This window comes from Uranotaenia lowii, chromosome 2, assembly GCF_029784155.1.
Source record: "Uranotaenia lowii strain MFRU-FL chromosome 2, ASM2978415v1, whole genome shotgun sequence".
Taxonomy (NCBI): domain Eukaryota; kingdom Metazoa; phylum Arthropoda; class Insecta; order Diptera; family Culicidae; genus Uranotaenia; species Uranotaenia lowii.
The window spans coordinates 425813442-425935409 of NC_073692.1; the positions used below are offsets into that span (position 1 = coordinate 425813442).

Sequence of the window (121968 nt, forward strand, 5' to 3'; positions counted from 1 at the left end):
GCCTACTACCTAGCATAGCATACTTAAAGGCGCAATTTTTTAATTTTTAGCTAAAATGTACTTTTTGAGTCCTTTTTATCAGAATATTACTGAATCAATATTTATAAGTCATTGGATAAATATTGTTAATATCGTGCTTTGCTATGATCACCATTTATTCGGGAGAAAAATATATCTTTTTAGACTCGAGGGATTGAGTGAACCCATAACATACATTTTGGAAACTTTTTTTTCAAATCAAGATTGCTTTGAAAAAAAAAATGGCATTAAGAAGTTCATATTTACTTTAACGATTAACATATTGGAATAAATAATTTTTTTAATAGTTTTTTCGTGTGGGAAACATTTTATAGTGATAAAAAAATCTTCAAATCACATTTTGCTACATTTTTCAAACAAATTGTAATAAATAAAAAAAAAAAAAATGAGATAAGAGTTTTGTTGTTTCGTTCTATTTTGGAGGTTTTTAAGAACATTTGATTTATGTGAGATATTACAGTTTCAAGATATGGCTAAGAAATAGAGTATCAAGTTTCAAGTAATTTTCGCGACTACAAATTAACTCAAAAGGAAAAGTTTTAAACATATTTTACGTATTATATACATCAACATAAGGGTTTTAGTGATGGAAAAATACACCGATGATGAACTGGAAACGAAATTCTGTTGAAGAATCGATAATTCTGCTGTAAGTTGTCATTGTTCCATTTGAATGATTTTATTTTAATTAAATAGATATTGGGTAGTTAACTTTCTTGTTTTTCAACGCTTTTTCACTTTTCTTAAAGGCCCAAAATCTGTTTAAAAACAAACAAGCTAAAAATGTCTGAAAATGGGAAACCAAATTGCAAATCACATGATTCAGTTTGAACATAAGTAACGACCAAATTCACGTTTCTTCTATATATACGAGTAAAAAAGATACTGCATTTAAATGTATGCCTTCAACGAATAAATATTTTAAGTGTTTCTGTCTAAGCATTCAAAAGAAAATGAAGAATTTAGAAGCTACGAAGTTGAAGCGAGTTCAAATTTCCCAATCATCGCTATGAATTTAATCATATAAGGGCAAAATAGAGAAACAAAGTTCAAGAAAAGAGTTGCCTTTACATTTAATTACGTAGATCAAATTTCTGAAATTCATAGTAGATAAACGGTAAACCAATTCAAACTTTAACACTCTAAGTGCCTTAACAAAAATTATTCTGTGAAATTCGTCCCGGGGAATGATAAGTTATAGCTGTTGAGTTTGGAAGATCAACAATTTTTGACTTTGGGCTTTAAGTGTTTAAACTAAAGCCCAGGCGCGGTCCTATGGGGGGGGTGATCGGGGTGATCACCCCCCCCAAGCGGCAAAAATCCGTTACAAAATACTCGCAAAAGCCCTAATTTGTATAAAAAGTTGGAATTTTTCTTAGTAGATGAGCTTTCCAAATTTAAAAATTTTCCACTCCGTGGGGGTGTTTATTCAAAAAAAAGTTAATTTATCACTTAAAAGGCTCAATATTGAAAATGTCGGTCCACCAAACTCAAGCAGCTGTAACTTAGGAGACCCTGGACTGAATTATACCAAATAACTTTTGTTGATAAGTTACTCAACAAAAGTTTGTTGATGAGTGTTGATTTGGAATTTGCTGTTTATAAAATGTAGGGGCAACTTTTTTTTAAATTGTCACTAATTTCCCTCATATGTCTCAATTAACACGAGCAAATTGCAACAAATATTAGTATTTGCTTCAAATTCAGAGCTTCTGAATTCTTGATTTTGTTTTGAATTTAATGAAATGAAAAATTTGGAAAAGTCATATAGGGGGGTGAAAATGGTTATAACACTGAAATACTTGAAATATTTGTTCTGCTTTCATTATACATTTATTGCCTTCAATTGCAAAATAAAAAATCAGGTTCTGAATCACAGTAAAGATTCTCTTTCGCGAGAATTTTTCACCTTCAATTAATCCACCATTCAAATATAAATTATAAACTTAAAATTAATAACCTGTATTAAGACATTCAAAAACAAAAATTTAAATTTTAGATCTGATTTTATTTAATTCTGTTTGAAATGTATCATCCAACATTCATTTTATGGATGACTATTAAAAAAATACAAGTACTGGCAAACAGAAATCGAATATGAAATATTCATAGTAAGAATTTAAATTTAAAAAAGTTTTCTCAAGAGATTCCAGCAACAATAAATCGAAGAATTAGATTACGTTTTATGACTTTTGCGTTTCCTATGAGTTTTTAGTGCCAAAAAGGAACAAAATATTTATATCAGCTGTTTCAGGAATTGGTGTTGGAGATAGAGATTCAAATTCATCTCTAGAACCCAAAATCTGCATTCAAAACTATAATACAAGAAAACAAAATTTACATTTTCCGGAGTGCAAAGAATTTAAAAACTAATTTCAACAATTTTTTATTATTTTATCAGCTCTTTTCTCCGGGATAAATTTTGAAAATACAAGGGTCATTGGAGAAATTTGTGCACTTTTTAGCAAAAGTGTAAAATATAAAAAAAATTGAAAAAAGATATTAACTTAATGATCAATTTTCATAAAGACTGTGAGTAGTTTACCATGAGAAAAAATAAGCATTTAGTAAAATACCAAGATTATCTAGACGAAATCTGTATTGTTTTTTTTTTTTGGGAATTTGTTACTTTTTAGCATTCTTCCGTCTGACCTGCATCGTTGAATGAATAAAGGATAATGAAAAGATTTAACATATTTTTTGTTGTTCATGTTAGTTTCTTCATCAATTATCATTGATCGATTTCACTCTGAACTGCTAAGTTTAAAAAATTACTCAATGCCAGAAAATAAGAAGGGAAAAAACCGACAAAAAATCGAGTCTGAGACACAAAAAGCTTTCAAAATCAGTTTGCCACGGTTTTAATTTTTCACTTGTGAATTAAAACTATCCCCTTATCATTCCACTATTTTGTCGGCAACGAAAACCTTGAATTTTTAAAATCTTGCAAAATTTTAAACTCGAAAATCTTTCGGCAAAAAATCATTTTTTTCGATTTTTTTCGGTCGGGGGTCGCTTGAAAAACCTTGAATTTTTTAAATCTTGCAAAATTGTAAACTCGAAAATTTTTCGGCAAAAAATCATATTTTTCGATTTTTTTTTGGTCGGGGGTCGCGCGAAAAACCTTGATTTTTTTTTATCTTGCAAAATTTTAAACTCGAAAATTTTTCGGCAAAAAATCATTTTTTTCGATTTTTTTTCGGTTGGGGGTCGCGCGTAAAACCTTGAATTTTTTAAAATCTTGCAAAATTTTAAACTCAAAAATTTTTCGGCAAAACTTCATTTTTTCCATTTTTTTTCGGTCGAGAGTCGCGCGAAAATCCTTGAATTTTTTGAATCTTGCAAAATTTTTAACTCGAAAATTTTTCGGCAAAAAATCATTTTTTTCGATTTTTTTCGGTTGGGGGTCGCGCGAAAAACCTTGAGTTTTTCAAATCTTGCAAAATTTTGAACTCGAAAATTTTTCGGCAAAACTTATTTCGATTTTTTTCAGTCGCAAAAATCATGCAAAACTGTCAGAAGATCTTTTAGTAATTTTTAACCAACACTCCTGGATTTCAAGATCTAAAGCAATTATGTCACCGATACTCCTTTCAGCCCATCTACACAATAATATTGAAATTTTAATTTTAAATTTAGCTTAAGGTTTGATATTCTTAATCTGAAAGCTTGGCTATTTCAATTGCAAATTATTGAGACTGTTCACTAAAGAAGAATATTAACATTCAGAATTAACCCTTCATTTCATAATTTGCTTTATAATTCAAAATTGTTTAAAAAATTGGTAATTATGTGAAGGTGAACAAAGATAAATCACTTTTCTTTAGAATTTATTTGTTGTAATACAATTAAATTTTGAATGAAAACTTTAAATTCAAGAGCTAATCAAATAAAATTCGGTTCCAGAATTTAGAAACTGATTTTAATAATCGGTTTTATCTAATAATTTATATTTAAAGTCTTGATTTTATATATTGTGTTTCCAAATTTGAAAATTATAATACTAAATTTCCAAATCACGATTCGTAAAATATCCCAATGAAGAGTTCAATGCCCGTTAGTTATGTTTGTTAATTTGTTTATTGCGCTTATCGGTGAAAAGTAAAATACTTCCGATAACTTATAAAATACCAGAGCGCTAATATTTGGAAGCTCAGGAAAAAAATGAAGATAACTTGAATTTTTTTCTACGTGTCATCTCTCAACAACGTGTGAATTATTTTCATAAGAAAAATTTCATTTATAACGAGAAATTTTTTAAAGAGCTCTTAAAGTGATCATTCTAAAATACCAGATATAGCTACAAATTAAAAAAATATCAACATTTTTTCGCAGTGGTTATTATAGATTCGCTGGTTGTTTTATAAAGGGATAACCCACCATCCCCCCTCCCCCCGCAACCTCTCCCTTCTCCTTTCGCTCACTCGAATGATTGTTTTTTTCATCAGATATTAACGTTCCTTTATATTGACTGATTTTTGAAAATTGGAAAATCACCCCCCCCCCCCCCCCCAAGAGCCGACTCTAGGACCGCCCCTGCTAAAGCCGGATTAACGGGGGCAATTGTCCCGGAACCAAGGAGCAAAATTTTTAACGTTCTTATACTGCTCATCATCATAATATCACGAATACTTCCACTCTAATATAAGTCATGCCGGATTTTTGTATTGTTTTTCTATTCCAATTTCAATCTTAGATTTAAAATTGCAAATGAAACTTTTTTTTCGATGGACTGGAGGGCTCGTCCAATCGCCAAAAAAATACACTAAATGCTTTCTATAGGGCTTCAGAAACTTCTAAACCCATCATAGTGTTTGAGACAATTGTAGATCGTGGCTTGTTACAACTTTGTTTCAAAGACAGCGAACCATTTTATCCATTCTACAACGTGTCAGGTTCAAAAAACTGTTTTTTTTCAAGAGATATATTTTACTTTGACTGTAACTCCTAAGGGTGATGTGATAAGACTTTACCATATTCAAAAAACTTGTGTATTTTGATTAGATAAACAACTTCGTCGAAGACATCAAAGTCTTAATGTGCAAAACAAAAAAGTTAGCTCTGCAAAAATTTTGAAACTAGAATATGCTCCATGTAAAATTGAACAATGTTGCTGAAGACATCCAATGTCTATCTCTTCATCCCTAGGCGCTATTAATTTCGCTAGATTGATATTAATTAGCTAGATTGATGTTCTGCACCACTGTGCAGTGCAGTTTAAATGGGATTTTGAGACATTTTGCTCTTAAAACGATAAAAATATATATTTCATAAAAAACTTTTTTCTTTACTAGCCGATTGCTTTTTATGAAAAAAAACTTTTAAAGCCTAAATCAAGACAAATATTCTATCCCAAGACCACATCACGGTTGAAGTTATATAAAAAAAGTTTTTGCAGTTTCTATTTTAAAATTTATACCATGTAGTCCGAGATATTTGTATTTATATATGTACGAGCATTTTTTTCTCTTAGCAAAATTTCATCATTATATAAATCGAAAACTGTTCTATTAAGATTTTTAATACATCATTTTAAGATTCATTAGAGATCTGGGTCAGTTTAAATTTTTTTTTATTTTGTGAAAAGTGGCACCAAGATTTTTGGTGGATAGCTAAGACCCTTATTAAGATATTAAATAAGAATGAGTGTGAGGACTTGAGGGGAAACTTGTTTTTCAGATGTTCAAAGATAGTGAAAATTCGTGATATTCGATCGTTATGCATTTGTTCTCGGAATACAAAATCTATTTCAAATTTCAATTCCTCAACATAAGATATAAATTATTTGATTTTTTTTGAAGATATCCTAACCATTTTTTTTTCAAACAATTTTTATTTGAGGCTTATTTGATAGCATTTTGTTTTTAGAATAATTTTGAATGTCATCGAACACCTATAATAAACATTGTTTTAATAAACGCTTTACAAGGAATTTTACATACATGTATACGTGGTCGGTTGAATGAAAAGTTTCTGAAAGGCATTAGTTCATGGCAAGTTTAAAAAAAGTAAAAATAAGGTTTTGGCTAAACCTTCCAGAGCGTCCGCGCTAATATGCGACGGAATCATAATAAATTCTTTGTTAAAAATACTCTCGATGGATTCCATTTCTTCTTGAGTGTTCAGTAGTCAGAAAACCTACCTTGATGTTTTGATTCAATTTTAACTTACATCTATGTGAAATGACATAAATGATATTCGTAAGTTCAACATTCGGATTGTTTTAGATACAATTTTTATTATAGCTGATCTGGTAAACCTCGTTTTAAATTTAACTTAATAAATCGTTATAAATGGTCAACTTCATCTACGTGTCGTTAACTTCTTCGTGCTTATGAATAATTTTTTATGAAAATTGTCTTATAGTTTTTTCGAGCTGTGCCTCATTTAAAGTTGATTTTGTATGGGATAAAAAGTGAAAATCTGGAGACTATTATACAAACCATCTATGAACCAAAAAACCCTTGGATACCAAATTTCACTTCATTTCAACCGTCCGTTTATACGTGATGGCGTTACGAAGGAAACACTTCCATTTTTGATATATGAGATTTCAGCAATTTTTTAAAAATAAAAATAAATAAAAATTATACCTGGGATCGAATATTTTTAATAATAATTCACCACTCACGGTAAATTATATTGTGATATAAAATCTTAAGAGAATATCATATTTTTAACATGTATTTTAATCTACAATTCCAATCCCACCCAAAGATCCAATTACATGCAAATATTCAACTTAAAATAACGCCAATAATTTTTACAATTTATCTACCATAACTTTTCCAGACAGTTGGTTGAAATTATTTATTTTTTCTTTATTGAAACAAATTTTAGCTATGTTTAGCTGCGGTCGTACTACTTGAATTTGATTCTTTAATAACAAGATAGAGTTTTGACAAACGATATGGCGATTATTTTTTTCCAATCAGCTTAAGTTAATCACACGCAAAAAAAAAATTAAAACTGTTTATTTTTCGTAGCAGATATCCTAAAATGTAACCTTTTTTTTCTCACTACAGATCGAAAATCGCCCAAGCTTTCGTAAAGGGAGCACAAGAAGTGGGATACCCTTATCTGGACTACAATGCGGGCGATCTGATCGGAGTGTCGTACCTGCAAGCGCATACCTTCCGGGGTCGCAGAGCTACTGGGGGAAATGCATACCTGAAAGACATCGTCGATCGACCAAACTTGCACATCATGACCCGCTCGTGGGCCACCAAGGTGTTAATCGATCCTCGTAGGTTCATGTTTCAGCGATTGAATACCAATGTAACGTGATACAAGATGGGGTGTTTTAATTTCTTTCAGAGACCAAAGAAGCGACGGGTGTGAAATTCGTTCACGGTAAGCGAACTTATAGCGTTGAGGCAACGAGAGAGGTGATTCTTTCGGCTGGAGCTTTCGAGAGTGCGAAATTGCTGATGTTGTCCGGGGTCGGCCCAGCCAAACATTTGCAGAAACATGGAATCAAGGTGCTGCAAAATTTACCAGTCGGGAAGCAGGTGACGGAACATGGAGGAGTTTTCGGTCCCGTGTTTATAGTTCACAATGATCCCGACGGACTTAGAAGCCTGGAACAGGTAGCAACGATCAGCGAGTTTCTAAAGTTCAGAAATGGCACAGGTCCTTTGACCTCAAACTCAGTAGAAAGTCTGATGTACGTCAAATCACCCGTAGCTGAAGATCCCGACCCGGGACTTCCGGACGTGGAAATTATGCAAGCGTTTTTGAGCTTCGGGTTTGATTCTTCACCGGCAGCAAAATTCGCCTATCAATTGTCGGACGAAGTAGATGAAGCATATTTCCGACCGCTGAATAAAGTTAGAGCATTCATGTATCTTCCTATGCTATTGAAGGCACGTGCTCGGGGTCAAGTACGACTTAAGTCTACCAATCCCTTCAATCATCCGGAGTTTAGGTACCAATACTTTGAAGATAACAGAGATGTGGAAGCCTTGGTATATGGCATACTGCAAGCAATTCGAGTGACTTCACAACCATCGTTTAAAAAGCTGGGTGTTGAACTGTATGCCAACAAAGTTCCTGGATGTCAGCAGCATAAATTCAACACCCTAGATTACTGGCGGTGTCATGTAAGAACACTCACAGCCACCTTTCAACATCAGGTAAGAAAACAGTTATCAAATTTATACAACGAACATCAAAACTTTTAAATCAATCTGCTTATTTAAGGTGGCGACTTGCAAAATGGGACCGTCCAGTGATCCGGAAGCGGTAGTGGATCCTCGCTTGAGAGTGCACGGAATCAAACGACTCCGGGTGGCGGACGTGGGTGTTATTCCCGATTCTCCCACCGGTCATACCAGTGCGCATAGTTTCGTTATAGGCGAAAAAGCGGCTGATATGATTAAGGAAGACAATCGGCGGCGGTAGCGCAAACTAGTAAATTGCTAGTACCTGGTGTGACTTATAGAGTCGTTTTAGACTTTGTGTGCTGCTATAGTGTAGGTAAGAAATGATAAAATAACTTTATTATTTGGAAATTTGATATTTCTTGTGTTTAGAAAGAAAGCCCCTAACTAAGAATATTTTTGAATATTTTTTTTACTTGTGTTTATAATTCGGAAAGGGGCTGTTCACTAATTACGTAAGCACATAGGGGGGGTGGGGGGGTTTCATATTTGCTTACGATCTCTTACTAGGGGGGTAGGGGGGGTTTCCAAAAATCTTACGTAAGAAATATTATCTTAAAAATTCATCACAGCCACAGCCATACGAAACCGTATTACTCAGGTTTTTTTTACTCCCTACCTATTAGTTGGTTTATTTTGATGTTTTGTTATTTACCTTTTAATGTATTTGAATTTTTGATAAAATTGCAAGTTCCATAAAATTTATAGAGAACCAATTCAAACCATCATATTTTGAAAATGACTTCATCCAGAAAAAATCTTTAAAAATACATATAAGGCGCTTTAAATAATGAATTTGTAGACAGTATTTACAGTGATAGACACTATCAACTCTAAATTTTACAAAAGATTTACCAAATATCCTACAACTATATCGCTTATCGCTGGATGAGTCTGAGCTTTTATGTTAGTTGACAACGTGATTGTTGTTAAAAATTTTTGCCCCATTTCTAGTAGTAACGAATTAATTTTTTTTTAGAAATTTATTGAAAATTATTGTTACCCCAAACATGCTACGTCTTGAATGATGTTTTCTTTAATAGCTATAACTTTTCCTCTGTTGTTTTGTATACATTGTGCTTTTCAAATACAGTTTTTTAAATTTTACTTAAAAAGTGCTTTGCTTTGATGTTACATTTTTAATATCAAACTATTTTTGAAAAAACGTATCAATTTCTCAAAGAATAAAAAACGTAAGATCTTACTAGGGGGGGAGGGGGGGTGTTGAAAAATCTTACTGTGTCTTACCAGGGGGGGAGGGAGGGTTGAAAATTTCCAAAATCGTGCTTACGTAATTAGTGAACGATCCCAAAAGCAAAATGATATTATTTATAAGGACAAATTAACATCATAATTTAAAGCATTGCAAACAATTTTTATTTTAATAAACTTTTTTCTTGAACTGTCCTCATTGAAGCCTATCTGTTAATTGGCTGTGACCTACCAAAAAGATCTTATTTGTGCATTTGAATGTTTATGCTCTTTTACAGTGTTATACAAATTATTTGAAATACTTCCTAGCTTTTGGTTCAGACGGCTAAAATGCCATCTACTGAGCCAAGTCGCCTTACAAGGTAAAGTACTGTCATCAAAGTATTAAATAAATTCTGGATATTTGGGATCTTTCAAGTGGTTTGTAAGTAGGTTTAAATCCATAATAAGAATTTATATAATTCATAGATATTTCTTTAGTTTTGTCTACCAAATTTTGAACTAATTTGGAAAACGGTCATGGTTAAATTAATTACGAAGATTCTTTAAAAGATAGATAGATGGTATCTTCAGTAAAAATGTTCATCAAACCATGCACTTTAAAAATATTAGGACGTATCATTTTTGCATGGTTTACACATGGAAACTTTTTGATGATTCGTAAGCTAGTTACGATGTTTTTAATGTTTAAATAGAAGATCGACACATCCAATATCAGTATTCTGGCTCTAATTTTGTGAATGCAATTTTTTTAAGCATTTGTATGAAATCAAAATATGCGGATTTTTTACTCAGAAGCAAACATATTCATAAATTTGTTTTTTTTTTTTTACTATAATATCTCAGATTAGTGCAAACTAAAAAAATAATTAATGACTGCATTATTTTGATCAAATACCAAATATTTGATTTAGAAATTAAAGGTTTTTTTTAAACACGAGAAAAAAAAATCAAAGTTCGTGAATTTTCCATACAAATTCACACATTTACCTAAAGACCCTTAGAAAGAGAACATTCCCATTTGTCGTGCTATAGACAAATTTTCAATATTTTGTAATTGCCTTAGTCCAGAGGGTTGGCAACCCGCTACTTGCGGGCCGCATGCGTCTCTTTAACTCAATGCATAAAAATTTAAAAATTTCCAGGACTTACTACGTAGAGTAAGAAGACTCAGTTAAGTTTTCCTTCTTGTCAGATAAATTGTTAAAAAAAAGGATTACATAGAGCACATTATAAGCATCTTGTCAAGAGCACTCCATAATCGCCTGTTTGAAAATATGTTGACATTTAGAAAATAGTTAAAGTTCTACACTTAAGTGTAAAATCGAGAAAATTGTTCGTTAACTTTGTTTCCCAAATTCTATTTTAATCATGAAGAATTAACTTTTGTTGTATAAAATCATAATTATTGAGATTATGATTTTGATATTTTTTTTTTCCAACACATTCAAAAATATTGTAAGCGTTTTAAAAACCTATTGGCCTGAAAGCTCGCCCTTCCTCTTTAAGAGAGGATGCCTCCAGGAAAATTGAGCACAAATTTCTGCATTATTCAATAACTGATGATTCGGAACAGATGCGGAATCTGATTTCGAAATTTCATATGAAGAATGAACATTAACACAGATTCAGTTCTTTATTCTTAGATGCAGTTTTTTTTGTGTAAATATGCATTTTATTCTATATCTATGTTTTCATATGACTAGAAAACTGTTCCATGCATTACAAATAAGAATCTAAATCGAAATGAATATAAAAACTTCTTTTAATGATTCACATTATAAGTTCGTAAGTAAAAATAAGAATGCATTCTCCAAATTCAAATATTAAATTTATTAAATCAAATCAATCAAATTCAAAACTACTTTTTGTATGAAAAATAGGTTGAGAATTCGAGATAAAAATTCATAAACATACTTCAATGGAACCCGAAAAACTTTTGAGACTCAGAGATTTAGATTTATTTTGGAAGGTTAATGCGTATCCTCCAGCAGAACTCGAAAAATCATTAATTTCTAACAAAATTGACAATTTAAACATAGATTTTCATGATCTTTTCGATCATCGAATATTTAGAAGACAGATTATTTTATTTAAGACTTTTATTACTGTACCAGCAAATTAGATTTCACGGCTTAGTAAATAATAAATCCTGCCATATTTAAGCTCATTTTTTTTTTAAATTTTATATCACACACAGTAGATAAATGTATATGAATCACTTTTATTTTGAATATTATAAGAAAGAAAATTATTTATCTACATTCATTAATTCTGGACTGATTTGTTGTGTCTAAAATTCTGAGAGTCATATTTTGATTATTTGTGATGTGAATTGAGTACAAAATTACGATTTGGTTTATTTTATAGTGCTGTGTTACTTGGGTTTTCCCATTGTTATTAAAACGCAATGATATGAAATTTTAAAATTTTTCAACACATCTAACGGCTATTATTTAACTGAGAATAGTTTTTTGTTAAGAATTGCACCAAGTTTATAAAGATTATATCATGTCACAGTAGTAAAGTTTCAAAACACTCGACATAACTTGACTACAATGAATTTTAAAAATATTTTCACTAGGACTTTGAAAATCTATTAAATGTAATGTGAGAAAGAATAATTCACGTTTGATCAAATGTGTCTTGGCGATTGCATTATATTAGGAAGATCAAAATTGAGTGTGGCTCTTTCTAACTTGGAAACTTCCTTAATTTGCTATTTTTGGCTCTTATGTCTCAAAAGGTTGCCGACCACTGCCTTAGACGCTTTTAGCCAAATGTGTAACAAAAAAATCAGTAATTTTAATTTTTTAAATTTTTTATGAACAGACATTTTTAGACTCAGACATTAAAAAACGATAAAAATTCGAATGTTGCAGGAGAAATGGAGGATGTTTTCTATAAAAGGGTCTTCAAATGCGTGAATTTGTATGGAAACTTAACAATCTTTGGATTTTTTACTCGAGTTGAAAAAATAACCTATCTCCCATGATTTCACAATCAGATATTTGATACTTGAGCTAAATAATGCAGTCATAAAATAATATTATGGTTTGCACCAATCTGAGTTATGATAGTTTAAAGTAATGTTAAAAGTACAAAATACAAATAATACAAAATTTGGAGCAGTCCGAGAGCTTTTCGGATTTTATTGAAAAGAGCCGGATTTATCCACTTTATTTGGCAAATCCAACTACAAAAAAAATTGTTTTGTAAAACTTTTTTTATTTGTGCATCCAAAACTAAATTTTTTGATCAAGTTTTATTAAAAAAAATTTTTTCTAGATTTTTGTTCAGTAATTTCTTGGTTTTGACCAAATTTGACCGGATTTTGCCGGGTTTTCATATAAAATTGCCTGGATTTGTTCGGCCCGGATACGTGCTGAAAAAATTCTAACAACCGTAGTTTAAAAAGTATAAGTTTTTTTTGCTAAAAAATCATTTATAACTAACAAACACCTCCAGATACATGTTTGCTTCTGAGAAAAAAATGTGCATGTTTTGATTTCATACAATTGGCTAGAAAACATGTTTCTTGTTACATTCACCAAGTTAGAGCCGGAATATTGATATTCTCGACACACGCTAACATTTCAACAATAAGCAAAACGTAACTAGCTTAGGAATCATTATATGTAGGTATGAAGTGTTTCCGGTAAAGTTGCCTCAAAAATCGTTGGCTTCAACTTAGTAAATGACAATTTGGCTCTATCTGTTCACTGAAAAAGTTTTCATATGTTAATTATGCTAAAAATGACACTTACTTATATTTTATTGAAGATTATTAGAGAGCATGGTTTGATGAGCAATTTTTACTGAAGACATCATTGGTCTTCCTCTTACAGTAACTTCGTAACTAATTTCGTCACAATAAAGTTCCGTCCTGAACAAAGGTTGCCGAAAAAAAATCTGTGTATTTGCGAAAAAAAAATTTCTGACATTCTGTGATTTTACCATATATTTCTATGATGGTTTTCTGTGATGCTATTTCTCTTAATTTCATTGAAAATTCATGACTTATCTATTTAGTATTTACATTTTAGTTGAGAAAATTCAATTTGCTTTAACAATCTAAGCATACTGTTCTTATTCAAAGAAACAAATCTAATTTTTATATTGGCATCAAAAACTTAATTTTGGAAATACTTTCAAAATTCAAAAACTCTGTGAAATTTGTAAATATTTATTTGACACAGATTCTGTGATGAAAATTTGTTCAAAATTCTGTGATTTTGGCAACCTGGCCTGGAACACTGTGCAATGTGGGTATTTAGCATCGTTTGTTCACGAATGTTAAAAACCCTTAATTCAGGGTAAGATTGAACACTTTTTTCAATATTTTTGATTATTTTTTTTCTGTTAAGGGGAATGTGGCATGTTCCTTACGTGTTAAACCAGTGCCGGACTCATATGAACGTAAAACGTTACGTTAAGGGCGAACAAAAATTAACATCGAAAGATGGACAAAGATGACGCGTAAATAAGGGCTAATTTTTACAGTATCTACTAATAAAATTTTAACTACAAAAAAAGTTAAATTTGACCTCCATTAAGTTCCCTATGCCCTCGCACTATTCCCCTTTTATTTTACCCTTCAAACTTTACCAACTGAGGGTTTCTAGCCTTTTGTCCTAGACCGGCCTACTCTTGGAAAATGTCCCTATTTTTCAAATATCAAAAATTTACCTCAAACTACATCAAAAACTACACCAAAAACTATACATTCACTATGGAAAATAATTGAACTCTCACATAAGTCGACCTATTTGCTTCTAAACGCTTTGATTTCATCAGGAAGGGTGTTTGTTTGCGAGCCTTCAAAAAATTGATATATCAAGATTTTGAAATTGTATTTTTACTCTTATGTGAAATTTCCAAAGACAAACCAAGTTTTTCCCAATTTGAAACTCAACTTAAAGGTTTTTAAACATAGAAAACAGTATTGAGATATTTAACTTTTGACTTAGTTATTGATTATTATGTGAAAAAATTTCATGTTGATTAAAGTTAACCCGGTGATTGATGTTACCCCGTTTTACGGTACCACGAACAATTACAAAGTTAAAACCATGAACTCTCAATCATTTTTTTTCATCAGTAAAGTATGATGATCATATGAGCACCTACAATCAAATAAAAAATAGCAGTTGAATCATGACATCATCATGTTCTTGAGTTATTATTAATTTTTGATAACCGCTCCTAGTTTAATGTCTAATGAATGAATGTTTCCAATATTTTCTGCTGCATTAAAAATTCTGGCTACTACCTATAGGTTGTGACTGAAAACGAAGTGAAATTAAAAAAAAAATGTACCTACATAAATCTAGCCTCAACTAAACAGAATGGTCAGCAACAGGAAAACTGTTACCATATTCCGTTATCTTCTTTAATCATGTCGGATCCCTTATCTCCGATCATGTAAGCAATGGCTACCAAATGCGCGGACGGTGGTCGTGGAATAATCCCGGTATCAACGACCCGTAAATTTTTCATACCATGCACCCGCAACCGGGCATCAACAACCGAGGTCGGATCGGATACAGGACCCATTTTACATGTAGCAACCTAGATGAAAAAGAATTCAGTTAATTAAAAATATATTAATCAAAATCCTGAAAGCCTCTCACATAATGATAAAATGTAGTTGTTACGACCCTTGTGTAGCATCGCCAGTAATCGTCTGTATTGAATACGAAAGATTCACATCCTGGAAGCTTTTTCCGGTACAGTTCGACTCCCATCTCTTGGAATGCTGGTTGAGTGCCGATAGCGATAGCGGTTTTAATGCCGTAAACCAAGGCTTCCAAATCACGCTCATCTTCAAAGTAATTGTAGTTGAAAACGGGATGCGCAAAAGGGTCGGTAGATTTCAGGGTCATCGATCCTTTAGTTCTGGAATGCATCAGCAATGGTACGACCATGAATGCTCGAACATCGTACAGAGGCCGGAAGTATTCATTCATAAGGGTATCATTGATGCGGAAGAAAATTTGGGGTGAAGGAGATGGATCGTCACCGGCTTGAAGCCCCACTTGAATCAATTCAACGTCAGAATATTCGGGATCGGGATAGGGAGAAAATGGAGTTTTCACATATGTCAGAGTATCAGTGTACGGTGTAGTGAATAATCCTCTGCCGACCAGGTAAGCAGCTGCATTTTGCAAACTTATGACAGAATCGACATTGAAGATATCGTCTTTTGGTTTGTTCACCACAAATAGGGGGCCTATTACACCAGGATGCTCGTAGAGGGATTCACCAACAGGAAGTTTTTTGATCATTTTAATTCCAAGCCTTTCAAGATGGTCTTTTGGTCCAACGCCGGACAACATCAACAATTTTGCACTACCGAATGCACCAGCTGATAATATCACTTCTCGTTTTGCTCTCACTCTAAAACGCTCTTTGTTTCTGGCATATTCAACACCATAAGCTGTGTTGGAGCTTTCGTCAATGAGAACTTTCGTAACCCATGCTTTTGTTAGGATGTGAAGGTTTTTACGGTGCCTTATAGGATTCAATAATGCTCTCGCAGCAGACCAACGTACTCCCCTTTTGGTGTTAAACTGGGTAAATGAAGTTCCAAGTTGATTTCCACTGTTGTAATCACTGTAAGGTATACCAAATTGCTGAGCTGCTTCCAACATTGCTGGGCCTATAGAGGTTGATGCTGCTGCATTTTCAACTGCCAAATATCCGCTGGTGCCATGAAATCCGTTACCTTCAAAATCACGTAAGTTTGCATCCTCTGCTTTGATGAAATATGGCAAAACTTCCTTCCAGCTCCATCCAGGATTTCCAGATGCATTCCAAGCGTCAAAATCTCTCCAGTTGCCTCGGCTGTAGATCATACTGTTGATAATTGTTGACCCTCCTAGCCCTCTTCCATGATGAAAGGCACAACGTTGATCAATTAGCCCTAAACAACCTCCAGTCTGTTGACTAGTAAGGTAGCCGAAATTATAAGCCGTTGAGGATTGCGCCAGACCAGTGGCAGGAACATCCTGAGTAATAGGTATTTCAGCTCTTCCGAGTTCAAGCAACAGCACTGTGATATCTGGATTTTTCGATAAACTGTTGGCAAGTGCGCATCCTGCAGGACCAGCGCCTACAACTATGAAATCGTAGGACTTTCTCAACGGAGGGTTTCGATCTCCATAATCCAATCCTAAAAATTCGGAAAAATCTATGTAATCTCCAAGTGACTGATTTCCAGTGGGACCCAATCTATTCAAAAAGTTTGCGATAGCAGGTCCTGTGGCAACAGATTTTTCGAGACATCCGAAATGCAAAATTAGAGCAAAGTAGATATTCCACTTCATTGCTAATGCATCTGATCCGTACAATTATCACTAATGAACTAATTCGATCGGTACCGATAGTTTAGCAATTTAACCACCAATGGTAGGTAACTTGCATGTATCTACTCGCAGCTATCCGATCAGACTGCCGTTATGTTTCCGATCATGACATTGATAGTGACGAGTGCGGCACTATAAACACGATAATGTACTGGACAGAGTATAACGGAGCATTTCTTGTAAACAAAGCGTGCAAATGATTGATTACTAGTTATTGCCTTGAGTGGGTTTATTTTATCGAACAATTAATAAAGTCTGGAAATTTTTCTCAAAGATGGTTTTTCTAAATGGAGTGTTAATAATTTGGTTATTTGATTTCATCATTTCGACACCACTTTATTGAAAACAAGTTCAGCTTTTGAAAATTAAAACTTAAAATGAATGACCATAAAACCGTAGCTAAACTGTTTGTTGTACCAACCTACATATCGCTACGGTTGGTACGAAGTACCTAGCCAATTGATTAAAAAATGGGAAATTTCTGAATTAAAGTTGAATGAAGATTTGCGATTTGAGTATTATCCGAGAACCATGGTTTGGTATTTCAATATTTGTCAGTTACAATATGTGAACAAATTCATGTTCATTCAATGTTCAAATTTTATTCATCGTTTCAATGATTACAATGGCTTGTCTTTATTTTTAAACAAAAAACCCTTAACAAACTACTGAAAATCAAAGAATAAAAATATGATTCTTTGTAAACAAGATGGCTGTTACCATATTCCGTTATCTTCTTTTATCATGTCTGCTCCTTTATCGCCGATCATGTACGCAATTGCCACCAAGTGTGCGGACGGCGGTCGCGGAATTATTCCGGCATCAACGACACGCAAATTTTTCATACCATGCATCCGCAGCCTGGCGTCGACAACCGAAGTTGGATCAGATTCAGGACCCATTTTACATGTTGCTATCTAGTGGAAAACAAATTTATTTATTGTAAGTTTCACACGTTACTGCTTTCAATGTCACTCACATAGTGATAAAATGTAGTTGTTACGACCCTCGTGTAGCATCGCCAGTAATGATCGGTGTTGAATACAAACGCCTCACATCCTGGAAGCTTTTTCTGGTACAGTTCGACCCCCAACTCTTGGAACGGTTGCTGCTTAGTGATTGCTATGGCGGTTTTTATGCCGTAAACCAAGGCTTCCAAGTCACGCTCATCTTCAAAGTAATTGTAATTGAAAACAGGATGGGCAAATGGGTTCTGGGATTTCAGTGTCATTGATCCTTTAGTTCTGGAGTGCATCAGCAATGGAAGAAACATGAATGCCCGGACGTCGTATAAAGCCCTGAAGTAATCGTTCAAAATCGTATCGTTCAAGCGGAAAAAGTTTCGGGGTGAAGGCGATAGATCATCGCCGGCTTGAAGTCCCACTTGTATCAATTCCACGTCTGGATATTCGCGATCTGGGTACGGAGAAAATGGAGTTTTCACAAAGGTCAAAGATTCTGTGTACGGTGAAGTGAATAGTCCTCTCCCCACAAGATAAGCAGCTGAATTTTGCAAATTTATAATGGAATCAATATTGAAGGTATTATCAACGGGTCGGTTTACTACAAAAACAGGACCGATAACACCCGGATGCTCGTAAAGGGACTCCCCAACAGGAAGATTCTTAAACACTTGTATACCAAGACTTTTAAGATGATCTTCTGGTCCTACACCGGATAGCATCAACAGTTTAGCACTACCGAATGCACCAGCTGATAATACCACTTCTCGTTTTGCTCTCACTCTAAAACGCTTTTTGTTTCTAGTATACTCAACACCATAAGCTGTGTTGGAGCTTTCGTCGATGAGAATTTTCGTTACCCACGCTTTTGTTAAGACGTGAAGGTTTTTGCGGTGCCTTATAGGATTCAATAATGCTCTTGCAGCAGACCACCGCAGTCCTCTTTTGGTATTGTACTGGGTGAATGAAGTCCCAAGTTGATTCCCACTATTGTAATCAATGTAAGGTAAGCCGAATTGTTGAGCTGCCTCCACCATAGTTGGAGCCAAAGGAGTACTATCGCCAGAATTTTCCACAGCCAAATATCCGCCGGTGCCATGAAATCCGTTTCCTTCAAAATCACGTATATTCGCGTCCTCTGCCTTGATGAAATATGGTAAAACTTCCTTCCAGCTCCATCCAGGATTTCCAGACGCATTCCAAGCATCGAAATCTCTCCAGTTGCCTCGACTGTAGATCATACTATTGATCAACGTAGATCCTCCCAGTCCTCTTCCATGATGCCAACCACAGCGCTGATCGATTAGTCCTAAACAACCTCCAGTTTGACGATTTGTGACGTAACCGAAGTTATAATCCGTTGAGGATTGCGTCAAAAAAGTGGCAGGAACGTCCTGGGCTAAAGGTATTTCAGATTTCCCGAGCTCAAGCAAAAGCACTGTGATATCTGGGTTTTTCGATAAACTGTTGGCCACTGCGCATCCAGCAGGACCAGCGCCTACAACTATGAAGTCATAGGACTTTCTCAACGGAGGATTTCGATCTCCGTAATCCAATCCTAAGAATTCGGAAAAATCTATGTAATCTCCCAGTGACTGATTTCTAGTCGAACCTAATCGATTCAACAAATTTTCGATAGCGCGTTTTCTACGTTCTGCAGCATTAAACTTGTCTACAATTCCAAAAAGCAAAACTATTGCCAAGAAGATTTTCAAATTCATTGCAATAGCTACTGATACTGACAATTATCGAAAATAAACTAAAACAACCATTCTTGGTGGTTCAGTAATTTATTCATCCATTTATGTTATCGAACTGACTGTGTTTTGATTAGGTATGCCGTCGATAACAACAAATGCACCGGATAAAAACAGCGATAAAGCCATGGGTTTCATACAATGTTGTGAGTACTGCAAACAAACCGTGTAAATGCAACAATTTATTGCGCTGATCGATTCTTTCTTAAATTTTTTCTCACCTGTAATTAACATTTGTCCTTAATCGGTTTAAAATCAGATTATAACTTCTTCACATGCATCTTAACTTACTTTTTATATGAAATATGTCGTTAAGGCTTTTTGTGTGAAATATTTTTTTCAACATGTTAAGAGTAGAAAGCGAACGTTTGGAATAAAAGTTGGGTAACTTCGCTATATTTTGTCAAGGGTTTTTAGATTTGATAAAAGTAGGCCCTATCTTCAACTGTATGACTTTTTTGTTGTTAAGCAGGTTGCTACAATCGGAGATATACCTTTACACCCCCAAAAATAGGAAGAATCAGGCGAAATGAGGCGTTCACAGTCATTTAATCAAAAAGCGGTGTAGGTAGACCCGTAACGATAAACCTCTCAGTGATAGTTGTGATAAGATTCTATAAAGAGTCATGTATGGTCAGATGAGTTGTGATTTTACACTTCGATGGTCATGAGGAAAGCAGTTAAATTTTACAGTATATTTTTCCACAAAGTTTGTTTACATCCAAATCATTTAGTCTAAAAATCATCAATCATCGGCCCTCCAGTGGATTAGCTATTTGTACTATCACATTGTTTATATCACTTCGTATTGCTTGAGAACACAAACGTTTCACTGCCTCGTTTGCCATCATCGATGGTTATCTTCTTTGATCATATCGGCAGCCTTTTCGCCGATCATGTAGGCATAAGCCGAGGTATGGCCGGTCGGAGAGACCGGAATAATGCCGACATCAACTACACGCAGCCGACGCATTCCGTGAACTCGCAACCGATGATCCACGACGGCCGTTGGATCCGTCGATGGTCCCATCTTGCAGGTGCCGACCTGTAAGTGAAGTGATTAATTGAAGGGATCAACTTTAATCAATCAATTCACTCGAAGGTGTATGGATGTTAAAGATAGTAGAACTACTTACAAAGTGATATCCAACGTAGGTAAGCGTCTTAGCGTGGCAGCGCCAATATTCGTCACTGTTGAACTCCAAGTGCTCACAGCCGGGTGGTTTAGTGGTGTACGGTTTGACGCCTAGGTCCTGGAAAGGTTTTTGACTAGTAATGGCAACCGCACCCTTCATGCCATGAACGATCGCCTCCAAGTCGCGTTCATCTTCAAAGTATTGATAATTGAAAACGGGATGGTCGTACGGGTTTTTAGATTTTAAACGGATCGACCCCTTGTTAGTTGAATGCATCAGAAGCGTTAGAAACATGAAGGCTCGTTTGTTGTAGAGTGGAGCAAAGTATTTTTTGTAGGTTTTCTTATGGATACGGAAATATTTCCGTCCCGATTCAGTGCCATCATCGCCTGGATTGGTGAACAGCTGTATCAATTCAATGTCCGGCCACTTGGGATCGGGGTATGGAGCAAACGGAGTTCTGAAGTATACGAAACTTTCTGAAAACGAAGAAGCTAACGGTCCACTTCCTAGCATGTATTTGAGGATGTTTTCTGCTGTAAGCATGGTGTTACTATTTTTGTTCTTGTCTTTTAATTTGGAGGCTGTAAAAACTGGCCCAAGTACAGCTGGGTGATCGTATAAAGTTTCTCCCACTGGTAAGTCATGAATAACATCGATATCATGTTCTTGCAGATGAGCTTTTGGCCCTACTCCTGAAAGCATTAACAGTTTGGCACTTCCAAAAGCACCTGCCGAAAGAATCACTTCACGATTCGCATTCACTTTAGTCATCCGCTTGTTTCTGCTAAACAAAACACCTTCTGCCTCTTTAGATCCTTCTTTGAACAACACTTTAGTTACCCATGCGTTAGTTAGAATGTGCAAATTCTTCCGTTGCTTAATAGGATTAAGAAATGCAGCCCCCGCAGATCTTCGTCTTCCTTTCTCCATTGTGAATTGCGCAAAGGAAGATCCATACTGTTCTTTGCCATTGTAATCAACATATGGCAAACCAATTTTTTCACAACTTTCAACCAGAGCCTCAGCCAAAGGTGACCTATAAACAGCATCTTCAACGGAAAGATACCCATTCTTTCCGTGATATCCGTTGTCGTCGAAATCTTTCACGTTGGCATTTTCAGATTTCAGGAAATAAGGTAACACTTCATCATAACTCCAACCTGGATTTCCGGTAGAGTTCCAGTAGTCAAAATCTCTTCGATTACCTCGCACATACAGCATATTGTTAATGATCGTTGATCCCCCAAGTCCTCTTCCTTGATGCCAAGCACACTTCTGGTCGACCAACCCCAAACAAGCTTGCTTTTGACGTTCCGTTGTGTAGCCGAAATTATAATCGGTTGCAGCCTGTGCAAAGAATATACCCGGAATTTGCTGCAGCATAGGAATTTCCGCTTTACCGATTTCCAACAAAAGAACCGTCACATCAGGATTTTCGCTAAGTCTGTTAGCCACCACAATGCCTGCCGGTCCCGCTCCAACTATCACAAAATCATAGTTTTCTTGCACTTCCGGCTCGCGATCGCCATAGTCCAACCCAAACAAACTACTGAAGTCAAAAAAATTCCCAAGTGTTCGGTTACCATCGTTTTGCCCTTTCACCGGAAGAACACTGAACCACAAAAATACCGCATATATCAACACTTTGATAAGACAGAACATCGTGTTTATTTTTGGTACATCCAAAATAGGAGCAAACTGACACTTTTCCCAGCGAAGCGGAACGGATTAATTGACCCGCGCGCATCTAAGGCGGACTTGACTTGGTTTAGCGAGCATTGATTTTCGGAAACTAACTCGACTTTTGATCACGACAAATCTTATATAACTTGTTCCTCAAGAAATGGTTTTGATAGCGACCGTGAGCTTGAAATTGATTCAGCGTCAGGGTGTCCCCAACTGTCGAACTAAAAATAGTTAAAATGTAAAGAGCTCAAGAGTTTATTCTTGAAAACCGGAAAGCATATCTCTACTACTCTAAAGTATTGTAAAATATCAAAAGACGAACTACACAAACAAAAATTTAGCTCTCGATCCTATGAATTCAGAATAACTACACCCTAGCGTTTTGCGAATAGATTATCGGTCAAGACCTAGTATCGATGAATTTTGGCAAAATTCTAGCAACAAGCATATATTTGCCATAGATGTGTTAGGGTCAGCTCCAAACTTATGCCGTCGTAAATATGTGATCAAACCAGTTCTCACACGTTCGACAATCAATATTGGCAGGAGCAATATGGAATTAAACGGTTAATGATTATGACGTTGAATGCTTAGGCTGTTGGTGTGAAATTTTACATTCAGGTAAGTCGGAGTTGTTTATTCGTTCATTTGATCAGATGCAATGATTAAATGTGGTTTCAAACAAATCTGGTGTCAAAGAACTGAACTAAGTCACAAAGGCATTGGGTCAGTGAACAAGTACCCTCATGTGGAAGCGAAATTTGTATTCAGCAAAGCTTTGACAATTGGTTTGATAAACTTTTATTGCTTCTAGATGGGTTTTTTTTACTGAAATAGGTATGGGAGAGTAGGGAATCATGGGCCCCTTTTTTTCGTTGTTCCATAACTTCTTTATAATAAAAGATAAAATGAAAATAAAAAATGGTATGGTTTTCTACATTTTTAAGGTATCATAAGGTATTTTTTTTTAATTTTCTAAGTTATTTTCCCCTAATTCTGACTGTTCGAAAAAAAGCAATATTTTTTGGATTTTGAAAAATGGTGGGGAATCGAGGGCCACCAAATCCAAATTGACCAAATAACATGCAAAGTTTATGAGTTGACCCAAAACTGTGATTTCCTAATTCATTTCGTTATTTAAAGCAATTTCAGATGATGAAATAAAAAAGAGAACTGTGTATGATCGCATAGATTCCAAAACCTGACTCGCGAAGGTTTTGGCAAAATTTCTTATATAGGATGGACAAAATATTTTTCATAACTCTTCATTTGGCATAAGAAAACTTTACAGATAGGAAAAACGTATTTTAAGTTCTGAATGTGTATAAAAACATAAAAATATAGGTGATTCAAGATGTGTGGTCCACGATTCCCCACAAGCTATGATTTGCAAATTGGTTGCGTTTGTGTGACTTATTGTTGTTTCATCAAAAATTCCTTTTCCACGTGAAAGATCATGACAAAACTAAGATCATAAACGTATGAGCATATTTTTGTTATGAACTTTAGGTTCCCCATCGATGAAATTAGCTGGTGTTTTTTTTAATTATGTAAGAAAATTTTTCTAACTTTTTTTAGCTTGATAAATAAAAGAAGCATATGATGCGTACTTCAGGCAACAACATATAGGAATACATGCTCACGCAAAGAGACGACGATGACAGTTGGTTTGAGATTTTTATGTCAACACATATCTGAGATATTAAAAGTGGCCCACGTTTCCCCATGGCCCACGATACCCCACTCTCCCCTATATGATCTTCATTACGGAAAAGGCTGCACTAAGTGAACAGAGAAAGTGAGAGTTTTAAGCCCCTCGCCCTCTCAATGCACGAAATGCACTATACTATACTATACTATACTATATACTATACTATATACTATACTATACTATACTATACTATATACTATACTATACTATACTATATACTATACTATATACTATACTATACTATACTATACTATACTATACTATACTATACTATACTATACTATACTATACTATACTATACTATACTATACTATACTATACTATACTATACTATACTATACTATACTATACTATACTATACTATACTATACTATACTATACTATACTATACTATACTATACTATACTATACTATACTATACTATACTATACTATACTATACTATACTATACTATACTATACTATACTATACTATACTATACTATACTATACTATACTATACTATACTATACTATACTATACTATACTATACTATACTATACTATACTATACTATACTATACTATACTATACTATACTATACTATACTATACTATACTATACTATATTATACTATACTATACTATACTATACTATACTATACTACACTATACTATACTATACTATACTATACTATACTATACTATACTATACTATACTACACTATACTATACTATACTATACTATACTATACTATACTATACTATACTATACTATACTATACTATACTATACTTGCATTTTGGCAGTTCTCTCTGATGTCCTTGGAGAAATCTGGTTGCTCAACCAGAAGTTATGAAATTGACTCAAAACGGTCGCGACAGTGGGCCAGGAACCAAACTTTTGCGGTCAAAATTGACTGCAGGCCAGAGGCTTCGTTGTAGCTCATCGGTGTCTTCAACAAAGTTACTCGACTATATTTGCGCTATCTATTAATGGATTTTAATTAGTTCTATTTTTATCCGCAAGGTGGCGCCAAAATCTAACTTTTTACAGGTGCAAGATACAGGCATGGTTTTTTCTACAAAGTTGTTTATTATACTTTTAACATCAACTTTGTAGAACATTATTAAGCTCTATGTTGTGAACTTACCTTGCAAAAATAATAATTTAAGAAAACCTTGCAAAAAATGGTTTTTTTCACCTATTTTCGTTTTCAGCTAAACTATACCTCAAATTTCCACAGTATTCGATTGGAAATTCTAGTGGAAAACTTTTTCGGTTCGCAGATTTTTATTGTCAAAATCGCAAAAAATAAGTTAAAATTATATATTTTTAAAATTGCAATAACTTGCTTGCGAGCAGTTTGGCGCACCTGATTTTTCGAGAAGTGACAGTTGTGATTATGATCTAAATGCATGTAAAAAATATCGGTGGGTTCTCGTGGGTTCCTTGCCAAATGATTTAATAAAGTTGGTAAATTTTCAATACAAATTCACACATTTTAAGACCTTTTTCAAAGAAAACATTCGCATTTCTCGTAGAAAAGTCGAATTTTCTCGTTTTATTATTGCTAGGGTCCATTGCGATGCTTAATTAAGCGATTAAGCACATTTGGTCAAATTTATTAAAAAATAAAACAAAATATTTTTTTTTTATAAAATATTTTTTGAAAGTTTTGATTTTTACAAATTTGATTAAAAGTGCGAAAAATGTGCTGAATTATTTATTCAAGCATCGACTCAACAAAAAATAAATTCATCCAATAACTGATCGATGAAAATTCGACTTTTCTACGAGAAATGCGGATGTTTTCTTTGAAAAAGGTCTTAAAATGTGTGAATTTGTATTGAAAATTTACCAACTTTATTAAATCATTTGGCAAGGAACCCGCGAGAACCCACCGATATTTTTTATATGCATTTAGATCATAATCACAACTGTCACTTCTCGAAAAATGAGATGCGCCAAACTGCTCGCAAGCAAGTTATTGCAATTTGAAAAATGTATAATTTTGATTTATTTTTTTGCGATTTTGACAATAAAAATCTGCGAACCGAAAAAGTTTTCCACTAGAATATCTCATTTGAGTCTTTTCCAATCGAATACTGTGGAAATTTGAGGTATAGTTTAGCTGAAAACGAAAATAAGTGAAAATAACCATTTTTTTGCAAGGTTTTCTTAAATTATTATTTTTGCAAGGTAAGTTCACAACATAGAGCTTAATAATGTTCTACAAAGTTGATGTTAAAAGTATAATAAACAACTTTGTAGAAAAAACCATGCCTGTATCTTGCACCTGTAAAAAGTTAGATTTTGGCGCCACCTTGCGGATAAAAATAGAACTAATTAAAATCCATTAATAGATAGCGCAAATATAGTCGAGTAACTTTGTTGAAGACACCGATGAGCTACGACGAAGCCTCTGGCCTGCAGTCAATTTTGACCGCAAAAGTGTGGTTCCTGGCCCACTGTGGGTCGTTAGGGCTCGGATTTTAACAAAAATTTCAAGGCTTAGTTTGTTGTGCGACTACACTATACTGATGGGAATTTTTGGATGACAATTTATTAATGTTTTGATTTTTTAAGGGCAATTGACATAAGATTTGATCCAAGCATTGCTGGCAAATCGATCGAAGTATTGAACGCTGGATGTGACAAAATTAATGAAGCAGGAAATAAGTGGTCACTAATTAACAACTTGTAATTACGGTCTTAAACTAGGCTTCAGAAAATTCTGAGAGAGCTAAATAACACGTTACCATCTGGTGACAGAATTAATTATCTTTGTAACGACTACATATCGACCTACCGCAACAAGCAAAGTTGTTTTGGTAGTGAACAACGAGCGCTAGAAAGATTGCCCAAGGTAACCAAATTTACATTTTTCCGAGGTGCAAGGAATCCCGACTGATTTTGACTAATTTGAAGGCGCTGAATCCAAACAAGAAATAAGTTTTTTTTTCTCTTAGCTCTAGGAAAATAATACAAATAATTTGTATACATTTTTGACAAAACTGACGAATATAACTAATACTTGCAAAATGAACGTTTAAACTCAATGGTCAACTTTCCTGAAGACTGCGAGTAATTTTGAATTCTGAGAATATGTTAAAAAAGTTTTTTTGAATTTTTCTATCCAAATATTTAAAAAAAGGGGAATTTTGTCAAAATTTCAAAGTTCATTCAATCAGCTTTAAGTTTTCATGTAGGTTTAGTAGTTTATCAGTTATAAAAGATCGATTTTACGCAATACTGACCAAATTTTTAATTTCCATATCACCGAAAATAGAGGCCATAGACAAAATCCGACAAATGTTTGGAATTAAGGGTACCAAAATCTAATAAAATCTGAAACATAGGCACCTAAAATGCTGTTTTGCTGTGTTATCGGAATCTAGTGTGCTCGAAAACAAATCGCACTGTTATTTAAATTCCATTTTACTCTTCAACTAAAACACCCAACTTGTTGGTTTTACGGTCCATAAAATGTTTTTTTCACAAAATTCAAAATGCATTTTTATGCCAAAAATGAGGGTGCGAGCTTTACATCGTACTTTTATTCGAAGCACATTTTTTTCTTTTTTCAAAAAATTTCTCTCAAAAATGCGTTTTATACATCGTTGTAAGTTTTACAGCGTTAAATTACGGTAATTATTTATAGACATACCCAAAATTTTGAATCCCAAGTGCAGAAAATTTAATGGAGTAGATATTTTTACTTGGTTTAGATTTTATTGGTTCTCAAATAATATTGACATTTGCAATGGGGAATGTGGATTCTATTCTGTCCTTCATATACAAATTAGCATATCAATGCTTTGCATTGACGTTTTGTTATCCGGTGATTAAGTTATTTTTAAATTTTAAGTTTTATTGCTAATTTTTTGCATCTCTCAATGTAGATCTATGGAATTCTCCTAGGTCAAAAAAGAGTCATGCGAAAAAAAATGCATGCAAATTTTAAGCTTATCAAGTTCATCCGCCTTGCAGCATCTTGTTTGCACGAAAGAAGATTCAACCGATGCGACACACTGATCTAGTCAGATGACAAATTTATGGAAATTTCTGTCGTCAGCTTGAAGGTCAAAAGAACCCTTTGCATACATTATTAACTGTTTTTTTTTTATTCGAGCTTCACCAGTTTCCGCATTCTGTTAGTTTTTGAATAGGGTGGGACTTACTAAACAGATCATCGCTCTCCTGACTATAGTACATACCTAGTTCCTAAGACTTTGTTGATTGGGTTCTATGAGAGAAATTTAATTTATCTTTCAATTTTTGAATTCGAATCCGGTTCATTCTCTATAGATATGTAGAGTAAAAATTTTTTTTTATCGATTTTTGGTTTTCGGCTGAAAGTATATAGAAAATGACCGTTTTATCGGATCCACCAATATACAATTTTTTTTTTCATGAAATGAATAATTCAATGAAGTTAAAATCGGCAACCAAAAATATTTTAATCTATACGAGATCCATCTTTCGCCTAGCTTACTTTCGATCTGAAATGATGATCAACAGAGTTTTATTGGATGTATTTTTTTTTCTGAATCAAATGGCAAATTTTTGCTGTGATCTTGACCATGGTCCATTTCGATATCCGTTTGCTCTAAGTTTGTTTCAAAGGCGGTTTCGTGAATCTTTATGCTAATGTGATTCTGTTTTCTGCACTTCCGTTGACGACTGGTTTCTTTGTATCGATTGGCAATCCGAATTGCACCTGAATATGTGTTAAGTTTAAAAGATGTTCTCTTATACCAACTAAAATTTAAACTCAATGTATACTAAATTATGAAATCCAGTAGTGCAGCAATTCTTTTTTAGTAGAAGGTCGGTAGCTCAAAACAAAATTAGTAAAGCAGGTCATATTACAAAGTTATCTTGCGGGTTCATAGGTTTGGATCCCGGTTTTCCATCAGTCCAGTAACCTCAAAAATACCTTCACTAGATTGAGCGATGCACCCAAAAAAAGCAACTGTCCTTGACAGCATACAATAAATAAGCCGTCTGGTAAAAAAATAGATATCCAAAACCACTGCAGTTCAGCATCCAGTTACATGATGTTTATTTATTTTGTTGATATTCAAGTAACCCAGACCACTTCTACAGCTGTACTTTCGAAAATGGATTCAGATGTTTCTTTTTTTCGACAATTTAAGCATTTCATTCATGAAAGGTGTACCTACCTTCTGTACAACTAGTTGGTTCTCTTATGTGCATTTTCCCATCCATTTTGGGCTGAATGACGGAGATCAGGTGGCGTATGTCTTGAGTACAGTAATATGCCAATCAAGTGTCAGCTTGTTTACTGTTATAGAACTAGAGCTTTTTTCATAAGCTTTCTGTGTCTCTTGTAAGGGATGATCTTATTCGATTTACACAGTGGGACTTCAAGAACAGGATTTTTATTTATGATTCTGCCTTAATTGAAACATTTCATCCTTTTCAAACATAATTCAGTGCTGTTGGTAATGAACCTTGATCATTCCAATCTCATAAGGTCAGAGATAGTTTTTAATATGTTTAAAAATTGCAAAAGTTAAACTCATCACATCTGTTGAACGCTTGCAAGACTTCCCAGCTGTAATATTCTAAATGATAAAATATCACAATTTCAACCAATCGAGTTGAATGCTTTAAGTTGGTTCAAATGTCCCGACCATTGGTCAACTAAAATATAAGAGTTTGAAAAGTCAATTCTGAAACTTAATATTCATATAGATTGAACCAAAAAATGGCTTTAAAAACACTAAAATAGACCATGTTGAATGAAAAAAAATCATCAATTTAAAGAAAACGTAAATAAGAAGAAGTTGGTAAAAGTTGTTCAACATTACTCTTTTCGTCAGTAAAATACATATTTTCTTGGAATCATAATAAATTGGATTGTTTTTTCGTTAAAATTTTTCGTTAGTTTTCAAGCAGAAGAAGGTAAATAATTAGATATGTTCATGATAGGTGGGTACCGTAAAATGGGGTAAATCAGAACAGGTTTACATCGCCTTGAACTTACATCGCCTTGAACTTGGGCCAGTTCGTTGTTTTTGCTTCGCAAATATTTTATATCAATTTAACCCGTTAAGGTCAGGCTTCCTTAGATTGTTTTTTGTTTGCTCCAATTCTTCGAATTAACCTCTTTCGTCAACCAATTACATTCAAAGAAATGTTAATAGCAGTGCCTACCTCCAGGGGCAAACCATATCGTAGAAGAATGATTTCCAGCAAAAGTTGAAAGCGATTATCTCCTAGGATAAACTTAAAAATGAATTTTCTTGCATTTTACATTATTTTCTTCATTAAAAGAGGATCGTAGACACTGATAGTTAATTTTCTATAAACCCCAAGGTAAGTGCCCAAAGAATGTTTTGTTGAAATATGTCGTAATTTTTAGCAGTTTTAATCAATTGTCTTTCTTTTTTCGACAAAATCTTGTAAGAAGTGTTCTTCATCGTATACGAAATTTATGACTTGGCACATCACTATTTGCAGTTTTTCCAAACAACACTTCTCATGGCAAGAAACTTTGCGTTTTTTTATTCTGCAAATAGAATTTTATTTTGCGAAAATTTCCATATTCCGTTCTGTTCTTCGCATCTTTCATGCATTTGATATGTACTCTGCATTAGATAATCTACTCTGAGTTTTATGATCAACTTGTTATTACCATTTTATCTCTATTACATTTCACAATATATGAATACTTGAGCACTGAACAAAGAAAGCTATAACAGTAAATATTCATCGAATTTTTTCTCTCAGCAACTTCAAATCAATTAGAGGCGAACCAGCCTGTGGCAGAAAACCTCTCAAATAAAGAAAAAAAAAAACTTCAAATTAAAGGGTTTTGGATTTTTTTTACATTATGATCTTAGATTTAAAATCAGATATGAAATTAAAAAAAATCTTCGCAAATTTTAATCATTTTTCATTTTCTTATATTTGTATCTTGGATCATATTTTTCTCGAGACTAAAATCTTTATTTTCCAAGCTTCTTGGGTTCGGGGATGTTATTGAAACCAATATCTGTTTCTGACTTCTGATACTGAGTGTTGGATCATATTATGAGGTATAGTTCAACAAAGTTAACCTTATTTATATCTTGAATTTAGTTTAGAGTTTAGAGAGCATCTAAGCATGAAAGGAGACTATCTAACGTTTCCTTATTTTCCAATTCCATCGATGAAATTCTCATAGAATAACAAAGTTGATATCATTCTATTAAAAAACTAACTCAATACATTCTTAACATTTTAAATTTACCAAGTAAATCAATTTATGTTTGTCTTATTCAAGTTAGTTAAAAAAAATTGTAATGGAATATATCAAGGTAAGGCCTCTATTTCACTATGTAATGAAGTTTTTTTGGTCCTTTGAAGATTGCATTATGTTTTTTTTTTATTTTATTAATAAATGAAATGTCGCCTTGAATCTAAAACGTGCTGAAATGAAGAAAAATTCAGCATTTTAAAGGTCTAGCTGGAAGACATTGAGTGTTCAGTTGATTTTCATGATTTAAATCCAACCGGTTTACCATATACAATTCTTATGTAGAACAATTATCATCAATAAATGAATGTTAGCTCAGTTTGCCAATAAAACATTGTGATTTTGTATAAAAGTTTGTGTTTAACTGCACTGACTTGAACATTTTTATGGAAGATTTTGAAATAATTTTAAAATTTTGCAAATTTCAGTGGAATAAATCCACTAATTTTTCTAACTTCAATGGTTTGTTTTATAGAAAAATTATTCGAAAATGCAACTTTTTTTTGCACCGATCTTAAAGAGTAAGAATCTTTCTACAATAACATGTCTTCAAAGTGGAAAATTTTCAGCAAATTCTTCGAATTATCAACGAAAAGGATAAATTGCCTAGTAAATTAACAGATTTTTCGTGATTGTGACGTCTCAGCCTGAACCATTACTAGAGCAGGGCTGCCTTTGCACTACCTACTTTAAATATTCCTTGGGGCTATTTTTGGGGGTTAAAACCCCCCATGAGGGTCCAAAAATGCCAAGCAAAATGTTCTTCTATATACTCAAAATTACGAATTCCCAATAAAATTTTGATGATCAACTAAAATTATACAAGAGTAACAATAGCTTTTCAGAAATAAAAACAAAACCTAAAAATCTTATCCCAGGTCAATCATTCTACTTCAGTTTAAAAAAAAAAATCAACTTGTTGATCGAAATTTGATCCCGAATATCCTATTTAAATGGGATGAGACTAAACTTGCCAAATCCCTCAGATTTTGCCAGAATTTTTACACTTGATTTGCATAATAAAACAAAAATTTAAATTGAGTTACGAAAATGAGGTATTTTGCGTCTTAAGTTTTTGAGTAAATTTCAACAAAATTATATGAACGTTTTTTTAAAGCTCAATATGTGATTTTAAATTGACTGATGTATTTCGATTAACAAAAGTTAAGTGTTTTTCTCCATGAGTTTTGATTAAAAATTTTGATATTGGCAAAATTATCTCGGATTTGCACGGCCCGGTTAGTAGCGGAAAAATAATTTAAATAAAAACTCAATGTCTGTGATGAGAGTTCGGATTCTGTATCCGGTTTATTGTTACTGAACTTCAGTTTGGATCATCAATGCGCAAAAATTCTGATTCGAATCTTGATTTTGGATTTCATACTTCTATATTCGAAACTCATGATTTCGGAATATTGAGAGAAAGTATTTAAAATTACAAACCATTTTTGAGATTTGAAATTTTTACTTTAATTCTTATGCAGAATTAGAACTAAAGAAAGTTTCATAACGTTGATCCAGAATTGAAAAATCTTAAACAGTTTCATCATTCGCAATTTTCATCCAGATTCAATTTCGAATAAATAACTGAAGAAAGAACTAACATTCAAAGTCAAACATTCAGATTTCAAAGAACAGATTTCTGGTTGAAAATTTTGATCAAAATTTCGCTTTTTGGCTAATAGTTACTGAGAAATATTATTTGGAGCTTAAATTCCAAAAATCGTTTTCAAATTCGGAATCTAGATTTCGAACTCATGTTTAAAAGGCAGTACTCAGATTCGGAATCAAAATTAAAAACTCAGATTCAACTCAAAGTTAAGTTTTAAAATCAAATTCAAATATTAATATGAGTATTTTATTAAGAGTTCAAATTACAGGCGATCGCAGTTTCAAAATTTTGATTCTGGATTTAAATAAAAAATTTTATATTAAATCAGTGTCCAATTTGAAACATAAACAAGAAGAAATTACAAATTTAAAATAAAATTTTAGAATTTTTTTTTATTTCACAGGATTATAATCATGAAATAAATGATCAATGGTAATTTTATGAGGCTAAAGAACTTGTATTTAATTTTAAAGTTAAAATTAAATTGAAAACTTATTTTACAGGTTTTTTGTTTAACATTATTTATATTGCAGATTCTTCTTAAAAAAGGTTCAAACTAAAATCTTTAATTTTAATCGAGAAAAAAATAAATATGATTCGAACCGCAAACTTAATCCCTTACTTTTATTTTAAATATTTAATAATTGTTTACCAATGCCTCAAATGGTCATGCTTAAAAAGAATTAGCTTATTACTTTCTAATGTAAGTAAATATAAAAAGTTTTTTTAATGAATGTTCAAATCCCTATTTTTTTTAAACTTCTTGGCAAATCGGCAACTTTTAAAACCTGTTTTCGAAAATTAGAATAAATGGAAAATGTAAAAAACTCAATCCTAAATAATTATATAAAATTTTAGTTTTTTTTTACTTTTCCTTATGAAGGCATTGTATGCAAGCAAAAATTTTATAGGAAAAATTTTGTCACCAAAACCCCCCCCCCCCCCATAAGCCGGTTCTTCCTACGGCCCTGACTCTTGTCAATTTTCATTTCGTCCAAATCAGAAGTTCGGAAAAAATAATACCAAATTCAGGCTCCAATTTGTAAAGACTATTCCACTTCTTTACACAGCTTCGCAATAAGGGGACGAAAGATTCATATAAAGCTTCGAAAATATTAGTTTAGATAAATCAACTGGAAAAATAAGAATTGCTTATTTGGACACGCAAGGGACTACATTTTATTTCAATTCATCATCACACATAACAAAAAAGTGTTATTTAGCATTTTCTGGTTTTTGTATTTAAAGTTTTTGAAAAGTTCTGCCAGAAGGATCAAAAGTTTGCAAGGAGGCAATTTTTCAGGCTCGAACCGAAAAATACGATTGCTATAGAATTTTGGGAGGATTTGTGCATATGAAAATCATTTTATCTATTACAAAACAATTTCAATTAAAATCAAAAAGCAAACAAAAGGTTGATTTTCTTTACCTCAAGTTACAAAAATTGATGAATTTTCATATGTCATGAGAAAAAAGGGCGATAGCTGATCTATCGTTACTGAAGTCGCGTGCGCATGCATCTCATGTCTATAGAATTAAGGACGGTACTTTATTTAAGTGAAATTTGTCATGAATATTAGTTGGATGTTTTTGCACAAATCAAAACTTTTTTTTTAATTGATTTATATTTACTTGTAGAGAAACCCTCATCGAAATATTAGCTAAAAAATGAATTTTGAGAAAGTTTTGACGGCTGAAACCGTAGAGGTTTGTTTACTTGAAATCAAAATTTGTCATAGCTTAATTTGAATCTTATTTTTTATATTGCGATAAATTTGAATACATTTTGCAAAATCAAAACTTTTTCAATTTTGGACTTGATAGAATTTTCTTAATCTGGCGTTGAATACCAAGGAAATCCGGATTAGTTTATATTGAGTAATAGACTGGTTACATAGGGTTGCCAACCGTCCCGCAAAAGCGGGACATGTCCCGCTTTTTTTATTGAATGTCCCGCTGTCCCGCTTTTTCCTCAAAATGTCCCGCTTTTTTTCTTGGAAAAATTTTACAAAATTAGCTGACTTACACTAGAAAAAATCAAATTTTAGCCTTGATTTCAATTCATTGGTTTCACTCAGAAATCTTTTTATAAACGCCCTTTTTCTCAAAATAAGCAACATTTTCCATAGTTTATATAAGACAATACTGCAATGCAATGTAAATAACTTTGGTATGAAGAAAATATTTTCTCAGATGCTTCCAAATGATTATAGATTTAAATTTTTGCGTCGGAATCTTAGATAAATTATCTTTTATCCCCACCTTTTTGGACTCAATACTCCAGAGTATACAATGAAGGAAGTTTTCTTAAGTTTCTAAATTTCAAAAATAATTTTGAAATATATTTGTTAATATACGAAGGTTTTTTATGTGGTACGAAATCCCGCGATATGTAGGACTTGATATATTTCTCTCAAATAACGGGTTAATTTGCAAAGTTGTTTATGTCAAAAAACCTCGAAAACACCAGTTATGTTATGAGCAAAATCAATCCTTGTTCTTCTTTTTGTGAATAACTTTGGCTGAAGGTATACGTATAAGTTGGGCAATATAATAAAGCTTTTCTAAAAAAGAGTTTCTTAAATGTTCCGCTTTTTTCGGATGTGTCCCGCTTTTTTTCGTGAAATGTCCCGCTTTTTCTGTAAAAGTATCTGGCAAGCCTAGGTTACAATGAAAACTTTTTCTGTTAAAGTTCACGGAAGGCGAAATTTATTGTTGCGATCAAAGCTGCAGTTTTTGGTTTTCGCATAATGCAATTTTTGGAAAGAGCTTAAACAGGCAAATGTATGATGTGGTATCGATGTGGATGATATTGCAATCATTAGCAATGCAACCTTCAGATGTCACAAAATTTGAGTCTACCTTTCAACATGTTCTTAGCATAGACTGTTCTACTGTTTCATAAAATTGCCAAACGGCATCCGTCGATTTGCTTAAACGAATGGTATAGCAGATAGCGTGTTAATTTTATTCCATTTACAACAAATAATTTCGTGCGGGGATATTCCGGAGGCCCGTTGCTTTTTCGCGGTCACTTTTTTTTTTCTTTGGTGTTGGCGATTAGTTGGATTAGTCCGTTAGACATGATGAGCATGCCTAGTTCAACCTTGTGAACGATGGCAAATTTGAAAATTATTGCTGCTGCTCAAGTGCATTGATATCAATGTGAATGTACAGAAACTCAAATTTTGTGCTGGAAATTTTCATACTAATCATGCAGATATCAGTTTTGGGTTTTAAACTAGTGTATTTTCAGATTGTTTAAGGCGTGAAGACACCATGCATGAATTTGACATTGAAATTGAAAGTTTTGATGATAGGCTGAAAACTTCAACCAATCATTTATTATAATCAAATCGTGACCGATAAATAAGTTATGTAAATTTTTTTTACATCAATGATCACTTCTCCAAGAGAGGTAATTTGCATTTTTTACGATTTGATAAATGTTTCGTGGTCGAGCTCGATTTATTGATATTTTTCAGTTACAATGTAATCAACATTAGAGCAAGTTCACTGGTGTTGGGAAAAAGTGGTAGAAATTTTGACATTTTGAAAATTTTACCATGCAAAAATGTTTTCAAGATCTTTGGCCGTTGTATTTTTTTACAGCACTGTTTCTATTCCAGCCGTATGTGATAGAAATATTGCAATTTTTGCATCACAGCATGCGAAACTACAACACGTGTTGTAAAAAAAACAAGGAGGCCACAGATCTTGAAAATGTTTTTACATGGCAAAATTTTCAAAATCTGCCGTCAGTGTCAAAATTTCTACCACTTTTTCCCAACACCAGTGAACTTGCTCTTAGGAGATATGGATTACATGGAACTCTAATGTAAGTACGTACGTACATAAATAACTCAAGGATCCATCATCTTTGAAGATATCGTTCTCCTTCACATGAAACGATCACGGAATAGAAACAAAATGCGGAAAGATCAAATGTTCTTTGCGCCCATTCAGTGTGTCTAAAAACACGAGTTCTAATTATAATACTAACGATCATTAATCACAAACGCAAAGGTAGTAACCGAACTGGACTCTGACTATCGCCAATAGGTCCTCATGAAAGGACTAGCTCGTTGTGTCATTATAGGCATTTGAGATTGACCTCCGATTATTATTAATAAATTCGAGTTTTCACAACTTCAGCCCACGGAGCAGAACAACTTTCCACTCGAAGAAAGATATTAAAAAAAAAATCACGCGTACGTACCCACCTAGTTACCACCAGCAGGTTGCCACCGCATGGATGGAGTGCAACAGAAGGTACCCTAAGTGCAACCAAATGCATTCTGTACTTGATCATTCGTGGTGGGTGCAGTTCATTTACGAACGTTGCCTTGATCGGTTGCCCGGTTTTGGTGGAAAGTGAATTTTTTATCTCTCCTAAATGGGATCCGTTGGTGGTTTGGCAGAAGTGCAAATCAGGCACGCGTGAAGAATATTCTACTTTTTCTGGATCGATTCTTGATGGTGCTTCGCCAAAATCATGGCGCTGTTGTGGTTTTTGGTTCCATTCGCGTTCAGTGTCCTGCCATCGGGGGTAGAATGTTTCCTACAAAGTAGTGGTAATCTAACGTGGGGCAATTATGTAGACTTTTCACGTTTCTGGGGTATTTTTTATGGAGAACCGAAGCTGCGTAGAAGCTATGACTACATTATTGTTGGAGCTGGTCCTGCTGGATGTGTGCTGGCAAATCGTTTGACAGAGAATCCAAAAGTGACAGTGTTGTTGTTGGAAGCTGGAAAAGGAGAACTTCCCTTGTTTACGGATATTCCACTGAATGCGCCGTACCTTCAATCGACGGATTACAATTTTGCATACGAAAGTGAAGTTCAATCGATAGGTTGCCAGGGGTTGCGTGACAAAAAATGCAGCTGGCCACATGGTCGAGGTGTGGGAGGATCTTCCATCATCAATTATATGATCTACACCAGAGGAAACCGCAGGGATTACGACAGTTGGGCTGCCGCAGGGAATCCCGGCTGGAGCTGGGAGGAAATTCTTCCTTACCACATAAAAGCCGAACGGGCCAACATCAGAGATTTCGATCGCAATGGGTTTCACGGAAAAAATGGACCACTGTCGGTTGAGGACTGCCCATTCAGGTGATTAATGCCACGAGATAATCCATTTAATTTTAAATAGTAACACGAGTTGTGGCGGTTTTGTGGTTCACTAACCCCTTTAGTGAATGAACTCGTAAATGTTTCGGATCAACTTTTTCACCAACAAACACAAAACCTCCCAGAACGGGCTGGAAGGTGGTCGATCAGCTTATGGTTTTCGTAGGCGAGACGAGACTAGTTTGTTTGGCGCAATTTTCATTTGCATGTATGATCGATAAATACTACGCAATGGAAAACTTGTTTTTCAGAAAATATGTTGCTGTGGGCTGCCCGCACTCAGGTTCAACCTAAGCAGGAATATATAGATGGTGTTTATAAAGAATAAGTCACGGATGATTATTATCTTCATAAGTATGATCTCGTATAGGACCAGGTGTTACAAATTTGAAGAGGTATATCCAACTTTTGGCTATTATGAATGTAGGCAGCGATTGTAACAAGCTGTAACGGGAAGGCTTTCTAAATTGCTCTTAGGGATACAAGCAAATAGTTATTCGTTTCACAATTTATTTGGTTTCTTATTTAAATATTCTGTTTCAACAAATGCAGTACGTAAGGGAATAGAGATTTATGAGAGTATGAATTACACATTAAAGTAAGTCGATTTGTGGTGATTTTTGAATTTCTCAAACCCTGGGATCTAAAAAACTTCGTTTTGGTCCAAAACTCATCCATGATTTTTTGAAGAATTTTTAAGTAACGTTTACATGAGTAAATTTGAGCTTTTAGGTTTGTATGGAAAAATTGAATATTTGGTACTGAAAAATTAACATCATTTTTGTTTCTTCTGTGGGACCGACCCAGCTGATGGATTTTGTGCTAATTTATAAATTTCCTAAAGTAAATTGTCCGCTGAACAACTTTGTCGAAGACCGCAACTTCGTATCTTATTTGGCATTAAAGTTATAAGCTGTCTAGTAGGGGTATGTCTTTTCGCGTTGATAAACAATAAATTCAATTGACATCACTGCTGGAGCCTCGCCAAGTTTTGCATGAAAAAAGCCATGCAATACCTCGTTAGGCACCTAGTAGTGATGTCAATTGAATTTATTGTTTATTAATGCGGAAGGACATACCCCTGTTAGACAGCTTTTAACTTTTTTGCCTAATAAGATATGAAGTTGCGGTCTTGAACAAAGTTGTTCAGCGGAAAATTTACTTTAGAAAATTCATAAATTGGCACAAAAACCATCAGCTGGGTCGGTTCCACAGAAGAAAAATAAATGATGTTGATTTTTCAGAACAAAATATTCCATTTTTCTATACAAACCTAAAAGCTCAAATTTATTCATGTAATCGTTACTTAAAAATTCTGCAAAAAATCATGGATGAGCTTTGGACCAAAACGAAGCTTTTTAGACTCCAGGTTTTGAGATATTCATAAATGACCTCAAATTGACTCAGTCTATTACACATATCTGAACTATTAGGAATCATAAATAATGGAGGATCAGATTTCAAAAACTCGTAAACTAGAATTTCTGTACAAAATCATAGTTTAAGAATTCAAGTTTGGAATAGTAAAACTGGTAAACACACGAATTTTAGCTGAGCCAACTTATGACAATTGAATTAAAGTAAGGTTGACAGATTTTTTTCAGCACATTTTATCTGATTTCAAAATTGTTGACCAATGATTCGGGCAATATCCTGGCAAATTTGGTGAAAACCCAGGAATAACTCAGTTTTGGACGCATCAATGAAAATTTTTACAACACAATTTGTTGTTTTTTGTTTGAGACAAAAACCGGACTGTTTTCAATCCAATCCGGCCAACCGGGCCGGACCGGACATTTTCCCAATTTTAAATTCAATATAAGGGTCAGGGTCAGGGTCATTTTTGTCATTTTTGTCATTTTTGTCATTTTTGTCATTTTTGTCATTTTTGTCATTTTTGTCATTTTTGTCATTTTTGTCATTTTTGTCATTTTTGTCATTTTTGTCATTTTTGTCATTTTTGTCATTTTTGTCATTTTTGTCATTTTTGTCATTTTTGTCATTTTTGTCATTTTTGTCATTTTTGTCATTTTTGTCATTTTTGTCATTTTTGTCATTTTTGTCATTTTTGTCATTTTTGTCATTTTTGTCATTTTTGTCATTTTTGTCATTTTTGTCATTTTTGTCATTTTTGTCATTTTTGTCATTTTTGTCATTTTTGTCATTTTTGTCATTTTTGTCATTTTTGTCATTTTTGTCATTTTTGTCATTTTTGTCATTTTTGTCATTTTTGTCATTTTTGTCATTTTTGTCATTTTTGTCATTTTTGTCATTTTTGTCATTTTTGTCATTTTTGTCATTTTTGTCATTTTTGTCATTTTTGTCATTTTTGTCATTTTTGTCATTTTTGTCATTTTTGTCATTTTTGTCATTTTTGTCATTTTTGTCATTTTTGTCATTTTTGTCATTTTTGTCATTTTTGTCATTTTTGTCATTTTTGTCATTTTTGTCATTTTTGTCATTTTTGTCATTTTTGTCATTTTTGTCATTTTTGTCATTTTTGTCATTTTTGTCATTTTTGTCATTTTTGTCATTTTTGTCATTTTTGTCATTTTTGTCATTTTTGTCATTTTTGTCATTTTTGTCATTTTTGTCATTTTTGTCATTTTTGTCATTTTTGTCATTTTTGTCATTTTTGTCATTTTTGTCATTTTTGTCATTTTTGTCATTTTTGTCATTTTTGTCATTTTTGTCATTTTTGTCATTTTTGTCATTTTTGTCATTTTTGTCATTTTTGTCATTTTTGTCATTTTTGTCATTTTTGTCATTTTTGTCATTTTTGTCATTTTTGTCATTTTTGTCATTTTTGTCATTTTTGTCATTTTTGTCATTTTTGTCATTTTTGTCATTTTTGTCATTTTTGTCATTTTTGTCATTTTTGTCATTTTTGTCATTTTTGTCATTTTTGTCATTTTTGTCATTTTTGTCATTTTTGTCATTTTTGTCATTTTTGTCATTTTTGTCATTTTTGTCATTTTTGTCATTTTTGTCATTTTTGTCATTTTTGTCATTTTTGTCATTTTTGTCATTTTTGTCATTTTTGTCATTTTTGTCATTTTTGTCATTTTTGTCATTTTTGTCATTTTTGTCATTTTTGTCATTTTTGTCATTTTGTCATTTTTGTCATTTTTGTCATTTTTGTCATTTTTGTCATTTTTGTCATTTTTGTCATTTTTGTCATTTTTGTCATTTTTGTCATTTTTGTCATTTTTGTCATTTTGTCATTTTTGTCATTTTTGTCATTTTTGTCATTTTTGTCATTTTTGTCATTTTTGTCATTTTTGTCATTTTTGTCATTTTTGTCATTTTTGTCATTTTTGTCATTTTTGTCATTTTTGTCATTTTTGTCATTTTTGTCATTTTTGTCATTTTTGTCATTTTTGTCATTTTTGTCATTTTTGTCATTTTTGTCATTTTTGTCATTTTTGTCATTTTTGTCATTTTTGTCATTTTTGTCATTTTTGTCATTTTTGTCATTTTTGTCATTTTTGTCATTTTTGTCATTTTTGTCATTTTTGTCATTTTTGTCATTTTTGTCATTTTTGTCATTTTTGTCATTTTTGTCATTTTTGTCATTTTTGTCATTTTTGTCATTTTTGTCATTTTTGTCATTTTTGTCATTTTTGTCATTTTTGTCATTTTTGACATTTTTGTCATTTTTGTCATTTTTGTCATTTTTGTCATTTTTGTCATTTTTGTCATTTTTGACATTTTTGACATTTTTGTCATTTTTGTCATTTTTGTCATTTTTGTCATTTTTGTCATTTTTGTCATTTTTGTCATTTTTGTCATTTTTGTCATTTTTGTCATTTTTGTCATTTTTGTCATTTTTGTCATTTTTGTCATTTTTGTCATTTTTGTCATTTTTGTCATTTTTGTCATTTTTGTCATTTTTGTCATTTTTGTCATTTTTGTCATTTTTGTCATTTTTGTCATTTTTGTCATTTTTGTCATTTTTGTCATTTTTGTCATTTTTGTCATTTTTGTCATTTTTGTCATTTTTGTCATTTTTGTCATTTTTGTCATTTTTGTCATTTTTGTCATTTTTGTCATTTTTGTCATTTTTGTCATTTTTTTTCTTTTTTGTCATTTTTGTCATTTTTGTCATTTTTGTCATTTTTGTCATTTTTGTCATTTTTGTCATTTTTGACATTTTTGTCATTTTTGTCATTTTTGTCATTTTTGTCATTGTTGTCATTTTTGTCATTTTTGTCATTTTTGTCATTTTTGTCATTTTTGTCATTTTTGTCATTTTTGTCATTTTTGTCATTTTTGTCATTTTTGTCATTTTTGTCATTTTTGTCATTTTTGTCATTTTTGTCATTTTTGTCATTTTTGTCATTTTTGTCATTTTTGTCATTTTTGTCATTTTTGTCATTTTTGTCATTTTTGTCATTTTTGTCATTTTTGTCATTTTTGTCATTTTTGTCATTTTTGTCATTTTTGTCATTTTTGTCATTTTTGTCATTTTTGTCATTTTTGTCATTTTTGTCATTTTTGTCATTTTTGTCATTTTTGTCATTTTTGTCATTTTTGTCATTTTTGTCATTTTTGTCATTTTTGTCATTTTTGTCATTTTTGTCATTTTTGTCATTTTTGTCATTTTTGTCATTTTTGTCATTTTTGTCATTTTTGTCATTTTTGTCATTTTTGTCATTTTTGTCATTTTTGTCATTTTTGTCATTTTTGTCATTTTTGTCATTTTTGTCATTTTTGTCATTTTTGTCATTTTTGTCATTTTTGTCATTTTTGTCATTTTTGTCATTTTTGTCATTTTTGTCATTTTTGTCATTTTTGTCATTTTTGTCATTTTTGTCATTTTTGTCATTTTTGTCATTTTTGTCATTTTTGTCATTTTTGTCATTTTTGTCATTTTTGTCATTTTTGTCATTTTTGTCATTTTTGTCATTTTTGTCATTTTTGTCATTTTTGTCATTTTTGTCATTTTTGTCATTTTTGTCATTTTTGTCATTTTTGTCATTTTTGTCATTTTTGTCATTTTTGTCATTTTTGTCATTTTTGTCATTTTTGTCATTTTTGTCATTTTTGTCATTTTTGTCATTTTTGTCATTTTTGTCATTTTTGTCATTTTTGTCATTTTTGTCATTTTTGTCATTTTTGTCATTTTTGTCATTTTTGTCATTTTTGTCATTTTTGTCATTTTTGTCATTTTTGTCATTTTTGTCATTTTTGTCATTTTTGTCATTTTTGTCATTTTTGTCATTTTTGTCATTTTTGTCATTTTTGTCATTTTTGTCATTTTTGTCATTTTTGTCATTTTTGTCATTTTTGTCATTTTTGTCATTTTTGTCATTTTTGTCATTTTTGTCATTTTTGTCATTTTTGTCATTTCTGTCATTTTTGTCATTTTTGTCATTTTTGTCATTTTTGTCATTTTTGTCATTTTTGTCATTTTTGTCATTTTTGTCATTTTTGTCATTTTTGTCATTTTTGTCATTTTTGTCATTTTTGTCATTTTTGTCATTTTTGTCATTTTTGTCATTTTTGTCATTTTTGTCATTTTTGTCATTTTTGTCATTTTTGTCATTTTTGTCATTTTTGTCATTTTTGTCATTTTTGTCATTTTTGTCATTTTTGTCATTTTTGTCATTTTTGTCATTTTTGTCATTTTTGTCATTTTTGTCATTTTTGTCATTTTTGTCATTTTTGTCATTTTTGTCATTTTTGTCATTTTTGTCATTTTTGTCATTTTTGTCATTTTTGTCATTTTTGTCATTTTTGTCATTTTTGTCATTTTTGTCATTTTTGTCATTTTTGTCATTTTTGTCATTTTTGTCATTTTTGTCATTTTTGTCATTTTTGTCATTTTTGTCATTTTTGTCATTTTTGTCATTTTTGTCATTTTTGTCATTTTTGTCATTTTTGTCATTTTTGTCATTTTTGTCATTTTTGTCATTTTTGTCATTTTTGTCATTTTTGTCATTTTTGTCATTTTTGTCATTTTTGTCATTTTTGTCATTTTTGTCATTTTTGTCATTTTTGTCATTTTTGTCATTTTTGTCATTTTTGTCATTTTTGTCATTTTTGTCATTTTTGTCATTTTTGTCATTTTTGTCATTTTTGTCATTTTTGTCATTTTTGTCATTTTTGTCATTTTTGTCATTTTTGTCATTTTTGTCATTTTTGTCATTTTTGTCATTTTTGTCATTTTTGTCATTTTTGTCATTTTTGTCATTTTTGTCATTTTTGTCATTTTTGTCATTTTTGTCATTTTTGTCATTTTTGTCATTTTTGTCATTTTTGTCATTTTTGTCATTTTTGTCATTTTTGTCATTTTTGTCATTTTTGTCATTTTTGTCATTTTTGTCATTTTTGTCATTTTTGTCATTTTTGTCATTTTTGTCATTTTTGTCATTTTTGTCATTTTTGTCATTTTTGCCATTTTTGTCATTTTTGTCATTTTTGTCATTTTTGTCATTTTTGTCATTTTTGTCATTTTTGTCATTTTTGTCATTTTTGTCATTTTTGTCATTTTTGTAATTTTTATCATTTTTGTGAAAATTTTACTGACTATAAGCTTTCAGAAATTTAAAAAATGAAATGACAAAAATAAAATTTAATTCTTTTGTGATGTGATTACTCAAATGTCAATAATGTATCATTTATTGCTTTTTAGTGGAAAATCGATAAAACTTTTCTAATATTAGGACAATCATATAAACCGAGGGATTTCTATAAAAAAAATCGCTACAGCTCTTCCTCAGTAGAAGTATTGATACCGAGACATATTCATCAATCATTTCATAAAAAAACACACTTTCAATACAAATAAACATTTTCAACATAATAATCTTCAAAAAGGTTAATTTTATAAACAAAAAAACAAGAAAAATTCAATCTAGATAAAATTATTTTGGATTATTGGATGTTCTCTTCGATATTTTTTCCGATGTGGAGAAGGTCTGGAACACTCATAGAAACATTTGTCGTAGTATTCCTATCCCCTTTTCTTCCTACTTCCAACAAGAGGAGGATCCAAACCATCGGAGAAATATTCTTGTATCGATTTCTTCCATTTGCTCGATTGGTTCTCGAGTTATTGAAAAAAAAAGTGATGATGAAAAAAGCGGGAGATTTCAGAAACTCTTAAAAATGGCTTAATTGTATTGCCAAACTTATACGTATACTATCAGCCGAAGTTATTCATAGAAAGTACACTAAGGTTTTTATTTTAAGGCGGATTGATTTTGCTCAGTTTTTCTTACACGACTTCTATTAACGCTGGATTTTGCCATAAACACGTTTATTTTCCACGGTTCTCGCAAGTTAACACGTTATATGAGAGAAATATTTCAAGTTTACATGTAAACGCCAAATTTGATATCGCTTAAAATCCCATGTGGAGTTACAATTATATTTAAAATTTGTTTTAAAAATTTGAACTCAAGAAAACTTTCATAATTGTATACAATGGACATCTGAGTCGAAAAAGGTGATGTATGATAAAAGGGAATTTCACTAGGATTCTGTCGAAAAATTAGGATCTTCAATTATTTAGATGCATCTTAAACAATATATTCTTAAACCAAATTTATTAACATTGCATTAATTGAACGTGCTCCATAAACGCTTAACTGAACCAGATTCTTACTGTACTTTAGGGTTATTTTGTATGGTCTTATGTAAGCTCTGATAAAGTTATGCTTATTTTGGAGAAAAAGACGCATTCTACTTTTTTTTGTGTTGTGCTGCTTATTTTGAGAAAAAAGACGTATTGGAACGATTTTTCTCGTTGAACCATTGAATTGATATTGAGGATAAAGTTTGGTTTTTTCCAGTGTATGTCAGTAAACTTTGTAAAAACTTTCCATGAAAAAAGCGGTACATTTTGAGAAAAAAGCGGGACAGCGGAACATTCAACAAAAAAGCGGGACGGATGGCAACCCCCCCCCCAATTGCTCAACAGTTAAACAAATTAGAAAATATTTTCCCGAACAAGTTGTCGTGCAAAATTGATACCTATTGTATTAATTTCGTATGACAGTTTGTTGAGGAAAATATTTTTCTCATATTAGGCCAGAACAAATTTGAAATACTTTTATTGTCACTCGCAGTTGAAACCACAAGTTGGGGAGGGAGAGATGAGGTGGCGGTTGTATAGTTAAAAAAAATCTAAATTTTCAATAAATTATAACAAATTGAACAAAAACTTGCATACAATTTTCATTGCATAAAATAGAAAAATATCGTATTCAAAAGATGATACAATCCCTATCTCCTACAGTTGGACTTTAGATCTTTGTACTGCTTGATTTTGGAAGAATTTATAAAATCTTTCAATAATAAATCCTTCGGGATTTTCAGAAATTGACAAAAGAAGAATTTGGTTTTTGTTCCAGCTTTATTTTAGCCAAAAAACTCAGTTGAACGTGACAAAAAATACTACGATAATACTTCGTGGTTTTCGAGAGCTCCTCAAAAATCTTATAAAAGGTGTTATCTGTGTTATCCTTAAAAATCTTATAAAAGGTGTTATATAGTTATCTTCAAATCCAACAAACAAATAGTGCATGTAGTTTTTTTTAAATATTGAACCTAATATTTTCAGTTGGTTTTCTTGAAGCTATGCGTCAGTTCGCTTTATCTTTTACATCGAATATGGTACCGATTTAATCACCCTTTTGGCCATACCATAATTGAACAAGTTCATGCTCCACTGGAGAGCAATTAGTCCCCACGAATATTGGAATTTAATTGGGCCAACCGATTGTCACATCAACACCAAAAATAAAGCATTAAACAAACAAGAGGGGAACCGCATTTCCCCAGAAAAATTTTCAGCGGCTCAAATTCCCTCAGGCCAACCGGTTTAATAAGTGTAAAAATAAATTGTATCTTTATTAACTCCCGGGGTCTTGAAATGTGGTGGCAATTGGGTTTAATCACTTGCGGGTTGTTATTGCGAAATCTGCGTGCCGGGTACCCTCGATGATCAATGCGTTGTATGATTTACAAATGTTTTCTCTGACCTTTGGGGCTAAATCGCATTTTACACCGAGTTCATGTGGTTTTTTTTGAATAGCCGTTGGTGACATAATGCAATAAAATTGAACGTGATACGTTCCGTACTAAACGGTTGATTAATGTTGAACATTTCTTTTCTTCTCACATGATACCGCAGATCAAAAGTGGCGCATGCATTCATAAGGAGCGCTCAGGAGGTGGGATATCGCTACCTGGATTACAATGCCGGTGAACATATCGGGGTATCGTACCTGCAGGCGAATACCGAACGTGGTTTGAGGGTTACGGGGGGGACCTCGTACCTTTCCCTGCCGGTGGCCAATCGAAAGAATTTACACATCCTGACCAAGGCTTGGGTCACCAGACTTATCATTGACCCAGGTAAGTGCTCAAAGCTGTCATTTCCATGTGTGGAGGACAGGACGTCCATGAAGCATTTTCCCTTTTCGATTTCCAGATACCAAAGAAGCCAAGGGCGTGAAGTATACTCGCAACAAAAAGTACTACTCGGCAAAAGCTTCTAGGGAAGTAATCCTGTCGGCTGGAAGCTTTGAAAGTGCCAAATTGCTTATGCTGTCGGGGATTGGACCTGCATATCATCTTGAAAGTTTAGGAATTCCCGTTTTGAAGGATTTACCAGTTGGAGAGATACTTTATGAGCATCCAGGAGTATTGGGGCCAGTTCACCTCATACACAAACCTATTGATAGTTACATTCAGTTAGATGACAACTTGAACTTCCGAAACATCATAGATTTGATAAATGGCAGAGGGTTGTTCACGACCAACTCAGTGGAAAGTCTGATGTACATTAAAACTCCGGTGGCAGAAAGTCCAGACCCAGGCCTGCCAGATGTCGAAATTATGCAGGCTTTCACAACGATTGATTTCGATTCTAGTCCCGGAACGGCGTTAGCCTTCCGATTAACCAATGAAACATACGACGGTTATTTTAGACCCATCAGAAACATACGTTCATTCTTATACCTTCCGATGTTGCTGAAGCCTCGCACAAAAGGCAAAGTGCGGTTGCGTTCCCGAAATCCCTTCAACCATCCCCGCTTTGAGTATCAATACTTTGAAGACAGCCGTGATTTGGAAGCCCTAGTGTATGGAATTCAGGAGGCAATTCGAGTTACTTCACAACGACCCTTCAAGGAACTAGGCGTGGAACTATACAGTCGACCTCTTCCGGGCTGCGAGCAGTACGAGTTTAACAGCCGTGACTACTGGCGCTGCTACGTGCGGACGCTAACCGGAACGTTCCATCATCAGGTGAGTTTGAGTGTGGATTTAAAATGGGCCGTAAATCAATCGAGCTACTAATTAACAGGTTTATGACTATAATCGAGCCAAATTGATCGAATTTAGGGATTAGGTATCAATAGACTTCGTTCATTCAGTGACAAATGTTTGTTTTTGACTTTGACCGCACACTGGGTATGAGTGCTGGTTTAAATGATAATGCCATTTGAAAGAATAAATTTCAATAGTCAGAACAAGAATTGTGTCACAGGGTAGATTATTTTAATGTTTTAATATTAACAGCCCAGGGGCGAAGTCCCCTGACTCATCTCGCACAGAATGACTTAAATTGTCAATATTTCAGCTGTTTTTCAACTTGTTCTCTAAAATAATACTGATTAATGTAAATTGGAAGAGGCTTTTTACGATATTTTCATCTGTATAATATGCATCTAACGACAGTTTTAATTTTTCTTGTTAATTTTTTTTCGCGCTGTTTTTGTGCTAATTGCTAAACAAAACCTTAAGTTTCCATCTGCGGCAAATAAGGTTTTACGTCAGAACATTATATTTTTCGTAACGGTTTTTTTTACGAAACGTTTGTTGAACAATTTTAACTCCATGATTTTGAAAAAAAAAATACGATCCATGCATAGCCCAAGAAAATCTCGGATCTTGCAACATTTTTCAAATGGAAATTTCAAACTGATAATTTTGTATACCTCAAAAAATTTTGTTTGGTTGTTGTTGTTATTGCCCATAATAGCAATATAAATTTAGGAGAAGATTCAAAAACCTGAATTAGAGCGACGTGTTTGATTTTGTAAAGAAGTTTGTACCGAAAATCAAAATTTTCATTCGAAAATCACCAGAGAAGAAATGAAAGTTCAAAAAACTTAACTTTGGAGTGTTAAAATATTTCTTGATTTTTGCAATACATTTCATGTGAACGAATACCAATTCTAACTAGTATCCCTGAATATTTTTTTAATCTTTTTATACGAATTTAACCCATTAAGGTCATTCTTCTTCGATTTAGGTGGTGTTTAACCAATTTGGGTCATTCTTCTCGGTTCCTTTTTTTTGTATCCCATTATATTCGATGTCATACAAAAAATTCAAAATTAATAATTTTTTAGCTCCAGCTCCAGCAAGCAAAGATTGCAATTTTCCAATACTTTTCAATGCATTTCGATTTTTTATTTTAAAATGGCTATAACTTTGTTCGTGAAACTCTTTGCTTCTTCTCATGCCGGCAAAAAATTAAGCTTGAAAATAGCCAAAATCAATAATTTATGACAAATTTCATTTCAAGCTGAATGATTTCATACGAGAAAATTAATTCTTCTATTCTAAGGCTGGAACAAATATCAATTCCTTCTTTTGTCACCCCCCAGCCTCCCCCCCCTTCCTTCAAAATTTACAAAAAACTCGAAGGGGGAAGTAAAAAAAAAATTACCAGCAACCGAAAAAAACTCGGATTGTTTGTTGATAAAACATGTTTTTTTGCTTGATAAGTGGATTTTTGCACACTAATGTTGATTTTCAATAACTCCAATTTTATTGAGAGACACTTTATATTTACATAAACATGTATTTCTTTTAATTGAAGTTTAAATTGTTGTATGTTTGGGAGGATACTTAATATCAGATTTATTATGAAATCCTTCATCCCGACCGTTCAATTACGACCATCCAAATTTTATGCAAAGAATCTTAAGATTTTTTTTTAATACCCCTGATTTTTTTAAAATTTCGTGACGACAAATCATTAAAAAAAAAATTTAATCGAAGTCAAAGGTTGGAAGTCCCGGGTATTACTTTACCTATCAAATATTCTCAGAAATTCAAATCTGTCGTCAATTTTGACCGGAGACACATAAATTATACTTCGAATGATCGTGATGAGAAAACAAATAGTTGCTATCACACCAAAAAATTTGGGAACACCTCAAAATGAAATTTTTGCTGTTTTTACATTTTTATTACATACATACATTTCCGAAGTTTAGCAAAAAAAAAAAAATGCTCAAAAAAACCACAGAGAACAGACGTACAAGCTAGCCAGCGAATCTTGTATTATTATTCCAACGCCCTTTTTGAACCAGTTCTTGTTTTTTGGCTAGGCCACCAGATGTCTCCAAACACACCAAAGAGAACTGTCAAAACAAAACTTGGGAAAAATAACAAAATTCAAGCCAGTTTTAAACAAGTCGGCTACTAGGCAATCGCTGTTGGCTGAGCTACTAGGCAATCGCTGAGCTACTAGGCAATCGCTGTTGGTGTTACGTAACACATTCGTCATGTTGCATAAAAATGTATCCTAAAGTTCATCAGCTATTTTCTTCAAACTTGCCAGAAGTACTAAATTTTGATCAATGGGATGCAAATGAGATACGTGAATGAAACCAGCTTTGAGATGCCTAGAGTCACTACTGCTGGGTGAGAATGATCGTCAAGAATGCTCTTCAATTTTTAAAGTATTTTTCTGATCATAGCTTTCAAGTTTCTACACACTATTGAAATCTTATAAAATTGTGTCTTTATTTCAAAGCATTGGAACGCATCTAACGAAAACCATTTTTCTTCTTTTTTTTGCCTGAATTGAAGTAGGGGAAGTGTTTCTAAATGGGCCTATCGGGATAAATGCGCATACAACCGTTTGACGAGATGGCTGATAAATCAACATATCTAATCAATGCATTTTGAGGGTGATTAGCTTTGAACATATGGCAAGAAAGAATTTTTAAATTTACAAAATCGAAAAAAATTTAAAATATTTTGTTTCTTATTCAAATGAACTTGAAAAGTGAAACATTTTTAAGCTTTAATGAAGGTTTTATAATTATTTGAAAGTGGAATAAGAGATTATTTTCGCATCATTTTTGTAAAATGCTTCTATCCTTAAATAATGGTTAAAAAGAATAAATACCTGATTTGTATCATTAAAACTTCGAATCTAAGCTCTAATTAGAATCTTAAGAGAGAATTGAAGATCTCAAAACAGTTTTGATAAAGTTTTTCTATTGGATGAACTGCCTCCATAGGCAGGCCTCCAATCCTAACTTTTGTTTTATTCTATAAAATAATAATAGTCATAGACTTATATAAAACTTCAGCTTTTCGTGAGGATGTTATCACTTTCTAGCAGTTACAATGAAATTATACGAAAATATTGCCCAACAACAGAAATTTTGCCCAAAACATAAGTACTTGATCTCTGGGGATACTTGATTCCTTCGCTACCGTCAACTGGGGCAACATGCAACAATTTTCAACTTCAATGGCTTCTTAAAAACTTATGTTCACAGTTAATCGTATCCTTTATGCATCAAAAGTTTTAAGGATGCTGGGGCATCAAATTAACGTAGTTAAAAAAATTATTGATTTCCACAGTTATTTTTAATTTTCCAAAAACATGCGATTTTCACACTCCTTAGAAAATGGGGTAACTTACAACAAACTTTGTTTTTAATGAAAAATCTTATGAACAAGTACGAAAATTCATAGTTTTTAATATATTTGCGATGCCTTAAAGACCATTACGCATGACAACACCAATTGCAGTAGTTTTTGGGTCTGTAAAAACAAATTTTCACATTTTTTCTGAAAATAAGGATGCTGCATACATTTAGGGGTTAAATAATACTACGAAAAATTCTACAAGCTGAAATCATAAAAATAAATGTTTGGATGAATGAAATTTAAATGTTTACAAACGCGTGATGCAAAACATTCATATTCCAGCACATGGAAACGAGGTATTTCTTTGATTTGCATTTTGTTGCATTTAACCCCAGACACCTAACTGAATTTTAAAAATATTCATTTAAAAAAATTGGGTGATTGTTCGAAAAATATTTTTACACCAACAACGTTGGTATAACATGAGGAAACCTGTCAAAAGTTTGTAGGTAATTTTATTAAGCCGATCCGTCATACTGGGTAAAGTTTTTTTCGGCATCCAAAAATGTTAAAATTTGTACATTTATTGCTCGATTTTTCAAATTTTACATAAAAATAAAAAACTTAAGACAACTAGCTTAAGATGCGAGAAATTCTGTCATCATCATTTTGTTATCATTAAAAGATAACTTTATTACAATACATTAAATTAAAAATTGATTCAATGTAGTGTTATATAAATGTAGCATCGAACCCCGCTGTTGCATGATGCCCCGTTTGACTGTATATCTCGAAACAGGAATGTCTTACAAATATCAAATGTTCTAGAAAAATGTGCCAGATAGAACAAAACAACAATGCTGTTATCTCAACAAATTAGAAAAAAAAATTTTTTTTCGAGTTATTGAACTTTGTTGGAAAAGTTCTACAAAATGTGATTTGAAGATCTTTTTTTATCACTCTAAAAAAAATTTACACATGAAAAAAAAATATAATAAAAAGATTTATTCCAATATGTCAATCGTTAGAGTATAATATAAACTTCAAGATGCCAAATTTTTAAAGCAATAGTAATCTCCCAATTTTTTTCAAGAAAAAGTTGTCCAATATGTATGTTATGGGTACAATTGATCCCTAGAGTTAAAAGTGATATATTTTGCTTCTGAATGGATCGTGATCATTGGTTATCATGAAATTACTCATATTTATGCAATAACTGACGTTTATCTAATTTTCTGTTAAAAATGACTAAAATACTATATTTATCTAAAAACATAAAAATTGCACATTAAAGTATGCATTGACTTTAGGGTAGTTGACAAACTATTGAAATTCTCTTTGTCTGATACTTACAAACTGTGAAATGAGAACTAATATGGCAAAAAATAGTCAACGGATTTTTCAATTTTTTTTTTTCATTTTACTAGATTTTTTTCTATGGTTAAGGCACCCTGAATTTAGGATCAGCTCTCCTTTAGTAAAGGATCAAGTGTCCTGTAACATAAAAAATATCACAATTTTTTTTTTAATTTCACGTAAATGCTTCTAGTTTATTTACATTTTAATGAATCGTTCTAACTTTCGGATCATATAAACTTGAAATTAGGACGCTATCAGAAAATACAAAAGACGGCAAGTTGCTAAATTTTCCCAAAAAGTTGGAAGTCCCGGGGGTTAAGATTTCTGATGCCAAACTGACAACGTGATATCAAGACAAACTGACGTCGTGGTACTAAATCATTGGTGTGGTACATTCACCCATAATTTAACAGCAATCATGATTCCAGATAGTTTCTCTTTTACAGCCCAACAAGCAGCGAGAACAAGAACTTTAGTATACGTATACCCTTTACATACGGCTTATATCAATGTTTCAGAATTTAATTATTCTTGATCAAACAATAGTCAAGAAAAACTTGTTTGGGATGAATCGTTCAAATGAACAAGTATGAAAAAGTAGAGTCAATAACCCTATATTGCTATCTCTATTTGCATATTTTAAGGCGATTTTTATAATACTAATGACTTTTGACAAATTCCAGGCGCTTATATCGCTTACAAGTGATTTTTCGAAAATTACAAAAACCATCGGAAAAAGAGAAAAAAATTGTTGTGTGATGATAAAAAATTATTATTTTTTAGAAAAATAGGTCCACTTCCAATTTTCTAATGTTTTCAAGGTTTTTTTAGCTGTACCTTTTAAAAACTGATGGAAAAAGTCATCAGGTTTCTCTGGAAGAATTTCATATAACATACCAAGTGTGCCATCAGAATGTACGCAAATTTTCAGTCGACTATCGAAAGTTAATAAGCTTAGGTAAGGATATTCTAAGCCATTTATTCCAAACCAGTTTTAGAATACTTCATCGATTTAATGACCACCCTCAAGTGATAAGCAAAAAACCAGAATTTCGGGCTCCATAGTGGTTATCTCAGATCATAGACTTTCTTGAAGTTCGTCAATGTTTTGGCGTACTGGCGTCCATTTTACTTTTAAAATATGTTCTCAGAAAAAAGAGTGATACCGTTAAATCCTGAGAAAAAGGATGACAGTTCAAATTGAACAAGACCATTTTGACAATAATTTTAACGGTAAGCTCGCACAGTTTTCACAACTGAAAAATCATTTTTTATGTAACGCATTAGAATTTCAGCACGTTCTTTTGAACTGCATCGACTAAAAGCTAAAATGGCACCTAATGAAGTTTCGAAATTGCATTTATAGTCGAAATCATCTAAAAAAGGCGGAATTATTCGACTTTCAAATTGGATTGACAAGAAACAATTTTAAGCTCATCGAAGTTAAAACATAATTTTCGAAATTGCTTATTTGTTTGCTATTTAAAAAAAATCAACTAAACATAGTTCATTGAGTGCTTGAAGTTGTTGTTTGATGATAAGTTGTTAGATTACAAAATCTGTATTATTTAATTTTCCTAGTATTCCGTCTCACGACATAACTTGACGAACATAATTCCTAAAACCCACTCGGTCCATGGCAACTGTTCTTAAATTTCTCGGACATCCCACTTTCGCCAAATCACACTCCACTTGGTCTAACCACCTCGCTCGTTGCGCCCCTGCTTGTCTGTAGAAATTATAGCGAGTTTTCAAAAAAAGCATTTTTTTGGTTTGCAGACAAATATCATTTCTAAAATTTGGCTCGCTGACTGAAAATGTTGGCCACCCATAGCTTAGATGTTACCGCAGGGACGAAGTGACTTCTTGAGCGTCCATTTTAAATATCAATAAACATTACTTTAAATTTATAATCCTCTTGCTAAATCACAAATTTTCTGATTGAACTACCAGGTATCAACCTGCAAGATGGGACCTCCTTCGGATCCGGAAGCGGTCGTCGATCCACGTTTGCGAGTCTATGGCGTGGGAAGATTGCGGGTCGCCGACATAGGCGTAGTGCCGCTAGCCATGGCAGCTCACACAGCAGCCGTGAGTTTCGTAATTGGAGAAAAGGCCGCCGATTTGATCAAGGAGGACATGGCTCGCGCAGCGGATGGAGTAATTGTTAATAAAATCGGTCCAACGTTCGTCGACACCAGTAGCTTTGGTTTGGATGATTTTGCCTATTCATATCCTCAATTTTACGGAGGATACCACTTTGATGTATCAAACTTCCAGCAAAATCCTTTCTTCGAAAATCGAAGGTATCGAAGAGATGTTGATTCTAATAAGACTTCTGAAGTCCCGGACGATGTTTCTGGGGACGACATTTCAAACTACGAAAGTACTCTTAGGGAAATAAGTGAGATTCTTAAAAATGCATCAATTACCGATGATCACAGTTCAAAACTTTAGAATAGCTAGCTTTAGATTTAGATTTTCCCGAGTTGTTATGGTGTGCTAGCGAGATAAGCAATAAAGATACGGGTTAAGGAAATTAAATAACGTTTATTTCAATAATAACAATTACTATAGATATACATATAATCTCTTGCTATAAAAATAAGTGTTATCTTTCAGATAGCGAACCTTAACCTACAATTTGTATAAGTTTACATTTTGTTAGTACTCGAAAGAAATAAGCCTAGAGGGAATAATACTTTCAGTTTTTCATGATCATCGCTTCCAACTCCAAGTATCAAAATGATCCACAGTGTCGTTGGTGGAAGTAAATGGGAAAAGTTTTCAAAAATTTCGTATGACTAACCGATTAGAACGTAATTACAGAGTAGGTATAACAATATAAAAGCATTCGACTGAAGCTGTTAGCTCTCTGTTAAGATATTACTAAATAAATGTATTGCATTGTTTCCCAGCTTGTGAGTGCCAGATTTACTAGATTTTTTTTTTGTGCGTAGGGATTGTTTTTCTGTCTTTGGTTGTTTTCTCGCGTCTCTGTTTGTGCTTTTTCTCGTGTTGAAGTGGTTCGGCGAGTGTTCGTGACGGTGACAACTCACGAATAGATTGTCATTAGAATCATCTGTAAAAAATAAAGGTTGGTATCGAATCCAGTTGATAAACAAATAGTGCAAAAATAAATACTTCTTCCAACGATAGTGGACTGGCCTTTGCTTTCGCATCCAAGCTGTGGTAGCGTTCTAGAATTGAAAAAATGAGAAAAGAAACAATCTCAAAAATATATAAATCAAACTAGCATAAAGGGAAATTGGTGAACGAGAATTGAATAAAAAGAATGCAAGATTATTCATATACGATGACCTTGTCCTTTCACAACACTGACTAAATTGATCCAAAAGAAGGATGGACTTGTATTCATAATCTTGAAGACTGAAATCCATCCTTCCCTGGATCTCATTTAGTAGAAATATTTTACAAACCATGAGCCAAGTGCAGTCTCGCCATCGACATGAGGTATCCTTCCAAAGTGATTTGCCGATTCCGGGAAAATCGGCTGACTAACGCCTCCAGTACTTTGTTACTCGCAGTCGCTCCACCTGCCCATAACAATCCTCTTAAACAGTAAGACGATACTTTAGAGGCCCATATTCCTCGACTGATGGTTGCCGTCCCCGAAGACGATGGTCCACATCGTCGAAAAGCGGCCTTCCAGAATCGCATCAGTCCTATGAGAGCGGGCACATGTTCAATCGATAGACGTCCTCCTAGGGCAGGGTCTCGCAGTGCTAACATGCCTCTACATAGCTCCAACGAAGGTCCACAATTGATACCCCCTAGTCCTCGGAACCCTCGGTTGTTCCCTCCATGTGCTTTCAAAATGGCTTGCAGTTGGGGTGCATCAATTTCCGGTGGGTATCGGGATCGAAGTTTGTACAGGATTCGCTGAAATTTAAAATAGTTCGTAACTCTAAGGTGTAATTAGAAGGTTTTCTTTTGAACTTACGGCATCAATAGTTCTTTCGTCACAGAATTCAGCCGCAATGTTATGAATCACCATGTTTTCCTCGTTGACCTCCCATACGTCGGTGTGTTGATCGGCAAAAATCCGGAGAAGGAACCGACCTTCTCGATGTTGTTGTGAATGAGGCATGACCACAAAATCTCCAGCCGGCAATGCGAAGAAAGTGGCTATTTCCCTCAGATTCGAAAGCGGGGCAAAGTCCAAAGGCATCTGTTCACTAACGTACTGAGGTGTGACCCGTTGCATTCCTGGTGGAACTTCGTAAATTGTAAATCCTATTTCGTCGTCCTCATAGTTTCGACTTCGGTAGCATTCGTATTTCTGAGCTACTGCTACGACTACATGAGCTTTGGCAGGATGTCCCGTTGGAACCCGTATTCTGAACTGAGGATTGGTAGCGGTCGTTTCTATGAATTTATGAGGACCTCCAGCGTTGAATCCCGCTCTCCATTGCCTCACGGCCAGAGCTGCTCTCCAGGGGGTCCTCGTGTGTAGTCCCGGTTCTAACGCCCAATCATCGGGACCGATGTGCGCCAACCAGATGACTACAAATCGTGACAAGAACTCGTTAACCGACATCCAAAACTCGCAACTGCTCGACGATCTTGACGACAGCAACTCTCGATCGCGTTCATTCAGCGCATTCCATTCCCAGCTACGCTCGGACCAAGCACCGCACCAAACGCCACCCCATTCCCCTCCAATCCAGGGACTCCGTAGTCTTATCAGACTTGTATCGCCCGATTGACCGCTTGCCTGTGACGAATCGGACGAATTGGCACGAACTCTCGCTAGGCCGGTCACACTGTATGGATGCTCCGGAAGCAATCCCGATCGACGTCGCTTGCTCTCTTTTTCCTAAAATTCATCATCAGAAATCATACAATTTCCAAATAAAGAACATATAGCTTAATCATACCACTCCACTAATCGCTACCAGTAGCGTTGATCTTGGCACGGCTCCTCCCAAAAGTGGTCCACTTGGTGGGACACTCTGGACGACGGCTCCAGTCAGATCCTGAAGGGCTCGTCCCACAGTTCCGAACTTCAGAAAGGCGTATCCTCCATATAATCTGTAAAAGTCATGTTCAATATATAAATAAGCCAATTGTTTAAAGTTTAAAACATAATAGATACAAACTTGGCGTAAGCTTTTTCCAGCAGTGCGGCCCAGAAGACGTCCGGCTGGGAGCAGTGCATGTGGGCGGGGCGATCTCCACGAGTCGGCAACCGATCATCCACCCGTATCTCAATCCATTTGCCCCACTGCCAGAAGCGAAATCTGGAATGAATAAGTAAATGTGTGTTATTTGAAGATTCTGGACGATAAATGGCTTGAAAAAATGAATAAATAATGACTTATGAGTAAATCTTAAAAAAAGGTTTAATTTGATCTAACCGATTTTTTTAGAAAGACCCATCCTTACAAATCTGTTGAAATATAAAAATTGTGCATTCATTTGTTCAAGAGGCTTCAAGAACAATCGTGATTGACCACGCCTGGTAAAACAGGCAGCAAACAGTAATCAAAATAAGCTTTCAGTGACAAAATAATAGCAAGTATAATTTAGAATGGCAAAATTAGGTTGCATTGAAACATCAATATGTCGAAAGATGAAGCCTAATCAATACTTAAATGAAAGCATTATTTGGTTTTGATTTTTATATGATAACAAAACTAGGCATTATTTAGGCAATTTTTTTTTATCATGATGAAGCAGAAAACTGAGATCCAAACGATAGCATGATTTGGTATTTAACTTTCTTAGCTTAGCTCAGCTTGACTACTCATATCCACCTTAAATCATTGAACCTGAAATGCTTCTCTAACATTATTTTGAAAACATTATTATTTTTAAATTATTTGAAAAAAAAACATATTGAATACATTTCGAGCTCCATGATCGCTGGCGTGGCTAAATAGAACGAGTTCCACATCGCCGATGGCTGCTATTCCGTGATTGATCGAGGCCATCAATTTTGTGCAAGGGCCAAAAGAAAGCAGCTTGGGATTAGCAATTCATTCTCAATGCACAAAACTAATGCTCTCCCTTTAAAAATGATCGATAAAGACACCGGTCACGTCCTAGTAGTCAATGGAGGATGAAGAAGGATTGTTAGTAAGATACTGTTTAGAACCAACCATAAATCTGTTATTCCAGTTTTCTCCAAAAACTTGTTTTGAAAAACTCTAAAACAATGATAAGACAGTATCACCAGCTATAGAAACCGTCTATACGTCTGCGTATTCAAGTATCTCAGGGAGGGAAGGGTTTTTTTTAAAACGACTCTTGAAAAGAAATAGCTTTAGTTTGCTTCGGTCCACCTGCGACCGAATTGATGAAATTTTTTTTGATTATATTTTATAAACAAATCATCAGCTCTCGTCTATTATTATCAATTCTAAAAAACAATTGTTAATTGCGTGATTTCGAATGATGAATAAATATCATTAATGTTTTCTCGCTTTGAGAATGCCTAGAATGATTAGGCCATTGAACTTAAAAAGGAATCATTTTTTAAATGCATTTTTAAAGCTGCAAACAATATTAAAAGATAACATGTCAATTTTCTTCATGAAATGAATATATGGCTGTAAAAATTGATTCTAATTAATGCTTATTTAAGGTATTCGTAATTTTAATTCATAGAGATCTCCTTTTATCATCATTTCAACTGCCAATTACCATAACAATCTAAATAAAAATATTTGAAACTATCTCTATTCGGTCAATTGATTTCCTCAGAATTATTTCCAGAAAGTTATTAACCTCCGATTCATTAGTAACAGTTGTATTTACCAAGATATTGTTCATTACTAGAAGAAAGTTGAAGAAAATAATGTGTCTTGACATGACTTTTCTCCAATAATTTTTCAAATCTCAAAAAGGCGAATGTGGGGAATGTGTCATACCGCTGTTAAATTTACAATAAATGTCAAAAATTGCTTTACGCTTCCCGAAAATAAAGTATTATGGTTTAATTAAAATATTCCTGTATAATTGAAAGATGAAATCCAAAAACAAATTGAAATAACAAAGTTCTTTCAGACAAAGTAAAAAGCAATGTTTAGTTTAACTATTTTACATAAAAATAATTTTTTCTGGTTGAAATGGTCCTCAATGGGAGTTTGCTAGCTTTTGATGGAGCTGTTTCGTTGATTCACGATTTACAAATATGTTACAGACTTTAGTTTGATCGAGAGTAGGAAAACCCCCAAGAAATGAATAAAAAATAACGGGCTCACCAAAGCATTATCTAACGTTCGTCTTTGATGTGCAAGGGATCTAGAACTACATCGCTGATCTTCGGCAGGCCACCGGGAAGCACTGATCTTCTAATTTTAGGGGGAAGTAATCCATGGTGTTGGTCTTTTCCAAACAACAATGACGTTATCACTAATTATAACATTATCTTCAGCACTTCATCAAATTTAAGAATAATTCTCATTTTTGAGGTATTAAAATTTTTCGCTGACAGAAAAAACGCGTCAGTTTTGAACGATCATAGCCTACCGAGTCCGATTTAGTATTTAACTTTCTATGATGAATAATCAATTTAATTAGGTGCAAAAAATATAATCAATCCTAAACAAACTGGATTTTTTTGTGCGCCCTTTTTAGTGTTGATTTTATAGTCATTGGAAAAATTGACATCATTAAGATATTATTATATTGAAAACTGAAGTTACACCTATATAAACCTCCTACTTCTAACAGTTGAGTCACTGAGAGGAAGAAACGTGAACAACAGTACTTTACGTTCCCATGATATGAAAATTCTTGCGCTGGGAGCTCATAAAATGCTAAATAGTAGTGAGCTGCTGTATGCCGACCCTGGGTTATTCTCCCTTAATGAGGTTATTTCATGAGGAATCAAAAATCCGATTTTTGTTTCATAATATTTTATCGTTAATAAATACTTCGATTTCGTTCATCAGTTTCCAAACTAGGATTTAAAAATTTTGGATTTATGTGCACCACATCTCTGGTCATCGACCTTGGATATAGCGCCATTTCTCGCTCTGTCTGTCTGTCTGTCTGTCTGTCTGTCTGTCTGTCTGTCTGTCTGTCTGTCTGTCTGTCTGTCTGTCTGTTCCCTATAGACTCGGAAACTACTGAACCGATTTGCGTGAAACTTGGCAGGTGGGGGTATTGGAGGCAGGGGAAGGTTTCTATTATGGTTTGAGACCCCTCGCTTTCTCATGAAAGGGGGGAGGGGACCCCCAAGCAAAAGCCAATTTTTTGCATAACTCGAGAACGCATGAAGCAAATGGTATCAAATTTGGCATGGGGTGGTATTTGGGAACGAGGAATATTTCTATGAATATAAGGTACCCCTCCCTCCCCTAAATGGGGTGATAGGAAGGGGGGAGGGAGGTTACCTTACAATTTTTCATATAACTCGAAAACTAATCAAGATAGTGGAACCAAATTTGGCACGGGAAGGTATTTGGATACGAAAAATATTTCAATGATTATTTGAGACCCCTCTCTCTTCCCAGTAGGGAGATATAAAAGGGGTGGGGGGGTCCTTTTTAATTTTTTTTACATAACTCAAAAACTAATAAAGCAAATTGAACCAAATTAAGCATGGAACGATATTTGGGTACGAAAAATATGTCTATGGTTATTTGAGACCCCTCCTTTTTTCAGTGACGAAATAAAAAGGGGGGAGGGGCCTCTTCTATATTTTTTTACATCACTCAAAAACTAATTAAGCAAATGGAACCAAAGTTGGCATGGAGCGATATTTGGGTACGAGAAATGCTTCTATGAATATTTGGTATCCCTCACTCCTTCAAAGAGGGGGAAAAAAAGGGAGGGAGAGGTCTCCCTTACAATTTTCAGTATAACTGGAGAGTTGGTCGAGCAAATGGAAACATATTTGGCATGTGAGAGTACTTGGATACGAGAAATGTTTCTATTATAAATGGAAGCCTCACCTTTTTATCAGCGGTGTTTGCAAAACTCGAGAATTAATCGACCAAATGAAACCAAATTTGATTTCATAAAGTATTTTAATACGCGAAATAATTTTATGAATATTAAGTTTTCCTCCCTCCATTCAATGGGGAGAACGGAAGGGGGGATGCTACTTTCTTTCAATTTATGCATAACTCAGGAATTTACTACGCAAACAAAACCAAATTTTGCATGAGATGGTATATACGAGAAATTTTTCTATGTGAAACAACTCCTTTCTTGCAGTAGGAGGATAGAATTGGGAATATAAAAAAGGAAGAGGCAAGCTTATATTTAACTCTTTTCTTGCAAATCCGAGAAATGGACAAAACTTAACATGGAAAATCATTTTGGTATGATTCTATGATTATCTGACACACCATCCTCCTTCCAGTAAGTAGGTAAATAGGATGAGGGAGGTGAGCCCAATACAATTTTGTTAGTATAGGTTCTCAATTTATGCTATCGATGCCAATAAATGGAAACAAATATGGCATGGATAGGTACTTGGTTACGAGATATGTTTCTACGATTGTTATGGACCCTTACGATTTACAGTGCAGAGAGGGGAAGAAAGGAAAAAAGGAAGAAAGTAAAGCTTAAAAACTTATCAACCAATGGAACAGTATTTGATATAAGTGGATTTTTGGGCTCAAAAAAATGGGTATGGTTATTAAAGACCACGACCTCCATTCAACAAGGGTGATGGGAAGGACAAGGAGGCTCTCTTATCAGTTTTTAGCATAAACTCCAGAACATATCAAGCAAAAACAACCAGTTAGATTGTTTGCGTAAGAATAATTTGAGATTTTTCAGGGCGAAGCTTAAAGAAACAGATTAAAAGTATCAGAACTTATAGATCAAGATTTAGAAAATTAGTTTAAGTCATCTTTGTATTGCAATTCCTAACTCCAGCTGCAGCTCTCATTTCATAGCGATTGATTTTTAATTATGTTATAATCTGGTACAAAATAATGCCAACAAAACAATCAAAATTTGAATAATTTCCGAAAATATCATTTGTTTTTGAAAGGTGTAGCAAAGCACACCGGGTCAGCTAGTCTATATATATAAAAATGAATTTCTGTCTGCCTGTCTGTCTGTCTGTCTGTCTGTCTGTCTGTCTGTCTGTCTGTCTGTCTGTCTGTCTGTCTGTCTGTCTGTCTGTCTGTCTGTCTGTCTGTCTGTCTGTCTGTCTGTCTGTTCCCTATAGACTCAAAAACTACTGAACCGATTTGCGTGAAACTTGGCTGGTGGGGGTATTGGAGGCCGGGGAAGGTTCCTATTATGGTTTGAGACAACTCCCTCCCTCAATAAGGGAGGGAGGGGCCTCCCAAACAAAAGACAATTTTTTGCATGACTCGAGCACCCATTAAGCAAAGGGTATCAAAATTGGCATGGGGGTGTATTGGGGTACGAAAAATATTCCTATGAATATTAGGTACCCCTCTCTCCTCTCAGTGGGTTGATAGGAAGGGGGGAGGGGGCTATCTTACAATTTTTCATATAACTCGAAAACTAATCAAGATATTGGAACCAAATTTGGCACGGGATGGTATTGGGATACGAAAAATATTTCAATGATTATTTGAGACCCATCCCCCTTTTTTAAGAAAGTGGGAGAGGGCCTCTTTCATATTTTTTTACATAACTCAAAAACTAATAAAGCAAATGGAACCAAATTTGGTATGGGAGGGTATTTGGATACGAAAAATATTTTTATGATTATTTGAGACCCATCCCTCTTTCCCGTAGGGAGAAGTAAAGGGTGGAGGGGCCTCTTTTATAATTTGTTACACTACTCAAAAACTAACAAAGCAAATGGAACCAAATTTGGCATGGGCGAGTATTTGGGAACGTGACATGTTCTAATGATTGTTTGAGAACCCTTCCTTCTTCCAGTGGGGAGAAAGGAAAGAGGGAGGGGAGTTTCATACAATTTTTACATCTTAACTCAAAAACTACAACAGCAAATGGAACCAAATTTGGCATGGAACGATATTTGGGTACGAGAAATGCTTCTATGAATATTTGGTATCCCTCACTCCTTCAAAGAGGTGGATGAAGAGGGGGAGGAAAGGTCTCCCTTACAATTTTCAGTATAACTGGAGAGTTGATCGAGCAAATTGAACCATATTTGGCATATGAGGGTATTTGGACGAGAAATGTTTCTATCAAAAATTGATGCCCCACCTTTTTTTCAGCGGAAAGATATTAAGAGGGTAAGGGGAGCTTCCATATTATTTTTTTTTTGCATTACTCGAGAATTTATCGAGCAAATGAAACCAAATTCGGCATCAAAAAGTATTTGAGTACGAAAAACACTTTTTATATGTGAAACAATTCCTTTCTGGCAGTAAGAGAATAGAATTGGGAATACAGCAAGGAAAGAGGACAGCTTATATTAAACTTTTTTTTTACAAAATCCGAGGAATGGACCAAACTTAACATGGAAAATCATTTCGATATGATTTTTTGATTATCTAACACACCATCCTCCTTCCAGTGAGTAGGTACATAGGACGAGGGAGGTGAGCCCAATACAATTTTGTTAGCATAAGTTTTTAATTAATGCTAACGAAGCCATCAAATGGAAACAAATATGGCATGGAAAGGTTACGAGATATTTTTCTACGATTGTATAGACCCTCACGCTTTACAGTGTAGATAGGGAAAGAAAGGATTTAAGTCATATTTGTGTTTCAATTCGAAACACCAGCTGCAGCTCTCATTGTATAACTGTTGCTTTTGAATTATGTATGGGAGAGTGGGGAATCATGGGCCACTTTTTTTTCTTTCACTAATCACTAATCATACTTCCATAGCCAGAACTTATGTCTGAGTCCCAAAGAATAATAAAATGTGTTATTATTCTTCTTTTCTTAGTTCATGTTTTTGATCATTTTAACATAAAAATATTAAAATAATTAAAAACACAAAGTGGTTGGGCCTACCATGGAGCAGAGAACGCAGAGACATCCGGAACACAGGAACAGGAAGAAACGTGGACCACCAGTACCATACGTTTCAAATGGGCAGTATCGTTGGAAGCATGCTAAGAAAAATGCTCCTTGATGAAGAAACCAAGCTTAATGTACCTATAGTGATTTCGCCAATCGCAGGGACTATTCTTCAGTGGTTGGAAATGATTTATTTTGTACACAGAAATCGCAAAACTTTAGAATAGAAGATTTTGAAGAATTGGTGTAGTAAATAAAAGGATTGGAAATTGCTAAGCTATAATTTCTGTTTTGGATTTCTGTGTTCAATCATTTCTGGTCATCGACCAAGGATAAAGCGCCTTTGCTCGCTCTTGAAAAGAAAAAAGAACAAAGAGAAAATAAGTACAAAATAAACCTTTCGAGATCTGTTTAGAACTCGAAAGGTTTTCTAAGCAATCAATATAGCAATCTTTCTTTAAGAAAATAAAGTGAGCTTTCATATAGAAGATAAATATTGATCAACGGGTCACCATTTATGTTCTATAATCAAAATAATAACTTTTCATTTAGAAAGAATTTGTTGTATCTAATTGTACATTTCCTTCAGTCCCCAGATTTAGCTCAGTCTTTTATCAGTTCCACGTTGATGTACACTTTTAGCTCATATGCAATAGAACAAAATTGAAATAAAACTTGAGTTAACTTAAAACAAAACTAATCTTTAAAGTTTTTATAGATACCTTAAATACTACTAAATATTAAACTAATATAAAAATATTTAAATCACTCAAATTTGAACTATTATGAAAAGATACTTATCATTTAGCCATTAATTGGCTTCAGCAATTTTCAGCGGCCCACCAGCAGAAACGACAAATTGTTTTTGTCATAGCACGCCACTTCCCGGAAAACTAACCTTCCCACAACATTTCCAAACATAACCACTGCCCCAAGCTTTTAAACCGAATCATCACGACTACCTTTCTTCACTTAATAAAAGCATTTCATTTGTTGGACGTACAAAACACAATCACTAAAAGTGCAAATCCTAAAATTAATAGGAAACCAATTCTAGGCTCAACTGGCTTTAAGATCCACTCTTTAATTTTTCTTGCCCAGCAGCATAAACAGGCTTCAACACATTCGGTCCAAGCAAATTTAATGCAGCATAAAAAAACAACACCACAAGCTTTCAGGAGCAACTTTCGATTTTTAATCATTGTACACACATCCGTCTGCGCGTTAAAAACATTTTGAAATAGATTTTCACAAAATTTCTTTTTAAATAAAGAAATAATTAATAATTTTCACTGGAACGAAAAACAAACACGTGCGATGCCATCGGGTCACCGCCTACTCTCACGGGCCACTTTTTTTCTTTGTTGCATAACTTTCTCATTTTAAAAGATAAAATGAAAATAAAAAATGGTTTGCTTTTCTACATTTTTAAGGTATTATTAGGCATTTTTGTTTAATTTTTAATAAGTTATTTTCCCCAAGCTCTGACTGTTTTAAAAAAAGCAATATTTTTTCACCATATCTAAATTGACCAAATAACATGCAAAGTTTATGAATTGACCCAAAACTGAAATTTAAAAATTCATTTCGTTATTTTAAAGCAATTTCAGATGAAGAAATAAGAAAGAGACATGTGTATGATATAATAGATTCAAAAAACTTGCTTGGCGAAATTATTTATAAAAAATGGACAAAATATTTTTTAAAACTCTTCATTTTGCATAAGAAAACTTAATAGATAGTAATAACATATTTTTAGTTTTAAATGTGTATAAAAACATAAAATTATAGGTGGCCCAAGATGAGTGGCCCACGATTCCCCACAAGCCATGATTTACAAATTGGTTGCGTTTGTGTGACTTATTGATGTTTCATCAAAAATTCCTTATCCACGTAAAAGAGCATGATAAAACTAAGATCATACGCCTATGAGCATATTTTTGTTATGAACTTTAGGTTCCCCATCGAAGCAAATAGCTTGTGGTTTTTTAATTATTTAAGTAAATTTTTCTAACCTTTTAAAGCTTGATAAATAAAAGATGCATATGATGCGTATTTCAGTCAACAACATATAGAAAATTTTGCTTACGCAAAGCGACGACGATAACAGTTGGTTTGAGATTTTTATCTCATCACACATCTGAGATATTCAAAGTGGCCCACGTTTCCCCATGGCCCACGTTACCCCACTCTCCCCTAATAATTTGGTTTAAAATAATACTAACAAAACAATAAAAATTTGAATTATTTCTGAAAATATCATTTATTGTTGAAGGGTGTAGCAAAGCACACCGGGTCAGCTAGTATCTATATAAAAATGAATTTCTGTCTGTCTGTCTGTCTGTCTGTCTGTTCCCTATAGACTCGGAAACTACAGAACCGATTTGCGTGAAACTTGGCAGGTGGGGGTATTGGAGGCCGGGGAAGGTTCCTATTGTGGTTTGAGACCCCTCCCTCTCTCATGAAGGGAGGGAGGGGCCTCCCAAAATTAAGACAACTTTTGTCATAACTCGAGAACCAATCAAGCAAATGGTATCAAATTTGGCATGAGGCGGTATGTGGGAACGGGGAATATTTCAATGAATATTCGGTACCCCTCCCTCCTCTCAGTGGGGTGATAGGAAGGGGGGAGGGGGGCTACCTTAGAATTTTTCATATAACTCGAACACTATTCAAGATATTGGAACCAAATTTGGCATGGGAAGGTATATTGATACGAAAAAAATGTCAATGATTATTTGAGACCCCTCCCTCTTTACAGTTGAAAGGGGGAGGGGCCTCTTTCATATTTTTTTACATAACTCAAAAACTAATTAAGCAAATGGAACCAAATTTGGCATGGGAAGGTATTTTGATACGAGAAATATTTCTATGATTATTTGAGACCCCTCCCTCTTTCCAGTAGGGAGATATAAAGGGGGAGGGGCCCTTTTTTAATTTTTTACATAACTCAAAAACTAATCAAGCAAATGGAACCAAATTTGGCATGAGCGAGTATTTGGGAGCGTGACATTTGCTATTGATTGTTTGAAACCCCTTCCTTCTTCCAGCGGGGAGAAAGGAAAGAGGGAGGGAAGTTTCATACAATTTTTATTGCATAGCACAAGAACTACAACAACAAATGGAACCAAATTTGGCATGGAATGATATTTGGGTACGAGAAATGCTTCTATGAATATTTCGTATCCCTCACTCCTTCGAAAAGGTGGATGTAAATGGGGAGAAGCGGTCTCCCTTACAATTTTCAGTATAACTGGAGAGCTGATCGAGCAAATTGAGCCCAATACAATTTTGTTAGCATTAGTTCTCAATTTATGCCGAATTTATTTAACGAAGCCAACAAATGGAAACAAATATGGCATGGAAAGGTACTTGGTTACGAGATATGTTTCTACGATTGTTATAGACCGTTACGCTTAACAGTGTAGAGAGGAGAAGAACGGAGGGGGTTCCATATAAATTTTGTTGTAAAGCTTAAGAACTTATCAACCAATGGAACAATATTTGATACAAGAAGATTTTTGTGAATGAATAAAATGGGTATGATTATTAAAAATCACCCCCCCCCCTCCCTCATTCAGCAGGGGGGGGGGAGGGAAGGACAGGAGGGGGCTCTCTTATCAGTTTTTAGCATAAATCCAGAATATATCAAGCAAAAACAACCATATTTTAACAGTTGGATTGTTTGCGTGCGATTTATTTGAGACCCTTCTTTTTAAGGGCGAAGCTTAAAGCAACAGATTAAAATTATCAGATCTTTAACACAAATTTATAGATCAAGATTCAGAATATAAGTTTAAGTTATTTTTGGAATGCAATCCGATACTCCAGCTGCAGCTCTCATTTTAAAGCGGTTGCTTATGAATTATGTTACAATTTGATTTAAAATAAGGCCAACAAAACAATAAAAATTTGAATAAGTTCTGAAAATATCATTCGATTTTGAAAGGTGTAGCAAAGCACACCGGGTCAGCAGAACCGGAATAAAAAAGAAAGAACGTGATTAGAACCTCCATGAAAGCTTTTGAAATACACTTCCCAACGATTCATGGGCAAAAAATCGGAACTTTTCAATATGCCTACCTTTTTCTGTAAGATCTGTCACAAATATTTGAAAACAATATACACAGTTTGAGAAATTACCTTGGTAGAAACATTTTCAACTATGAAAGTTAAAAATAAAAATAAATGTGGACTTGACCTGAACACATACTGGCACAAAATAATTTATATTTAAACTTTTCAAAAACCAATGAATCTTAAAAAAATCTAATAACTTTCACATGGAACTGGTCAATATATTATTTTTATCGAGTAAATAAAACTGTGAATGAATGAAAATATTTACATGCAGCAGTTAAAAAAATGGAAAAGGAACTACGTGTCACTATTAAGCCTACCCTCAATCTGAGCCCACCCTCACTAAATACCCAAGCCACGGGAACCGAGGGCAGTGTTCTGTTCAGCTGAGTAATAGTTTATGTTTGATCTTAATAAAGATGTGAAGAAAAAAGATAGTTCTACCAGATTACCGTAGAATTTTTGCAAACTCGTGGCAAGATTCTTGATTCTAATGAAGATTCTTTCATTAGAACATTAATCAATAACTTCCTTGTAAAATCATATTTCTGAAAAATGGACGGAAAATCTATCTGTGTTACAAGTTTCTCATCAGGAAAAATTGAATGATCTTTTCGTGACGTTATTTTCTATTTTTTTGCTTTTCCTACCGCTTTTCCGTCTTGATCTACCCAGCAAACTTTTTGTAGATTTATTCTTATGCTGTTCTAATATACAAACGTTTCATATACCTTATAGAATAATTATAAAATTTGTATAAAATTTGAAAAAAAACAGCATTTACCTACCTACTAAAGAAAAGGCAATATAATAAATAAATAAATAATATAATAAATAATTATTTTGTTTCTTTTTAAAGCGACGAAAACTGGTTACACTAATTGGGCGTTATCCGACAACTTTTTCGTGCCTATCGGAAGAATGCGCAAGATTTTGCTCTCATAGTCTTCAAATCGTTGCCATAGCCTTCAAATATATTCCAGTTCTCTGATTCTCTCCTCTCAATATTACAGCAGTGGTGTCAATTGAATTTATTGTTTATCAATGCGAAAAGACATTCCCCTGTTTAACAGCTAATAACTTTTTGCCTGATAAGAAATGAAGTTACGGTCTTTGAGAATGTTGTTCAGCGCAAAATTTTCCTTAAGAATTTAATAAATTGGCACAAAAACCATCAGCTAGCTCGGTTCCACGGAAGAAAAAAAAATTATGTTGATTTTTCAGTACAAAATATTCAATTTTCCCATACAAACCTAAAAGTTCAAATTTACTCATATAAGAGTTACTTGAAAATTCTGCAAAAAATCATGGATAAGCTTTGAACCAAGACTAATCTTTTCAGACCCCAGGGTTTGGGAAATTCAAACATGACCCGAAATCGACTCAGTCTAATAATTCAAGGATGTGCTTTTTTGTTATTAATTTCACGAAAAATGTTTGTACGGAATATTCGTCACAGTTTGACCCGAAAACCAAATAAGTTCAGTGTCACTCCTAACTACGCTCGTGCATACCTTTCCTTGAGGACCACTAGAACACGGGTCGGTCAATGAAATCTCCCGAAAAACACCCTGAAGAAGCGACGACGATAAACAAAAACAAACCACCGATCATCGACAACACCGACCAGTGGGCCAAATTAAACATCTCACACTTGAAATTTGCATCCATGAAACGATGCCGATCGCTGTTGTTTTTAAGACCCAAACAGTCAAGGCCGCCGTCTGATAATAAATAGCAGTCATAAAATTTGCTAACGGAATGCTTCAGATTAGTAATTTTATGAATTTCTCACAACATGTTCAGACCAATTTCAACCAATTCTTGTGTTACTAAAGTTTCATATAACATATAATATTTTATCATTAAAAAGTTATCATTTTCTTAGAATTTTTAGCTAAAAATCTCCAATTCAAGTATTCCGTGCCGCAAAAAATAATCATACGGCATTAGATAGCATGATCGACGATCAATCAACTATTAACTATCGGGAATCGATGAACCACGCGCTTGGACTGATGAGGCAATTTCGTATGTTTAGAGGTAAAGCAAAAAAAAAACACGTTCTTAGTCTAAATTTCAGCACAAGAAAAGTTTATGACTTAGATGCATCCGGCTGGCTCATTCGCGGTCGTTGAGGTCAAAAGGCGCCATTTAACTCAATTAGTGACCACACCTTATCAAGCCATAAAGCGGCATCACGACTTAAATGGGTGCCCAATTTTGCAGGTAGTTTAGTACATGAATTAACTATTTTTGGTGCTCAACTAAGTTGAGCATTACCTAACGATCATGCATAGATATAATAAAAAAAAACGGTCAGCTCATCTTCTCCACATGATGATGGCGATGCTCCATTGACAGGTAGATAAATCTAAGGTCGTTCCACCGAAAGGAGTGTTTGCTCATCATCATCTACTCGGTGTCATTATGCTGGTGGCGTGACATATCAGCTGCTAGATGCTAAAGCAACGTTTTTTTAACACACTACAAACCGTTTTGAGCTACCTACATATAAACACATGATAGGTATTTAACAAAATTAGATTTTTAAGATAAGTTTGAATTTTTTCCTGAAGAAGAAATGTCTGGAGATTTATTTTGGTGAACCGGTGTTCGCATTGGTCAGATAAATAAAAAAAATAAACCTCATAATCGTTTTGTATGCGCGCTTTTTGATAGCTGGTGGTTTTGTGATTTTTTGTGGTTTCACGAAGGCTGGGTGACATATTTGAAGAGACACATGTTAAAGCGTAGATACTCGGTCGTAAATGAGAAAGAGGTTTGGTTAACAGCTAATAACTTATCTTTCACATCTCCCAGTGAGACTTTAGGCTATGGCGGCGGTGTCACAGACAGATTGTTTTGATGATGCTGTGGGGGAGGTCAATTTTAGATGACCTTTCTTCTTAATGGTTTTTGCTGGAACTTGAATGACCCCTCGAGCGGATGGCGAAAATGTGACATAGGTACTTTTTTGTTACCTCTACTATTGTAACATACTTCGTTTAACAACCCTTTTTTGGTCGATAGCTAGGAAATAGTTAAAGAGTAAACAGGTGCATTGGCATTATGTAAAAAGCAGGTGGTAATCAAACCTAAGATAGTTTAGGTGATTTGCTCTTAAGAATGGGATATAAATCATAAGGGGCTCGAGGAGTTGTTCTTTAAAACCTCTATAAGCTTAGAAGGTTCTAGCCAAGACAAGTACATGCTCGTCAAAGGCAGCTCGTAGTCATAATTCATTGTAGTCTATGTAAACTTATTTTTAATCGATTTTAAAGAAATTTAAAGCAAGCAAAGATTATGTGAAGAAATAATTGTTTATGATGATTTATCACTGTTAGTATTCAATAAAGGCAGTAACATTAACTCTGCTTTACTGATACACGTCCTTCAGTCAAACTTCAATGAATGAACAATCTTCAAAAAACGGTTTGGTAAATTTAATGTTTCCCACACGACAACTATTCTTTTTTGTTTAAAGAAAGCTTCCCAAAATCAACAAATGCATGGATTTTTGTCTGCCAATATTAATTCTGTAAGGTGATTGACTGTGATAAAATTAGTTTAATTCATTGGCATCAAGCGGGTATGGAACATGCAGCGGTCGTTAAATTTCATTTCTTTTGCATCTTAACCCTAATCTGCTCTTGAGAGTAATTATGACACTATTGGAAGTTTGTCGGCTTTTAACTTTATTCGGGTGCACCCGAATAAAAGACATTCTTCGAGAACCCTCAATTAATTTTTAAAATCTTTAATTTTGCAGCAATACTTTTTTATGAACGCATCGAAAGCCCAGGAAAATAAACTCTCTAATCAGACCTTGAGTGTCAACTTGTCAATTTGACACCCCTAGCATAAAACTGCTATATCTTTCTTGTTTCTCAACCGAATTTTACAAAATTTATAGTTTTGGAACCTAGTATTGAAACTCAAATAAGTTTTTAAGACGATTACTAGCTTCATACATTACTTCAGTTTTCCGTTATTCAAAGTCTAAGAAAAACAAAATCCAAAAAACATGCTTCGGATTAGAGACTGTAGATCAGCTCCGGAATGCTCAAAACAAATTTCACAAAACTTCAAGAAAGCTGCAATTAGAAGCTATACTTTGCAAATGAGGATAGATTTTTGAAAATTTTGAAAATCGTGAAAACAAAAATGTTAAAATATTGTGTAATAACCGAATTTTTCGATCAGAACCTTAAAAATGGTTTAAGTCATACAAGATAAATTTTGAAAACAGAAATGAAAAGTTAACTAAATTTGTCAAAATTTCGCATCTTTAGATAATCAAAAAACGAAAAACAGAATTTTTGGCAAATATTCAAAAGTAGCTAATTTTTTAACCATTTTGTCAATTTCTCAGATTTTCTTGAACTTCTATTCAACAAAAAAAAACAAAAATGACAAAAATGACAAAAATGACAAAAATGACAAAAATGACAAAAATGACAAAAATGACAAAAATGACAAAAATGACAAAAATGACAAAAATGACAAAAATGACAAAAATGACAAAAATGACAAAAATGACAAAAATGACAAAAATGACAAAAATGACAAAAATGACAAAAATGACAAAAATGACAAAAATGACAAAAATGACAAAAATGACAAAAATGACAAAAATGACAAAAATGACAAAAATGACAAAAATGACAAAAATGACAAAAATGACAAAAATGACAAAAATGACAAAAATGACAAAAATGACAAAAATGACAAAAATGACAAAAATGACAAAAATGACAAAAATGACAAAAATGACAAAAATGACAAAAATGACAAAAATGACAAAAATGACAAAAATGACAAAAATGACAAAAATGATAAAAATGATAAAAATGTCAAAAATGACAAAAATGTCAGAAATGACAAAAATGACAAAAATGACACAAATGACAAAAATGACAAAAATGACAAAAATGACAAAAATGACAAAAATGACAAAAATGACAAAAATAACAAAAATGACAAAAATGACAAAAATGACAAAAATGACAAAAATGATAAAAATGATAAAAATGACAAAAATGACAAAAATGACAAAAATGACAAAAATGACAAAAATGACAAAAATGACAAAAATGACAAAAATGACAAAAATGACAAAAATGACAAAAATGACAAAAATGACAAAAATGACAAAAATGACAAAAATGACAAAAATGACAAAAATGACAAAAATGACAAAAATGACAAAAATGACAAAAATGACAAAAATGACAAAAATGACAAAAATGACAAAAATGACAAAAATGACAAAAATGACAAAAATGACAAAAATGACAAAAATGACAAAAATGACAAAAATGAAAAAAATGACTAAAATCACAAAAGTGACAAAAATGACAAAAATGACAAAAATGACAAAAATGACAAAAATGACAAAAATGACAAAAATGACAAAAATGACAAAAATGACAAAAATGACAAAAATGACAAAAATGACAAAAATGACAAAAATGACAAAAATGACAAAAATGACAAAAATGACAAAAATGACAAAAATGACAAAAATGACAAAAATGACAAAAATGACAAAAATGACAAAAATGACAAAAATGACAAAAATGACAAAAATGACAAAAATGACAATAATGACAGAAATGACAAAAATGACAAAAATGACAAAAATGAAAAAAATGACAAAAATGACAAAAATGACAAAAATGACTAAAATGACAAAAATGACAAAAATGACAAAAATGACAAAAATGACAAAAATGACAAAAATGACAAAAATGACAAAAATGACAAAAATGACAAAAATGACAAAAATGACAAAAATGACAAAAATGACAAAAATGACAAAAATGACAAAAATGACAAAAATGAAAAAAAATGATAAAAATGACAAAAATGACAAAAATGAAAAAAATGACAAAAATGACAAAAATGACAAAAATGAAAAAAAATGACAAAAATGACAAAAATGACAAAAATGACAAAAATGACAAAAATGACAAAAATGACAAAAATGACAAAAATGACAAAAATGACAAAAATGACAAAAATGACAACAATGACAAAAATGACAAAAATGACAAAAATGACAAAAATGACAAAAATGACAAAAATGACAAAAATGACAAAAATGACAAAAATGACAAAAATGACAAAAATGACAAAAATGACAAAAATGACAAAAATGACAAAAATGACAAAAATGACAAAAATGACAAAAATGACAAAAATGACAAAAATGACAAAAATGACAAAAATGACAAAAATGACAAAAATGACAAAAATGACAAAAATGACAAAAATGACAAAAATGACAAAAATGACAAAAATGACAAAAATGACAAAAATGACAAAAATGACAAAAATGACAAAAATGACAAAAATGACAAAAATGACAAAAATGACAAAAATGACAAAAATGACAAAAATGACAAAAATGACAAAAATGACAAAAATGACAAAAATGACAAAAATGACAAAAATGACAAAAATGACAAAAATGACAAAAATGACAAAAATGACAAAAATGACAAAAATGACAAAAATGACAAAAATGACAAAAATGACAAAAATGACAAAAATGACAAAAATGACAAAAATGACAAAAATGACAAAAATGACAAAAATGACAAAAATGACAAAAATGACAAAAATGACAAAAATGACAAAAATGACAAAAATGACAAAAATGACAAAAATGACAAAAATGACAAAAATGACAAAAATGACAAAAATGACAAAACTGACAAAAATGACAAAAATGACAAAAATGACAAAAATGACAAAAATGACAAAAATGACAAAAATGACAAAAATGACAAAAATGACAAAAATGACAAAAATGACAAAAATGACAAAAATGACAAAAATGACAAAAATGACAAAAATGACAAAAATGACAAAAATGACAAAAATGACAAAAATGACAAAAATGACAAAAATGACAAAAATGACAAAAATGACAAAAATGACAAAAATGACAAAAATGACAAAAATGACAAAAATGACAAAAATGACAAAAATGACAAAAATGACAAAAATGACAAAAATGACAAAAATGACAAAAATGACAAAAATGACAAAAATGACAAAAATGACAAAAATGACAAAAATGACAAAAATGACAAAAATGACAAAAATGACAAAAATGACAAAAATGACAAAAATGACAAAAATGACAAAAATGACAAAAATGACAAAAATGACAAAAATGACAAAAATGACAAAAATGACAAAAATGACAAAAATGACAAAAATGACAAAAATGACAAAAATGACAAAAATGACAAAAATGACAAAAATGACAAAAATGACAAAAATGACAAAAATGACAAAAATGACAAAAATGACAAAAATGACAAAAATGACAAAAATGACAAAAATGACAAAAATGACAAAAATGACAAAAATGACAAAAATGACAAAAATGACAAAAATAACAAAAATGACAAAAATGACAAAAATCACAAAAATCACAAAAATGACAAAAATGACAAAAATCACAAAAATCACAAAAATCACAAAAATCACAAAAATGACAAAAATGACAAAAATGACAAAAATGACAAAAATGACAAAAATGACAAAAATGACAAAAATGACAAAAATGACAAAAATGACAAAAATGACAAAAATGACAAAAATGACAAAAATGACAAAAATGACAAAAATGACAAAAATGACAAAAATGACAAAAATGACAAAAATGACAAAAATGACAAAAATGACAAAAATGACAAAAATGACAAAAATGACAAAAATGACAAAAATGACAAAAATGACAAAAATGACAAAAATGACAAAAATGACAAAAATGACAAAAATGACAAAAATGACAAAAATGACAAAAATGACAAAAATGACAAAAATGACAAAAATGACAAAAATGACAAAAATGACAAAAATGACAAAAATGACAAAAATGACAAAAATGACAAAAATGACAAAAATGACAAAAATGACAAAAATGACAAAAATGACAAAAATGACAAAAATGACAAAAATGACAAAAATGACAAAAATGACAAAAATGACAAAAATGACAAAAATGACAAAAATGACAAAAATGACAAAAATGACAAAAATGACAAAAATGACAAAAATGACAAAAATGACAAAAATGACAAAAATGACAAAAATGACAAAAATGACAAAAATGGCAAAAATGACAAAAATGACAAAAATGACAAAAAAGAAAAAAATGACAAAAATGACAAAAATGACAAAAAAGAAAAAAATGACAAAAATGACAAAAATGACAAAAATGACAAAAATGACAAAAATGACAAAAATGACAAAAATGACAAAAATGACAAAAATGACAAAAATGACAAAAATGACAAAAATGACAAAAATGACAAAAATGACAAAAATGACAAAAATGACAAAAATGACAAAAATGACAAAAATGACAAAAATGACAAAAATGACAAAAATGACAAAAATGACAAAAATGACAAAAATGACAAAAATGACAAAAATGACAAAAATGACAAAAATGACAAAAATGACAAAAATGACAAAAATGACAAAAATGACAAAAATGACAAAAATGACAAAAATGACAAAAATGACAAAAATGACAAAAATGACAAAAATGACAAAAATGACAAAAATGACAAAAAATGATAAAAAATGATAAAAATGACAAAAATGACAAAAATGACAAAAATGACAAAAATGACAAAAATGACAAAAATGACAAAAATGACAAAAATGACAAAAATGACAAAAATGACAAAAATGACAAAAATGACAAAAATGACAAAAATGACAAAAATGACAAAAATGACAAAAATGACAAAAATGACAAAAATGACAAAAATGACAAAAATGACAAAAATGACAAAAATGACAAAAATGACAAAAATGACAAAAATGACAAAAATGACAAAAATGACAAAAATGACAAAAATGACAAAAATGACAAAAATGACAAAAATGACAAAAATGACAAAAATGACAAAAATGACAAAAATGACAAAAATGACAAAAATGACAAAAATGACAAAAATGACAAAAATGACAAAAATGACAAAAATGACAAAAATGACAAAAAATGACAAAAATGACAAAAATGATAAAAATGTTAAAAATGACTAAAATGACAAAAATGACACGAATGAAAAAAATCTCTTTGTTTTCAATAATGGGGAAATAGTGCTCTAGTAACATAAAAATAATTTGAAATTTTCTTGAATAGTTTTAAGTCACAAAAATTTTCAACTTAAAAGAATATTCAAAATGAAATTGGTTTATCTTATCCTATCATGTTTTGATAATCACACATTTTTATTATTATTTAAATTTTTGCAACAAAACCGACATCAGCTGCACGAAAAATTGATTCCATTGACTTAGACATTGACCTATTCACGCTCTGTATATGATATCGTGACTGCCTTTTTAAGATCCCCTGTGCAGAAAGATTACAAACTAAAGCCGCGCGTGGATGTCTCTCCGTTAATCATGTTTTGATCTGTCTAGCTAGAAGATGTTTAGTAATTGATAGCGATGCATTAAAAGCTCATTTAGGATGGGTACATCCGTTTGTTAGCTCAGAGTTACGATTCATTCTACCTTCCGTAGACTCGTTAGAAAATTACCCAAATAGTTCTCTGCCATTACCGGTGATGTGTTAATTTAAATCTTTTTGGTGGAGATGCTTAATGTTGCTGCTGCTAGTAAATAATCGAATGTCACCAAGCGCTGCCATGTTAAGTGGGCGCATGCCGCCAGCAAACATTATAGCACCCCACTCAATCATCTTCAGCAGGTGTTAATGGGTTCTTCTCCGTTAATGAGATTCTATGTGAATGTGGCAACACATCTTCTTATTCTTTACCCATTCTTTTCGATAGCTTCTAACTTGCGGTTGAAATAAAGAGTTTTTAGGTATCAAAGTCAAACAAGGAATCATCATCCCAAATTGAAAATACGACATCCCAGTCAAGGTCAACCGGTCCGTTGTGACGTGCCATCCTGAGGAATGATCGCGGATTCCTGATCGTTGACCGATTGGAGCTGACGATCTGCTGATTTATGTTAATCAAAACAAATTTCGTATTCATCAATACCGTCTCATTATATCAGACTAGAATAGCTGTACCTCTTCACAAGGCGCTATCTAGTTGGGAGTTAACCAGGTAAAGTGCCGTTTAATTTATCGCAATACCATTCAGAGAAAAGGCGATAATGGCTGGGAATTAAACTGAAAGGGGATGTGGAACACAGGTCTATTACAGAAGGGTTTATGAACAGATTCGCATCGTATGTTGCTGCTGCTAGTAAATAATCGAATGTCACCAAGCGCTGCCATGTTAAGTGGGCGCATGCCGCCAGCAAACATTATAGCACCCCACTCAATCATCTTCAGCAGGTGTTAATGGGTTCTTCTCCGTTAATGAGATTCTATGTGAATGTGGCAACACATCTTCTTATTCTTTACCCATTCTTTTCGATAGCTTCTAACTTGCGGTTGAAATAAAGAGTTTTTAGGTATCAAAGTCAAACAAGGAATCATCATCCCAAATTGAAAATACGACATCCCAGTCAAGGTCAACCGGTCCGTTGTGACGTGCCATCCTGAGGAATGATCGCGGATTCCTGATCGTTGACCGATTGGAGCTGACGATCTGCTGATTTATGTTAATCAAAACAAATTTCGTATTCATCAATACCGTCTCATTATATCAGACTAGAATAGCTGTACCTCTTCACAAGGCGCTATCTAGTTGGGAGTTAACCAGGTAAAGTGCCGTTTAATTTATCGCAATACCATTCAGAGAAAAGGCGATAATGGCTGGGAATTAAACTGAAAGGGGATGTGTAACACAGGTCTATTACAGAAGGGTTTATGAACAGATTCGCATCGTATATTTAGTGAATATGATGGCACCTTCTAATGTCAGTGATAATCATAGGAGAGACAGCTTACATCGGGTGAAATTCAAGGCGTTCGCAACAGTTTTGTTGCGAAAATTAATGATGATTTATTGCCATAGCTACTACCTTAAACGACCACTTATCTCAATACTGGTTTCATATGCGGGTGTAATGCTATTAGCGGTTCAAGTTTGATTTTTGCAGTTATATTGCGGATTAAATACTTGAAGTGTGACTTCTGTTTTTAGAAAAAAAAAAATTTTTTTTCAATAAATTAAAAGAAGCAAATAAGCATTCAAAAGAAAAGCTTATTAAAAATAGATGATTAATTCCATTTCATAATCCAAGCAATCAAATTACATTAATATGTTGTTTTTTTTTATTTTGATTTCATACGTACAATTATGCGAAAAAATGTAAACATATAAGGCCAAACCTCTAATTAAGTTACGACCAAAACATGACCCACAACGCAAAACAAACCGGAGATTCATACCAGGATGTTGTCCCAAAGATGTTCTGCGGTCGAGTAAGGCCGTGTATAATTTTTATGTGTTTTGATTTCTGGGAAAAACGAAAATTCGTGTTTTCTTGATTATATTTATATCATGAAATAAATTTGTTGTTTAAGTTAACTCCGGTGTATTCGGATAGGTTTTTCGTCTGGTTGCAGATTTATGAAATCCGTGTTTGTCCACTAGAAATGCGATTTAAATCGCCTCGTGATGAATTTTCAAAAAAATCTTCTTGTGGATAAATCATTGTCAATTTATTTACAGGATTTTTCTACTGCAAGAATTTTTTGAAAACTCAGCACAAGTCCATTTGAATCACATTTCCAGTGGACAAACACACATTTCCTTTAATAGTTCTGCAACGAGACGAAAAACTATCCGAATACACCGAAGTTAACTTCAACAACGAATTGAATAATCATAAAAAATATGAATTTCAATTTTTCATAGAAATAAAAACACACAAAAATTATAAAAGCGAATTAACCACGACCGCACTCGACCGCAAAACATTTTGGTTCTAATCTTCGGTTTTTATTGTTTTTGATAAAAGTGAAAAACATCTGCAATCCTTCGATTTGCCAAAGTTCATGAACATATTGTCGATTTCGTATGTGGTCTATTGCGATAATGGTTTTAAAACAACACTTGAAACATATGTTAATTTCAAATTAATAAAAATTTACATCGAAAAAGTTTGAAGCATAAACAAAAACAAACAACAAGGTCCTCACAATTTCAAGTTTTGATTAGCAACTAGGACTTCTGCTAAAATCAGTTGGTTACAATATTTTCATTACAAACGTATTTTCCGATTTGAAGCTCTAATCTTACAACAATCGTCTCACGTCTAACGTTTAACGTCTCACGTCTATCGTCTCACGTCTCACGTCTCACGTCTCACGTCTCACGTCTCACGTCTCACGTCTCACGTCTCACGTCTCACGTCTCACGTCTCACGTCTCACGTCTCACGTCTCACGTCTCACGTCTCACGTCTCACGTCTCACGTCTCACGTCTCACGTCTCATGCTCACGTCTCACGTCTCACGTCTCACGTCTCACGTCTCACGTTTCACGTCTCACGTCTCACGTCTCACGTCTCACGTCTCACGTCTCACGTCTCACGTCTCACGTCTCACGTCTCACGTCTCACGTCTCACGTCTCACGTCTCACGTCTCACGTCTCACGTCTCACGTCTCACGTCTCACGTCTCACGTCTCACGTCTCACGTCTCACGTCTCACGTCTCACGTCTCACGTCTCACGTCTCAAGTCTCACGTCTCACGTCTCACGTCTCACGTCTCACGTCTCACGTCTCACGTCTCACGTCTCACGTCTCACGTCTCACGTCTCACGTCTCACGTCTCACGTCTCACGTCTCACGTCTCACGTCTCACGTCTCACGTCTCACGTCTCACGTCTCACGTCTCACGTCTCACGTCTCACGTCTCACGTCTCACGTCTCACGTCTCACGTCTCACGTCTCACGTCTCACGTCTCACGTTTCACGTCTCACGTCTCACGTCTGACGTCTCACGTCTCACGTCTCAAGTTTCATGAGAGGAAAATAAAAATTCTAGATCGCCTACAAAAATCGCACAAAACAAAACAAACCAGCTAAAATATCATGTAAATACATTCACTTGATATTTTAGCTGATATTCTAAATACATATAGGGGATTTTTTGTAGAATTAGTTTAGCTTATTTTCATCGTGATTTTTCATGATACATACAACATTGCCAACATTTTTTTTTACAAAAATCAGGGAGCTTGAAAATAAAAATCAGGGAGAATCAGGCTGCACAGTTACGCTCATATTTTTTATAACTTAGCTACAAGCTCTGTGGAACTTCAACCAGTGCTTCAACCTAAAAACGCGATATTTTTTGATTTCATGGCTTTTATTAATATTTCTTATCAAAATTGACAAGTTTTTTTTTGCCGTTGAACTGACGAAATATAGCGATTTTCAAATGTGTGATATGTGTTTCAACAGTTGTATTAAAATTTACCTTTTGGACTTGTTTTATTCAAACTTTCATATTTGTGATACTAACTAAAGCCTTTAGAAAAACTCTTCATAGTAGCTCTCGTGAAGTTAAGCTTAAATGTGGCAAATTTCAATTGTTTTCCTAGAAAAATATACGCATGAACAGTCCTATAAATTTGAAACAATAATTTCGATATCTCTAGAAATGTGAACGAATGTTTGCATTCGACAATCACATTTTCCAGTCCGGTTCCTCTTGTCAAATAATTTTGATAAAAAGTACATTTGCCTTATTTGCTGACTTTGAAACACAAATCAATCGCAAGTTTTGACTTTGAATTGATAAAAATTTTATTTGTTTTTTTTTTAATACCCCGCTCTGTAAAAATGGAATTCCAGTAAAATTTGAAACCAAAATGAACTCTAGGTATTTTTCAAAGAATAAGTTAAAACGCTTTGCAGTCTTCAACAAAGAAGTACAAAAAAAATAAAAAAAAATATTGCTGATTGATTTATCATTAAACTGGTTTTCTTCAAACTCCTTATCAGTAAAACTGGTCTCAATAGACTGGACACAATCTGACAAAAAATCGAGTTCAGGACACCAAAATCTTCTGAATCTAGTTTTAAAACATTGATGGATGATTTGAATCCAATAGAGTGTGAAGATATTGAGTTTAAGGTTAGAGGGACAACGAACAAGCATTGAATTTCTATTGAGTTTTGAACGGATATGTACCTACAAATTTTATGTGAAAACCAAAAAATCAGGCAAAATCAGGCTTATTTCCAAAAATCAGGGAAAAAAACGAAGCTTATCAGGTTATCAAAAAATCAGACAAATCCTGAAAAATCTGGCCCATTGGCATCTCTGCATACAATCAATTCTTAATGCTACATATAATGAGCTTAGTTTTCACTTCTCTTCACCTAGTTATTTTTTAACAGCCTTGGACAATTTTGAGTTATTGGACTTCTAGCGTAACATTTCATAAGGGCGAAACTAGCAGTTAGCTCGAAACGAGAAAGCGTTTGAAATTTCGGAAAACCAGATAAAATCCTATTTAAAAAATCGTCCACTTTATGTTCAACAAAATAAAAAATGTGCATTATATTCACTTATTGATCGTTGATTATCAAGAACTTCAACTTTTTTCTCTAAATTTCAGAGATTTTCGAGTTTTGCCTTTTTTTTTGTTTTCGATTTCAGTTACGCCTGCAAGTTTCGCCCAATTGATCGGCCGTTTTTGTTTTGGTTTTGAAGTTTCGCCCATTGGTCCTACACGCAAAAACTAATACGACCGTTTTGTCACACACGGTCAACTCAGTTACGCCTATTGGCCCTACACGAATAGAAAAATGAACCTCAATTTTAATATAGGCGTAGCTTCACGTTTCAACGAAAATGCACCAACAGGCAGTTTCGCCCAACTGAATTTTATCCATTATTTGAAAGTTTTAAGTGATTTTAAGATGAAACCGCGTTAATTAGGTAAAGTGCAACCACGTACATCCGGATTGGCCGTTAACTCGATTTGTTTACATTTGGCAGTTTCGCCCTTTTGAAATGTTACGCTAGACTTATTGACATTAGTTCAAGGAAAAACTAAAAAAAATGTTATTTTTTGCACCTTTGAAAATTCATTTCAATTGGTAATTCTTCATTTTAAATCTTTGATGTATATTTTACTATATTTTAACTTAAAGTTAAATAGTCATTATTTTTCGTTAATAATTCATTTTTATTTAAAATCCTCATAAAACTCCTTCAAAGTTTAGGTATAAAAAAAGGCATAGAAGACAAGTATTTTCGAAATAATAATTTTTAAGCTGAGTTATCAATCTAGGGTTATATGCAACATAATGCAAATTAAAGTGACGTTTTGTGATTCCACACGCTGGATTGTGATTTAATGTAACACAAGTTTGTTTAAAGTGGTATTCCATCTGAATGCTTTGAATTTTCGGGATTCCAGTCAGAATTTTGTTTTAAATATTTTTTCCACCATGAGGTTAAAAAATGTTACACGTAACCCCAATTGACGATTTCTCAAAATTATGTATTAAGTAACTTATATGAATATAGAAAGAATCTAAATCTGAAGAAACTAGCAGTTTCAAATCATTCAACGTAATAAAGTTTTTGTAATTTGGTTAGTTGTTGGCCAGTTACAGCTGCTTGAAACCAGATGGTTACTTTTTTCGACATTGGGCTTTTATATGGGTTTTAAAATCCTTTTCTCTAATATCTACAATCTCTTCTACACTTTTCTCCGGTGTGTATTTCCTTCTTAAATCATTCATCTCGTAAGCTTCTATGCAATTTCAATATTGTCTGTAGAAAAATATCAATCGAATGGCATATCGACCAAAGAGAAGTCTTGAACATCTATTCTTAATTCTGTTGATTTCATTTGATCCTTATAGATCAGTTAAATACGCCTCTGGCTTGAAATGTCAACCAATCAACTTCGACCCGTGTCGCCTATCAGTTTATGCAAATAATCCGATAGAGGTAGAAGTTTACTCATCACCATATGCACATAGCCACATATCTCTCCCACCATCGAACGATCTAATCTAGGATACTCGGCGGCAGAGGAAAATGATGGACAAACACTGAGGCAAAGCCAAGTAAGCAAGTAAGTAAGTACGGGTCAGCTAGCTTGCAGAGACGAAGGGTAGAGAGGATTTCAACTGAATGAACATCACACTCGTTGACTTGATCTCTCATTCGGGCTGCAAATCTCGAACCGCCCGGACGAAACGGTTCCTATTTTGTTTTTCGAATAAATCAACGAACAACACGCGCGCGGACTCATTTGTTTAGAAAATAATTCGGTTGAAGCGTCTCCAGATATCGCCGGTTGGGAGGGTTTCTATTTATTTCATATACGGATCTGATGAACTTTTCGCATCAGAAAACAACAGAACGTGCCACTACAGCAGAAGTTTATTGAAATAAAAATCATCTGCAAGGCGACACAGGAAGCATGATGGAGAAGTCGTGTTCTGTTGATGAGTTGTCATCAGCATTAGTGATGTGAATTAGATAGAATGCTATTATGAATGGTGTTATTGAAAACGAGATTTGAAAGCCCGATGGGTTAATAGATACATGCAGAAGAAAATTTCAACATAACATCTTTGATGATTAAGCGTGGTGTGGCAAAGGCTGTTCTTGGAAAATGATCGCTTAGCAGGATTTCATCAATTGTGTCTAGATCTTGTGCAACGGAAACACCAGTCAGCATGTGAAATGGATGGAGACAAGTCAAGTTTGATAAAAAGTAAGAAAAGCTACTGTTTTTGAATCATTTGAGATTTCGAATAGGATACATTGGGCGAGCTTTTTAATTTCTTTCGCTGTGGGGGCAGTGAGCACATCTCTGAAATTTGGGGGACGTTTAAAGGATTCAAAATTTTCATTTGATAATCTTTTCAGCTTGTTTAATTGAATATATGCTTGTTAAGCTTCACAAATATATGCAATGGTTGGTTCAAAACTCATCCATGATTTTTTGTTGAATTTTTGAGTAACGTTTACATGAGTAAATTTGAACTTTTAGGTTTGTATGTGAAAATTGAATATTTTGTACTAAAAAATCAGCATCATTTTTGTTTCTGCTGTGGAACCGAGCGTGCTAATGGTTTCTGCCAATTTATAAATTTTTCAAAGGAAATTATCCGCTGAACAACTTTGTCAAAGGCCGTAGCTTCGTACCTAATTAGGCAATAAGTTATTATTTGTTGAACAGGGGTATGTCTTTTGGCATTCACTTCTATTTTAGTTTCTCCATGTTGAAAATACCTATTTGAATTGTTTTGAAGTGAAATATTGCCAATTTGATAAATTTATGACGTTATAAAAGAGTTTTTTTTATTAGAAAAGTCTGCTATCGAGCATACTTGGAAAATAAAGTAATTGCTTGTAGATTTGTCGAGCAATTGCTTCAGATATGGGCTTTATTCATACCAAACTAGCTCGTTTTAAAAGTAACAGATTCTGTCTAAGAAAATAGCTGTTAAATCAATCTTTATTCATAGCAACCGAAGCAATTGCTTCAAGTGACTACTCGACTGCTCGATTTGGTTTAGCAAAAGCAATTGCTAGGTTTTTTATTTCATACCACCTATTGTTTTTCAATGCCAAAAGACATGCCCCCATGAAACACCTGATAACTTATTTGTCTTATAAATACGAAATTATGGTCTTCGACAGAGCTGTTCAGCGGACAATTTCCTTTGAAAAATTTATAAATTGGCACAGGAACCATAAGAAGGTTCGGTTCCACAGAAGAAAAAAAATGATGTTGATTTTTCAGTACAAAATATTCCATTTTCTCATACAAACCTAAAAGTTCAAATTTAATCATGTAAACGTAACTTAAAAATTCTGCAAAAAATCATGGATGAGTTTCGAGCCAAAACAAAGCTTTTCAGAACCCAGGGTTTGGGAAATTTAAAATAACTCTATTTCGAGTCAGTCCACTCTAGCAAACAACAAAAACCCGCCATCTGTTCTTTTTGAAAATAACACAATCAACAACCAGGCTGCAGTGTTGCCCAAGATAGCCATTATTGAAATATCTCGTCACTGTTGTTTTGAATGAACGGACAAAGTTTCAGTATTTTATTACTTTATGTTTTGATTACATTCACTTTGTTTAAAATTAATTAGAAATAGCTAACTAAGCCATGATTTGTTCATCAAATTTGTTAACATTAGCCGTAAAATTCAAAATAAGTTGACTTGGACAAAGACTTGCGCAATTTCTTTTTAATGAAATGAAAACAACACTTTCGCTTTCGCAGTTCCTAATCTTTCAGTGACAAGTCTTTTGCTCAGTAGGAATGACACTGACAGAAAAAAGAAAATTCATTTCGGAACATTAAGTCTCTTTGTTCACTATAGTCTCTTCACAACAAAGCTACGGGAAAAACTATAACTCGTATTTATTATCAGTCATTCAAGTAAGGGTTCAAATATTGCTGATAATTTAGTTTCAAAGCAACAGCGCTTGAAAATATGAAATTTTATTTTTTTTGAAGTTCTGATAGCTAACATTACAACTATTCGTTTCATCACTTAAAAACACTCTTTGTGTGTTTGATATTGAAGATTTGATTCATTTTATAACTTTGCTGAAAACTGCAAAACGACTCAACTTATGCTTTAAAATCTATCTAAGATAAAAAAAGGTTTTTTTGAAAATTACGTCGAATTTCCGTTTTCTTAGAATTGGAATAAAAAGTCAAAATTAGTCGCAGTTTTCGAAAAAGCTCATCATTGTTCAAAACTTTCGTTTCTCCCTTACGTTTTCAACTGGGCGATTTTGTATTGTAAAACCTGGGAAATCCGGACATTTTGTTTAAAAATTTCAAATCAGTAAAACCACACAAAATTCAAGTGAATATGAACAAATGTAGGCAATATTACAAACAAACAAGAGGAAAGTAAAGGAAAGTTACTTAGAAATCGATTTAATTGAAGCAAAAATGTTTTGTTAAAGGCGTATTTAAGGATTAAAAACATGTTTTTTATGAAACTAATTCTAAAAAACTGAAAACTGAATTCAAGGTTTTTTTAAGTTCAATCGGTTGTACAAATCTTTTCTGGATTTTTTTTATATTGAATGTCCGGACGAGGCTGAGGAATCTGGAATGCTTTCCATACCTGTTAAATTAATCGTTTATTGAAGTTTTAGTCTGTTTAAGTTGATAAAGCGGTATTCATCAGCATTCGCTTGAAGGATCTACAAGCTTGCTTCAATGAAAACCTTAAGTTTTGAGTGATTGTCTGAGATATCTTATAAATAATCCAACATCGTTGAAAATGCAAATGAAAATGTCAAACATTAATGCAGCTAGCATTATTTAGGGTGAGTGCTCCTACTTTGGACCTAGAGCCTACTTTAGTGCTAAAATGCCTATAATTTAAAATACCGTCAACTTGGGCAACATGCAACACTTTTCAACTTCCATGGCTTCTTAAAACTTAATGTTGACAGATAATCATACCACTTGTACATCAAAAGTTTTAAGGTTGATGGGACACCAAATTGATGTAGTCAGAAAAATTACTGGTTTCACCAGATATTTTTAAATTTACAAAAACATGCGATTTTCACCCTACTAAGCAAAAGGAGTTAGTTGCAACAAACTTTGTTTTTAATGAAAAACCAACCCCAAACGTTTCAAAATTGATAGTATTTGATATATTGGTGATAACGCAAAAAGCAAAATTTAAAAAAAAACATGGAAATAAATCTTAGCATGGATGAGATTCTAATGTTAACAATCGCGTAATGCAAAACAATCATATTGCAGCATATCGAAACGAGATTTATTAGGCTTAGTTCTGATTTGCATTTTGCCCCAGACAGGTAACTGAATTATAAAAATAAATTTTTTGGAAGAAATGTGTATTGTCCGAAAAATATTTTTACACCAACAGTGTTAATATGGGGCAATGAAAGCAATATATAGTTTGTAGGTGAAAACATTAAGCTAATCTGTCATACTGGGTAAAGTTTTTTACGGCATCGAAAAATGTATAAATTTATACATCTATTGCTCGATTTTTCAAATTTTCTATGAGAATCAAAAACTTTAAAAAACTCTTTCGCGATGTTAAAAACTATGTCATCACCAATTTGTTTTCACTCAATGATAACTTTATTTCAATATATTGAAATAAAAATTTATTGAATGTTGTGGTATAGAAATTTTGCATTTAACCATGCTGTTGCATAATGCCCCGTTTGACGGTAATTCATTTTGCTAGAATAGGATAAAGGATCCTATGCACACCCTCTTTTGCTGCCTGGATCCTACCATACTGCCTTTTACCATAAAAACCCTTTCTAATAAAATTTTCAACATTTTCGAAAATGATCCTCCTGACGAGTGGTAAATCATACAGCTCAATTAGTGGGGCGCGTTTTGAGAAATCACACTTCAAAATTCACTGTCCCATCCAAATTCAAATGGAGAATTACTTGCAATGTAAAGAATATGAATCATATTACCTTTTTTTCCTTAAACAATTAAAAATCAATGGAAAACCCAGGAAATTTGTAAAGGATCCAAAAATAGGAGACTTCTGACTTTGATGCTCCATTTTTGGACCTGACATCACCAAAACTTTGTTGCAATACTAAGAGCACATTGCACATTCAAATAAGGAAAAACTTGATTTCAATTTGAACATTTCAAATGGAAGTAAAGATGTTATTTCAAAATCTCGAAATATCTATTTTTCGAAGGCTCGCAAATGAACACCCTTCCTGATGAAATCAAAGCGTTAAGAAAGATAAAAAGTTTATTTATGTGAGAGTTCCTTTTTCTGTAGAAAATGATAGTTTTGATGTTGTTTTCGTTGTATTTTGAGGTAAATATTTGATATTTAAAAAATAGAGACATTTTCCAATAGTAGATAAGCCAGTCTAGGCAGGGCCCTATCAAATGGTAAAGTTTGAAGGAAGAAATAAAAAAAGTGTGCCAGGGCATATGGAATTGAATAAAGGCAAAATTTCATTTGTTTTTGTAGTTAAAATTTTATAAGTAATGTTAAAAAATTTGGCTCCTTGAATTATGCAGCACTATTGTCCATCTTTCAATTTTAATTGTTGTTCGGCCTTAACTCATTAAGGACCGCGCTGTAGTTTTTTATGGACCGTGAAGAAATCTAAACCAAGAAACACAGAAATTCAAAGAGGTGTTATGTTTCTTTTATGATCAAGAAATCTCGTTAAATCCGTCAAAATCGGGACTGATCAAAGTTATCACAAAACATCAAACTCTAAAAAGAGACGAAATCGATTTTCAAATCATATTGAAAGAAGTCTTATAAATTTCTGCAACCATGTTTTACGTACAAAGGAGTCCAGTACTGGTTTTAAAAACATGAAACATGGCACACCTCCCTTCAGAGAAAAAATAATCAAAAAATATTGAAAAACGTGATCGATCTTACCCCGTTTTACGGTACCTAAGATGAAGTTTTTGAACGGTTTCAACTGTTGATTATAAAGGATACGAACACCTTCTTAATATTTACAAATGCTAATTGATAAACTAAGGCAGTTCGTGTGTTAAGGTCGAACAACAATTGATATCAAAAGATGAACAATGATGCTGCATAAATTAAGGGGCTAAATATTTTAACATTACTTATAAAAATTTAACTACAAAAAAACAGAAATTTTACATAAATAACACCTTTTTATAGGGTTTCTAGCCTTTTGTCCTAGATTGACTTACTCTTAGAAAACTTCCCTATTTTTTACCTCAAAATACAACAAAAACTACATCAAAACTATAATTTACTAAAGAAAAAAGTTGGAATGCTACATAAATCAACCTGCTGTTCTAAGCGCTTTGATTTCATCAGGAGGGGTGTTTGTTTGCGACCTTTCGAAAAAACAAAAAATGATATTTCAAGATTTTAAAATAACATTTCTACTAACGTTTGAAATTTTCAAAAACAAACCAAGTTTTTACCAATTTAAAACACAATTTATAGGTTTTCAAACGAAGAAAAAAGATTTAAGATATTTTAACTTTAGACTTAGTTATTGATGATTATGTGGAAAAATTTCATGTTGATCATAGCTACCCCGGTGATCAATGTTACTCCGTTTTACGGTACCTACTAGGTATATTTTGTACACATTTTCAATTCACAGGAAGAACACCGATCTCGCGCAAACAGTTGACCTTCCTGCTGGGCATCTCGCTGGCGTGTTTGTTTACCCTCATTACGGTGCTGCAGTCACAGATTGGCGAAAATGAACTCTACGCAACAACCCAGGACAAGTTCACGGCCACTGGCGCGAACTTGGCCGAAAATGTGCGCATACTCTGCTGGATAATGACCACGCCGGCAAATCATGAATCCAAAGCCCGACACGTCAAACGTACTTGGGGTCGAAGGTGTAACAAGCTACTGCTGATGAGTTCGGTCGAAGATGAGGAGCTTGGCACCGTCGCACTTCCGGTTGGCGAGGGACGCGAGGGTCTGTGGAACAAAACACGGGAGGCTTTCCGATATGTTTACGATCGGCACCTGAATGAGTACGATTGGTTCATGAAAGCCGACGATGATACGTAAGTTTGGCGGCGTAAATAGACGTGTTTTGAATTCAATTATTTTGATCTTTGCTTTGTTTCGTTTGTTTTCAGCTATGTGATAGTGGAGAATTTGCGTTATTTCTTGTATCCTTATTCTCCAGATTTTCCAATATTTTTTGGAAGTAAATTTCGATACCCTGAGTACGTCAAACAAGGATACTTCTCGGGAGGAGCCGGTTATGTACTTAGTAGGGAAGCTTTAAAGAGATTCGTGGAACAAGCATTGCTGGATCAGGACCACTGCTCCACGGCTTATGATACCGAAGATTTGGAAATGGGTAAAACTTCTTGTCCAATCTAAGACAACAAATCGATAATCAGTATTATTTTTTCAGGCAAATGCATGGAAAGCGTGAATGTTACGGCAGGTGATTCAAGAGATTTTCTCGGCCGGAAACGATTTCTGCCCATGGATCCAGTATTTCATTTGACAGCGAAGCCTGATCCTGATTTTTGGTATAAATATTACTCCTTCTACGAACCCCTATATGGAGCTGATTGTTGTTCAGACCTTGCGATTAGTTTCCACTACATTCAAGGTCACCAGATGTACATGATGGACTACCTAATCTACAAGCTTCGTGCGTATGGTGTCAATTTCCGGCAGCCAGTGTTGCCTAAAAAGTTGAGATGGGAGGAAGCGAATGTCGTTGAAGGTCCTTATCCAGCAGGAACTACCACAGTCAAATCAGCCGATGCAACCAGCAGCAGCAGCAGCCCTAGTGATAGCAGTAAGATAGATTCGATAGAGACTACCAGTATTAATAGTGTTACTGAGATGTCCAATGAGTCCAGTTCTGTAGACCCAAGCAGCTCTGATCCAAATAAGTCTTCGGCAGAAGGCTCTTCATCAAACGTTGAAAGTGATAAATTTAATATTGATAGGCTGTTAGATAAGCTCCTCAGTGATGATGTTTTCTTACAAAAGTTACTGGATAAGTTGGAAGTGAGAAAGAAACAGTAAACAGTAACTTTAATAATCCAATGATCGCTAAGAATAGGGATGAAAATGGTGAAAAAAATCATGATATATTCGAATTATTTAAATTGAGAAAATGTACCAAAAACTTAACACATACTTTTATTTTTCTGCAAAGACTTCCGAAAGGTTCAGATCTTAATTCAGAAATAAATACTCATGAAAATGTTCCAGCTATGTAAAAGTCTTCAACTGAAAATAAATACAGACCTTTGATTTAAGCATTTTTGTAGATAAAAAACTCATCATAATTATTCCGATATCTGAAAATCCTTTTCTTAGAAGACCTGCAATGATGTTTTTTTTCTTCAGTTCATTGAAATTTAAGGACTGCTCTCGTGTACTCAACAAATACGAAATAACATAAACCAATATCTTTGAAATGCAATAAATTAGGGGAAAGGTTTCCTAAATGGGCCTATCGGGTTAAATGACCCTACGGCTGTTTGGCGAAATGGCTGACTGGACAGCTTATCTGACCAATGCATTTTGAGGGTAATACGCTTAGAACATAAGGCAAGATAGAATTTCATGAATTTATAAACTCAAAAAAATTTAAAAAATCATACAAGGTTTTTATACTTTTTGATGTAATATTTCGACTTTTAAAAATTATACGTAAAGAAATTTAAAACAAAAACTAGGATGGTTTTTGTTTCTTACTCAAATGAACATAAGAAATAAAACATATTTCAGCTTTTGTGGACGTTTAATAATGATTATTTAGTGGAATAATGGAGTGTTTTTGTATGCCCCCATCATGTTTGTAAAATGCCTCCATCCTAAAATAACAGGTTAAATAGAATTAATAAATGATTTTTTATCACTGAACCTTCAAATCTTAGCTCTGAATGACATCTTAAGAATTAATTGAAGATCTAAAGACAGATTTGATAAAGTTTTTCTCATGGATGAACTGTCTCCATAGTATGGCAACCCTAACTTTTGTTTTATTCCACAAAATTATAATAAACATAGATTTTTATAAAACTTCAGCTTTGTCGTACGGAAATTATTACTTTCTAGCAGTTTCAATGAAATTATACGGAAATATTGCCCAAAAAACAGAAATTTTGTTCAAAACATAAATAGGCGCATTTAGCCCGCACGGTTTGAGTTTCGGCATTTTAGACAACACTTGCAATAAATTCGTTTTCTTGGAAACAGATGAAAATTTTAACATAAAAATTACTCCATTGTATAGAAAACAGATGCCTGCACACGTGTATATAGTTTTTGTACACATATTCGACGTGATATTTGATTAAATCAGTGTTCTGCTTAATAGGCGCAAATAGCCCGCTCCTCCCCTACTGCAAATCATAAATTTAACATTCAACAGAATGAAGAGAAGAGAACATTTATCTGATAAAGATGAAAAAATCTTACATTTTATGAATCGTGCCACTGCCTTCGTGCCAGTAGAAAATAAACGAAAACGCTATCAGTTGTGGTGTATTCAGATGATTTGAAAGTTTTCGAGCAAAATTATCAAAAATATGACAAAACTCAAAGAAATTGTTTACAAGTTCTGCTACTAAACAAAATAATGGATACCTTGAAGTTCGAAATAATAAATATTGGATTCGAAATCTAACAATCAAAGATCAATCGTCATTCGAAAAAATCAAAAATATAATTTATAAATAGGGAATATCATAATCGCTTCTTTTGAAGAAACTCGTTCTTACAAGGTTTGGAAATGGTTTTGTAATGAATGTTTTTAATCCGAAATTGGCCTCTGTTGTTGGGCACTAGAGTGTTAAATGGAAACCCTATAGTGTTCAACCCAACCAGGCCCGTGCGAAAGACCCGTCCATGTGGTTTCGAAATCCCAGTTTAGTTAAATTGAATGACAATACCAAAAATACCCAATAAATAAGGAAATTGATTTCTAAAACCATGATCTTGCTTATGAACAACACAGGAAATTGAAAATAAAAAATAACTGATTCGATTCAAAACAAATCAGAGTAAAAGTTTCTAATCATTTCTATTTTCGTTAAGTCATTGATATATTGTTCAAAACGAAGTTCCTTATGCTGAACTTGAAATTTGCTTAGAAATTAATTTTAAGCAGTCTAGTTTACAAATTTGAAAACCGTACTTTCAAATCACCAAAAATCAAATCTAAATAAACCAGAATTTCGAATTCTTGAAAATTTCAGATCAGGTCAGGAATCAACCATGTTTTGAAATTGTAAGGAAAAATTATACTAATTGTAAATTATTAACCAACTTAATAAACATTTCTTTTCTTCATTTCCTATTGAAGGGTTGATTGAAAACTTTTGCTGTTATACCTCAAATTTACAAAAAAATATTTAATCACGATTTGAAATGTAAATTCTTGATTAGGGAATAAAATTCCACTACTACTTAAGAGAATTTTTTTAATCGCATAGTTCATGATTGTATTAAATTTGATAAAAAGAAAAATTAATTTTATTTTTAGTGCCAGTAATCAAAATCAGAGATAATTTGATAAAATGAATTAAGTAACTTTGATCAACATGAAATTTTTGCAGATAAATTATCATTAACTCAGTCTGAAGATAAACTGTTTTCTACGTTTGAAAGCCTATAAATTGAGTTTAAAATAGGCTTAATTTGGTTTGTATTTGGAAACTATTTTATATTACTTAAAACGTATTTTTAATATTATAAAATATCTGATTTTTCGAATTCTCACAAACAAACACCTCTCCTGATAATATGATAGCATTAAGAAGCAAATGGGTTATTTTAGATGAAAGTTTAACTTTTTTCCCTTGTATAGGTATAGTTTTAGAGTTATTTCATTTCTGATTTTGAATTCAAGATCTCAAAGTAAAAAAAAATTCATAACCGTTTGATAGAAATTGCTGTGAATAAAAATTCCATGTACATACACATACATTGAATTTTCTAATTTTCTTTGTTATGACAAAGTTAAAGTCGATATAAAAAAGATGATTTTAAAAATTAAGAGGAGATTAATATATACAGAGAACATATCAAATGCATGATAGATAACGAAAAACAGATTGGTATATGAAAATTTGTTGATATTATATATTTGCAGCATAAAAAAAATCGCGAAATTTCACACCATGAAAAGTGTTGCCCCATTTCTACAAATTTGATACCTATACGATAAAGAACATTTCAAACATGGTTTTGGCGAAAAAGGAAAGACAGTTGATCCAAACTGCTTAAAATGACGACACATTTCAACAAAATACTTTTTGGCACTTATCTTGGGGTTAATAGAAATTGAACATATCGGTGTCAAGGATCCTCTGTAAATGAAAAAAAAAATGTAAAACGAAAGAAAATAGATTTTTAACTTTATCCCAGAAGATATTCGCTTTCCAGTTTTGTTGGAAGTCAATCTTCATCGAAAATTTTTGCTCCTGGAGGTAGGCACTACCATAATATGACAGAAGTATTACGAAAATAGTCAAAAAACTGTGTCGATTCACTCCGTTTGAAGGTAACAATCCAGTTTCATGAGCGTAAATAATTATTTACCTATTTTCTGCTTATTTACATGTTCATTATTTTTGCGAAATTCAAAGGCTTAACGAAGTTTGCCGGGTCAGCAAGTTTTCTATAAGAAAGCCTGTATAGAAAAAATGGCAAAAACCCTATCAAATGGCTAAGTTTCAACAAAAAAAAAGGACAGTGACAGGACCTATGAACTTGCATGATGGTAAAATTTCATTTGTTTTTGAGGCCAAAAAATATTGAGAAATCTTTATAATTTTTGCCCCTTAATGTATGCAGCAACATTGCCCATCTTTTGAGTATATTTGTTTTTGAAAGAAAACGTTAAAAAATTCAATTGAGTCCAAACAAAAAATTACTGCTATAAATATAAGTGAAACCATAGTGATCAAAGTTACAACGAAACATGATATCTGGCTTTGTAACAAACATCTAGTTATAGCCACTAATGTCGTTTGAATATTCTGCTATCAATGATCATGCCAAGTAAGTATGTAAAAAAAATAAGAATTACAGACAAGCCAAATCTATATCTTTTTTCAAAGCAGAAGTTAAAAATAATTGATTAAAAATTTTAAACATACGAGTCAAAATCAATTATGGTCTTAGGGAAAACTGATTGTTGAATTGAAATCTTTATTTTGAAAATTTTTATAATGTTTTAAAGTTGGTTGTATAATTTTTTTCGCTGAGTGATTATAAATATGTCAAGTTATCAATCTCTTTTACTGAATTCTGTTTTACAAGCAGTTGTCAAACGTAACAACTAAGAGAAAATTAAAAACAAGAAAAAAATTCGAAATATCTTAATAAATTATTGGCGGATAGATCAAAAAGTTTCCACTATTCTGTATTGATTGACATAAACACCGCCTTAATTTAGCCTTTAGGCGAGGTTGCAAAAGTGCAACAATTCTTAAAAATGCATCATATTTACTTTTCATATAAGTAGAAATATCTCAGTTATTGGTGAGTCAATTTCTACAAAAACTACATAAAAATACAGATATGGTTCAGTGTTGAAATATTTCAAAATATTGAAAAAAAAAATGGCGGAAGTGTGTAAAAACTACAACCGAAAAAGTACTAAGAGTTCCTTAACCCTGTAGCTATGCAATTTTTGGAAAAGTTGTCTTAAATTTTTCTCATTCTTAATGTTTTGCATAAAACAAAAGTTTTCCATTATCATAAAACTAAGCTTCTGTGAATTTTTCAGCCAAAAAATGTAATCTAAAGGGTTAAGATAAGAGAAGGAGCTCACATAAAAATTACAAAACTCACCTATAACTTTATACAAATTGGTAAAAAAAATTGAATTCATTTGCATCTAACTACCCATCAAACTATTTTTCTCATACAGAGATGACTTGGTTACCGAAAAATCTTCCACTTTAAAAACGGTTGAAACATGTTTGAAAAAAAAAAAAAAAATACAGGAATTTTAAAATAAAGATATGAATTCCAATTTGAAGCCAGAATATCGATGATCGATGAATGTTATAGGAGCGGATCCGTTTTGGACTATAGCACTCATGTCTGAGTAAGTGATAAGAAAATTTGGAAAAAATCATAATTTCAAAAAAAATATTAATTACTTAAAAGGTTTAGCAAAGTACACCTGGTCAGATAGTTACTTGTAATTATTGATTACTGAGAGTTTTTTTTTCACTAGATCGCTGCAAGCTTTGTATAGAAGTTTCAAATTCTTAAATTTTCACAACTTTTTTGATTGTTCCTGCTACCAGAAATAGCAATAAAAAATTTTGGAAGCGATCCATCCAGCTCTGAATTAGCACAACGAGTTTTAGCTTTATATGGAAATATGAATGGGAAAACAAAATTTTCATTCGAAGCGTGCCAGAGATGTGCTGAAAGTTCCAAGCAATATTCTTTTGGCTGGAAAATATTCCTTGATTCTAGCAGTACATTTCATGTGAATAAAACGCAAACCTAACTTGTATCCCAGAAAAGATATTCGTTGGTAGTAGACATTCTAAGAAGTCTTTTTTACCTGCTCATGTTCAACCCTTCTAATTTGCTTCTAATCTTTTTCTATTCATCCATAATTTTCAAATCTTGAAATTTATTAAAACAAAAAAAATTATTTAAACAAAAATTCACAGTAATTAATCTTTATTAATATTATTTTTTTAATTTAAGCGATTTTACTACCTAGGATGAAAATAAAACATCTTAAAAAAATGTTTTGCATAGCCAGGAAATTCATTGATTTATGTAACCTTTTCAAAAAATTATTAAAAGCTATAGCAAGCAAAGTCTGCCATGTTTGAATACATTTCAATGGATTCAGATTCTTTTACTTTGAAATGGTTATAATTTTTTTTTTCATGAAATCCTTGGCTGCTTGTCATGTTAGCAATAAATGAAGCTTGAGAAACCAAAAATCGAAAACCAACTATATTTCAAGCTTAATTGAATTTTTGGAAGGATTTGATGTGCAAAAATTTATTCTTCCATAAAAAATTGGAACGCGTTGCGCTAGCTCAGTTATCAACCCAATTATCCCAAATTTAGAACTGATGCTTCCTGACCCAAAAAGCATCGAAAAAAGATATGGGAACGAAACGTCATTTTTGAAACGGTCAATCAAATAGCACAAGGATTTCTGTTTTTCAAGAAACGAACAATTAAATGAATAGTCGTTAGTAATGCATCCATCTCTAGACCAAATAAAAACTGCGAATAGATCGATGATTAAAACTAGACTCGGATGAATTTTCTTTCTGTATCATAAAATGCAATTAACAGATGTCAGATGATTTGTTCACTGATAAATCCAACTCTAAATATTTTTATAAAAATCACAAAGTGAATTTGAAATTACCTCTAGACGAGGCATACTTTTCTCACATGCTATCTGCTCGAATTTGAAATTCGAGCAGTTTCCACCAAGCATGCTGACTTGCTTTCCATATACACAGACTTGCGATGTTTTATACTTGAGGTTGCAGACCTTTAGGCGCTTAATGTTCCCACTGCGAGCTGTAGAAGCTTAGCTATAGTTTTGGAGCATGGATCGATTACTTGCTAGATGCTGTGGTGGCCTTTGCAAAAAGATTTTAATTTAGATGTTAGTTTTTATCTTCAATAAATAAATATAACATGGTGTCAAAATATCAAAAATAGAAGAATAATTTTAATTTTTTTTCATAAATGTTTTTTCCCGTATTTTACAAGCATAAAGCATAAAGATTGACAGCAAACTAATATTTATAAAAGTTTAAAAACATAATGAGATACTAATAAAATTCTTCTTTGTTTGAAGTGCCTTTCTGGGAATTCTACAATTATTATTATAAATGTCGTATAATCTTGAAATAGTGGAGTTATGTAGTCGATATCTCGTCCGTGACAGATTCGATGTTTTTTAACTCGTTGGCATCATTTTTATAAGCGAAATTTACTACAGAATACAACATTGTTGACAATGGCTGGAGTAAACATTTTAATAAGAATGGATTAACGTATAAAAGATCTCCACTGCTGGCGATCCGGAGCCAGCGTCTTCACTTGCTGCCAGCTAAGGTTCTCGTCAACTGTGCGGATTTCAGCGGCTAGACTTCGCCGCCACGAGCTTTTGGGCCTGCCTCTTCTTCGATGAGAATCCAGTTGAGATCCAGTTGCCAGGCCACCAAGCGCGGATGATGTTCCGCAGGCAGCGATTCACAAAAACTTGCAGTTTTCGCGTCGTCACCGCATATGTGCACCAAGTTTCAAACCCGTACAGCAATACGGATTTGACGTTTGAGTTGAAGATTCGGATCTTAGTTCGTAGAGAGATCTGGCGTGAGCGCCAGATGTTTCGGAGACTCGCGAACGCAAATCGGGCTTTTCTGATCCGGGTTTCGATGTCCTTCTTGGTACCACCATCAGGCGTAATCTGGCTACCAAGATACTGGAAGCACTCCACTGTCTCAACCTGTTGTCCAGCTACCACGAAATTGGAACGATTTTCTGTGTTGATTTCCATCGACTTGGTCTTTCCGACATTGATTTTGAGACCTGCTGCCTTGGAGCTTTCGGTGAGGTCGTCGAGTTTGCTCTGCATGTCTTGTTGTGTTTGGGCGAGCAAAACAATATCGTCTGCCAGGTCAAGGTCGTTCAGTTGCTCAATCGCTGAAGGATTCCACGGCAATCCTCGGTTTGGTCTACAGTCAATCGATCCAGTCAAGATCTCATCCATTACGATGAGAAAAAGCAGCGGTGACAAAATACATCCTTGTCTCACTCCAGCAGTTACCGGGATTGGTTCGGACAAGACACCGTCGTGCAAGACCTTGCACGGAAATGCCTCGTACTGTTCTTCGATGAGATGGACTAGTTTCTCTGGGACCCCTCGTCGTCTAAGAGCAGCCCAGATGTTTTCGTGGTTCAGTTTACAAGGTTAATGAAAATTTGATAATATTTGGGGTAAATTAGAATAATAAATTAGAATAGAATAACAATTGTAAGGATCTATAGAGAGTTGAATAAAAAAACAGCGATGTTGATTTTGAATGAAGATCGTTGAATGCATAATATTTGGTTCGAAATGTCTATTGTTTTTGAATTGTAAATCAAACACCTCTATTGCTCGAATAAAATTCTAATTTCATCCCAAATTGTGCTTGAGCTTTCATCCGACATCTCGGGATAGCTAATTTACAAGACTGGTAATTCCAAAACTTGACGTGTTCTACAACGCTACGAACATTTTCCTGCAAACGACTTTATAGCACGCCATCAATAATGATGATAATTTATAACACCTCTATTTGTCGATTTCCGCGCAGCTTTTCGGATCTGGAAACAGTTGGATTTCGAAAGCACTGTCCCACGCGGATTATTGCGTCCGTTGGAACACTTGAAACGCCGGCAGATTCGCTCACCAAGTAGTGTGGAAGGCGTGTGAATATTTCTGCCATGGTGACAAACACCGCGAGGCGAGATGATTTTATTTTTTCACCCTCCGAGAATCCTCCCATGGCTTGATGCAGCAGTTCCTAAGATTATTTATGGATTCCCACAAGCGCAAGACACTAAACGGAGGGTCTCACTCGGCGTCTCAAGTCCCTCAACCAATACCAATAATGATGCTATTAGTTTGAAATTAGCTTGTTTGGTAAATCAACGAGCTCCATTATTGGCGAAAAGGTTAGGCCAGGGGGCGAAGTTTGTCGTGGGCGTTCTTGGTGCCCGGTTTCTCACCTATATTCCGCGTCCGAGATCCTCGCGCGATCGATCGCTTGGTTTGGTTCGGTTTGGTTAGTCGATCGATGGTCGCGAGGGTGAATTTATTGGAACCATTAAACTTGTAGAATTGCGACAAATAGGTGTCAGCGAAGCCGAGTCTATTTGTCCCGGTCATTGGTCGTGGCTACTCCACGATAATTGATGTAGTACAAAATACGACAGGGCAGCTTAAATAGGTAGCATTCCCCAAGTATGTTTCGGTCGTTAAGTGGAGTGGTGGTTTTACAGTTTTAAAATGTGACACAATAAACGTAACACAATTTAAGATGTCAATGTGGAATATGAATTCAATTCGGTATGGAAATTTGAATCAAACATTATCCAGAAAAATTAGAAGCAATACTCACTTGAACATTCCACAGTATCCGTTCGAGGTATCGAAAGTTTGTTCCGGAGGTACAACTCGTTCCAGCAGTCTTGGCAGTTGTGATAGGCAGCCTAGAGCAGCAAGAAGACTAGGATCACCAGGTCCAACCGGTTCCGGAAGTTCCCTTGCCGTCAGTGGTGTTCCGGGAGGAGATATTCGAAACTGTGGCCTGCCACACATATCCTACAATTGCGAAAAGTTCAAAAGTTAAAATTTATTCCATTGCACCTAAAACATCATCTTACATGAGGTCTCATCCAAACGATTTGTTTCTTCTTCGAAAGGGTTCGGGTGGTCGGTGGAAAATCCATGTCCTCATGGAGCCCTCCAGGTCCTCGGGTAACGATACCATTCAATCCCCCATTCAACCCACCATTCAGTCCCCCATTCATACCTCCATTCAGACCACCATTTACACCCCCATTCATCGTTACCCCGCCATTCATGCCTCCGTTCATCCCATTATGCGGTCGACCGTTCGGAATCGTCCCGTTCATGCCGTTGGCGGTGATGACTTCGGCCGAGCGAGGCCTGGACAGTGTCGATTGGTGATCGGCGGCGGTGCCATTCATCCAGGTGCGCACTTTCGGGACACCATCTGGAATAAAAGAAAAAAAGCAAAGTTAATTGTTATACGTCTATTTAACAAAATAAAATAAATATATTGAAGTCTTCACTGTTCAGATTGTTTAGCCTTGTCCAATTAAATTTAAAATTATTTGAAAAACAACTATAAAATTATTAGGAATTCCATGATTTTTCACACAAAATCTTTGAAACCGTGATTTTTTTTTCGCATACAATTAAAGTTTGGCAACCAAAAAATTAGAACTAAAAGTTGCTCTATTATTCATATAATACTGAATTAAATTATCGTTTTAGATAGCATGTATTCAAATGAACACATACATACATTAAGGATCTCAGTGGAGTTTTACGTTCCATAAAAGATAGACACATATTCTGTGCAAAAGCTTCCAAAACTAATACAACTCCTTAAATTCATAACTACTTTCTACCACAGGCCCAATAGCGACTTTCAAACCGTATATTGCACATCCGTGTACAGCAGAAAACCAAAATTCATACATATTTGCTAAGTCTTTTTTCCAGATATTTGAACGACCTTTATTGGAGGTCAGATTAACCAAAGAAAATGATTGTTTTACCTTCTTAAATATGTATATGGATAAGATTTTGTTTTTTATTATTTTGTTCGTCCGAAAAATATGTATGAAAAGTGAAAAACAAAAAAATGGTTTGAAATAACTGAACACAATAAGGAGAATTGAAATGGTCCGAATGACAATTGTTTGAAATTTCTGATTCGGTCTAAACTAAAGTCTCAAGTCTAAAGACGTTTTGTAATTTGATTTACTCATACACTTTGTCGTTTGAATAGTCATTTTTGTCATTTTTGTCATTTTTGTCATTTTTGTCATATTTATCATTTTTGTTATTTTTGTCACTTTTGTCATTTTTGTCATTTTTGTCATTTTTGTCATTTTTGTCATTTTTGTCATTTTTGTCATTTTTGTCATTTTTGTCATTTTTGTCATTTTTGTCATTTTTGTCATTTTTGTCATTTTTGTCATTTTTGTCATTTTTGTCATTTTTGTCATTTTTGTCATTTTTGTCATTTTTGTCATTTTTGTCATTTTTGTCATTTTTGTCATTTTTGTCATTTTTGTCATTTTTGTCATTTTTGTCATTTTTGTCATTTTTGTCATTTTTGTCATTTTTGTCATTTTTGTCATTTTTGTCATTTTTGTCATTTTTGTCATTTTTGTCATTTTTGTCATTTTTGTCATTTTTGTCATTTTTGTCATTTTTGTCATTTTTGTCATTTTTGTCATTTTTGTCATTTTTGTCATTTTTGTCATTTTTGTCATTTTTGTCATTTTTGTCATTTTTGTCATTTTTGTCATTTTTGTCATTTTTGTCATTTTTGTCATTTTTGTCATTTTTGTCATTTTTGTCATTTTTGTCATTTTTGTCATTTTTGTCATTTTTGTCATTTTTGTCATTTTTGTCATTTTTGTCATTTTTGTCATTTTTGTCATTTTTGTCATTTTTGTCATTTTTGTCATTTTTGTCATTTTTGTCATTTTTGTCATTTTTGTCATTTTTGTCATTTTTGTCATTTTTGTCATTTTTGTCATTTTTGTCATTTTTGTCATTTTTGTCATTTTTGTCATTTTTGTCATTTTTGTCATTTTTGTCATTTTTGTCATTTTTGTCATTTTTGTCATTTTTGTCATTTTTGTCATTTTTGTCATTTTTGTCATTTTTGTCATTTTTGTCATTTTTGTCATTTTTGTCATTTTTGTCATTTTTTGTCATTTTTGTCATTTTTGTCATTTTTGTCATTTTTGTCATTTTTGTCATTTTTGTCATTTTTGTCATTTTTGTCATTTTTGTCATTTTTGTCATTTTTGTCATTTTGTCATTTTTGTCATTTTTGTCATTTTTGTCATTTTTGTCATTTTTGTCATTTTTGTCTTTCTTAAAGACGATAAAGCCGATAAAATAAGTTCATAAAGTTGATTCGTTGATTTATTCTTCACTTCATTTCACAAAATTGAATAAAATTGACAAAATGTGATATTTTGACATTATGGAAAAATCAACAAAATTAACCGAATTGACAAAAGTGACAATGTTGGCCTTTTCTTCCTCATTTTTTATTCGGCGTTTGTTAACCAATTTTAGAAAATGTCAAAATTGAATCTATTGAAAATATACGCAATATTGACAAAATTTATTAAAGTTACAAACCTAAGAAAATTGGCATAAACAAATCAGTCCAAATTAAAAAAAAAAACATCTTCTCTGTAATTTTGTATTGTATTAATGTTGTGAATTTCATCAATTTTATTACATTCAACTTTCTTTTTTTTTTTTCGTAACTTTTTTATCCTTATCATTTTGTAAATTTTGTCAGTTTGGTATTTTTTTTTTTCATTTGGACGAAACTGTCAGTTTTGTTATTGTAGTTCGTTTTGTTTATCTCATAAATTTCGTCGATTTTTTAGCTTTAGAAAATTCTGTCGATGTTTTCAATTTTCCAAATTTCGTAAATTTCGACAATTTTAGGATACTCAGAACAAACGTTGAATTATTCGAAAAAACATACACAGTAAACGAAAATTACCGAGTTCGGTATTTTTTTTTTACCGAAATCCTAACATGTGTAAATCGTTAAACTGTTCGGTAATTTTTTCGGTAAAAAATAAACGAACATCGGTAAATCGAATCTTCATTTAACGATGTTCGTTTATTTTTTACCGAAGAAATTACCGAACAGTTTAACGATTTACACATGTTAGGATTTCGGTAAAAAAAATTACCGAACTCGGTAATTTTCGTTTACTGTGTAGTTGGGCATCCCTTTTAAAATGTTTTCTGAATTTTTTAATGTTTCTTGTGTATTTTGAAGTTATCATTTGTTGCAACTCCAAAAAGAGTACCTTGAGATTGTACTTATTTAAAAAAATATTAATTCAAATATTGCCCACATGTTTATTTATTGATCTTGGAGGAATCATTCAAACAGAATTCTCAAGCCATCAATTTGCTGTGACAGTTCGCAATTAAATTACCATCAAAATTGCTGCAGGTAGCTTAGCTCAGGCAAATTGATTGACGGTGTCATTCCACATTCCGAAGCTTGAACCCCACTTGGGTGATCCAATCTCCAAGAAAGGGGCCCACTTGGTCATTTGCTAGAACTCGCAGATCTCTCACGGTGATCTTCGGGGTCCCCCGAGGGGGTTCTACAAAACAACCATCCAATCTCCGCCTGATGGCAGGCCGGTGCCATATTCGTACACACACTTGCCTAGTAGATAAATTATTCTTTCCATACATTCGGTTCCGTTCGCCTTTTCGAAGCGTCAATGGGATTAGAAGATCCAACTGGCAAAGTAAATCGGTTTCGCACAAATCTGGCTTTGAGTAGAGTGAAAAAAGGGGTTGAAAAATAGAAAAAAGCTGCTTATTTAACGCCTCTCTAAAATTTGAATGCTTCCCATAAATTGTCGAACAATATGGAATTTTCTTGCAAATTTGTTTCCCCTCATTATTGCACTGTGGTGATCACAACGGCCTTAAATGTTTCAAAAATTGTAGATAAATATTTCATTACATGATTACAAAAATACAAATATTTGAAGTTCAACAGGAATTCCAGTTCTTGAGCAGAATTCATTTGTTCGATTAACAGAATTATTCATTAACCTGTCTACCAGTTCTAACATAACCTAATAAATTAACAGATTTGCTTGAAGCTACCTTTTGCACTCTACAGTTGTTTTGAGCTTTTTGTTTTGAGTGGTATTGAAAAAGCCGTAAATTATACTTCCCTCTGAATCGTACATTCAGGTAGACTAATTTATTCAAATCAATCCGTAGTCAAAGTTGTTTGGCGTCGATACGAACCAAATTTAGCTTATCGATGACTCCTTCTTCCAAATAAGGAAAAATTCCCCCCGTCTGATGATCCGATCAATTTCGATGATCGACATCAGTCGGATCGGTTTCCAAAAGTTAAATAAAGTGTGAAATATTCGTCTGGTTGGCGCATCAGATCTGTTTTAAATGCAACCCAGTGTTAGGCATTATGTTACAAATTTAGTACACACGTAATCGGATACCGACTGTGAAAATTAAAAACGAAATCCGATTCGCACTTCGCAGATCTTTGGAAACACGAAAAATCGTGACGGAACGGTTTGTCGAACCAGAGTCGAGTGTCGTGATGTGATTTGATGTAGGTATGTTGGAATGTAATGTCTTGGGTACCTTCTTCATGGTTCGACAATCAGGGCGCCTCTTGGGGTTCCATACGTTGTTGAAACAATATCTGTACTGGTCGATCACTCGTGAGTACGCCAAGATAGCCATCAGGCGATTGGCAGCTGGGTATGACTGTCTGACTGACCGAATGGCCGAATGACTGACTAACTGACTGACGGATCGGTTGATGGAATATGGAGGCTCATTTTTAGTAATAAGTCAGTAGGTCATTCAAATGATGCAACTGTGAGAACAAATTAAATTCTATAGCTTGATCTACTTAGGACCTATTAAGCTTTTGGACCTTGGGAGTTCCGTAATTTTTTGCCTTTTTTTATACCTTATTTACAAATCAAGGGGTCTTCCATAGGTTTGACCCTTTTTTTCAATTTAGCTGCACGGATTTGAAAAATGCAAGAATTCAATACCGTATTAACATTTTGAAGATTATTTCATGCTTTGCTTAAAATCAATATAAATTTCAGTAAAATTTCATGGTTAAAATGTTCATTTTATTTTTTTTAAATACGCTCCTACTTGAATATTCTCAAATCAATAATACCTAACCACTGCATTGATGGTAAAACAACTCAGATCGGTTTGTCCAGTGAAAGAGAGTGCATTTTTTTGTCTGCTCTTCCTAAGAAGTGCTGGGAGTGGGAGAGATAAATCGCACTGTAATCAAGAGTGAGATTGTAAAAAAATAAGAGTGAGCGAGACCATTCACATCTGCTGATGAAGAGAATTCCCTTCTCTAGGAAAATCTATCACGCATGGGCGATGGGCGCGCTCGCAACCCGGGTATACGATTTCTCGTTTGTTAAACAGAGAAAGGCCTTCACTCCAATTTCACTCCGACTAGCTGTCATTCTTATGAAAATCTGTATAAGAGTAAAGAGCAAGCTTTATTCTATTTAGCAGGCTCAATCCCAATTGTGTTGAGGAGAAATCTTAGAGCTAACACAGTTTGTTGGTACGCTTACGAGAAAAGAGGCTGCTCTGTGAGCGCTACCTTATGATGTGCAAGGTGCTCTGATTTTTCAGTATTCTTCCTGATTTTTCAAAAACTCCTGAACTTTGATGAAGAGGTCTCAAAAATGTCCTGAAATGTTCAGATTTTAAACAAAACATCTTAATTATAATCGAATTTGTAGATAAATGATGGAAAACCCGAACAAATCTGTAATAAAATAGTTTAAGCCATTATATATATGTAGCCTACACTGTTTGGCGGAATAAATAAATAAATAACGGGAGGTAATCTTCGGTTCTACGATATTTAATTGGTGTTTTTCGATAAAAACTGCTGGCCAGCCTAGAATTTGTTCATTTATGTTACATAAATTAAGTTCAAATAAATAAATCTAGTGGTGTCCTGAAAATTTCTAGTTTTTTTCTTCGTGATGTCTAGATTTTTGACAAAACCTTCTAGCACCTCTGGCTACCTTTGGCAGTTATTCCTTCAAGAAAATAAATCTGAAACAGCAGTGGGTATGGTTGTCACAAGTACAGACTTGACTAAAAAAGTACAGATATTTGCTTTATTTTTTATGCAGATTCTGTCCGCACAAACTTCAGATTTTTAGATTTTATTCAAATAAGTTCTGATTTCATCATTTGCCAAAATAGACCACAAAAAACGTTTTGAAATAATAAATGAAAGCTAAATCGATTGAAAATATTAGATAGAATTCAGATTTATGCGAAAGTGGTCTATCGTATGTATGTATGTATGTAGGAAATCCACCATGGGTGCACGGATTCACCGCAGTTTCGCCAACGCATGCGCTAACTTGCATCCTTTAGATTACAACTTCGGCAAATCTTCAATGCAAATCACCGCATACCCGACACCATGGCTTCGTATGAACTGTTATGGTATGAATGTAGAATGTGTGAATGTATGTGTAATATGGATGAACAAGTCAAACACTTACGCAACTGTTTTTAAATAAATAACATGTTTAGTGTTATTGATCTACGACAGGTATTACGCATACGTTTAGATACCTGCCCAGTTGGCAAGTGATTGGTTGTTCTTATATTATCATATAATGAAATAGACGAAAGTTCAAATATGCAATCTTACCTTTTTATGAAACACAAATCTTACCTTAAACCTTACCTTACCTATATACAGCATACATCTTACCGCATATTTAACCTCAAATTTCAATTCAAAGTACTAATTGAGTATCAGTTTTCATATACCACTCCGTTTATATACAATTACATTCCCGTTCTTATTCTATGCAAACTAAATATTTCATAAAAGTTATTGAAAAAACCTTTATTCACTTTTAAATTCACAAAAGTTTTTGAATTCAAATACATATTACGGATTCCAATCGATCGAAGTCCAATATTTAATGTTTAAGTTCAGTCTAATTCTAATTTTGCTTTCAAGTGAAAAATCTTCGAATATATATAATTTTAACTATGTTTATCAAAATTCAAAGCTTCATTTTTTTAAAATTTTCAAAAAAATTCATATCACCCCTTTTTTTTATTAATTTTCAAAACTCATGTCCATTTTCGAAAGGCTTCATTTTCTGATAGGCAAACTTCTTCACCAGAGCAATAAATCACAGAAACACATATTTCCTCACAGCGCATTCAGCTCTTCTCTTCCTGTATTATTTGCCTTCTTTGTTTTCTTTCAACTAGTTGAGATTCATCACCATCTTCAGTTAATATCACCACATCGAATCAATCGAAGCAAGCGCTGATTAATTTTTGAAACGCGACGCGAAAATCCACCCCACGCTAGCTGTTACTATGGCAACCTGATCACCCACGCCAATAAAATGTGTCGGCCTAATGAAATTCGATTATGCTCCATTTTGTTTATAGTTTAATAAGCTAGTTCACTTGCTAATCATGGATTCATCATTGAAAAATCCAAATAACCTCTCACGGGAGCATCCCGAAGCAAACGGGAAAAAATGCTTCCTTACAACATATTGCAACATGTATACTGACGACAGCACTTCGGTCTTCAAAATGATCTGACCGATTTATGCGAAAGTGGTCTATCGTGAGTAAAAAATATCACAGTGTAAAGTAGCTTCCAAATTTTAAAGCACCTTTTAGACAAATAATTAATTTTGATTTGAAATATGCCATTTGAAATTTTGAAAGCACAGAAATGGCCAGTTTTTTTTTTAATATTTTCTACTAATGACTTTTATGGTTGTTGGTGCACATTTTGGTGCATACTTTTGACTATTTTTTTTCCAATGAGAGCATAGATTTGAATGTGACAACGTTGACAGCGAGGAGGAAATCTTAGTTTTTTTACTACTTGGATGAATAATTCTACTGAATCAAAGCAATCGAAAGATTCCCTTTAATTCGCTTTTTAAAATAAGAATTAAAGAGAAACTTTCGATAGCTTTGATTCAGCCACATTTTCACTTTTCAACTTCAGCAATGGTACCTAATCCAGTTCCGTACTATCCATTTTTTATCACATTCGCCAAAATCAGGCAAAATCAGGTAAATTCAATGGCTTATCAGGTTGTCAAGCTGAGCCTCGAAAAATCAGACAAATTCTTAAAAATCAGGCACTCTGCTGTAGTGTATGACTGAAACACTCGGGCGCTCTTGGCTAGAATTCTATTTTTCACACTCAGATGCGAGAGCTCTCACACTTGCTGTTCGAGTTACTTACAACTAGTGATGCCACATTAAATAGGTATTTTCAAGCCCAAAAAAAAAATCGGTATTCGGTATGAAAATTCCAAAAATCAATATAAATTCCACTTTTTTCTTCGAAGCTTTTAAAACCAAGTCTTTTGAAAGAATATTAAATTTAAAATTTATTTTATTTTTACCGACAAAAAACTTTTGTCCGGTAATCTGATTGGTGACTACTTTAACCTTGTTTGTTTCGTCGTTAATTACGAAGCATTTTCAGATTTGAAACAACTTATCTCGTAGATATAAAATCCAACCTGTTTCTTTTTCTGCTGGATGCTGGATGAACCAGAAACTAATATCTGCTTGGCCTTTTCGTGAGTCGAAAGGTTTTGATTGGGTTTGAATTAACCCGCCTTCCTTGTTTCAAAGAAGCTATGAACTACACTTTTATTCTATTTCCGGTTCTGTACTGGGTTCTCTAGATCTCTTTTAATGATTTTACTACATCAATAGATAATGGTGAAGTAGTTGTTTACAATTTTTTTTCAGGATCTACCTGTGGAACTTTTCAAGATTATTCACAACCTTTGCAAAATTTGTATTTTATGTTCTTCATAAAATAACTAACCGCCAAATTTTACAAGAATCCAAACATGCAGTTCAGGCCTTACTGATGTTTTGAAGTTGGCAAGAGAAAGTTTGGCTTTCAAAATAGGGTCCTCAAAAAAAAAGTGATACCTATTACACTACCTAATGGGTATAGAGCGGAAAAGGTGTTGTTTGGTTGGTTTCAGAGTGTCCTTCTTCCTGCCACCCTAAAACAAAGTACTTCAACTGACAAACTTGACTGATACTTGCAGCAAAAATTTGGAATAATTGTTAGGATTTTTCACTATCGAGTCGGTTCGCTAGACTTCAGGATATTCATCAAGTTTCGTAAATTTTAAGATAATTATCCTTTTGTTTCAAAATATGTCATTTTTGCCGATGTTTTTACTTCTGTCAACAGTTTACGAAACGGAAGTTTTAAATGATAAGTGTTGTAAAATAGAACATAAAGAATCTTTTCGTAGGGTTTTTTGATGGGAATTGATTGGTTTCATAAATTCTTTGTTGTTTATCATTTGTACACTTAGTTGTCGAACAAAGAAACATTTTCCATTTTCAATCAAACTCATTATATATATATATTTATATATATATATATATATATATATATATATATATATATATATATATATATATATATATATATATATATATATATATATATATATATATATATATATATATATATATATATATATATATATATATATATATATATCAATTTTTAGAATAAAAATTGTTTAAATTTACACAAAGGGTGATACGGTCAAAAATTGGTCAATATCAACTTGACGTATTTCTTTCAATTTTGCATTTAAAAAACCTGAACACCCCTCATTTTGAAGGTGTGTGTGTGTGTAGAATGTTGCTTCTATTTTGAAATCGCTAAAAGTCGCCAAATCAACCGTTACAAATGTAATTAAAGTGTTTGGCGAACGTTTGTCGACAGCCAGGAAGTCTGGATCGGGGGGAAATCGAAAACCGGAATCCGCTGGGACGACAAAGAGAGTTGCTGGTAGTTTCAAGCGAAACCCTAACCTCTCTCTCCGAGATGCCGCAAATAAGCTGGGTGTATCGTCTACAATCGTGCATCGAGCCAAAAAACGAGCCGGACTATCGACTTACAAGAAGGTATTGACTCCAAATCGCGATGATAAACAAAATACGACGGCCAAAGCGCGATCACGGAGGCTGTACACGACGATGCTGACGAAGTTTGACTGCGTGGAAATGGACGACGAAACCTACGTCAAAGCCGACTACAAGCAGCTTCCGGGACAGGAGTTTTATACGGCAAAAGGAAGGGGAAAGGTAGCAGATATTTCAAGCACATGAAACTGTCAAAGTTCGCGAAGAAATGTCTGGTTTGGCAAGCCATTTTTACCTGTGGCTTGAAAAGCAGCATTTTCATAGCTTCCGGGACTGTCAACCAAGAAATTTACGTGAAAGAGTGTTTGAATAAATTTCTGCTGCCTTTCCTGAAAAAACACGGTTGTTCCGTACTGTTTTGGCTGGATTTGGCATCTTGCCATTACGGTAAAAAGCCCATGGAGTGATACGCCGCCAACAACGTGCAGGTAGTTCCCAAGTTCAAGAACCCTCCCAATACGCCAGAGCTCCGCCCAATTGAGAAATACTGGGCTGTTGTCAAGCGGAACCTTAAGAAGACAAACAAAAACTGCTAAGGACGAGCAGCAGTTCAAGGCAAACTGGCTTTCTGCGGCGAAGAAGGTGGACAAGTTGGCTGTACAAAATCTGATGGCAGGGGTTAAGCGTAAGGCCCGGCAATTCGGATTTGGAAAAGCGGAAGCCTAACTGAATATTTTTCCTGAATTTTATACTTTTATTTTATTTTATGCTATTTTTTTTTTATTTACATAGTATACCGTCTCACGACATAACTTGACGAACATAATTCCTATAATTCACTCGGTCCAAGGCAACCGTTCTCCAATTTCTCGGGCAACCCACGTTCGCCAGATCACGCTCCACTTGGTCTAACCACCTCGCTCGTTGCGCCCCCGCTCGTCATGTTCCTACCGGATTCGTAGCGAACACCTTTTTTGCAGGACAGTCGTCCGGCATTCGCGCAACATGTCCCGCACAGCGTATCCGACCAGCTTTCACCACCTTCTGGATACTGGGTTCGTCGTAGAGTCGCGCGAGCTCGTGGTTCATCCTTCGCCTCCACACTCCGTTCTCCTGTACGCCGCCAAAGATGGTTCTTAACACTCGTCGCTCGAATACCCCGAGTGTACGCAGGTCCTCCTCGAGTAATATCCATGTCTCGTGCCCGTAGAGAACAACCGGTCTAATGAGCGTCATATACAGGTTACACTTCGTGAAAGGGCTAAGTCTTCTCGACCGCAGTTGCTTGTGGAGTCCATAGTAGGCACGACTTCCGCTGATAATTCGCCTCCGGATCTCACGGCTGGTGTCATTGTCTGCGGTCACCAGGGAGCCGAGATAGACAAAGTCTTCGACTATCTCCAGCTCGTCGCCGTCGATCGTGACCTTGTTATTACTGGACAAGCGGGTTCGGTCGGTCTCGGATCCGCAGGCCAGCATGTACTTCGTCTTGGACGTATTAATCATCAACCCAATCCTTCCTGCTTCGCGTTTCAGTTTGCGGTAGATGTCTTCCACCGCCGCAGATGATCTGCCGACTATATCAATGTCATCGGCAAAGCAGATAAGTTGACTGGATCTGTTGAAAATCGTGCCCCGCATTTCGCCCACCGCTCGTCGAATAACACCTTCTAGCGCCACGTTGAACATCATGCAGGATAGACCATCACCTTGTCGAAGCCCCCTGCGCGATTCGAATGAACTCGACAATTCACCCGAAATCCGCACACAGCACTGCGTTCCATCCATCGTCGCCTTGATCAGTCTGATCAGCTTCCCGGAAAAGCCGTTCTCGTCCATGATTTTCCATAGCTCGTTACGGTCGATCGTGTCGTATGCGGCTTTGAAGTCAATGAATAGACCGTATCACCCTTTATATCAATGCACAACTACTATTTTCCTTGCTCAATATGATCAATTTCTTCAATTTTGATCGTGTAAAAATTTAATAAGTTAGCACTTTATATTAGCTTTGGGAATTCCCGGGATTTATAAGCGTTTCCCAGGATTTGAGAATTCCCGATTTTTTTTTAAATTCCGGGCAATCCCGGGTAGTACTCTAGTCGGTGTTAAGTTTGAGAATATGGTGGATGTTAAAAAATTCCCATTGGAGCTACCAGATTGCAGCCTTTTAAGAAACTGCAATCCAGGAGCTCGAATGGGGAGGTTTTAGGCATCCACAGTATTCAGAGACATAACACCGACCAAACAACAGCTTTCCGTTTTATAATCGCCGCAAAAAAAAATTTGAGCTGCTTCTACATAATACAAATCAATCGGTGTAACAGCTTTTTTTAAATTTTTGACAAACGTTCGAGAAAGAAGAATAAATTAACTACCACTCTTAACCCTGTTGGAAGCAATCTAACTGACATCAACTCTAGGCGTCCAGATCGTTCACTGTGAACTTTTTGTTAACTTTCAATCAAAGCTGAGGTTCATGAGCCAAAGAAAGAGAAATAGTAAGATACCAGCCGCAATTGGAAGGCGGCTGCATTACTTTGCTCACCAAGAGTTTACCGATACCTACATATTGTAGTAGGTAGGTACGTAGCTGGCCCAAATAAGGGTAAACCTCTGTGTGGAAATATGATCAGATAGTTGCATCTCGTTAGTTTGCCGGCTTATGTCGTGGTCTTCACTTTCGATTGCGCCATCCTACTGAATATTACAGCTTCTGGGGGCCTCGATCATCAACATTGTTCCCATACTTTTCGAAAAGTGACCAAAATAGTTCAACTTTTGTGGGGGTACCAGTCTAGTTTATCCATATCTACGTTTCAGTTCTCGTCGTCGTCTTTGGTTTGGTGGCGCCTAACAGCATTGGCGACGACGACGACGACGGCCACTCGTATGGAAATGGCTCTCTGATCTCCTTTTGGAGATTACAAAAGTTTTACTGCTTGGCTACCGCAGTTGTTAAATTTATCATAAACAAGTTGCTGACCTAAGACATTGGCAGCGAAGTGGAGCTTATTTTTGGAGTACCTGATTGGTGGTTCTCAAGCATTTTAGGACTTAATTTTTCAAACTTTTTTTCAAGGTATACATACAACACACATATTGTTTCAGACATCTCTTCATAGATAACCAATGTTAAAAATCGACATTTTCTCCATATGGTTTCTGAAATCTTCTATTGATTATATTTTTTTTTTCTTGATTGCTACCGCTTAAAGTCGTTTACTTATACTGAAAACCACTGACAAGAGCTGAGTCATACCATCAGAATGGGGGTAGGGGGTAGTCATACCATATTGCCGAGTAAAGTTCAAATGTTGTTGATGTTGAGTTTGCTACCGTGCTTGTTTTTAACTGTCGAAGATTTTCTCTCATGCAGGTTAAATTTTGTTTATATTTCTCACCAAACATCTCTCCCATAAACAGCCCATTGCCTGCCAATTGCCAGCAAAGGCAGAACTGGCTTACGATTGGTCGAAGGTATGAATTGTTGGCATCTTTAATGGTTGGCGCGGTGCCAGAAAGATGCCGCCGCATGGCTAAGATCTCGCTGATGGCTTCACTCATCACCTTTGGGTGCTCCTCGAGGTGCTGGCGTCTGTTTTGCCATATTTGTAGTTGACGGTAGAAGATAGAAGAAAAAAGATACCCAGCCAACCACTTCAACCGTCCAAGTGCGGGGGTGCAAGGAGCAAATCTCACCCACTGCCGACTTCCATAAAAAGTAAAACCGAAGAAAAATTCACCCCGAGATGCCGCGCCATGCGTATTGTGTAATGTTGTGCTGGTCTGATCGTTGTTTTTGTCCGTTGATATGAATAAAATGTAAATTTCGTAATTACTATAATAAGAAAATGAATGGCTGGAATGTTGAGGTAATTTTTCCGATGGCCTATCGATGCCGTCATACGTACGTGGTTTGAATGCTAGAAATAAATGGCGACAAAAAGTGGAGCAGGGCACACTTCCTAACGATTTAGTTTTCTTTCTATTAGAGCCAAGCGGACAGTTAAAATTTAACTAAGCAAAATGATCAAAAATTTTCCGCTTTATATTTTTGGAGCAACGGTAGCCTCAAATTAAAATCAAAGATAAACTATCTCATTTGTTATCAAAACAGTTTCATTCGAAAAACATCAAAAAATAATAATAATTTTTATTTAATTGACAAGTTTTGTCCATTTTGACAATTTTGCCAACTTTGACAATTTTGATAATTTTGACAATTTTGACAATTTTGACAATTTTGACAATTTTGACAATTTTGACAATTTTGACAATTTTGACAATTTTGACAATTTGACAATTTTGACAATTTTGACAATTTTGACAATTTTGACAATTTTGACAATTTGACAATTTTGACAATTTTGACAATTTTGACAATTTTGACAATTTTGACAATTTTGACAATTTTGACAATTTTGACAATTTTGACAATTTTGACAATTTTGACAATTTTGACAATTTTGACAATTTTGACAATTTTGACAATTTTGACAATTTTGACAATTTTGACAATTTTGACAATTTTGACAATTTTGACAATTTTGACAATTTTGACAATTTTGACAATTTTGACAATTTTGACAATTTTGACAATTTTGACAATTTTGACAATTTTGACAATTTTGACAATTTTGACAATTTTGACAATTTTGACAATTTTGACAATTTTGACAATTTTGACAATTTTGACAATTTTGACAATTTTGACAATTTTGACAATTTTGACAATTTTGACAATTTTGACAATTTTGACAATTTTGACAATTTGGACAATTTTGACAATTTTGACAATTTTGACAATTTTGACAATTTTGACAATTTTGACAATTTTGACAATTTTGACAATTTTGACAATTTTGACAATTTTGACAATTTTGACAATTTTGACAATTTTGACAATTTTTGACAATTTTGACAATTTTGACAATTTTGACAATTTTGACAATTTTGACAATTTTGACAATTTTGACAATTTTGACAATTTTGACAATTTTGACAATTTTGACAATTTTGACAATTTTGACAATTTTGACAATTTTGACAATTTTGACAATTTTGACAATTTTGACAATTTTGACAATTTTGACAATTTTGACAATTTTGACAATTTTGACAATTTTGACAATTTTGACAATTTTGACAATTTTGACAATTTTGACAATTTTGACAATTTTGACAATTTTGACAATTTTGACAATTTTGACAATTTTGACAATTTTGACAATTTTGACAATTTTGACAATTTGACAATTTTGACAATTTTGACAATTTTGACAATTTTGACAATTTTGACAATTTTGACAATTTTGACAATTTTGACAATTTTGACAATTTTGACAATTTGACAATTTTGACAATTTTGACAATTTTGACAATTTTGACAATTTTGACAATTTTGACAATTTTGACAATTTGACAATTTTGACAATTTTGACAATTTTGACAATTTTGACAATTTTGACAATTTTGACAATTTTGACAATTTTGACAATTTTGACAATTTTGACAATTTGACAATTTTGACAATTTTGACAATTTTGACAATTTTGACAATTTTGACAATTTTGACAATTTTGACAATTTTGACAATTTTGACAATTTTGACAATTTTGACAATTTTGACAATTTTGACAATTTTGACAATTTTGACAATTTTGACAATTTTGACAATTTTGACAATTTTGACAATTTTGACAATTTTGACAATTTTGACAATTTTGACAATTTTGACAATTTTGACAATTTTGACAATTTTGACAATTTTGACAATTTTGACAATTTTGACAATTTTGACAATTTGACAATTTTGACAATTTTGACAATTTTGACAATTTTGACAATTTTGACAATTTTGACAATTTTGACAATTTTGACAATTTTGACAATTTTGACAATTTTGACAATTTTGACAATTTTGACAATTTTGACAATTTTAGACAATTTTGACAATTTTGACAATTTTGACAATTTTGACAATTTTGACAATTTTGACAATTTTGACAATTTTGACAATTTTGACAATTTTGACAATTTTGACAATTTTGACAATTTTGACAATTTTGACAATTTTGACAATTTTGACAATTTTGACAATTTTGACAATTTTGACAATTTTGACAATTTTGACAATTTTGACAATTTTGACAATTTTGACAATTTTGACAATTTTGACAATTTTGACAATTTTGACAATTTTGACAATTTTGACAATTTTGACAATTTTGACAATTTTGACAATTTTGACAATTTTGACAATTTTGACAATTTTGACAATTTTGACAATTTTGACAATTTTGACAATTTTGACAATTTTGACAATTTTGACAATTTTGACAATTTTGACAATTTTGAAAATTTTGACAATTTTGACAATTTTGACAATTTTGACAATTTTGACAATTTTGACAATTTTGACAATTTTGACAATTTTGACAATTTTGACAATTTTGACAATTTTGACAATTTTGACAATTTTGACAATTTTGACAATTTTGACAATTTTGACAATTTTGACAATTTTGACAATTTTGACAATTTTGACAATTTTGACAATTTTGACAATTTTGACAATTTTGACAATTTTGACAATTTTGACAATTTTGACAATTTTTGACAATTTTGACAATTTTGACAATTTTGACAATTTTGACAATTTTGACAATTTTGACAATTTTGACAATTTTGACAATTTTGACAATTTTGACAATTTTGACAATTTTGACAATTTTGACAATTTTTGACAATTTTGACAATTTTGACAATTTTGACAATTTTGACAATTTTGACAATTTTGACAATTTTGACAATTTTGACAATTTTGACAATTTTGACAATTTTGACAATTTTGACAATTTTGACAATTTTGACAATTTTGACAATTTTGACAATTTTGACAATTTTGACAATTTTGACAATTTTGACAATTTTGACAATTTTGACAATTTTGACAATTTTGACAATTTTGACAATTTTGACAATTTTTGACAATTTGACAATTTTGACAATTTTGACAATTTTGACAATTTTGACAATTTTGACAATTTTGACAATTTTGACAATTTTGACAATTTTGACAATTTTGACAATTTTGACAATTTTGACAATTTTGACAATTTTGACAATTTTGACAATTTTGACAATTTTGACAATTTTGACAATTTTGACAATTTTGACAATTTTGACAATTTTGACAATTTTGACAAGTTTTGACAGTTTTGACAATTTTGACAATTTTGACAATTTTGACAATTTTGACAATTTTGACAATTTTGACAATTTTGACAATTTTGACAATTTTGACAATTTTGACAATTTTGACAATTTTGACAATTTTGACAATTTTGACAATTTTGACAATTTTGACAATTTTGACAATTTTGACAATTTTGACAATTTTGACAATTTTGACAATTTTGACAATTTTGACAATTTTGACAATTTTGACAATTTTGACAATTTTGACAATTTTGACAATTTTGACAATTTTGACAATTTTGACAATTTTGACAATTTTGACAATTTTGACAATTTTGACAATTTTGACAATTTTGACAATTTTGACAATTTTGACAATTTTGACAATTTTGACAATTTTGACAATTTTGACAATTTTGACAATTTTGACAATTTTGACAATTTTGACAATTTTGACAATTTTGACAATTTTGACAATTTTGACAATTTTGACAATTTTGACAATTTTGACAATTTTGACAATTTTGACAATTTTGACAATTTTGACAATTTTGACAATTTGACAATTTTGACAATTTTGACAATTTTGACAATTTTGACAATTTTGACAATTTTGACAATTTTGACAATTTTGACAATTTTGACAATTTTGACAATTTTGACAATTTTGACAATTTTGACAATTTTGACAATTTTGACAATTTTGACAATTTTGACAATTTTGACAATTTTGACAATTTTGACAATTTTGACAATTTTGACAATTTTGACAATTTTGACAATTTTGACAATTTTGACAATTTTGACAATTTTGACAATTTTGACAATTTTGACAATTTTGACAATTTTGACAATTTTGACAATTTTGACAATTTTGACAATTTTGACAATTTTGACAATTTTGACAATTTTGACAATTTTGACAATTTGACAATTTTGACAATTTTGACAATTTTGACAATTTTGACAATTTTGACAATTTTTGACAATTTTGACAATTTTGACAATTTTGACAATTTTGACAATTTTGACAATTTTGACAATTTTGACAATTTTGACAATTTTGACAATTTCGACAATTTTGACAATTTTGACAATTTTGACAATTTTGACAATTTTGACAATTTTGACAATTTTGACAATTTTGACAATTTTGACAATTTTGACAATTTTGACAATTTTGACAATTTTGACAATTTTGACAATTTTGACAATTTTGACAATTTTGACAATTTTGACAATTTTGACAATTTTGACAATTTTGACAATTTTGACAATTTTGACAATTTTGACAATTTTGACAATTTTGACAATTTTGACAATTTTGACAATTTTGACAATTTTGACAATTTTGACAATTTTGACAATTTTGACAATTTTGACAATTTTGACAATTTTGACAATTTTGACAATTTTGACAATTTTGACAATTTTGACAATTTTGACAATTTTGACAATTTTGACAATTTTGACAATTTTGACAATTTTGACAATTTTGACAATTTTGACAATTTTGACAATTTTGACAATTTTGACAATTTTGACAATTTTGACAATTTTGACAATTTTGACAATTTTGACAATTTTGACAATTTTGACAATTTTGACAATTTTTGACAATTTTGACAATTTTGACAATTTTGACAATTTTGACAATTTTGACAATTTTGACAATTTTGACAATTTTGACAATTTTGACAATTTTGACAATTTTGACAATTTTGACAATTTTGACAATTTTGACAATTTTGACAATTTTGACAATTTGATTTGACAATTTTGACAATTTTGACAATTTTGACAATTTTGACAATTTTGACAATTTTGACAATTTTGACAATTTTGACAATTTTGACAATTTTGACAATTTTGACAATTTTGACAATTTTGACAATTTTGACAATTTTGACAATTTTGACAATTTTGACAATTTTGACAATTTTGACAATTTTGACAATTTTGACAATTTTGACATTTTGACAATTTTGACAATTTTGACAATTTTGACAATTTTGACAATTTTGACAATTTTGACAATTTTGACAATTTTGACAATTTTGACAATTTTGACAATTTTGACAATTTTGACAATTTTGACAATTTTGACAATTTTGACAATTTTTGACAATTTTGACAATTTTGACAATTTTGACAATTTTGACAATTTTGACAATTTTGACAATTTTGACAATTTTGACAATTTTGACAATTTTGACAATTTTGACAATTTTGACAATTTTGACAATTTTGACAATTTTGACAATTTTGACAATTTTGACAATTTTGACAATTTTGACAATTTTGACAATTTTGACAATTTTGACAATTTGACAATTTTGACAATTTTGACAATTTTGACAATTTTGACAATTTTGACAATTTTGACAATTTTGACAATTTTGACAATTTTGACAATTTTGACAATTTTGACAATTTTGACAATTTTGACAATTTTGACAATTTTGACAATTTTGACAATTTGACAATTTTGACAATTTTGACAATTTTGACAATTTTGACAATTTTGACAATTTTTGACAATTTTGACAATTTTGACAATTTTGACAATTTTGACAATTTTGACAATTTGACAATTTTGACAATTTTGACAATTTTGACAATTTTGACAATTTTGACAATTTTGACAATTTTGACAATTTTGACAATTTTGACAATTTTGACAATTTTGACAATTTTGACAATTTTGACAATTTTGACAATTTTGACAATTTTGACAATTTTGACAATTTTGACAATTTTGACAATTTTGACAATTTTGACAATTTTGACAATTTGACAATTTTTGACAATTTTGACAATTTTGACAATTTTGACAATTTTTGACAATTTTGACAATTTGACAATTTTGACAATTTTGACAATTTTGACAATTTTGACAATTTTTGACAATTTTGACAATTTTGACAATTTTGACAATTTTGACAATTTTGACAATTTTGACAATTTTGACAATTTTGACAATTTTGACAATTTTGACAATTTTGACAATTTTACTTTGACAAGTTTT

At 33.1% G+C, this 121968-nt stretch overlaps 7 protein-coding genes across 7 annotated transcripts in view; 3 read left to right on the forward strand and 4 right to left on the reverse strand.

Moving 5' to 3' along the window:
- LOC129744018 (glucose dehydrogenase [FAD, quinone]-like) overlaps window positions 1-8522 on the forward strand; it is a 12490-nt gene extending 3968 nt beyond the window's left edge. The window contains exons 2-4 of the mRNA XM_055736324.1: window positions 7065-7285; window positions 7357-8174; window positions 8242-8522. Of these exons, the coding sequence (XP_055592299.1) occupies window positions 7065-7285; window positions 7357-8174; window positions 8242-8442 (1240 nt within the window). The 3' untranslated portion in view covers window positions 8443-8522. The remainder of the gene's footprint in view (window positions 1-7064; window positions 7286-7356; window positions 8175-8241) is intronic.
- A 5862-nt stretch (window positions 8523-14384) lies between these two features.
- On the reverse strand, window positions 14385-16741 carry LOC129743492 (glucose dehydrogenase [FAD, quinone]-like). Its single transcript, XM_055735524.1, has 2 exons — window positions 15047-16741; window positions 14385-14984 (listed from the first exon to the last, which is right to left on the reverse strand). Exons 1-2 carry the CDS (start codon window positions 16739-16741, stop codon window positions 14784-14786), a joined length of 1896 nt encoding a protein of 631 aa, XP_055591499.1. The 3' UTR covers window positions 14385-14783.
- Window positions 16742-17496: 755 nt separating this feature from the next.
- On the reverse strand, window positions 17497-19463 carry LOC129743493 (glucose dehydrogenase [FAD, quinone]-like). Its single transcript, XM_055735525.1, has 2 exons — window positions 17760-19463; window positions 17497-17697 (listed from the first exon to the last, which is right to left on the reverse strand). Exons 1-2 carry the CDS (start codon window positions 19461-19463, stop codon window positions 17497-17499), a joined length of 1905 nt encoding a protein of 634 aa, XP_055591500.1.
- An 883-nt stretch (window positions 19464-20346) lies between these two features.
- On the reverse strand, window positions 20347-22300 carry LOC129743494 (glucose dehydrogenase [FAD, quinone]-like). The gene is made up of 2 exons (XM_055735526.1): window positions 20636-22300; window positions 20347-20544 (listed from the first exon to the last, which is right to left on the reverse strand). Exons 1-2 carry the CDS (start codon window positions 22298-22300, stop codon window positions 20347-20349), a joined length of 1863 nt encoding a protein of 620 aa, XP_055591501.1.
- Window positions 22301-37218: 14918 nt separating this feature from the next.
- LOC129744017 (glucose dehydrogenase [FAD, quinone]-like) lies at window positions 37219-56182 on the forward strand. Its single transcript, XM_055736323.1, has 4 exons — window positions 37219-38008; window positions 47169-47392; window positions 47469-48286; window positions 54974-56182. The coding sequence occupies exons 1-4, from the start codon at window positions 37389-37391 to the stop codon at window positions 55475-55477; spliced, it is 2166 nt and encodes a 721-aa protein (XP_055592298.1). The 5' UTR covers window positions 37219-37388; the 3' UTR covers window positions 55478-56182.
- Window positions 55551-102192, reverse strand: LOC129744016 (calpain-11-like). Its single transcript, XM_055736321.1, has 8 exons — window positions 101846-102192; window positions 101581-101783; window positions 58144-58284; window positions 57922-58075; window positions 56985-57860; window positions 56461-56923; window positions 56165-56220; window positions 55551-56102 (listed from the first exon to the last, which is right to left on the reverse strand). The coding sequence occupies exons 1-8, from the start codon at window positions 102170-102172 to the stop codon at window positions 56076-56078; spliced, it is 2247 nt and encodes a 748-aa protein (XP_055592296.1). The 5' UTR covers window positions 102173-102192; the 3' UTR covers window positions 55551-56075.
- LOC129744019 (glycoprotein-N-acetylgalactosamine 3-beta-galactosyltransferase 1-like) lies at window positions 85109-92712 on the forward strand. Its single transcript, XM_055736325.1, has 4 exons — window positions 85109-85667; window positions 91068-91488; window positions 91564-91790; window positions 91848-92712. The coding sequence occupies exons 1-4, from the start codon at window positions 85637-85639 to the stop codon at window positions 92474-92476; spliced, it is 1308 nt and encodes a 435-aa protein (XP_055592300.1). The 5' UTR covers window positions 85109-85636; the 3' UTR covers window positions 92477-92712.
- Window positions 102193-121968: the final 19776 nt, after the last annotated feature.

Bases quoted from the DNA above. Each gene is read 5' to 3' on its own strand.
- LOC129743492 (XM_055735524.1), bottom strand. From the start codon at position 16,741: ATGAAGTGGAATATCTACTTTGCTCTAATTTTGCATTTCGGATGTCTC. The intron at 14,985-15,046 runs GTGAGAGGCTTT...TTTTTCATCTAG, and splicing joins CAACTACATTTTATCATTAT to GTTGCTACATGTAAAATGGG.
- LOC129743493 (XM_055735525.1), bottom strand. From the start codon at position 19,463: ATGAATTTGAAAATCTTCTTGGCAATAGTTTTGCTTTTTGGAATTGTA. The intron at 17,698-17,759 runs GTGAGTGACATT...GTTTTCCACTAG, and splicing joins CAACTACATTTTATCACTAT to ATAGCAACATGTAAAATGGG.
- LOC129743494 (XM_055735526.1), bottom strand. From the start codon at position 22,300: ATGTTCTGTCTTATCAAAGTGTTGATATATGCGGTATTTTTGTGGTTC. The intron at 20,545-20,635 runs GTAAGTAGTTCT...CTTCACTTACAG, and splicing joins CCTACGTTGGATATCACTTT to GTCGGCACCTGCAAGATGGG.
- LOC129744017 (XM_055736323.1), top strand. From the start codon at position 37,389: ATGGCGCTGTTGTGGTTTTTGGTTCCATTCGCGTTCAGTGTCCTGCCA. The intron at 38,009-47,168 runs GTGATTAATGCC...ATGATACCGCAG, and splicing joins GTTGAGGACTGCCCATTCAG to ATCAAAAGTGGCGCATGCAT. The intron at 48,287-54,973 runs GTGAGTTTGAGT...TTGAACTACCAG, and splicing joins CCGGAACGTTCCATCATCAG to GTATCAACCTGCAAGATGGG.
- LOC129744019 (XM_055736325.1), top strand. From the start codon at position 85,637: ATGGATGGAGACAAGTCAAGTTTGATAAAAA. The intron at 85,668-91,067 runs GTAAGAAAAGCT...TTCAATTCACAG, and splicing joins CAAGTCAAGTTTGATAAAAA to GAAGAACACCGATCTCGCGC. The intron at 91,489-91,563 runs GTAAGTTTGGCG...GTTTGTTTTCAG, and splicing joins ATGAAAGCCGACGATGATAC to CTATGTGATAGTGGAGAATT.
- LOC129744016 (XM_055736321.1), bottom strand. From the start codon at position 102,172: ATGAATGGCACCGCCGCCGATCACCAATCGACACTGTCCAGGCCTCGC. The intron at 57,861-57,921 runs GTATGATTAAGC...GATGAATTTTAG, and splicing joins TGGTAGCGATTAGTGGAGTG to GAAAAAGAGAGCAAGCGACG. The intron at 56,924-56,984 runs GTAAGTTCAAAA...TTTAAATTTCAG, and splicing joins ACGAAAGAACTATTGATGCC to CGAATCCTGTACAAACTTCG.